The following is a 142,445-nucleotide window of genomic DNA, read 5'->3' as shown; positions in this document are numbered from 1 at the left end:
GTCGCCACTCTAAAAGCTAACAGTGCAACTACGACGGTTGCTGAATGAATAACGTCAACTTTATAGTGACCACTCAGGACGTGGAAATGACTATGGTATTTGGGGTTCAGGTGAGTAGGAGTGCTGTGACGTCATCTTTTGTGTTACAGATGTCGGTGGTGAAGCCGGACCACGTTTGTTGGCAACGACCATACCATGCTGAAAATACCAGTTCCCGTCCGATCACTGAAGTCAAGCAGCATCGGGCCCGGTTAGTACTTGGATGGGTGACCGCCTGGGAACACCGGGTGTCGTTGTCATTTTCGATTTTTCAGTAGGGCTGTGATGATCGTCTACAGTTTTCACTGAATGCTTTTTTTCGGTATGGCCTTCGCGGAGCATTCTGGAAACATCTTCAGAGTTGTTTGGACTCAACTTAATACTTCGCAAGCTTCTTCTCCGTAGTGAAAGACTCTTGGCACTTAAGTCATCGCCAAAGAGTCAAAGACGTTAGCGCACCATTGTTTCACATTGCGGAGATCGCGTTGTCGTCAAACGGCAGTGATGTGACCTGCCCTGAAAATGCAGTTTCTTTCTCGAGATTTGACCTGAGTCAGGTCCAACTGTGTTGTGCCGCTTTCCAGCTTTCTTGTGCAGTCGCTTTGATATGGTCACTGAAGCAAAAAGACAAAACAGCGTCAACAGTCAACACGTAAACCATTACATTTGCTCAGGGCATGGCAGTGGCGTTTTGATACATCAGGCTGCAGGCATGACATACCTATACGTGCATAGACGATCCTGCAAGCTTGATTAGGGTCTTTCTGCCCAAGTCGTTCTAAATTGTGCTGCAAGCACAGTCAATCGCAGAAAAAATGTGTGGTTTCAATCGTGGTAACGCTTTGCTTCTAGCTTAGGAACGATTTACCAGGCTACAATGAAATTTGGGATGTAGCTTGCAGTGTCGCCATCACTGCAGCCTCAAGTTTATATTTTGGCCAACTCGTGGATCACTCCGTAAATAAGAATTGTCAGTCAAAGCCATCTGTTGAGATTAGTCAAACCGCACATTACTTAAACGGTGGTCTGTACCCATTTGTAGAGCAAAGAGTAATTCTATCAGGTGACACCGAACCTGATTTCAAGATACCTACCCAACACTTGTTGGTGGGACCATGGCCCTCACCGGGATGTCCAACTTCCAAGTCAACTATGTTGCGGATTTGCTTTATGTGACTTGCGGAGCTGTCGGTTCATGCTTTCGAGACCTTCTGTGCTTGCTGCCTAGCGTCTTTGTCCCCATCAACACATCTAATGTTCAACTGAGACACAAGACGCGCCCCTGCCATTCCGTCCCGGCGGTGCACACAGGGCCGATCGCCAGGTCTAGCACGACATGGGTTAAAAAATCGAACTTTGTGGATGTGCAATGAAACCTATACCAATTTGTTCAAAAATGATCATACTACATTGCTGTGGTCTTTGTTTTCCAACACAATGGCTATTTCATGGCGAAAGCTCAGCTTAAACACGAACTTCGGAATCGTTTGGACCGAACTCGTCCCCCGCACTCTTCGACAACGTATCTTTGATCCACGAAAACAATCACAATTTGAGGAGGAATTCCACATTTATATACATCAAACGATAGCTCCGGGTCTGCAGAACACACCTAACCACATGAAAATGGCGAACTCTTACTTGGTTATGATGTATTGGCACCGCAAAGATTTAAAGACGAAAATATAATTTCACATAATTGATGTCACACACAAATATAGACTTCTAAAAAAAGTACCGCAGAGTACCGCTTCGAAAATCTCGGTACATGTCAATGATTCATTGCACTACAAGATCCGACAGTCATTTTTTGCGACTTTTTGCGACTTTGGATGTAGCAGCCAAACATCAACCCGCGCCGGACCGGTGCTCGGCGTCAAACGCGCCGGGCCGGGAGGTGTTGATTGAACACTCCCCTTCTAACTCGGCTCTTGGGCCACATAGCGACACGTAGTAAGTGGCATTCGAAAGAGCGCCCGAAATTCCAGATGGAGTAATTAGTCATTTCTAGGTCAGGTCAAAGGTCACGTCACCAGAGGTCATCAAAGGTAGAATGTTGCATTTATCAACATTTATCGAAAACCGGCTCTTACATCGGGGACCAATAGAGCTACATCGTTGCGGAAAAGTGCATTCAATTGCTCTTTTAGCGGCCTTTCTGAAATAAGCCCTCAGATTTGGCTTAACCCTCGCCCCTAGTGGTGTTTTTCCAGCCGCGAACGTATAGAAGGGGTCCGTTGGACCCCCCGCCGTTTCGCCCCTGATCGAGCTAGAGCTTCGCGGAAAAGACGAGCGTGTTGCCCGTGACAAGAGGAAGCTGATGATACCCAATTGTAAGGTCCTAGGTCATCGGTTGACCTTCCAGGTCAGGTCAATGACCCAAAAGTTGGGAAAATCGGGACCTGTTAGAACGTCGTAAAGGGTGGCTGCTATGGTTTTTTTGGGTGCTGATCACGAATATTATATTATTTACGGTCATAGATGATGTCTTCATACATTTAGGCCAGGTCGGGTCAGGTCAGGTCAGGTCAACTAGTAAGGGTTTTGCCGGGTATTTGCAGTAGGTGGCAACCGCCTCTGACAGCTTTGTAACATGTTACAAGGCACCAAAGCTACATAGTAAATGTTCAAATGGTTGCTAGATTCGAATTCAGCTCCAAAAAGTAGCCTAGAAACATGTAAAACTCGAAAAAGTGAACCAAGGTCATCAAAGGTCAATGACCTTACCTGACCTTCTGGTGACCTTGACACCCATTCTAATGCATGGGAGCAACATAATATCCCATGTTTGAACGCTTTAAACCAAGAAAAGACTGCAAACCCGCGGCTAATGCGAGCCGACATACGCTGAATCGCGATTCCGGCCAAACATGGTCTCGAAAGAAGGTCACAGGTCAAAGATCATGAAGGTCAGGGTCATGAAATTTTCAGCTTAGCTGTAAAAGTAGTTATTGCGAGGGTACTGGAAGTTTCGTTGCGATCGGCCGCTTTTTACGTGAATTACTCGCGAAAAACCAAGGGTTCCGTTCGAAGATTCAGGCCCTGTCGCGCTAGAATGGCATATCGGCCCACTGTGCGGTGGCCGGCCGACTACCGAGTACCGCTCCCTCCACAGCCGCCACTGTCGGCGGCCCGCCACACTCCACAGCGCGCAGGGGCGACGCCAGGGACGGTGTAGGGGAGGTCAGTATATTTGAACGGTGTGGAAGGGGATGGTGTAGTGATTAATTACCTTGATTTTGCAGCTTTATAATACATTCCAAAACATGATTCATAGACAAGGAAGTCTTACGACCAACTTCGTGGCCGTCCTAGCCAGAGTGAATATCTCGGTGAACTGTTTCGTAAGCTGTGGTTTAAGCTACACCCGCTAGATGGGGTAAAACGAGGGGGCCTTAATTTTTGGAGAGATATGGTGGTTACTGGGTGGACAAATGAAAAATTCTTTTAGTTACTTAACTTGTCGAAAGAGGTCAACCTAATTTGCCTCATGACAGCGCACTTCTTGCATAGGACAACATAACTTTAGCTGCACTGGCCATAATGGAGATAAAACTAACGATGAGGATCTAACCAGTGCGTGGTATAGGCTGAAAATTCGCCCCCAGATCCATCTCTGGTTTCCCTTCAAAACGTACAAATCTTTCGCCTTTTACTAAAGATTTCCGTGGAGGGGAACACTCAAATGAGTATTCGCCGAATTTCTTACGGCCACCACAATGGTGGCCTACTTTCAACATAATGTGAGGAGATATTACGAATGATACAATCTGAATCGTTATATTACCTACCTGAGGTAAGTCTGTTTCGTCAAGTTAGGGGCGTTAAAAACGCCCCCACTTTTTTCGCCGCGCTATGGCATGAAAACGGCGCGCCAAAATTTGGGAAGCTGTAGGGAATTATTGATTGAAGTTTATTGTGACATAGTTTCAAAAAAATCGGCGGGATTTTTTTTGAGATATCAAAGTTTTTGTGATGTCATGATTTCTGAGTTTTCCACCAAAAAAATCATAAAATCACAGAATAAAAATACAGACATGCCGTGAACGCCATTAGACTGCCAATACCATGAGCAATCAAATGGCTATCTTCGATTTTTGATTATCGTTCCACATTTTTCAAAATCTTGAACTGAATCTTGGCAATTTCTCGTGACTACTTCACGATCATGACACATGCATTTCAAATTGAACTTTTTGAACCAAACACGTAGGCACATATATGACAAAATGAATGTCACCACCGCGTTCTACGCCCAAAATTACCCATAAAACATGTGTCACAGGCTGCGAATATTAGTTTTGATTTTCGGGGATATTAGCCTACCCGGTTGACCTGACCTTGACCTTGACCTATGCTTGACTGACACCTACATGGATCTGACACTCTTGTAGGCCTTAGGTATATGATTGCTTGTGCACCGTTTTGACAGAGTTTATGACGAGAGACGCCCATTGCGAGGTTTTGAAGTCCATGCTACTGAAAGCCCGATTTCAGGTGTTCGACCTGACCTTGACCCGACCTGTGATCTCAAAATTCAACTTTAAAGTACTCATCTGAAGCATCTCGTCGCGTTCTTTCGTTTGCCGCCTCGTGCGTTTCGCTGCGCCTATTGGTTCTCGAGTTATCGGCTGGGGGCGTTTAACGCCTCCCCCCCCCCCCCCCCCCCAGCAAACGGCGGATGGCGAAATACCCCAGCATCTGCCGAGTTATCATACGCAGGCACTTGTGTACCCGTACCTAGTCACGTAGCCGGTAGTTTGTTTGTTTTGTTGGGTTAGGCCCTTCGGTCGACAAGACCATTGCAGAGCCGGAAGGATGATAGGAATTAGGGGGAGACATTGGTCTGGGCAGGCACCCTAGTGAGTCGCCGGGGCTGAGCCCGTCCAGAGGACAGGCCACCCAGCCCCAAGGCACTCACTGCACCCGGCTACGGGGTGCGCTCCCTCAGGAGCAGCGGTGCCGCTCCAAGGGAGCAGCCCGCATGAGATAAAGTTGCCTGTCCAGCCCGGAGGGGGGTTGCGGCGTGGAGGAGAAGGATTTCAGAATCCTGAGGATATAGAAGCACGGAACGGTGTAGCCGGTAGCTGACGTAACTGAGGTAGATACGATTATTATATGTCTTTGCCTCACGGGTGACTCATAAATGATGCCGAGTGTTTCCACTTTCCTCTCCCTACGTTATATTACATTTATTTTACAATATATTTGTACCTACCTGTGATCAAACATAACTTTAACAAGATCGTTTGTTTGTTTGTTTTGTTGGGTTAGGCCCTTTCGGTCGACAAGACCATTGCAGAGCCGGAAGGATGATAGGAATTAGGGGGAGACATTGGTCTGGGCAGGCACCCTAGTGAGTCGCCGGGGCTGAACCCGTCCAGAGGACAGGCCACCCAGCCCCAAGGCACTCACTGCACCCGGCTACGGGGTGCGCTCCCTCAGGAGCAGCGGTGCCGCTCCAAGGGAGCAGCCCGCATGAGATAAAGTTGCCTGTCCAGCCCGGAGGGGGGTTGCGGCGTGGAGGAGAAGGATTTCAGTATCCTGAGGATAGAAGCATGGATAGGTGAACAAGATCGGTAAACTCAACATATATATATATATATACCTATACAACTTCAAGAAAAGGTTTATATGACGAAGGAAATATAAAAGATACTTTTTAAAAGGCTGAAGCTCTGCTTGAGGCTCATAATGAATAATAATAATATAAGAATAACCAGTAACCTCATAATAGCCGTTTGCACGACGGGCTATCCGGCGAATGCACCTCATTGAACCTGATTTGACCAAATCTGCACCAAATTTCTTTTACAGCAAATACCTATCTTTATTTTATGAATTTATTTCAGTGTTTTAATCGATGATACTCTCTGATAATATGGCAAAGCAGGCATATAAGCAAATAGTGCAACCCTAGCTGATAGCTACTTAAGAGACACACTGAACCTGATTTGACCAAATCTGCACCTGTCTGGACCAGATGTGCACCAAATGTGTACCAGATGGCCGTCGTGAAAACGGCTAATGTTAATCAGAAATAGGAGCCAAAAAGTTATATACAAAATGATCGAATATTTCGCTCTTGGAGCTTCGTCAGCGATCGTCGCTGATGAAGCTCCAGGAGCGAAATATTCTATCATTTTATATATAACTTTTTGGCTCCTATTTCTGATTTATATTATGAGGTTACGGGTTATTCTTATATTATTATGAAACATAAAAGAAGATTATAAACAGATGTGTCCGAGGGTAAGTAGGCACACTTATTTATATATACTGTGGGTAAGTACTGGGTAATACCCTGGGGTCTAGGAGCAACGATAAATGAAAGTACAAGTGGTACTATTAGCGACATTGGTATGCGCTGCTGTATATGAGGCAATGGTGTTTAGGTTTCGAACGCCCACTGGATTCACAATTAAACTAAATTTTACTTTACCAGTAAACGCCTTTGGGCGAAGAACGAGTGAGCGAGATAGTGAGCCCTGCACATGTGGAAAGGCGAGATGGTACTTCCAACGGGCTTGCGCAAAGCACCCTTCTAGCCGGTCGCTAGCGGTGTACCAAATTTGAACGCAATCGGCCCAGCCGTTCCTGAGATCTGGAAGCGGCATTCTGCACGTGCGCACGTGCAAACGGGGTCCAAACTGACTTTTGCACGGCACCCTACTAACTGGTCCCCAACCGTGTACCAAATTTGAGCGCAATCGGCCCAGCCGTTCTCGAGATCTGGAAGCGCCCCCTGCACGTGCGCACGTGCAGTAGCACCCTAACCGCAACACATGGGAATACATTGCCTGGTGGGTGCCTACCTGTACGCCAAGTTTCAGCGAAATCGCCCCAGTAATTACCGAGTTATTAAAATGGGAACAAATTTGACACCTCTCGTTGTATTTTGCACGTGCACTGGGGGTGACCCACATGCATCGGGAGTACCCTATTTTTGGTAGAAGGGATGCTGCTACCCTACAAAAATCACCGCAAGTCAATCGCCCAAGAGGCTGCTGAGATATGAGCCTCTCAAAATCACTACTTTTGCAAAACAGCTTGAACACCCTTGACTTTTCACGTGGCACGTGCCACGACGGTCACTGAGGTGTATCAAAAGTAGTCAATTACGGGGTAGAAGGGATGGGGCTACCCAGCAAAAAAGACCGCAGGCCAATCGGTCCAGTGGTTGCTGAGATATAAGCCTCTCAAAAGCGTTACAGGCCGGGCCGGGCCGCGCCGGGCCGGGCCGCTCATACTGAGATTTTTCCGTTATATTGAAAAGACTCGCTTCGCTCGCTGCGCTCGCTCGCTCGTAATTACCTCACCTCCCAACCAATTGTAATGAAAAAAAGTAGGAGCGCGAACGCAACCTACCCCACTATAGTTCGTTTTTTTTTCAAAAGGACTCTGGCTCCAAGTACGTTTTTCGTAAAAGCACGCGTTTTAGCGAGCAAAACGAGCAAAAACTGAACCTGAGAAACTCGAACGCCGCCTTATTTTAACATGTGAAGTATTCCCAATAATTTCCATACGTGCATTTTGGAACCAGGTATGAGAACAGTGGTGACGTCATGCTGTCGAACTTGTATTGCTATGTAACGTATAACTATCATGGACGAAACCGCTTACTCGATTATAACCTCGGCAACAGTGAAAAACGAAGTTTTCCCCAAATTCGTCGAAACTTTGTCCCATCGTACGGACATTGGGTGCCTGCTGCCACCAGTGACGTCATCATAGTATGCTAATTTTTCAAGACACAATTTCCGGGTACTTACCGTGCACAATTTGAAATCGAATATTTTTTCAGTAAGAAATTATTGGCCAGACGCTGAAGCTGCCAAAACTCACGTGAGAGCTTCGATAAGGAACTTGGAGCCAGCGTCCTTTTGAAAAAAAAAAAACGAACTATAACAAAAATTGCACTCCCGAGTTATCCACATTTGGAATAATCGGAGGGGTCAACCCAACCCAAAACTTAAGAATGGGCCATGCTTAAGTTTTGGTGGCTTGGGAATACAAGTAAATGTGTGTATGAATAGCATGATAAAAGCCTAAACCTACCTTACGATAACCTGATGTTCAATGATTGCAAAGCCCGGGTGGAGGATAACCTGATGTTAAATGATTGCAAAGCCCAGGGTGGGTGACGGCACGTGATCGCCTGAGGCGGTGGGGGGTAAACATATTTTCGTCATTTAATGCTCAATGCAATCGCTGCGGCTATGGCGATGCAAAGAATGCAAGTCAATTAGCTATGTGCTAGAACATATCCACTGACAGCTTGGTCCACTCACTTTGGTGTCCTGTTACGCAGAGCCCTCTGCTATCCGACGCCGACCACTGCTTCCAGACTGACTCTCTCTCGTCCCCGGCCCCTCTGCCCTACTCTGAACACATCGTGCCCCCGAGCTATAGCCCGGGTACGGGGCAGGCCTGGGTGGGTCAAGCCCCAAAGGTTAGCTGTGCTGGTCCTGGTATTGAGAGTGACTACTGAATACCGGCTCCTCAGCTAATTAGCGAATGCAAGAAGGAAGTAGAGTTCTGCACGGCTGCAATTTTCCACAGCCTAGCCGCCCCGCAGCCGTGGCTCCACAGCCACAGCCGCCCACAGCCGTGACAAACCGTGGGCAGCCAGCCGTCAGCCGGCCGTGAATACTTTCAATGAAATGCAACCAAATAGTATATAATAAGTTGTTTTTAGTTGAAACATATAGCTAAAAGCACATTGTAATGGGCTATAGATTCTCAAGCTCATGAAGCATCATAGGTTAAGCGGTTGTGTATCTGGCTTTAGGCCAAAGGCCTGAAGCCTGATGCGCAACGCATGCCTACACAAGCCCTTGCAAGGGGTTAAGAAAGATGGGTAGGTAGGTACCTACATCAACAGAATACATAAACAACGAACCAGAATAGAAGCACTAGCAGTGTAGACATCTAATGCTAAATCCTGAAGCATGGTTGTGGGACAGAACAACAGACCCTGATGCTTTTCATTATCAATGTTAGGTATGGAAAATGAAACTGAAGTTGATGGACTGTCAAACAGTGATTGTCTAGTCAAAACTCTTGCTTCTTTCTTACCTTGCATATTTTCTGGGGTGTGATATGCCAGGCTTGAAGCAGCCTTCTGAGCAAGTATCAAACTAATTTGATATGCAAGGCATCAAAACACTAGTGAGCATCGAAGACAGAAAAACATTCATCTATTTTGATTTTTCCAAATAATGATCTTCGCTCAAATCCCCAAGGACGTGCGAGCCACAATTGCCCCTTTCAATCAAAATTTTACTTGAGTTTTTGATGACGTCAATAGCAAAGAAGTGGCAATTAATTGTTTTGTGTCACCATAAACAGCCATACAAATGATAAATAATAAACCAGTAAAACGCCTTTTGGGCGAAGAACGAGCGAGCGAGATAGTGAGCCCTGCACGTGCGGAAGGGCTAAAGGGTGCTTCCAACGGGCTTGCGCAAAGCACCCTTCTAACCGGTCGCTAGCGGTGTGCCAAAATTGAACGCAATCGGCCCAGCCGTTTCTGAGATCTGGAAGCGGCATTCTGCACGTGCGCACGTGCAAACGGGGTCCAAAATGACTTTTGCTCGGCACCCTACTAACTGGTCCCCAACCGTGTACCAAATTTGAGCGCAATCGGCCCAGCCGTTCTCGAGATCTGGAAACGCCCCCTGCACGTGCGCACGTGCAGTAGCACCCTAACCGCAACACATGGGAATGCATTGCCTGGTGGGTGCCTACCTGTATGCCAAGTTTCAGCGAAATCGCCCCAGTAATTACCAAGTTACTGAAATGGGAACAAATTTGGCACCTCTTATTGTTGTATTTTGCACGTGCACTGGGGGTGACCCACATGCTTCGAGAGTATCCTATTTTGGGTAGAAGGGATGCAGCTACCCTACAAAAATTACCGGAAGTCAATCGCCCAAGCGGCTGCTGAGATATGAGCCTCTCAAAATCACTACTTTTACAAAACAGCTTGAACACCCTTGACTTTTCACGTGGCACGTGCCACGACGGTCACTGAGATGTATCAAAAGTAGTCAATTACGGGGTAGAAGGGATGGGGCTACCCAACAAAAAAGACCGCAGGCCAATCGGTCCAGCGGTTGCTGAGATATAAGCCTCTCAAAAGCGTTACAGGCCGGGCCGGGCCGGGCCGGGCCGGGCCGGGCCGGGCCGGGCCGCTCATACTGAGATTTTTCCGTTATATTGAAAAGACTCACTTCGCTCGCTGCGCTCGCTCGCTCGTAATAATAATGCTATACAGTTAAAAACTTGCTCTCAAACAAAAAAAAATTATCAATTTTTTTTTCATTTCCAGAAGAAGACGTCATTTTATTAGTAATGTCAACAGCTCGCGTAAGAAATATTGTGTTCAGGGTTTTCACCGTCTTGTGAATTACGTGTTCAGGGTTTTCACTATCATGTGAATTAACCGTAAGTAAGGTTCATGCTCACTTATAATCTGATTCCATTGGCTTCGTTGATCAGCATTTTCTGTTAGCGGTCACTCACACACCAGTTAGAACATAAAGCGCCAGTTTTATATTATGTAATTGGACTTGCCGAAAATCCAGAAATACATCTAAGAGTTATTTTAGATAATATTTTATGAAGCCTTTACCTGCTTTTACCTAGGCGTGATTTCTTTTTCTATTACCTGAAAGAATTATTGAATTCGTTCGTCTTGAATAGCTGTAAGGTGCTCTCCTAATGACCAGGTGAGATTGGTTTGAGAGGGATGTGACAATGCAACATATTGCATTTTCTGAAACTGTCAAGCTCTTGATGAAGGAACAATTGGTACCTATAATTAGTATGCTGTACCAGAGTGCAAACTCCCCTACAGCAAATGGTAAAACCACTAGGGTGACCCGCGTGCTCCGCAACGCGAAAAGGGATATTTTCGATCGGCGGGTGTTCGGTTGTTCTTGTGTCGGTTGGGTTATCTATCCATTTCGGTCGATTGCTTTTTGACGGCTAAACGATTTGGTTTGTGGAAAAAATATCCACCGCATCGCGGTGCCCGTGTCTGATAAGCATGCTTTCCACTTCAGAATCTGTCAAATGTGCTTTATAATTTAGGCGCGTAGTTTTATGACAAATTAAAGGCGTACATAATTTTCACTAAAAATCGTTTTGCAGAGGTTTGAAACATTTATATTTTTAAGAATACTGTTGCTTGTCATGCAAACGTGATGATTGGATCTTGGAGAGAATTGAATGCTCTTTCCAATGATAGCATTTTCAATTGTCAAACGTATCAGGTTAAGCAGCAAAATCCGTGTAATTATTTAGTGGCACATTTTGGACAAATACCATTTAATTCAGCGATTTTTTCCACATTGTTTTTGATCAATTAGCTTTTCACAATTTTTCCATGAGAGACGGTACATTTTTATTGCTAATAGGCGCTGTTTCAGCTCATTCCGTCTGACGATCACCTGAAATTAATATAAATTCCAAAATCCGTCCAAAACGTCCATTTTTCAAAAGAAAGTGTCCTCCCCGGTGCACGTGGCGCGTGCCAACCCCTGCACCGCACACCATTCGATAGCCCGTTCGATTCTCTACACGATGCTGTTTTCCCCGTACCGGTCGGGCCCACGGTTACCGAGATATTGCACCGGGACCGGACCCGTGTCGGGCAAATTTGGCTGTTTTCGCCCGTTTTTGCCAGCCGATTAATACATGTAAAGTCTATGACGCGAATTTGCACTTTTTGGGCACGCGCCACGCGCTCGCTATCGATCCGATCGAGCTGAGACCCATCAAAGGCACGTTGTCCATCCTTGTTCTATGAGTTGCGCAAACTTCAGCGCGGTAGGTGCAACGGTGTGACCTGTAACCCGCGCTACGTAGCACCATGTCGCGACCTTCGTAATAGACAGAAACTACGTCACCACAAATATGGTAATATATATTCCCGACCGGGGCTGGGAAAATGCGTTTTATTCACCGAGGTTTTTGTGCGGAGGACCGAGTGCCGGTAGGCACGAGGTCCGTAGCAAAAACCGAGGTGAATAAAACTGCATTTTCACAGCCCAAGGTTGGGAAGAGATTTACCACATGCCGTACCGGCGCAACAGTTAATATCATATTCATTTGATATTTTACACTTTAATCTTAATATTGTGTAAAACGATTGAATCGTCCCTCATTGAATCTTGTTTGTGTGTAAATTCCAAAGCTGGTGACATACGTTTGGGAAAAAGTTTAGCCGTTCTTTTGGTGCGGAAGCGTCTTGGGATCTCAATCACATGAGGTCATATGAATGTATTTGAAATTAATTTGCTCTGCTGTACGTGCTGTACCTATTTCGTCTCCGTTTTGTATTTTGTGTGTTTTATTTATATATTTGCACACTGATGAAGTGATATCGAAACCGGTTTGTGCAATATATATGTGTTCACATTATCGCTTTTCACATATTGTGTTAATATTATATTAATACTATGTTCATATTTATAGTCACCGTGATTATTTGTTTGTGTTTTTCATTATTAGGCTGCGTTGAGTATGAAAGATGAAATTCCTACTCCCCCTTATTTAGGGTTTGAAAAAGCTGAGTATGAAGATGGTGAAACGCCAGAAGTTAGAATAAAGATATGGAGTTCAGCAGGAGTGATGAAACCGCGAGGAAAACTAAAAATTGGGTGAAACGCTGAATCAAACGCGCCTTGGATCCCAGCTGAAACAATATCAAATGTTTCATTGTGGCTCGTTAAGATGCTTCATGCATTTAAAATGTTCGTTTTTTGCGTGCGTTATGTAGTAATAATGAGTACTCTGACCATGTTCTGCAGCAATAAATACATTGGCATTGGAACGATATCTACCCTTGTTTAGTTTAATTACGTTGACAGCAAAAGTAAGTCAACACAGTCACTTAATTTTGCTCACTTTTGCTGTTGCTGTTAGTGAACACACAATCCGTAAATATCTTCTTTGGAATTGGTTCTTCCGCTCAGAATATTCAGTAAAACTTTGTCTGGGAAAATCAAAAAGCCCTAGGGCCGAATCGTTTCCCAAATACCTTCAACATTAGCCGAGGCGGGCCGAAGCCATTTCCCAAATGCACGTGCTAATGTTAAAGGGATATCTCGGCATGTGGTAAAACCATTACAGGTTTTCAAAGGCTTCACCACTTTCAATGTTGCTGGGCATCTTTTGCATGATTTTTACAGGCTAGACTGCTTATCAGAATGTAAGATTAAGGATTTAAAATTTTATATTTGAGTACTTAAGATTGAGATTGAAATCTCACAGCTGTGGCCACAGCCGTAGCCGTGTTCTTGGAGATAATTGCAGCCGCCCCGGCCCACAGCCGTGGGGCTGCAGCCAGCCGCGGCTGCAGCCGGCCGGTGCAGACCTCTAGAAGGAAGGTATAATTATTAATTAAAATTTAATATCGTGTCGTAACTCGTTGGTAAAGTCAACTTCTGAAACTTGGTTTAGGTGCGCGTTAGCTTGTAGCTTGTAGCAAGACGAGCGATAATGAAAATATTCAATATGCTAGTCCTATCGCCTGGGCCTAACCCTCGCCCGTATAGGGGGAGGGGGGTCGAACGGACCCCCATCGCTGTTTCGCGAAAACTCGCGTAAGAAGCGTCTGATCGCGACGAAACTTGTCGTGCCCTCGCGTGAATCGATTTTACACCTACCCTGATCATTTCATCACCCTGACCCTAATGACCTTTGACCTACTTTTCGAGACCATGTTTGACCGGAATCGCGTTTCGCGTATCAGATATGTCGGCTCGCATTAGCAGCGCGTTTGCAGTCTGTTCGTGGTTTCAAGCGTTCAAACATGGAATACGATGTCGCTCCCATGCATAAGGGTGGTTGTCAAGGTCACCTGAAGGTCAGGTCAGGTCATTGACGACCTTTGATGACCTCGATTCACTGTTTCTAGTTTAACATGTTTTTAGTTTTTTTTTCTAGCTGAATTCGAATTTAGTTACCATTTGAACAATTACCAAGTAGTTTTGGTGCCTTCGTCATATATTTACGAGGCTGTCAGGGGCGGCTGACACCTACTACGAATACCCGGCAAAACCGCTACTAATTGACCTGACCTGGCCTAAATGCATGAAGCCATCATCTGTGATTAAAACTAACATGATATTCGTGATAAGCACCCCGAAAACCCCCATGGCAGCCACACTTCACGACGTTCTAACAGGTCCCGATTTTCCCGACTTTTGGGTTATCGACCTGACCTGGAGGCTGGAAGGTCAACCAATGACCTAGGACCTTAAAATTGGGTAGCATCAGCTTCCTCTCGTCACGGGCAACACGCTCGTTTTTCGGAAAAGCTATAAGTTGCTAGCTCGATCAGGGGCGAAACGGCATGGGGGGGGGGGTCCAACGGACCAAAATACCAATACGGGCGAGGGCTAACCTAACAGAGTATTCCAATGGTCGGAGCAAACCTAAGGCGATATTGTTGCATGGAACCATGCTGAATAATGTATTCAATATAATAGTTGTCGGGAAGAATATGTGAATTGATATCATAATGCGTTCAGAATGTTGCACGGCCGCCTTGGATCACGTCACTAATGAATCCTAGCGCCGAGATCACACGTGAAGGACTGTACTCACCAACTGAAGTATGTTATAGCTGACGTCCGTCCCTCCTCGCTGCGTTTCTGGTCCAACATTGACATCCATGTTGATGTCAATGTTGATTGACATCACACTATCCTCCCACGGACAGCTGCACCCGTGACCATGAATGCGTTGATTGCTAATCACTGAGCAATGCCTATATGCATCATGCACGCACAACACACGCGGACTCCACCCAACCTCACTCACTCACGTCTGGAACACAACTGACAACCCGGCGACACCTCGCGGAGCTGCGGCCCCTCGGTCCCGTGAGAACCTCCCCCGCCGCCCGCAGTCGCCGCCTGCCCAGCCCCGCCCCCTTGGAGACGGTCCACCGTCCGACCAATCAGCGGGCAGGAACGAGATGCGTCGCCGGGGGGAAGGCGGTCTGGAAATGAGCGCGGGTGGGAAAGCTCGAGTTTCTCAAGAAAGGCGGAAGACGGTAGTGCACACTGCAATTACGTAACGTTTGAAGTTCCATGTTTACATGGCTTGTTTGATTTCCGGATGCTAGAAATGGAGAAGCGTGGCTATATATTAGCGCTTCTACAAAGCAATGGGAAGTGAGAAAAGACCATAATCGTTAGATGCTATCGATAAATCGGTCTCTTCCACCGGCATTGTCAGGCGTCAGCTGTCACTGTCAATCATTACTGTCGTCAGTCATCTCGGCTGTCAACTGTCATCTGCCAGTGCCATCCGTCATCCGTCACTTCAGTCTGCAGCTTCCACTCATGTCCCCCTGTCCCGCCCCCTCTCCGGCGGCCCGGCCCACTTCTCGTATTCGCCCCCTCCCCCGTCGCGGGCTTTGCCGGTCACTCGATCGGTGTGCGTCTCAATTTTCATTAGTGGAGCGTGCAGTGGTGTCTTATAGCCGGGCCAGTTGGTGTCAGATCAAATGATACTCAGGCCGGGGGGATCCAGGGCGTCGCAAGTCCATCTACGACACGTCGCAAGTTACGACACATGTCCCGTCGCAAGTTGTGCACTGACAACCAAAACGATTCTCTATGCCCTTTGATCATGGTGTGTCATGCTCCTATAACTCTGCCGTTTTCCTGGCGGAATGCCCTTAAAATACTCAAATGATTCCTCAAATGATTCCTTTTAAGCATATCAGGGGTTTTGGTCTAAAACAACACCCTGATCATTTTCTTCGAACATACCCAAACTATACCCTCATTCTTTAAATACCTCCCTTGAATTCTTCTAATATACCCTAGTGTACAGTCTCTGCCGCTACTGTCAGATACCGTACCTGTGCCGCTCGGCGCCTCCGGCGGTGACCGGTCGGCGGGCCGGGACTGGCCGCCGGCCGGCCTGGCGGGCGAGGAGGACAGGCAGTCGCTCCCTGGACGTGTTGCTGACCACTAACCCGCGCCCCGCTGGGCTATTCAGCCATACGCGCCCTGCTGGGGATAGAACCTTAACCCTCGTTTTGGATGTGTTACGATATATAAAGGGAAATCGGACGACACTGTAAAAAATGCTAACAAACCAGTTAGTTAATTCTTCAAGCAAAATCTAGTATAAAAACACACGTTGTTGCAAAAAATGGGTCAGATAACACATATGTTTGCAACCTTACACCACATCCATTTCATCCAAGCAGAAAAGCTAACATCATTGTAAGCCGACAAATATTATCCGTGCAAACCATGCCGTGTTATTTGACAAACATGTTTGTTTATGCTTTCTTTGCCTTTTTTTCTGAGTAACGTGTTAATTAACAAATCAAACGCATGTTGTAACTTACAATCTTAGTTTTCTTACTACCCTTTTTGTTGTAGCATTACAAAGACCTTAGTTAATTGAAAAAGTTCGCCATTTTGTGCGCCCCTCTGCGCCCGCCATGTTCAGTCTGTGCCAAGTCAGAGAAGGGAGAGGACGTGTGCGTTGTGAAGGGTGGCGTATACAAAGTGTAAGTGTTGCGTGTGTGCAGTATATAAGGAGCTGCTGTGGTGTTAAGAATAAGAATAATAAGAAGTCAAACAGTGAAATGATATGGATTGTTGGACATGGCTTTCATCCTTACTGGTATGGTGAGTGATTATGGGAAAGATCAGTGCAGATATTGCTGGCGTTTTAGTGTGGTTTACGTACCTATGTCACTCATTCTCTTTTCAATTGAACCTCCAACCAGGCTTTAGAGGGTCTCAGGTTGGAGACACTGTTCATTTGTTGACTGTCAATTGACGTCTGTAAGTACATATGACGGACTGAACAATGAGCATGTTGCACACTAAAACCGCATTAAGCTTTGAACAAGAAATTAAATGTACCTACCTAATTTTTGGTTGGGCACTCAACCAGTGAACGCGGTGAGGTGCTGTTTTATGCAATTCCTGTCACTGTACCCATGTTGTCAAATAAAATGTTTGTAGTCACATGAGCCACCATTGTTCGGTCAGGGAATTTTTGCCCTTTTGTTGCAATTTAGTGTACCCATATCGACAGAAATGAAGCATTCTCAATGTTTTCGTAATAGGTATTTGGAGCCTGTATGGTGTCATGGCTGGTGCGGATTCCTGCAGGCTATATATATAGCTTAGAACGTAACTTTAGAACGGAGCGCCTTTGCCGCTCGGCAGTTTCCTACAGAAGATTACTTTTTTAGGTTCATTTTTAGTACAATAAGAGAAATATTACTGTATGCAGTTGCAAGCTTGCTGAAAGGAGCTTGAATGCAGTTTTGAATAAACATGTTTGATGAGTTTAATTCGATTCGTTTTTTTGGAGGGGGGGGCGGCTGTGAAAAGAGGTGACTAACACGCACATTAGTTAAGTTACACGCCTGTTCTCAAAAATGCATTTAGTTTATTAACACGCACAGCTTAGTTAGCTAACACGCAATATGTGTGTTTTGCGTACACGCATATAGCTAGTGAAAAGTGGCCGTGTGACAAACACATGTGTTACCTAACACGTCTGTAGTTATTAACAAAACACACCGATGATAGTCAATAAACACGCTTACACGGCTTATCTTAGTAACCTGGCAAATATTCGAAAACTAGGAGGTGTGTTTCAAAACACGCTATTCAACCTTTTGTGTGTAATTGAAAACACACTTAGTCATGAAATGCGTGTTTTGCTTACACGCCTATGGTTAGTGAAAAGTGGCCGGATAACTAACTAGTTGGTAAACTTTTTTTACAGTGGAGGGAGCTGAGAGTAAGGAGACAGTTTCTGAGCAAGCTTCTACGACGAATATACCTAGGGCATTATTATTTTCCCTTCTGGCCTCTGGGTTTATGTGGGGTCTAATGCAAGAATACATTGAGATCAGTGATGGAAATCACAGAATAATACGGGAGTGTTACGTGGTATAATGCGAGTATAGTTTGCAAAATATTCCCCTTATACGCTTAGAAGGAACACTAGAGGTTTCGATGTAAGGGTATTTTGGTAGGTTAAAAGGAGTGTACTGTGGGTATCGCAGGGAATAGAACAGGAATCATATTCCTTTCCTCTTCGGTACTTACTAGGGTATATTAGAAGAATTCAAGGGAGCTATTTAAAGAGCAAGGGTATAGTTTGGGTATATTCGAAGAAATCATCAGGGTGTTGTTTTAGACCAAAACCCCTAATATGCTCAAAAGGAATCAAAAAGGTTCTCAGTGTAGGGTATATTAGAAGAATTTCAGAGTGATATTTAAAGAAAGTGTATTTGGTGTATATTCGGAGAAATGATCAGGGTGTTGTTTTAGACCAATTCCCCTAATATGCTTAAAAGGAATCAAAACAGCTCTCAGTGTGTCGTAGCGAAAAAGGAGGGATGTTGAGGAAAGAGGGGTTTGTCGGAGGATACGACAGAACGTAGCTGCGACAAGGTTTAAATACCAGCTTTACTCGAGAATTTAAAAGGCTACACGATCAGCTGATCCCGTAGTAAGCGTCAGTAAGGTCGAAAACTCTATCAAGCATAAAGGAACATTCGCCCTTCTGGTTTGCGAGCTTATGAGACAGCCAGTTCAAGCATGTTCTCTGATTCTGAAGCTTTGTCTCAACTGGGTGACTTGTGGTTGCTTACGCTCACGTGAGTTGCCATGAATTTTGGGATCGATCACAGGAGATTCGTGGCGCTATAGGGCATCTAGAAGCGATGCTTTAGAAGAAATGAGTTAAGAGAGTATGAGGTCACAGAGAGTTAGTAGAGTTGGAGATTGAGGTCACAATTGGAAGTTACAGAGGTCATCTGGGACACTTCAGGTCACGGAGGTCAACTTGGGGTCATCACAGAGCTCAATTGGAGACCACGGAAGTAATCTGAGACACGTCAGGTCACAGAAGGCAACTTGAGGGCACGTCAGGTTACAGAGGTCAACTCGGGGTCATCACAGAGCTCAATTGGGGGTCATCTGGGACACGCCAGGTCACAGAGGTCAGCTTGAGGTCATCAAAGAGCTCAATTGGAGGTCACGGAGGTCATCTGGGACACGTCAAGTCACAAAGGTCAACTTGGGGTCATCACAGAGCTCAATTGAAGGTCATGTCGGTTATCTGGGGCACATCAGGTCAGATAGGTCAGCTTGGAGTCATCAGAGGGGTCACTTAGAGGTTACAGAGGTCATATGGGACACGTCAGGTCACAGAGGTCAACTTGAGATCATCACAGACCTCAATTGGAGGTCACGGAGGTCATCTGGGACACGTCAGGATACAGAGGTCAACTTGGGGTCATCACAGAGCTCAATTGGAGGTCATCTGGGACACGTCAGGTCACAGAGGTAAACTTGGGGTCACCACAGAGCTCTATTGGAGATCACGCAGGTCATCTGTGACACGTCAGGCTACAGAGGTCAACTTGGGGTCATCACAGAGCTCAATTGGAGGTCATCTGGGACACATCAAGTCACAGAGGTCAGCTTGGAGTCATCAGAGAGCTCAATTGGAGGTCACGGAGGTCATCTGGGACACTTCAGGTAACAGAGGTCAACTTGGGGTCATCACAGAGCTCTATTGGAGGTCATGGGGGTCATCAAGGGACACGTCAGGTCACAGAGGTCAACTTGGGGTCATCACAGAGCTCTATTGGAGGTCACGGAGGTCATCTGGGACACGTCAGGTTCAGGTGTCGATTTGTATACCTTTGGGGGTGCTGCAGCACCCCCAATGCTCAAATGAGCACCCCCAATGGTTTTCCGGGCACCCCCAATGATTTTGTCCCTCAATAACTCCCACTAACTCTGCTTGAGGAAAATAATTGTTCTGCAGTATTTCACTACTAAAAATAAAACAATTACGCAATTTACAAGGCATGAAATAAAGATGTAAAGAAAAGAAAAGTTAGTTTTAAGAAGAAGGGCGAAAAAAGACGTTAAGTTGCAAAGACACTGGTGTGGGTCCGTCGTACACGTGTGTCGGACCCTTAGAGCTGCTGGCGCGTACTCTTTACAAGCCGGCAGGGGGCTCTAGAGACCGGCGACGGGCCCTCAGAGGCCAGCAAAGGGCCATCAGAGGCCGGTAGTACCTTCAGAAACCCTGTGGGGTCGTCTTTAGAGACCGGAACGGACTCAGACGCCGATGGGGCCCTCAGAGTCGCCGGTGTGGGGCCTTCAAATGTCACCGGTGGCAGGGTGGCCGTCACATACGCACTTGTGGGGCCTTCAGAGTTCAGAAGCTACGATGTTGGGCCCTCAGAGCCATCGATATAGGGCCTTAAGAGGCACTAGTGGTGGGGCCCTAAGATATGGCAATGTGGGGCCCCCGGACTGGAGGCGCCGGTGTGGGGGCTTCACAGTCGCCGGTGACGGCCCTCACACTTCACAGGCGCCGTTGTGGGGGCTCTCTGAGACACTGCTTTAGGGCCATCACAGGCGAGCGTGGGGCCCTCAGAACTGCTGTTACGGAACGAACCCTTGATAGGCCGACAAGAAGATATCAAGAGGTCACTGGTGCCTTCAGGAGCCTTGTGGGGTTCTCAGAGACTGGCATGGTGCGCTCAGACGCCGCTGGGACCCTCCGAGTCACCTGTGTGGGGCCGTCAGGGTCGCTGGTAACTGACAAGGGCCCTCAGAACCGCCCATGTAGGGTTTTTAAAGGCATTGGTGTAGGGCCTCAGAGTTAGGGGTGTGGGGCCCTCAGAGACGCCGGTGTGGCGCTCAGGGGCGCCGGTGAGGGCCCTCACAGTCGCCGTTATAGGGGCCCTCAGAGAAATGGGTGTGGGCCGTGGGGCCATTACAGGCGGGTGTGCAGCTCCTAGAGCTGGCCCCCTATACGCCGGTTAAGACCCCCAGAGGCCGGCAAGTGGCCCTCAGAGGCTGGCTTGGGGCCCTTATGGAGATAATGTTGGTACTTGTAGGCCCATGAGGTGTTCTTATCGAGCCCTGTGGGGCCCTTCTGAGTCCAAATACAGGGTGTTTCACAATTACCGTTACAAGAGTTCCCACTCAATTTTGATGCACTTAAAGGTGGTTTTTCTGAAAATATTATACACCATTGGAAAGAGCACATAATTCTGGTCCTGGTTAATTGCATTTTGAATGCCCTTTGGACAGATAATGGGTGTAGCAGATGAAAGTCTGATCCAAATGAGGTCCGAGTCTGCGATTATCTCGAATATCAGGATTAGAGCCTGTGTGATAAGCTTGTTGCTCGAGGACCTGTTTGAAGACGGCTGTACATGGCTGCGTGGTGTAGTCAACAGGTATCTATTACGCACCTCCTGTATGAATTTCAAGTCTTCAACGCACAGGCTTCAATGGCAATGACGTCATTTCGTACCTCGTGTCAGAAAGGTGACTTGCGTGCCGGCCGGCGAGCCGACCTGGCGGCTGGGATGTGTGGGTGGATTAACGTGTGCCCCCTGCGGCCCGCCGCGATGCGGATCGGGTGCACTAGTGCATGAAACTCCGCAACAGCTGTCGGTCGCCAGAAAGCACAGATCTTGACCCTCCTTGCAGTCTAGAGGTCATTCGAGTCCAGTACCTTCGCGCCGCCACACAAGTCCACACCCGCGTCTGAAGATGAAAGCCGCAAAATCCAGGATGAAAAGGGACTTTATCCAAAGTCCCAAAAATCAACAAAGAAACCTACATCGAGACCATCCTTGAACAGACGCTGAAGCCGTGGGCCAAGAAGACGTACGGAGACAAGGGCTGGACTTTTCAGCAGGACGGCGCAACAAGCCACACCGCGCGCGTCACCCAACAGTGGTGCGAAGACAACTGCCCACTGCCCAGGCTTCATCACCAAGGACCAGTGGCCCCCATCATCCCCAAATCTGAATCCGATGGATTACACGATGTGGTCTGTGCTCGAGAAGGAAGCCTGCTCCAAACCGCACAAGAAGATCGACGATCTCAAGCGATCTCTGATCAGCGCCTGGCAGAAGATCCCCGACGCGGTTGTGCGTGCCGCAGTCCGTGACTTCAGGAGACGGTTGGCTGCCGCTGTGAAGGCTGGAGGCGGCCACTTCGAGTAGGACTTAAGGATGTTGGTCTCTGTGGTTTTGGGTGCATATGGTGCAATTTTGGCGGAAATAAAGTCATTATGCCCAGAGATATTGAGCTTTGATCTTGTAACGTTAATTGTGAAACACCCTGTATAGCCAACGTGGAACCTCAGCGTCCAATTGGCGCCGCAGGGCCCCTCAGGCCCGAATAACCCGATGGGCCCCTGAACCTGATGGGGGGGGGGGCATGTGCCTCACGGGCCCACCTGGCTACGCCACTGAGGAAAATCGTAAACCCATAAATATCGAAATGCGACCACGTGTCATTTTTTCAACGATTATTGTGATCGTCTGATTAACGCCAGAGCCTCGTAGTTATACCGTTGCCTCCCGCGCAATATCCGCCCCTGTGGACCGCAGGGGCTGCTGCACCGGTGCTAATCGCGATCATCGGTTTCTGTCACCTTATTACAGAGGTGCCGGGGCTGCTGCCGAGCTGCCGGCAAATGTACGACTTTTTTCGGAAAGATGTTTATTGTAATGAGGTAAGCCAAGTACTAGGACGAGCAGAATGATTTTGAAGAACGTTTAACCTTTGGGAAATATTAGTGGAAATCCCGGGATTATCAGTACCTTATGGTGATACCCTGCATGCCTTGTACGGTTGTGCCCCATGGCAAAGCTGCAATCTTTCACCCGGTGCAGTGGTTGAGCACCCCCAACCATTTTGAAAAATCGACACCCCTGGTCAGGTTACAGAGGTCAACTTGGGGTCATCACAAAGCTCAATTGGAGGTCATCTGGGACACGTCAGGTTACAGAGGTCAACTTGGGGTCATCACAGAGATCAATTCGAGGTCATGGGGGTCATCTGGGACACATCGTTTTTAGAATTGGGAGAATCCTTTGGGGGATGCCCCTCGCAACGTCCAAGACCGCCTTTCTGGATTCGCCAGTAGTTGCTGGAATGGTGTTAGGCTACTTCATATCCATGAATACCCCAATAAATGTGAATATAACATATTATGCACCATGTTCAACACTCTCGCTGGCGCGGATTGAGGCCTCATAGACGAACCGTTGGTTCTTGCTTTAGAACTCGCGTTAGCGGCAACGGATTGCAACGAAATTTTCAGGATCTCAAGTTTCAACAATTTTCCACGTACCATGCAAATTTCGTGACCATGACCCTAATGACCTGTGACCTGTGACCTCTCCCTCAAGGCCATATCAACTTGCGACACAACTTACGACTGCTATTTCAAATTCGTAAGTTGTGTCGTAAATCAGGCACTTTGCGATAGACTTTACTTCTTAAGTAACGCTACTCATCAATTGATCCCTCCAAAAACGACTTACTACACAACTTGCGACACGTCGCAGCTGCGACGAGGCTTACGACGCTCTGGATCCCCCCAGCCTCAGAGTCGGGTGACTGAATTGTCAAGAGACTATAATGATATCTAGACCATAAGGCATACCGAATTATGTACCTAAACCTGAGCGTCATCGGTAATCCAGTCTGCTTATACTAAATCGACGCGTTTTTTTTTTCCAAACCCCACTTCCATCGTCCCGTGAATTTCCGACCAATTGGATAGAAACTTTCAAAAAAGTAGTCACTGGGATGTTCTCAAGTTGGCAGTAGCGGCGGAACACCTTCAACTAAGGGGGGGGGGGGACACTGCCGACTTTTGGTATGTACCATTCTTTCCATGCAACGCCCATAGGGCTAATGTTAAAATGTCAAAATCAAAAAGGGCACGGTGCCCCAGTGCCCTCCCCGTTCCGCCGCCTATGCAAGTTGGTCTGCTTTGACAGATCAAGCAATGTCAGAACAAGCTTACAAAAGCACACATTTGATCAGGATTTCAGGATCGGACGATTGGAAACTTTTAATTTAAGGGTGATCTTCGTGCTTCCCGGAAGTTCACGGAAAAAGCTATAGATGTGAGGTTTGAAAAAAAATACCAGTTGATATTATTATTATATGCCTAGGTACACTACAAATTTACATCAGCCCGACCATTGAGATCGAAGTGTGAAGACTTGTTGGCTATCTGTCGCCCATCGCTCCTTAGTCTCAATAAAAGCTGTATTTGTTCGACATATTCATTGGGCGAAGCTTTCTCCACGTCAGCAAGCGTATCAACAAATGAAAGTTCACACTCTATTTTACAATGAGATCAAAACACAGTAGACAGGTTTACACATAAGTCAATATCGTTCCCTGAAAACGGTCCCCGCCCTCCTGCCCCTCAGTTTACCGACCGGAGGCACTTCATTCCCCTCTGACCTCAATGGACCTTTGCCGACTGAATCCACAGCTCAGTCCTAAACTCTGAGCCCGGAGCGTGGTCACTTTGTCGCTGGACCCCACGGCATCCCTCTATGACCTCCTTCCCCACTGGACCCAATCGGCACTCAGCCATTTCAACCTAAAGCTCAGCCCCAAGTCTGTCCTCAGTGGGCCTACAGTGCGGGCCCTCTGCTCTCACTGGGGTCCCTCTATCCTCACTGGCCAACTCTACTAGCCAGGCTCACAGCACGGTCCCTCAACTGGGCCGCTACCCTACTGTGTTCATTGGGTCCCTCTGTCCTCCATTTGGATCCTCTATCTTTCATTGGACCCCTCCATCCTCACTGACCAGTGACCCCTCTATGCTCAGTGTCCCCTCTATCATCAGTGTCCCCTCTATCATCAGCGACCCCTCTATCCTTCATTAGGCCCCTTTGTCCTCCATTTGGATCCTCTATCTTTCATTGGCCCCTCTATCCTCACTGGGCCCCTCTATCCTCACTGGGGCCCTCTATCCTCACTGGGGCCTTCTATCCTCACTGGGCCCCCTCTACCAGCCTAGCCCACAGCGCCGACCCGTTTACACTCGGCTCAGTCTCCCCCGGCACCGCCACAGTCGCTTCAGTCACCTCAAACGCCACACTCCTATACCTCCCGCACTGCGCCGCCCCTGCTGAAGCCTGTAGCAGCTGCTGTACGGAAGGATGGGTCAGACCGAAGAATGCTTCTCCGACGACACGGCATGAGGCGGGCAGAGGACGTCCAAGTGCCCCAGATAGACGCTGAAGAAGTTGGCGATGGCACTCGTCTGCGCTTCTTCCGAGGAATGTCACGGGTTGGGAAGAGGAAGAAGGTGCTGAAGAGGCTGTGGAAGACTCTGGTGACGGGTCAGCGTTGTCACTTCCTTCAGATGTCTGAGTGATGGATGTGATGGAAAAGCGGGGGTGCGCGCCGCCGTCTTCGATGGCACATCGATATACTCCAGCTCGGCGGGGCGTAGTTACACTGATGAAGCGTCGTAGAGACACGAAACCGACAGGGTAGAGGGCGGTGGTTGAGTGGTAGGCAGGTCGATCAGGTAACACACGGCCCAAGCTCTGTAGAGTGAGGCCTCCCAGACGCAAAGGCAACACCACTACACCAGACGCATCTCGAGGTAGAGCAGATACGAGTCGGCGTGGACCTCGAGCGACACGACGAGAGACGGAGGGAGTAGAGGTGCGGGGGCTGGGTAGAGCGGGAGCTGGGCGCCACTGAGGGGAGGTAGAGTGAGAGGGGAGGGCTCCCACGGTCTGGGAAGACGACTGCTGTAGCGAGGTCCCCGATGGTTGAATTGCAGCTCTTGAAGTCCCCGCGCTTACAACTAGAGGTGTTGGTAGTCCATCAACCGTAGCTGATACGACAGTAAGGGGAGTCGGTGTCCGCCCTGTAGACCCTCTGGCCACCGCCACTGCGACGGGTGCACTGTGGGGGCGGACGGTACCCATACTGGCCATCAGAGGCGCGGCAGACCGACCGACCGACGCTGGCGCCACTAGTGGTGTGATATGAGAAGTGCTGGTTCCAGGCGTCGCCACCAGAGGCGCCACTGATCGCGCGGTGGGGATCCCAGCAAGAGAGACTCCAGGTACTGGCAGAAGTACTGCATTGGCTACGGGTGTTGATGCTGTTCTGCCCACTGCCGCTGCTGTGCTAGCCGCGCTAGCAATGGACGCATTAGTGTGGGTCGCTGACCGAGCCCCAGTTCCGGCGGCCGCCGCTTGGGGCGCTGGTGTCGCACACTGCTGCTCAAACTGAATCAGTTTCTGCAGCAGAAATCGGCGCTCCTCCTGGGCCTGAAGTACCAGACGCTGTGCGCGAGCCGTCTCGTCACAAAGTGCGCCGTTTTCGTAGACGAGAGCACGCACCATCTTCCGTAGCCGCCGGTACCTGGAAAAATAAAACATTCATAAGACAATGATGTTGAATCACCAATTTAACTTTCCTCTGTAACAAATTATGGCATTTGAAACAGTACACTTGTGGGGAATCACATCAATTAAAGAAAAACCAGTTATTTGCCCAAAGCAACTGAATGCCTGCAAGTATCAGAAGGGCTGACTGGCAATTATGCTGAAAATGATGGGTCTAAGCTGGTGAAAGAAAGCAGTTCAAAAAGCATAATGGGCATGCAAAAATAATTTTGGAACTACTTGCTTAAAGCTGTTGTAGCTGAGCACTGTAAAGAGCCATTTCCTTACACTCATAGGTATATGTTCAAAGCAGGATGCTCTTTCAGTGTGATTGATACCAAGTTATATTAGTATGAGTCACTTTAATTCACTCACTTTGCTTTAGGGCTAGAGTCCAGTTCATGGCTTTTTAGAGCTTTGGCTTTCACAGCTTTTGATCTTTTCTTCTTAGCTAGGCTCAGGGAAGAAGCTCCCACAAGCTGAGATGGGTTTGGCATCACAGCTTTAGTGGAACCTGCAAGAAAATTGACAATAAGTTAGGGTTCATCTGAGATAAATCATTAAAACCTTAACTATAAATCAACATACATGCAGATCTCATGTGTAGTGTATACCTACCTACATTACATAAGAAAACATCCATAACTTACTGCATACTTATATCCTGAAATTCATAATACACTAAATGTAATGCCTTGCAGCCAAACTACAACCACAATCACCCTTGAACATATTACACGTCTGTCCCCTTACCCCTAGCATCTTCAACAAAATATCCCATAACTGCTGTGAAAGATAAAGGCTAAGTCATTCCTATACTGTATTGGTACGAATAATACATGAAATAAGTCTCTATTTGGATAATATTCAGTGAATTTGAATATACCTTGGTACTAAGCAAACTGAAACACTGCAAGCAAAGATATCCCCGCATCAAACACCCTGACCCAGTCAAACAGAAGAAAGCTCTATATATTTCGTACTTTATGATAACTCTGATGTAATTTCTATTTTCTAGACTGAGTATCGTTGTTGTTGTTGGAGAGTTAGGGCGCGCAGACTGAGTATCCATCCTCCCAAACACTTATTAGTTTCATTGTTATCAAGGGGCCTGTTCCAGCGCCTCCAGAAACCTCCAGAAAGCTCCAGAAAGCTCTAGAATCCTCCAGAGAGCGTTCCAGCGCCTCCAGAAAGCTCCAGAAAGCTCTCGCCAAAGCTCCAGAAACCTCCAGTAGCCTCCAGAGAGTTGAGAGGTCCAAATTTCTCTGGAGGCTCTGGTCTACAATTATGGCGCACATGTGACAATCACGAATGTAAACAAAGGACTTTTGACCGATTCTTTTACAACTTGAATGTAAAGAAAATTACATTGCTATAATTTTGTTTATCTTTTTTAATAAAATTGCAAATAAATTTTGCGTTTCAAGAGAGGACAATCGTCATACTTTTAGTATATTTGATGCCAATCTCCAGAAATCTCCAGATTGCGTTCCAGCGCCTCCAGTGAAACCTCTGGTAGAGCCTCCAGTCAAGAATTTCTACTGGAGGCGCTGGAACAGGCCCAAGGCCATTGTTATCAAGGATGTCAAGGATAGCGAAAACAAACATCTGAGGGCTGTTCACGGGCCCTGTGTGCGGTCGGACCGCACACAGCCTCCAAGCTCCGCCCACTTCGTCCCTACGTCAGCCTTCCGTCACCGCACACAGCGATCGCTGTGGCCGGTCGGGACTGGCCACAGCGGACCGTCCACCGCACGCAGCCGTGACGTCACAACCGCCTACCCATCCCCTACCCCCACGCCTGCTGGACGCACCGCACACACCGCACGCAGCAGTGTGCGGTGCCCGTGAACACCCCTCTGTATTCTTTTGAAGACTCATGACCACTTGCCATCGTTGAATACGTCACAAAAGCCCAACAGTATTTGTAGCCTGAAATGAATACATATTTGTGTTGAAAACTTGAGTATTGGTGATAGAAAAGAAAATTGGTCTAAAATGATGCCTTAATGTCTTATTGTGAGGTAATTGCTAACCAGCCACCTTGCGGTAAAACGGTCAATACTTATGACGTCACAATATTAGAACGAGTGCATTTTTTTAGTAAATGTGAGCAATTGCTTTGCGGCAGAAACGGCGCATCTCAAGCGCATCTTGCAGGTTTCGGCAGATTCTGCATGTTGTGCATCATTGCATTTAATAATAATAAGAGGCTATTATAATCGTGACTCCTTACCGGTACTTATAATTATTGTCAGGAAGAAGTCCATGAATTTCCTAAGCTCCTTTTTCGAATAGCTGTTTCTTTTTTACACTAAATGTGATCATTTCAGACATCAGTGTCATCCATTGTCCAAGAGGCAGAGCTAATCGTACCTTGATGGGTACAGGTAGCATATTTCCCATTAATCACGTTTCTTGCATGAATACTGCTACTTTCTCTGATGTTTAACGCACTCCTTTAGAGGATGAATTTTTATCACACTTAAGCTTTCTGAAATTTAAAACTCAATTGTGGGCAGTGTGTTCTTGTTCCGAGCACCCACTATTTTCCAATGATATTGTTTGACAGGTGGACTGGAAGTATGAAAGACTTAAATTAGCTCACATATTTTAAAAAATGCACTCGTTTTGCGTTCAAAATATGACATAATAAGAATTGACCGTTTTACTGCAAGACGGCTGGGCCCGGCTGGCACTAAGCTCTTAAATAAAGACTTGAAATTCTTCCAAATCATCAAGCATCTTTTGAGTGTCCTAATGGTGTCAGTTGAACCACCCTATTAAATACCTATCTCACTTATTTGTGTGATATTTAGGTTAGAGTAATGCCCTTCAAAATGCATAGGTAGATATCAATATAGCTATTGAATGTTCAATGCTGTTCAATGCTGTACTCTGCTGTTGATGGCTGGCATGCTGCATTTGAATTACATATTCTGACTGCAGCTTTTAATTTGTCTTGTGCACTGTTGCAGGTGGCAGCTGTGTCTTCATCGATCATCAGTCAAGGATTGACCAGTGGTGCCAGAGAGACTCCAAGGCATACTGCCAACACCATGGACCCTTCTCACCAGGAAATCACAGAGCTTGTGCTCCACCACCCAGACATTCCTGCCGACCCATCGGCCTACTACCCGACGGAGCCTGTACAGCAGCCGTACGAGGCAATCCAGCAGCAGCAGCAGCACTCTGTTCCAATGGCTTATCCACACCACCCGCAGTCAACAGCATCCTGTGTGCAGATGACTTATACAGTTGTGGAGCAGACCTCTCCTTCTGCTCCATCCATGCAAGTGGGCTATCTGCATCCTCTTCATAACCCACAGCAGCAGCCTCAGCAGCAGCCAGCTAAACAGTGCAAATGCAAGTGCACTTGTGAGGCTTCTGCCCCATCTGCCGCACCACAGGTGGAAGCCCCCACCCCCACCCCTGTCCCATGTTCCTCCACATCTGCCGCAGCCGGACCATCCAAACCTACCAAACCCAAATCAACCAAGGCGTCCAAACCTGCCAATTCCTCAGCCCTTCCAGACAGCCCGAGTCGATCACCGGTGGCTCGAGTCGCGGGCCCGCCTCCGCCACCCGTACCGCTGGTGGAGGAGCTTCACAGTTACAGCTGCCGCATCTGCGGGAAGACGTTCAAGCTGAAGGGTGCGGTGGTGGTTCACATGAGGGTGCACAGTCTGGAGAGGAAGCACAGCTGCAACTACTGCGACATGAAGTTCAAAGGTGGGGGGAATGGATGAATAGTTGTTTTGTCAGTCTTGCTAATTGCACAGGGTAATTGCTAACGTAATATTGGTATTGGTAACGTAATATTGGTATGGTATTGCTACCGTAATTTTCCGTGACATCGGCTCCGCGATGGATAGAAGCTTGATGGCTATCTTCAAAGTTTATCTTATGGCTAGCTACCGATGGATAGTGGACTAGTATTTTCCATCATTTTGATTCTGTGTATCCTCCTAAGCTTAACGCTGTTTCCCCTAGAATGAATCTATCGTAGATAACTTCATGACATCGAGTGCTTCCCTTCCTGTGTGTAAATATGTTCATACTAACGTCACTGCTCTAATTCCCCAGACACCAACTCGCTACGGCAGCACATTCGTCGCCACACGGGTGAACGGCCGTACCAGTGTAGCTACTGTGACAAGGCCTTCAAACAGCAGAGCGGTCTGATGCAACACGAACGGCTTCATACCGGTAGGTGGACGGAGAGGGCTGCTCTGATGGCTTGGGACCATCAATGTAACTCGAGGGACTTCACATTGATAGATTGCCGGGGGAGGCTGCTTTGATGGGCGGAGAGCCGTGAGATGTAGGAAACTGAAGGGACTTTATTCCGGTAGGTGGATGGGGAGGGCTGGTCTGGTGGGATGAGATGCCTGTTATAGTTCGGGAGGACCGGAGGTGGTACACTCATTAGGTCTTTAGAAGAGGGAAGGCTTAAATGTTGAGCGAATTAATGCAGCACGAGCGGCTTCACATTGGTAGGTGACGGAGGATGAGGACTACTTTTATGGGTGAGGTAGCGAGGCTGCCTTATACAAAGTTCGGTAGAGTTGTAATAGTTCGATAGATGGCACGCTCATTGGGTGTCCTTTGAAGAGGGAAGGGAAGGGTGTTAGAGTGGTCTGACTTCATACCACGAGCACGGGCGACTTCATAGTGGGTGGCCGGGGAAGGACTGCTCTGAAAGCGAAGCCATCTGACGAAACGTAACTAAAAATGCTGCAGTGTGGACACCGCACGCAAATTGATGTGCATGTTGTTCTGGCGGGTAGAGATCGTCTGATTCATGATGGGAGACCGCAAAGTGCTGGTGTCTGTTGGAGGAAGGTTAGGGATGGAGATGAGGCCGTTCTCTGAGTTACCAGATAGACGGATGCTGAACCCGCTGCTATCATTGCGTCCCAAAATGCCAAGCAATCGCACTTCATCAGTTATGAATGGTTGCGCAGTGAATAATGGCAAAAAAACGTCTTTTTATAGATTTGCCAATAATGTGTCACGGGTGGCGAAAATTGATAGGCTCACATTTTTCCTTCATTGGTGGCTATTCAGTTAACAATTAGGCGATTTTCCCAGACATTTATTTTTTATATCTCGTGTGCCGTGTGGCGCCATCTACATATCGATGAGTGTGAAGCTTTCGGTTGTATTCTTGCGTCTTATCAGTAGTCAGTTCATCTATAAATATTGCCTGCCAACTGCATATAAAAAACAATGAAGGAAGTAAAGCTTGGTCTAAATAAACATGTATACAGCTGCATACAGACATAAGCATTACGTATACCTGCGTGCATTCTTGAGTCATCTATTTTACTTAGCGTTGAGTACCCAAATATCGTTCCCCAGGTGAGCGTCCGTACGCATGCCGTTTCTGCCAGCGTACCTTCGTCCAGAAAAACCACGTGGATCGCCACGAGCGTGCACACACGGGGGACAAACCGTACACGTGCCGTCACTGCGGTGCAGCGTTCGTGGACCGCAGCGGTCTGAACCAGCACGCGTTCAATCAGCATGGAGAGGAACCACTGAAGCTGACCCCGGCTGGGACGGTGCCGAGGGGTAGTGGTCGTCCTAGAAAACAAGCTGAGTGTGTGGAGGAGTTGGATAGTCCGGTGGTTGTGGCGAAGAAGGCCAAAGTGGAGCCGGTGGTGTATGCTGATGATGTTGGAGGGAATGATGGACAGGGTGTTGAAGAGGCAAATGTTGAAGAACTGGGAGGAAATGATGAGCAGGAACATATTGTGGTAACAGAAACAGGGACTGTAAAAAGGGTGAACGCCAAAAGCACACCGAAGATCCGAAAGCGGAAAAGGCGGGAAGAAGGAGACGACAACCCTCGAAAAGCCCTCTGGAAGGCCGGTCTAGCCCCTCATCCTGGTGGGCGCCCTCCTAAACACGTAGCTGACGTGTTGGTTCTCCCAGCTCCTGTCAGTATCGTGCGCACTGGTAGGAAGCGCATGTCACAGACCCTGGTGGAGGATCTGGCGCTTCTGCCGCCGAGGGAGCAGGTTAGAAGTCGCGGAAGGCCGAGGAAAGAGGAAGAGAGGGCGATGCTGGAGGCGGGAGCGAGGATGATGCAGGATGAATCCAGTGAGGATGATATGGGCGTTATAGAGCCTCCACTGGCGGACAATTTGAGTGAGATCACTGTTGAAGAGTTGTGAGGTCAAACTAGACACTCGTGGACGCTGGATCGTGTTTGGTTTAGTGTAGAAAATGGAGGGATAGGGTCGCTCGAGCGAATCGTTGGCATGCGGTTGTTACATTTGTAGGTATTAGATCGATAATTTGTAGTGCTGAAGGTGCTTTGTATAAATTAAACCGTCGTGCATTATTTGATGTCGCTTAGATACGATTATGTCTGGCTTTTTTCTTCTTGGCAGGAGTAGGTGTTCTATTCACTGTGCTCGTTAGAAAGTCACATTTCGTTACATGTCAGTGTGTAACGAAAGTTCGAATTCAGCGCACGTACTGTCTTGACAATCATAATTTCGATTATCCTGGTGCAAGGATGTCTCTCTAAACCTGTGAAGCACAGCATTAGGTGGTACATCTTGTGCATCTGTAGTGCAACTTGTGTATGTTATATAGTGTTTTGATGTGTACTGTGTAACATAAGTCATTGGGGCTGTAATTTATGTTAACCAGCTCTAGGACGTCAGCCAAAAGTCTTGGCTTTGAGCTGGTGCCGGATGTCTTTTGTGGCTATACTTTTTGTCCTCACAACTTTATTGCGTCATTTCATTCAAAATCGTGCCATATATGTTGAACTGCTATGGTTTTGCAGGCTTTTTCTCTTCGATGGCTTCACATGCAGAACATCTTATGACGTCTATTTTTCTTTGTAATTGATACTTGTTCCGTCGTATAGTTGCAACAGAATGCAACGCAGTGGGGTGGAGACTATAACCGATCTCCCTCATCCTTTTTTATGGACGCTGGCTTGCCTGCAATATGTAGAAAACATCGAAGCAAACACACTTAGAGCTATCCGAAAGTTCATTTAGAAAATATCGAAGGAACTTCGCTTTTTGAATGCCATCCAGTGTTCATATATGGAAAGCATAGCTACACAAAGTGTTGAGGTTGTGGTGTATGTGAAGTGTTCTTGTATGCATTAACTTTCGGTGGAATGAGTGTCCTCACGTGTGCAGCCGTTGCCAGCTTGCCACCTTCTCGTGAGCGTGCTACCTACACCACCTAGGCGCACCAGAATTAGTCCTGAGATGATCCTTTGCTGTGTCGAATGAATACCGACCGAGTACTGCCCTTTCAGAGATGTTTATGCGATTCAGTTTTTTTTTTCTTTTTTTTTATAAATTTTGTCCGAACCTTTTGATGGGAAGGATTCACAAGGACAGAGCCACCGCTAAGCGAAGCTTGTTGCGATGACCCTGCCCTCTACCCTCCGATCGCGCAATTCCGATTCTATGGCAGAATTTAGAGTCCAAAGTTTAACGTGCGCACAAAGCCGCGCACGGCCGGTCCCCTCGCTGACTTCGCCTGGCTACGGCCTGCCACCAACCGCAACCATACCTGTCAGGAGGCCCATAAATGTCGAGCGCCCGTCGCGCTTCGAACCCGGACTGTTATAACCGGGAACGCGTGCTCTCACCACGCGGAGTCCAACGCTCTAACCAACTGAGCTACGGGACCGGCAAAGATGTGGACTAATGTGTGGACTAATGTGTGTTATGTCTGTAAATAGACATTAGGCAGTAATAATGTCTGCTGTATGCACCTACTTATAGGGCAATAGCGGCTCCTACTTGCTGTCACTGGCCTGGCCAGGCCCAGGGTGTAAAATACATCGTCTCTGACTCTCTGTCTTGTTTTGCGCTCTTGGCTTCTCTTTTTTGGGGCTCGTTTTATTGCACACAAACGATTCGTTTATTTGATTCGACTGATGTTACCGTTATAATTTTCTTCTCGCTGCCTTCTCTTTCGAATTTTTAGGAGGTAAACAATGAACTCGCATATTAAAAATGTGCTCCGTAACAAACATGTCTCTTTCTAGTTTACACAATTATAACTTTTGTGGAAATGTTACGCTGTATGCCACTGTGCACGACTGTTTGCCTTGCCATGCTTTCTGACGCATCGCTCTAAAGTGCGGTAACCCTGCCTCCCCCTCCCCCACCTGAGTCTGCACCATGCACCGTTGCAATGTAAGCTGCAGGAGCGACACGAACGATGTAAGATACCATCTCACCACAGCCATGCCGAGAACACTCATGGTTTTGGCACGTGTTTGGCCTCAGGGAGTGGCTGGCACGGTCTAGGAGGTCGTGAAAGCATGCATGAATAAGTAGCGGGAGCGGCAGGGGTGGATGACGAGGGCAATGGACGAAGATGGCGAGCAGGGGAAGAACTTGTGGGGAGATATGTTTGAATTATTTACATCTTAGTGGGGCTTAGAGGCTGTTGAACAAACATGATGCGGAGCGATTTGGTCTAGATGTGCGAGACATGTTGAGCTTGAACGAAGCCTTGTCGTGAGTTCAGAATAGGCTCATACTCTTCAATCAATGCTAATGCTTACATGCAGCTGATTGTGACCGATTCGATATCGGGACAACAAGAGGTGTCGAGACGATGCAGTAGTGCATGCGTCGTGTTGGCTTTTTTTCTATGCTCATTTCTATTGATGTTTATGGTTCGTGGCTCATAACATGAACGTAATGCCAGTTATGTTATCAGTTAGTGTTATCAGTGTTATCAGTTATGCTCTGTCCAAAGCTAGGGCGCAAGGCGGCCTGATTGTGATTCCGGAGGCCTAGTTCTGGAGTAACAGCCAATCGACGCAGATGTCGCTGTATGTTGAACTCTCCCTCGCTGGAAGGAGCACTCTTCCATTATAGGTGTCGCCACATGCCTCGCTCCAAGCGTTTGGGGACCAAGAGCCTTTTGGTTTGCGGGAGTTGGCCTGTTGCCTGTTCGATCTTCTGGGCATGAGATGGGATGCGAGGAGTTTCGAGTTGGGAAGACATCCAACTGATAAAGCAACCAGTTGGTGCACCGCAGCGGCTTGCTCTGTATCGCGACTCAAGACAGGCCACTAGGCCTTACTAACGGAAAACGGTCACTTCTACGAGCAAAGAAGTCCGTTCACTTTCAAGTCAACCCAGTTCCTGGAGATTGTTCTGTTCACACCTATCCGTGCTTCTATCCTCAGGATACTGAAATCCTTCTCCTCCACGCCACAACCCCCCTCCGGGCTGGATAGGCAACTTTATCTCATGCGGGCTGCTCCCTTGGAGCGGCACCGCTGCTCCCGAGGGAGCGCACCCCGTAGCCGGGTGCAGTGAGTGCCTTGGGGCTGGGTGGCCTGTCCTCTGGACGGGCTCAGCCCCGGCGACTCACTAGGGTGCCTGCCCAGACCAATGTCTCCCCCTAATTCCTATCATCCTTCCGGCTCTGCAATGGTCTTGTCGACCGAAAGGGCCTAACCCAACAAAACAAACAAACAAACAAACAAATTGTTCTGTTCTGTTTCACCTATCCGTGCTTCTATCCTCAGGATACTGAAATCCTTCTCCTCCACGCCGCAACCCCCCTCCGGGCTGGACAGGCAACTTTATCTCATGCGGGCTGCTCCCTTGGAGCGGCACCGCTGCTCCTGAGGGAGCGCACCCCGTAGCCGGGTGCAGTGAGTGCCTTGGGGCTGGGTGGCCTGTCCTCTGGACGGGCTCAGCCCCGGCGACTCACTAGGGTGCCTGCCCAGACCAATGTCTCCCCCTAATTCCTATCATCCTTCCGGCTCTGAAATGGTCTTACTGGACCGAAAGGGCCTAACCCAACAAAACAAAAACAAAAATCTGTTCAGCCCACCGTTCCGTGCTTCTATCCTCAGAATGCAGAAATCCTTCTCCTCCACGCCGCAACCCCCCTCCGGGCTGGACAGGCAACTTTATCTCATGCGGGCTGCTCCCTTGGAGCGGCACCGCTGCTCCCGAGGGAGCGCACCCCGTAGCCGGGTGCAGTGAGTACCTTGGGGCTGGCCGGCCTGTCCTTCGGGATGGGCTCAGCCCCGGTGACTCACTAGGGTGCCTGCCCAGACCAATGTCTCCCCCTAATTCCTATCATCCTTCCGGCTCTGAAATGGTCTAATTGGACCGAAAGGGCCTAACCCAACAAAACAAAAAACAAACAAACAAACAATCTGTTCAGCCGAAAAAAAAAAACATGAGAGAGTGATGAGGGAGAAAGGGTGGTTCTGAGGCGGCAGTTTTGAGTTTACACAGACCACCGTTTACAGGTCAACAGGCCTGTTTGAGAGCTAGACCGTCTGAAGATCTAGACCGAGCTTCAGAGTCCCAGACTGTCTGAAGTTTCTGCTCTTTCTTCGTCAATCTAGCTGAAGCAAAACACGAAATGTTGTTTTGCCATTGGCTACGTCGGAGAGTTGCTGCTCATTGCACTGGTTAGAGGACCGATTGACTAAAGGGTCGATTACATGCAGAAATAGAATCACTCCACTCCACCCTAGATTGATCTGTGGCATTGAGCCCACCATCAGATATAATGCTGACAAAAACCAACCGCATGCGCCTCCTGCCTTTTTGTAGCCATGAGACCCTCTACCCGAACCATTACGAACGCCCTCGAAAAACGAACACCCGCTGTGAGCAGTTAGTTCGAAGCTCCTCAACACTGGCATTGCGGCCTCAAGCCCGCCATCGCTTGTAATTTGGCATCGTTTGTTACTCATCCGAGCGATAGCCGTAGGGGCGTTTCTCCGTCCGTTTTTGTTATAATCTCGACCCTATCGCCGCCGGCCGCGCAGTGAGATGGCGAAAAATTAGCATTATAAAAAGGCCGACGGATCAGCGAGCGATGGCTTTACGATAGTGAGACGATAAACTAATGAATCGCCGTGAAATGGTCTTTGTTGGTGGCTTGTAATGAAGTGAATTGAAAACGTGCCAAAGAGCTTGTGAAGGTATTTTCAAGGATACGGATGTCGTAGTCGAAGGCTGCTGACCTTGTGCTTCGAACATTTCTCTATCTGATTTTTATTTCTGTAAAGTGAGTTTTTGTTATTGTCTCGAGTTTTATTTATACCTCCAGCGACCTATGATTGATGAGACCATCTCAAGTCTGAGTATAAAGTGGGCTGTGGCAGACCTTAGCCGCAGGACATACCGACCTACCTAATTTGCAATTTGCAACTTGCAGTGGCCAGTAGGACATAACTAATCCACTTTAACGTCCAATGCACCTTCCTTGCAGCAGGTGCCATTTCTAAGCATTACGTCACTCCTCTCAAGCAGTCCCTTGCAATATCCGATCAGCGATATTGATTGCAGAATTAGTATTCTGGCTGGTACGCCCGCGTGATCCACTGATGACGTCAACTGAGGTAGATGAGTTGGACAGTGACTATCAGCTATGACTATGGGTGATACATGGTCATAAAATGTTCAGTGATATACACAGCCCGTCCTTAGCAGACATGGGGATCCCTGCAGGGGCCAACACGAACACTGGGGTATAAACCGGCAAGGACGCTTCGCGTTGTCTATTAGACGAACACTGGTGCAGGGAAGGCGCAGGGTGGCGACTGGCGTCTAGGTAATGCTTTGACCGTCTCAGGTCTCGTGAGATGAACGATATCCACAATTTTTTTAGATGATTTAGAATAGGCCCTCTTAGTGTTTTAAATATCCTTTGTTACGACGGTATCTCAATGGACGAGTTTTCCATAACTGCGTATTTTTATTTTTTCATTGTTTGGCCAGTCGCCACAACCCTTGGACATGCTTCTGTTGAGGTCTGAGAGGAATGCCAGTCAACCACAATGAAGGACATGATGCCTCCTTTCTGGAACTTTGACGGAAGTCTTTGTCGCATGCTTTGCAAGATAAGCAGCTCGTCTTTGCTCGTCTTAAATGACGAACTCATGTTCAGAAACCACTAACGTGACAAATATGCGAGGCCGCATGCATAAATGCGGATTTGCGAAATTCGTGAGTGAGCACAACGTCTATCTTCCAAGGACATTTTTTGGTCATTTCTATTCGTCACCGTATGCTTTATTTCAGTCTGGTATTGGCGCAGAATAACTGTCTTTGGGACAGCCGGATTTTAACGCCACAATGCTTGTTTTTGAATAGACCTTGCCATCAGGAAGCGATGGCGGTATTTGTGCCCAAAGAGGAGGGTCGCAATTTTTGTTGCGGAAGGCATTTCATTGAATATAAAAACTTTTTTGGCATATTTCATTCTTAATTATGACATCGAATTTGCCGGTCGGATGATGTCCATGCCCTGAAGGCACGTGATTCCAGGACAAAAAGTCAAAAGACAAAATGTCAAAAGACAAAAAGTCAAATGCAAAAAGTCAAAATGGATAAAAGTCAAATGGAAAAAAGTCAAATGGATAAAAGTCAAAACGGATAAAAGTCAAAAGACAAAAAGTCAAATGGCAAAAAGTCAAAACGTCCAAAAGTCAAAAATGCAAAAAGTCAAATGGCAAAAAGTCAAAATGGCGAAAAGTCAAAAACGCAAAAAGTCAAAAGCAAAAAGTCAAAATGGCAAAAAGTCAAAAACGCAAAAAGTCAAAAGCAAAAAGTCAAATGGCAAAAAGTCAAAATGGCGAAAAGTCAAAAACGAAAAAAGTCAAAAGCAAAAAAGTCAAATGGCAAAAAGTCAAAATGGCGAAAAGTCAAAACGCAAAAAGTCAAAAGCAAAAAGTCAAATGGCAAAAAGTCAAAAAACGCGAAAAGTCAAAAGACAAAAAGTGAAAAAACGGCAAAAAAGTCAAAATGATAAAAATCAAATGAAAAAAGTCAAATAAGAAAAAGTCAAAAGTAAAAAGTCATATAGGTATCTAAAAAACCATAAGACACCGCTCGCTCGTAATTAAAGGGACTATCCCACCTTCTAAAATGTTGTTAAAACCAGTTAAATTGTGCCCGACTTTATATATTGGATGACCAGGAACACGGTTCTGGCATTTATTTTTCATTAAACATCTTAGGCTTCCCATATTCCAAACACAAACTTTCAAATATGTGACGTCACAGCCCAAAATTACCTCCTTCCCCAGGCCACATTACTGCCATAAAGCTGATTCTTTTTACTCTGTAGGCACCACAACAAAGTTCAGAACAAGTTTTAAGCGATTTTTCAACGAACAAACCCATTTAAATCAGAATGACTAAACGAGGTGGCGTCACACTAACGGTCGCTCCATGTTGAAGATAGGGCCTTGCGCAAGGCCCATTTTCAAATGAAAGGAACGAATTTCTTCAACACCAAGAGGCCGCGGGGGTTGCAACCTAGATACCTAGATAGTGGTTTCTGAACCTCGCCGCAAACTTGGCTATCTCAACTCAAACCCCATGTTAATTAAAGGTGGGATAGTCCCTTTAACCCTATGGCGTTGCATGGAAAGAAATGAGTTCAAACTGCCTCGAGCCCGGCTCCAACATTGAGAAAGTTCCAGCGCCAGTGCTCCCACATGTAATAATAACCTGTGAATCATTTTCATTTTATTACTTAATGGATTCGTTCATTAAAATATGTTCATTTCTTTTAACCAAATTTCTATAAACCCAGCGCGTTGGATGCTGGACCAGTCAGCGATGACCGTACAGAGACCAGAGAGCGTGAGTGGACGGAGGGGACCGCGTCCAGTCTACCGGGCACGTTTAAACTTTAGTCAGATAAAACTTTGCCATAGCACTGGAATTGCACGATGGGGCAGTGGTGACCCGGGAATGTTTGAAAAGTTGATGAGGTAGGTTGAAAGTTGAGGGGACAAAAATTGCAACTCAAAATTTTGAAATTATCTCGTCTTTTGTATTTTTTACTTTAAGTCCATTGACGTCATTTAAGCGTCAATCACATGGTATTTTTTTATTTTGAGGTTTTGGCTTTTAACCAGGGCCTCCTCTCAGGGGCGACACTTTCCAAAAATTATTGGTAGGGCTCTAATGTAAATTTTTGCCAATTCAAAGCGATTCTTTCCACGCAACGCCATAGGCATAATGTTAAATTTCCAAAATTATTGGTAGGGCTCGGGCCCTACCATGCCTATACAAAACGACACCCATGCCTCCTCTAACATGTTAACTGCGGGAGCTGCAGCCCCCGCAGTCATCCTCCAAACTGGTCACTGAGGGGTACCTTAGTCATTTTTTAGTCTTAGACGTTTTTGGTAGGGGTTACCTTAGTCATTGCCCGTGATCGGGCCCCCAGTCAAAACTGCTTAGAGGAGGCACTGCTTTTCACTCGCTCCCATGGGGGAGGGGCTGCCGCCGCCCGGTGCTCCGCGCACCACGGACGCCACGCGAGCGCTGCTGGCGCGGCGGCGCGCACTGCTCGGCCCGCGCGCCGAGTATACGGTGGTGAACCGGCAGTGTCGAGCGGCCATCAGACGTGACCACGCGGCATACTATGCTGACCAGCTGCGTGAGGCAGGACCGGCGAGGATGTGGACAGTGCTGCGGCCGGTGATCGGGGCGGGGAAGAGTGCCACTGCTGCTGCGCCAGCGTGCACGCCGGAAGCGCTCAACGCGTATTATTTGAGCGTGGGTCCCACCACCGCAGCCAGCGTCCCTGCCCCGCTGCTGCGGACCCCTGTACCTGTCAGAATCCCTCGCGTACTCACATGTTCCTTACAACTTCAGTGGGTAGGGTACGTTGCGCTGTATAATATTTTTCAAAAGATGAAAAGATCGATGCTTCGACTTTTATCCTTTTGACTTTTTATTTCAGACTTTGACTTCGACTTTTCTATTTTATACTTTTTTTCATTTTTTGACTTTTTGTCTTTTGACTTTTACCCGTTTTGACTTTTTGCTTTTGACTTTTTGTCTTTTGACTTTTTTTCCATTTGACTTTTTTGTCTTTTGACTTTTACACGTTTTGACTTTTTGTCTTTTGACTTTTTTCCGTTTTGACTTTTATCCTTTTGACTTTTTGCATTTTTGACTTTTTGTCTTTTAACTTTTTTCCGTTTTGACTTTTATCCTTTTGACTTTTTGCATTTTTGACATTTTGTCTTTTGACTTTTACACGTTTTGACTTTTTGCTTTTGACTTTTTGCATTTTTGACTTTTTGTCATTTGACTTTTTGCGTTTTTGACTTTTGCACATTTTGACTTTTTGCTTTTGACTTTTTGTCTTTTGACTTTTATCCGTTTTGACTTTTATCTTTTTGACTTTTATCCCGTTTGACTTTTTGCATTTGACTTTTTGTCTTTTGACTATTTGTCTTTTGACTTTATTCCTTTTGACTTTTTGTCCGGTTACCAAGGCACGTCTCCCCATTCACACTGTCATGCCACCTCATTCCGTCTAACATAAACGTCCCAGTCTATAAGTCGCCAGTCGGTAAGCGTCGGCTTCCGCGCAATTTTCAGCTGTCGCGTCCCACTCAGGAGCTCAGACCACACACGTGGAGGGCATAACGTTCTTTGAGGGGGCAGGTCCGGAAGCTGTCCATTGTAGCTGCCATCAATGATAGAGATGATTTTATGTGGAATGTGTGGCATTTCCGGTGCTGTGTTTCTAATTAGGTATACCTAATTGTGACGAAATGGCCATTAACTGCTTTTTTTTTTTGCTCTGAAAGTGAAGTGTCTGTATCACTCAAGCGCTGTAAACGAAAAAGTTGCATATAATGGTTATGTTGGTTTATAATGCTTCCTTTATGAAACACTCGGGCATCCTTTTGATAATCTATTGAGTATTGATCATAGACCTCCCCGGATGCCTGTAATTTTAACTGTCTAATTTCTCTGGATGGATAGATCAAAGGCGTTGCACTCGAGCACTGCGCTGCCCTCCTTCCCACAGTAATGCGATCCTTCCCGGTCCGCCAAACCACCGTGGGAGCCCCGCGTCAGCCTCTGTTGAGCAGCTGATCCCCGTTCCCACCGTTCTCGTGGTCACACGACCGCACATACGGTCTGTTTGTTGATGCAGCGCCTGTTGCAACAATGCAGCACCCCCTTGAAATGTGCATATATGCAGCAGAGGCGGAGCTATACATACATAGTTATTGGTAGCTGGTAGGAGTAAGCATAATTACCCATATGGCGAGAGCGGGTAGGATTGGTTAAAAAGCAATCTTCAGTCTTCACATAATTTTGCCAAGAAAATTATCTTGAAGGCTATGGTAGGCGCAGCCCTTCATTCAGCCCATATCAAATCCCCGGCTAGTCAGATAGGCATTAGGCAATCTGTTAGCTTCTTTCAAACTTCATTCCTGGCTCCTTTGCTCCTTCCAAAATCAGTAATTTCCCGATAGATCCGCACCGCCGCGAATCCCCCCGTGTCACGGTGCCTGGACGCGCCCTTGCCGGGTCGTCGAGAGGACCATGGCACGCGCTGTTCGGCCGTGGGAGCGCAAACATACCGCTAACGAGTGTGGATGTGAGAACGCTAGCTGCACGCCGCTCCCAGAGACGTGAGGGCAAGGCTGGCGGGAGGATAACTCATGGAGAGAGAGAGAGAGAGAGAGAGAGAGAGAGAGAGAGAGAGAGAGAGAGAGAGAGAGAGAGAGAGAGAGAGAGAGAGAGAGAGCGAGAGAGAGAGTGTGTGCGTGTGTGAGAGAGTGAGAGAAGGAAAGAGAGAGAGAGAGAGAGAGAGAGAGAGAGAGAGAGAGAGAGCGCTGACAAACCAGACGAACAGATAGAAAGGGAGAGGGAAAGAAAGCTGGCTGGGGGAGGGAGGAATCTTGCATAACTGTAAATACGATGAGTTCCAGAGTGATCGATCAACCAATCAACCATCAGCGACTGCATTCTAACACGCTCCGTTAAAACGTAAATATTAATGTAACATTAGGATCACTTGGATCAGCCATCAGGCATAAGCCAAAGCTGCTCAAAACTATGTTCCATGCCCATAAATAGTTCATGTTGACGAGCTGAGCTATGTCAAATCCAGGGGGATCCAGGGGAGGGGCCTTAGGGGCTAAAGTCCCAAGCCGAAAAGATATGCCGCCCTACGGAGCTACGATTCGGGAGCTACGCCCTGCGTAGCTATACGATGAACATGCCCAACCCATAACCACAAACAACATCAGAGGAAGGGAGAGAAAATTGTATTCAATTTTCACTAAAGACAGGTAGAAAAATATAGAAATGAAACAGAAACAGAAAAAACAGGCACAACAGAAAAGACAGGTAGACAGGTGTTAGGAAGAAAACATGCCGCCCCCCCCCCCTCCACCCCATTACCATGCCATTAGTCCCTGTGCGAAGAAAATTCTGGATCTGCCCCCGGTCTAGACCGAATAAGGCTGCAAAATGGTCAAGGAATGGTCATTGCAGACGCTGAAGCTGACGACTGACGAGCTAGTACCTACTTTCTGTTTCTCCGGGCCCCGGTGCTCGGCGCCAACTGCGCCGGGCCAGGGGTCTGAACACCCCCGTCTAACTTGGATCCTGGGCCACGTAGCGACACGCGGTAAGCGGCATTCGAAACAGCGTCAAAAATAATGACGGAAACACTTCGGTCATTTTTTGGGGTCATCTCAAAGTTCAGGTCGACAGAGGTCATTAAAGGTCAAATTTTGCCTATTTCTACAATTTTTGAAACAACGCATTCGCAGTCGATAGTCCTTTCAACGCTCTTGCGTCAACATGTCCTCAGATTTGACCTCAGGTCAACGGTTTAGCCTCCAGAGTCCAGAGGGCAAAAACTCTTTAAAAAAAAGCCGTTTCCACGAAAACTGCTTTTCGTTAATGACTCTTGACTCAAGAAAGCCACAGGACTTTTGCCAACATCGTATTCCTCTCGTCGAGATGCGTCGAATGAACCTTAAGTTAACCTTGAAAGAAAAGTTTTTTTGAAAATTTGACCTCAGGTCAAGGTCATGACCTGACCGGAAAAGGTCATGTTGCATATTAGTCGATCCGTATTGTCGAGCTGAACACATTTGAAGTGTCTTCATCGCTCTAGCATGTCTCTATCAAAAGTTATTGTCAAAAAACTGCTAGGGACCGTTCATAACCTGATTTGACTTCAAGGACATAAGGAGAGGATGGGTGCCATCAGTGGCGGATCCAGGGGGGGGGCAAAATGGGCATTTGCCCCCCCCCCCAAACGGCATAATTTTAACATTACGCCTATGGACGATGCATGGAAAGAATCGATAAATTGTTATGGTTTGCCCCCCCCCCCCCCAAAAAAAAAAAAACTCTGAGCTGGATCCGCCTCTGGGTGCCATTTTGTTTTTGTTCAGCTTATTGATTTTAACTGTAATCCGATGTTTGAGAGTGCTTTGAATGACGTTCATCCGAAAAAGGCGCCTTTCAATTTTCTCCCATTGACTTATAATCGCAAAATTGACCTGACCTTTGGTCACCGATATCAAAATTCCGAGATCTAGATTTTATATATACTGTCACTCTTATCAATCGCTGAAGGTTTTAAGGCGATCGTTCAGTCGGTGTAGCTATGACGAGGATTCTATTTTTTTTTTCTTAGGTGAAGTCACTTGACGTGACCTGGTGACCTAACCTTGCGAGACCTGGGTCTGAATTGCGGAACATATGCATTAAGGTATCTGCGAAAATCGCAAGGGGTTGTTCAAACCCTCCCCCTGGCCCGGTGTCGGTTAAAGAACTGACCCATTACAGGTACAGGTATAACTGTATTACAACTCCAAATACATATTGAAATACATTTGTGTTGCACACTTTGTTAACTGGCAGCTGGCAGCGTGTAAAACTCGTCCTTATTCTACGAAAGCCTAGTTTGCATGGGTGGAGAATGTTTGAAAAAGTTACCCCGGCCGGCGACCGATAGTCGCGGGAAGACGATATACTCACGTTGTTCTCAACGGTCATCATCAAACCCCTATTCTGACGCATGGAATAGGATGCTGTGTTTGCTCAAGGATGAGCGTTGTATCCGACACCGTAATATTCATAACATTTTTGGAATGATCGAAAAGGCAATTTCCTTTTAAATCATTATTTCTTTTTAAACTTCCAATTTCACACCGAACCCAAACCAAACCATATGCCATTTTGAGTACCTAAATGTTGCGTTTTCACTTTTCAGCTTTTTATTGTGTCTCAAAATAGCTACAAAAAGACAACTCACCATAGTAGAAGCTTTACAGAGAAATTGACAGATCGAACCAAGCAAAGCACTAAAATAGGTCACTGACATCCACGGGCGTAGCCTTTTTCAATGTTGGACGGCTCTTATAATACAAACAGGGAGTCGATCCAGGAATATCGACCGGTCCCGGTCTCGTAGCTCAGTTGCTAGAGCGTTGGATTCCGCGTGGCGAGAGCACGCGGCCCGGTTACAACAGTCCGAGTTCGAAGCATGATGGCCGCTCGGTGTTTATGAGCACCCTGACGGGTACGCTCATAAACGGGTGTGGTTGCGGTTGGTGGCAGGTCAGTTGAAGGCAATGAGGTCAAACAGTAGTTTTGAAAAAGTGCGCCGAAGGCGCGCCAAAATTTCGAAACTGAACAGGATGTGAGAGCAATCTTGGCATTGGCGACCACACGCGGGTCTTAGGGTTGGAGATTATGGCAAGTTAAGTAAATGGTAAATACCTACCTGATTTGCAATATTACGCCCATGGAAGTCAACATTCGAAGAGCGTGAGTTTTCTTTTCTCGTATGGAGACAGCTTTTAGGATTTACAAGAGTAGAATTCAATTCAATTCAATTCAATTCAATTCAATGTGTATTCGCGATAGATCCACGCAAACTGGTGGCTTTTCGCCATCGTACGTAGTAAAAATAAAACAGTGATAAAAGGTATACATACAGTAGCATCCATCCAAAGCACAGATACACAAACAAAAACGTAAGGCAGGTGACAGTATACCCATTATCCATATAGGGCGCACAGGTAATCACAGCACTCGCCAACAAACCTCCCGGCTCCAGCTCTCGTCACGTTTCGACGGCACGCAGGTGGCGCTTTGCAGCAGTCTTGAATGAGGTTCCTGCAGGCTTCGGTACCTCATTATACAATTTCACACCGCTGAAACACAAGCGCTTGCGACCAGTCTCGGTACGAATACGTGGCACAGTCAGGAGGTCAGCAGACCGTGTGTCGTGATCGTGCTGGCGGCGAGCAGGAGCACCGATAGTCTGCGCTAATGGCGGCGGAACGAGGCATGACATGAGTCGGTGAATGACAAGAACTCGATGATAGGAAATGAGCTCGTCTGCTTTGAACCAACCCAGCGATCGAACCACGTCCGAAATATGGTCGGTCTTCCGACGTCCAGACACAACACGCGCAGCGAAGTTAATCAACTTTTGAATTCGGTGGACCTGCAGGCTTCACGCTGAGAAAAGTTACCCCGGCCGCGCCGGGGTAGGCTGAAAGTTACCCCGGCCACGGCCGGGGTGGCCGGGGCAGGTTCTCCACCCATGCTAGTTTGTATTTGTTTAACCTCATTCTGGTTACACATCCCGCTCGCCCTTTGCTTGAGAAACACAAATGCACCTTGCGACCCAAGCATATAGCTCTTGCGCAATAGTACCGGTCGGGAAACTACGAATAGCTACGAATAGCCTAGTTTGTATTTGTTTAACCTCATTCTGGTTACACATCCCGCTCGCCCTTTGCTTGAGAAACACAAATGCACCTTGCGACCCAAGCATATAGCACTTGCGTAATAGTACCGGTCGGGAAACTACGAATAGCTACTCGTCTCCTTCAATGGCGGATGCAGGGGGGGGGGGTATTCAAGGCCATTCCCCCCATAGCCCGGTGCCCCCCCCCCCTCCCCCGAGACCCGAGTTTTAACATTACGCCCATGGTGGTTCATGGAAAGAAATAGGCCATTTCGGCCATTTGTCCCCCCCCCCCCCAAAGTCCGGCTGGATCCGCCAATGGTCTCCTTAGCTATAAGCACCCCGGTAGCATGACCCTCAACTGGTCAGAGGGTTGATGCAACCCCTACGGTTTTTTGCGAATAATGAGCAGCGACAAGTTTTGAAATATACTCATGCGGAGCGTGCTTTTAAAACATTCTCTTTTTTAGTTGCGGTAACCGCGGTACAAGCCATCTGGATGCACGTTCAGACTTTAGTCAAGAAAATCACTCAATCTCAATTCAGTACGATTTGGCACAGAAAAGGGTACTGACCCGTGCACTCCCGGTCGTTCCACTTTCCGGGTATAATCAGTTTATACAGTGTCACACAATCCTCTTTCCCCCATCTGTTATTGGGCTCTCCATTTTTCCAGCTGGTATAATCCACCGGTGTACCGTCTACCCAGGCCCAGGAGTTGCCACCAAACCGTCTGAACAGCCCAATCCAGACGTCCTCCTCTTCACTGTCGCTCGGCAGACTAAGAATGTGGTCCTTGTTGCTGTTGTGGATGGACGCCAGTCTCGCTCTGGGGTCGTAAGACGCACAGCCCTGGTGTGCCTCCAGCCAGGTCGCTTTGGTGGGGGATATTAGGAAGCAGCTGTTTCCTCTGCGAATCCAGTTGGCAGGGCAAGCTCCGGGGGTTCGTGTCGGAGGAGGTAGCTGACGTTGAATTTCTTCCAGCTGTTGCTGAAGTTGCTGTTGATCCGCTGTCTGGCGTGCCTGGAGGTCGGTTATTTTCTGCTCAACTTGCTGCAGCTGATCCCTGAGCTCTGTCGTCGTGATACTGACGTGCTGCAGCTGATCCCTGAGCTCTGTCCTTGAGACTGGTCCTACTCGCTCCAGAAAGGTGTCTGCCAGGCCGTCGACGATATCTTTCACCGAAGCGGTAAAGGCACAGAGGACGGGCGTCAGCGCTGCGCTCCACACCACCAACAGGAGAAGCAGCAGCTTCATCGTTCCGCCGCTGGCGCTGACTCCACGATCGCCAGGACGAGACTGGGTGCGGCCCGACGAGCCCGACTGGAGTCATTTGTTTATCGATTAGTGCACACTGGACACTGGACATGCCATAGGCTCACTCAGGGAGTTGCCTGGTGCGGTGTTACTGAGATTCCAGGCCGTCAAATGTAAGCCAAGTTCTTCCGAGAAGGGTGCAGCGCGGGGATTTCTGGCTTCCAACCGAACATGATATGTCCTCTTATGTCCTGGGGTGTGGCTTGAGAATTGAGGTACCCGTGCCATGATAAACATGGGCTCAGATCCCAGGCCACCAGATCTTTGTAAATGCACTCGAGATCACATAAACAATAATCTAACATGATTCAATTTGAACTGAGATATGCCTAGGATTCAGTACATAGTTGAAAGAAAATGGTGATATAATCCTTGCAGCTTCATGATAAATAACATAAGTGTGGCTGAAATATACAATTAAAGTGCGCCAGTGTCTTTCCTTCTTTCATCCTTTCTTTTGTTGAGTATAGGTGTTTCGGACCTTCCGGACTATTTTGCACCGTGTGTGTTTATTTTATGTTAGATAGAGTGAATGAAAACGAGAGCCAGCTTATAAGCGATGAAGTGGAGTAGACCCATTTGAACGACAAAAGAAAAGAGGAAATGAAGTAACGTGGGATGAACGACAGTTTTAGGATTGAAAATGAGACTTGACAATAAGCTATGCTAATCGGGTCTATGTAAGTACGGACCTAAATCTACCCTACCCTCTAGGCATTGCTAACCTGCGCTTATCTCCGCAGGGTGTGATGTATTTGTCAGTTCCTAGTGACGTCATCATTCCTTTGCAGTGACGTCACTGTCCGCCTGCAATGACGTCATCTTTAGCCTTGGCGGCGGTGGCGGCCGGCACAGCCGTTCTGTCAGCTTTAATAGCTGCGGCCAAGGGCATGCCTACGTAGAAGGCTGGCAGAGTCATCTTGGCTCATTATTCCATTGTGACGTCATCAATTGATGTCATTATTGACTCTCATTTCCGGTGCGGGTATAGTTGTATTCCGGGAAGTTTGTGATCAGCTTCGCTTTTCTCAATTGTTTTAGGCATAAGAGTGTTTGAAATTCCGATTGATGGAATTCCAGATCCGGCATGGGTAAGGAAAGATTCCGTATACATTTTATGAGGGATTGGTGTTGTTCATACTGTAAGAGCATGTTCTTGTCGGTTTTAGCAGTCTTAAAGGAAGACACCCTAAACACTATGAAACGTTATTTTATAGAATGAAAAAGTTGTCGTCATGCCTGTTTTTCGCAAATTAAGAAATCGTCTTCTGTTTGCGACATCGCGTCAGACTTGTTTGAAAGCTGCGATCACATCACACCTTTATGTAGATACGTTCACCTGTCACTTTGTCAGACTTTCCAGTCATAGTCGCGCTGCTGGTCTCTAATGAATAAAAATATAATTTGAAACCGCACAATTATAATGCTGATGGGTACAAATACCAAACACGATGTCATCATAGGTCTACTTAGGTCATTGACGTAACTTTTATGCTAAAGGTTTCAAAATTGTCGAAATATGCGTGTTGGACATTACGCAGGTAACGCTTGGTATTTTAATGTTTAATATTCCTACGGGTCCTCGATGCTGTGAACATTCTGTTCCCGCATTGCAATGGGCTTTTCATTCACAACCAGATGTAATTTTTATCGCCATCATCCTCGAGTTGAGTGGCCCAGCCGTTTGCACAGAAACGAAAATGCCCCCCTCCCCCCAAAAAAAGTTATAAAGGACTCTGTTTTCCAATGCCACTATAAATGGCTCCGATTAAAAAATATCTGTGCGCTTTTACTATAAAGAACGTTTATTTCATTCATGGTTTATTGTCGTATCACGTTTATTATATTCATGGCTGTAACAACACCTCTGCACACACGGAAACAACATGAGCATGCAACATCGACTGAGCTGCCCTGTCGAAGAGCGGCACAAGTCATGCAAACAACACAGGCCACATCAGGTGCTCTAGCCCCATAGAAAAGAGTGGCTTAGAAGCGCAACTCGAGCCTCCATTGAAGGCCAAAACCGAGCCGAGTTAAAAGCCCAAGACTGGACGCAAGGGGAGACCTTGCCCTTTTCGATCCACGGCTGCTTGAACTCAACAGTAGTGATGTCAATCTTGATCTAGTCATGGCTTCGTATTGTTCAGCGGTCCAACCTCTTCGTGGTACCTCCTGCCAAGCTTTCCATTTCCTTCGAAAGTTCTGACACGACTTTCTTCAGCTCCTCCCAGACGCCAAGCTCCGTCCAGTATTTTTCCAACATCTCTCCATTCAAGTCCTTGCTGCAGCGTCCTGAAGAAGTCCCACAATGTGTCTCACCAAGTGTCTCAAGCATGATGAACCTCTGGGTGTCCTGCAAGGATCACTCATCGCTCCTAAGCGTTGGGAAAGTAGGAGAGGCAAGACTCAAAGCGGCGCCAGTAGTCAGTCACCCTCACTCGCTGAGTGTTGGTACATCCGTCAGGACCGGCCTTGTGCACCATGGCGTAGTCCTTGCAAGTAAACTGGCCATCCCCATCGCAATCCCGCGGGTACTTGGCCATGTACTTGCGGATGACAGCCGCCGAGCAGAAGGGGTCAGTCGTGCACGACTGGAAGTTGTACTGGGCAAAGTTGGGCTCCTTGGAGAGCTCCGAGTCGATGAAGAACGCGTTCGAGATGCGGAAGGGCCCGCAGAAGCCGTTCTCGCAGCCCAGCTGCGTGTTGCACGCGCTGGAGGCCTCGCAGATGCAGCCGAGACAGAGGGAGGAGACCAACTCCTGGGTGGTGGCCGGCACCACGGCCACAGCCGCCAGCACGGCGAACAGCACGACTCGGCACGTCTTCATCGCGGCACGGCTGAGCACGGTCTGGCTAGCCGCCGAGGCCACCCTCTAAATATGCCCTCGGTCCAAACAGGATTTCCCACCGGTGACGACGCCTCTCACGAGAGTTATTCGCTATTCGGACAGCGCTGCATGCTGAGTAGATTGGCGTCGTGCCCGATTATAGAGTCACCTGCGCAGCGGCCGTCCAGACAGGTGCTTCGGCAAATTAACCTTGGAGTCTCGGAATCACCAACGATGTTTGGGAACTCTCAGAAGACAGCCTTAACCGGAAAACGCCTCTAAAACCGGTCTCCGAAACGCACACGCATGCTGCAAATCCATGTAAACATCGGAGGGTATGGATGCATATTTTCAGACGCCAGTAGTGGCTCAATCCGGTTGGGTAGGAGAGGAGAGCACCGGCGATCAGTGAACCAGGAACTGGTGAGGTCAGGGTCAGTGACGGGTCACCGGGCGGCTCTAGCGGGACGGTGGCGGGTCGTGACGATGGCGATGGGGGGAAGGGAGGAGGGGGTGTTGTCTGTGCTCAGTAAGACGTGATTGTTGAGGGGATGGCTGGGGGGGATTTCAGTGTTATTATGCCGGTGTGATTAGGCCCAATCTCACAGTATTTTTTGGGGGGAAGGGAACTTAACTATTTGCTAACATGCTCTTAGCGTTGTTATAAGTACTCTTGTAGTGCTTGCCGTCATATTGTTTCTTGGAGTCTTTTGTTTTATTTATCTATCGACACTAGCTGAAGATTTCGTTAGATGATTTAAATGCTTCACATATAAACAACAATGATTAAGAAGGATGCTTTCCTAGAAACTAAAGCTTTCCAATGAAGTAACGTCCACACTACTCTAAGACAGTGCAGGGCGGCCATGATTGAGCTCACCGAGCGTCCCCGCCCAGTGGAGACTGCATTGAAGGAGGAGCATAACACCAGCGAGAGGCCAGCATAAGCCATGGCTGACAAATGACAGTACACACGCGTATCTCGTTTTGTAGTTGAGATACGAACTATCACAAGTGGTTTTAATGCAAGTAGATATAAAAGTATTTCATTTTCAGATATACCTAAGTGTAGGGGGAAAACTAAACTCATTTTATTTTGATAATTCTTTTGTCAAGAAAGTGGGTACATAACGGTATCGAAGCCATCCAACGGAATCGCTATTGGTTTTCATTTATTCTTTACGAAATCCTGACATTGTAAAATCGTGACCTTACGGTCATGTAAAGGTATGCATTGCTCATGAATATGATAAATATGCTTATATAACACTAGTCCATCTCGGGGTCCCCTACCTCATAGTTTTGGAATTCACTTTTGGAAGTCACTTGAGGCTTGGCTTTGATGACTGGTATTAAACACATTGCTAACATTCACTTTGTGGGTATTCGGCTTCACTCAGTGAATCAGTATTCACTTGAACAACTCACACAACGACGTTAACTTCTTGGGAGTGTACATTTACCGCTGTGGTGTTGCCTATCGAATGCATCTGCCACCGTTTAAGGCTGTGTCCACCCACACAACGGCACAACAGCATAGAACGGGTGGACGCATGACATCATCAGGTCGATGTTCTTCGACTCTCACCTTTCTCTTGGGAAAGCCCAAGCGCCGTGCCATCACTGATCACTGATCAGTCTCCATGACAAGAACCGATAGCTCGACTGCCGTGACCCAGTATGCAAGAAGCCAGTTTCGTTGCAGCTAGATGGTAATTACGTCACTCTAGGTGGAATATGACGTCACTCGAGGTGAAATATGACGTCACTAGAGGCAGCACATGACGTCATTCTCTAATATCTGGGCGCGGCATTAATCATTACCTGATGACAGGAACGGACTCAGCACTGCCCCTTACGGGCATCCAGGGATGCCGCTCGATGGGTGATCTCTGTTCAAACAATCAATAATACCTACATTTGTGGTTCCATAAAACAGGCATTGATCAGAGCTCTGCTCGTGATCGACCACTAAGCACTAAGCCGACTACTTTCGTCTCTCTCTCTCTCTCTCTCTCTCTCTCTCTCTCTCTCTCTCTCTCTCTCTCTCTCTCTCTCTCTCTCTCTCTCTCTCTCTCTCTCTCTCTCTCTCTCTCTCTCTCTCTCTCCTCTCTCTCTCTCTCCCCCTCTCTCTCTCCTTCTCTCTCCCTCTCTCTCTCTCTGTTTCTGTCTCTCTCTCTCTCTGTCTCTCTCTTTCTCTCTCTTTCTCTATCTCTCTCTCTCTCTCTCTCTCTCTCTCTCTCTCTCTCTCTCTCTCTCTCTCTCTCTCTCTCTCTCTCTCTCTCTCTCTCTCTCTCTCTCTCTCTCCCTATACCCCTCATCAAGGAAATAGTTTAAGTCTTTGGAATGGCGTATCCAAGGCCATATTACGTGGTACCTCATGCTCAACAGCAATATCCATCATTAAACGTAATACACCTTGCTGAAATTACTCATCATTGCTCATCACACATACCAAATGTTGGGGGTCTCTTTGTCTCTGACATGCAAAACGAGCGTTCCGTTAAAAAGGAACATACCTTGAGAATCGCGACACAGTCAAGTCCGCTTTGGTATGTTGGTTAACAGCTCAAGCAGACAAACATGATACGATAGCAACGTTAATTCCTCTCGCCAGAAATAACGGTTTCCTTTATACTTTCCGACTGAGTGGGATGATGGTTACGTTACGACCCTTCATCATTTTAACTCTAATTGCGAACTGCAATGAAATTTGTGGAAAAATGCACTTGTTTATCGTCAAAACAACTGACGCGGTATTGACAGCAGTTCATCAGCAAAAAGCCTTTTCTTTTTGTAATTCGCTCAGGATCACGCGCAGTTGCACACCCACCCATAGTAGGAACGCTAGGAAGGCATTTGGTTTCCATGTTCTCCTGAGATGCTTGTATCCGCTGTGCATAGAAGGAAAGTATAGGACTGAGCTACGTCCAAACTGCAACCTGCACACTGCACACTGCACAGTACACAGTCAACAGTGCACAGCTCTCGGCTCACTGTACCTCCTCAGGTACACTGTGTGCACTGTGCACAGAGTGTAATGCAGGCGCCATCCAGCGGCCGTTTACCTAACCTGTGTTTGTCTGAGCGGTCAGTCGGGAGAATTCAGCGCTGCTTATAGGTAGACCGGCGCTAGCGAGGCCACGCCGCGCCGCGCGGGTCGCTCTCATCAGGCCCATGCGGGATGTATTATGCACGAGGGGAGGGGCTGGCAGCGATATGTGTGCGGGGGACAGCGAAAACGCTTGATTGACCATATCAGTATATCATGGTATCATTGTATCTTAATGCAAATAAACATGTCAACATATCGGTACGGGTGAGTGACAAGACGGTTACGGCCTTGTCCGAGGAGAGGGGATGGACGTGGGAGCTGAAGAGCAATGAAAATGTCTAAGTTGATATTATTGCTTTTAAGGACAAGTCAGAGCGTTTGCTGGCTTTTGGATAAGAGGAATGTGACATCTTTAAAAACAGTGGGTCTGTGCATTGCCTTAGGTATATCGAGCATAATTGTTTGCAACAATTGATCAAGAAGCTCATTACCAAAAGTTTTAGCCGTGGTTGATGGAAAAATTGTTCTGAACTTGTGAGCTGCTCTCGTGGCCCACCATAGAACAATTTGTCATGTGTCGTTAGAGGCAATCCATACATTGATGTGTAGTAATGGCGCTGTCAATGGCCAACGACCATTACCATAATTTGTGCTCGATTCACCACGGCTGTCGCAGTGTGCGTATACACTCTCCTCTGTAAAAAGTAACCGGTAAGATAACGACCATTTCAAGTACACGCCTGACAAATCGGTCCATTTCTGTGTTTTGTTCACCGCTCAAGGAGGGAATGAACAAAATTAATTATGTCCTGTGTTTCCCCGTTCAAATATCCACATTCGTTACACGGTTGGAAGGGGGTTTCATACCACTAATTTGGCCCCATGCGTTTGACCAGGCGCGCATACCATCCCGCAAATAGCCGGGTGCTGGTCAGACCCTCTACGTTTTTTTGCGCGCCCTATCGCCACCGCTCGACTCCCGCCTTGGGCGCCGGTCGGCCCGACCGACCAAACTGCACAGGAGGGTGTAATACCAAACCTGGCCACCGGGGCCTCATAAAACAGCCCAACCCGCTGCTTTATCTACAAATCCGGCACGGAGGCGGGTATGGGATGGCCAAACCCGGTGTTAGACCGCCATCGGGCGCCGTAAGGCCGGGTTCCCACTGGGTCTCGCCCCAGGCCGGCCCGCGGCCGCGCAACTCCCGAAAAGTCGCACCGCACGCCACTCTGCCATCAACGGGTAAACACGTCGATAGGGCGTCCACCGGCCCGATGAACGGGCCGATAGCAGGCCAATTTAGACCGTATCGACGGCGGGAACGGCGGGCACGGCGCGCGCAGACCTGGAAACTATCGTTTAGCTTATCTGATGCTCTGAGAGGTTCGATAACGAGCGGTAAAAGGCTAAACACTTCCAAATGGTCGGGGAATCGGTCAAAAAGCATCTGCCTGTTTGGAAAGGGAGATGGGTAACTCACACGGATAGAAGATGGCGTTAGAAATGTCTTCAAAGGAACGTAAACTTAAAGGAAATAGTTCACTTTCACGAAATTATTTTTTTTTTGCAACGGATTTATGATTTTTTATGTTCAAAATAATCAGCAAAGAAAATAAAACCTTTTTGTAACAAAAGATTATTTTCTATATTTTGATATAGGAAGAACTTTTCAGTTTCTGTAAGGCACACGCGATCCAGTATGAAAAGAGCATGGGTCCCGAAAATTCTTCAGAAACAGAGAAATTATCGCAGCCACCGGCATTTGGGCGATCTGCTCGATCTGATAATGTTCCCCTGAATGTCCTAATTGATCAGTACGAGAATTTCTCTAGAGTTCTCGTAGATAATTTCTCTAGTTTCTGAAGAATTTTCGGGACCCATGCTCTTTTCATACTGGATGGAAATATATGCAAGGCACACATCCTCAACGCAAGACACCTTTTTCGGGACGAGAAATAGAATATCTTTGCCTAGGGTGATCGTTGGGCTGTAAAAGCTCCTGATTTATGCTCGTCTCTGCCCAAGCTACGGAACTGCTATTCCAGTTCAAAACCCATGTTAAAAAGTGAACTATTTCCTTTAACGGCAGCCTCCGTTGGGCTGTAAAAGCTCCTGATTTATGCTCGTCTCTGCCCAAGCTACGGAACTGCTATTCCAGTTCAAAACCCATGTTAAAAAGTGAACTATTTCCTTTAACGGCAGCCTCCCGGCTCCCAAACTCTCCAAAGTGCATTAGATAGCGTTGAGCGTTCCCTCCTTAGCGATAAATCGAGGAGCATTTGTATCACAGTTTTGCGTTTCTCGTTTGCCGACATAATTCATAGAGGCCGTTTTCACGACGGAATAGCAGGCATCTATTTGATACCAATATAATCCTTTGGTTCCTCAGGAATTTTAGTAGTTCTTTTTAGTAGGTTTACCAGCTTTCGAATGAATGGCGGGTTAGTTTGCTATTTTTCTATTAAATATCACATCGATTTACTTTATCTAAGGATTTATCACTAACATCAACATAAAGCGTAAGCACAATTATAAAATTATGAAATTATTAAATACTAGTACAATAGTTAAAAAAAGATACTGAGTTGCCACACTACAAAAGATATATTCATTTATGGCGCACGACAGACATTTAGAAAGCAGCGCCCTGTTTTATTGCACGCTGCTAGCCGCTTCCATTGGGTTTTGCAGGCCGACGTTATTGGTTGTTACACGTATGATGTCACGCGACTTGTGGCCTATCACGGCTCTTTAATGATCTCCACTAAATGAATGCAACAATGGCCTTTTAAGTTGATATCTGTGGCCATCTGTCTATGGAGCGACCAATATGAAAGTTAGATGAATTTACCGGGGTTACATGACTATGAGCAAGCAAATGTGTATCAGGAATGGATTCAGGTGGAGAATTGCGCTGGACCATGAGTGCTCGAGCGCTCCCAATTCCACGCCGGTTTGGCTTTGGAGCCGAGACAGACGATGCGGGTCAAGGTCACCGCTGGGGTAACGCTGGATTGGCTGCGCCCGAGCACCCGTAACGCGGCACAATTCTCCATCTATAGATTTTCCTATTCGCTCAGCATTGTGATACCTAGGTGTTGGTAATAGCAATTACTCTGCTTATGTACTTATCCCCGGTTATTTAAAAGAAGTTTTTGTGAGGGGATATCACGGCTACTGAGTACCCCGGTAGGTACTCAGTTGCCCTATTCACGACTTTCAAAGAATGCTCCGATATCTAAATACCGCACAGACCTACTGCATTGGTGAATCTGACAAAAGGTCTGTGGAATTACATTCCTCCTCACCACACCCCTAAAAACTCATCCAGTGTCCAAAACCACTTTTATCGACTCGCCAAAAAAAAAAAAAAAACACACACACACACACAAAGCATGGGGCATGTCAGCTCTCAGTTCATTTATCATTGTCTTTACCATGGTTCAATTGCATTGCGCGATTTAAAGCACGTGAGTGCCTATATAGTATATATGTAGAAAATAATATCTACAGCAAAACATCCAAAATTACAAAGGCTACAGTGCTTAAAAAGTAGGTTCATCAAGGAAGCCCATTTTTACTTGCGTTGTGTTCCCAACCATGCGATTCCAACGCGGGCTATTCGCAACGTCTGTTAAGGCACGTTAACAACTGACAAGCCGCCACCGCTGCCACTTATTCATAGATGGTTGATATCGCAGCTTGGGCGTCAGCAGCGCGGCCCACAACGCGTCGGCGCCAGCGCACGCAGCTGTTGGCACTCGGCAGCCGGTGTTGCGACTTAACGGCCGGCCGGCCCCATGAAGGAGAAGCTCTTGGTGAAGCTTTGTGATCGCCTCATAGCCGCCTTGGATGTCATCTTTCTTGGCAGATCCATCCGTTCAGATGGTACGGTGCAGTCTGGATAAAGGATGAAGTCCAACGCCGCTAACCCCGCGACCGCCACCCCACAACGTGGCCGCAGACCGAACGGGTGTGAGGGCCGTAAGGGCCACCCCGCCATCCGGTAGGTGGCTGAGCAGCCGGGCGCAGCGGCGCCTGGGCGGCGGCCGCGCTGAGATGAAGTCCCAAACCGCCATGTCGCCATCACCGCCATCACCATTGCTGCAGCTGTTCCCAACCGCCTCAGTCGCCGCCGTTTTGCCAGCAGTCGCGCCGCGGAATGGCAGAAGCTCCAGAGTAGCCTCCAGCGCCCCTCTCCGCACGTGTGCAGGTGCACTGCGGCCGCCGGGTCCGACGTCCAGGCAGAACATGATATTTCCATGCTGCTCCGACGGTGGGCTGGTCTTGTTTGGGCGTTCCTCCACTGTGACGTCAGTCACGCCTGCCCCGGCCAGGGCGCAGAGGCCGACGTGTCACCATCCGGTTGCAGTCCTCAGTCGGGTCGCAACGTGTACCTCTTCCGCAGCGTGGAGCGCGCTCCCGCTGGGCAGCGATACAGCCAAAAGTAGCATAGCATGCGGGCGGCCAGCGCTGCGCCGGACAGCGGACCCATGCCGGGGGTATGCCGGTCTCGGCCATTAGCGGGGTCGTCGGGGCCGAGGCTGTACATACAGCTGGTGACCGCGTGAGCCGCCAATCGAAGCTCACGGCTTATAAGCTCGACGCGGGCATCACACGCCGTCCCGATGGGAGCTCCACGACGCCGCCGCGAACTCCAGCGCGGCTCGCAGCGCGAAGACCAGTACGGACGGCCGGGGCAAACGGCGTGCGGGAGTCGCAGGCGACGTTCTGCGGACAGAAAGGGTTGGGCATAAGCTGGTCGGCAGGACACTCTTGAGCCGAGCCTTTGATGTAATTACAGATGATCCAGAAGCATGCACAAAAATTTATGACACACTATTCTCATTTATGTATTTGCTACATATGATATGATATACCAGCTCATGATCAGTGACGCATTCTGGGCAATATGTTCTAAAGTGAAGTAACTGAAGTTACAGCTTAAAAGCTTAAAAAACAGCTTAAAAAAACACACACACACACATTCGATAGCTTATGAGAATAACATCCCTTGTGTGCTTAATGCAGGAAAATATTTTTTTTTCACTTTTTTAGAAACAGCAAAAGAGTTGTCAACAAGCCATGTCAACTATCTAAACAATTTTTATGGAAACTGCTCTAGCTAGCTTAAAGTTCCACAACGTTTCCGGAGCACCGTACCCAAACTCAGTTCATGTTACAAGAAAAAACAGTAATTATGCCTCCTAATTTTGAATGAAATATAGGTATGAGTAATTTGATTTGGAAAGCAACAAATTTCCGCACATCATTTTAGCAAAATTACTATTTTCTTCAGCCATCAGGTTACACAAAACTATAGTAAACTTTATGATCTAGTTTACACAAAACCAAAGCCCCGATTTTAACAAATGTAGATAAAATTTAAACAATTTTAAAAAATGTATCGTGGAGAAAATGAAAAGTGTAGATTTGTAAAGCCGGTGTCGCGGAGGACCGCTTGATTACATAGCGGGTTCAGACTTCAGCGCGAGCTCCAAATAAATTTGAGCTGATTTAGAGGAGAAAAAGTGGGAACTTCTGAAGTGGGTCAATAAAGCGAAGCAATGTAGAAACAGTATTTGAATATTAAGTCGAATTAAGCAATTAAGACAAAACACAACGCGAGTAAAATATCACAAACATATGATGCCGCGATGACCCGGATGTTAAGCTATTGATTGTCACATTGCATTGAGCAAAGCTAACGTAATTAAGCTCTTTGAAGTTTGATTGAGTGAAGAAACGGACGGTTACGATTAGCATTTGCATGAGTTTTAATGTACAGTAAATGATGAAGCTTGGGTGTAATTATAAAGCTGTGTAGGTAAGTGAATTTAGAATATCGGCGAGCAAGAATGGCCGGAAAGAAGAAGAAAGGAACACAGCCCCCTGAAGGTTCAGAACAGATGGCGGAAGACAACGCGACGGAGCTTTCCCTAAAGAAGAACATGACGGCAACAGTGAGAGAGTTTCATAAAGCTCAGAGGGAACTCAACTCGCTAGTCGAAAGCGGAGAGTTAACTGTAGGGAACTCAGCAGAAATATTGGAGTCCATGGACAACCTGACTGAAAAACTGAATGAAATTGGGGAAGCTCTAAGCTTGAAGATGTCTGAACAAACAGAAAGAGAAGAGCTGTGGATAGAGATAGAACAGATGGAGAAGGACGGCAGAGAAGCAGTAAGATTCGCCAACAAAATGATCAGAGAGAAATTGGCTTCCATAAGTTCCCAAGGAAATGAAGAAGCACCAAGAGCGCAGAAGAAAGCAGAGGCTAGAAGCGCTCGAATCGACTGGGGCGCGTATGGATTAAAAAATCCCCCGCTGTCGGTCTTCTCCGGGGACAACAGAAAATATGAAGACTGGAAGACCACGTTTGATGCATTTGTCGACGGCGAAGAAATTCCAGAGAAGTTTAAGATGATGCAGCTTCGCAACTGTCTTTCCGGAGAGCCACTCAAGCTGGTGGAAAGATACAGCCCTACCAAAGCCGGATATGACAAGGCTAGGAGTGAATTGGATCGAAGGTATGGAGGGTCGGGCCGCCGGATACGGTATCAGCTGGAAGAAATCAGACACCTGAGACCGGTCCGTCAGGGCTCATACAAAGATCTCGAAGATCTAGCCGATCGAGTGCAGAGTCTGGTGACCCAGCTTGAAGAGCATGGAGGGGCTGGAGATCTCTCGGACGTCTCAGCCTATTATATTCTTGTACAAGAAAAGCTGCCAGCCACCTACCTCAAGAGTTACAAGCGCTGGCTGCAAGTTCAAAAAGAAAAGGACAGCTTCACTCTCTTCGCCGGTTGGCTCTCAGATGAAGCGGTGTGTGAGAGAGATGCCCATGAAATGAGCGGAGCCGGAAGCAGTCACTGGCAGTCAGAAGACCGAAAGAAGTCGAAACCGAGGCACGGAGAGAAACGAGGCGAACACGAATACAAGAAGAGCTTCAATGCAAGAAGTGAACACCGTGCCAAAGAGAATGGACCCATGAAGTGCATGTACTGCGGCGGAGAGCACAAGTTGGAAGTGTGCCCCATGTTTTGCCAGTGGACTGTTGGGAGCAGGTATCACTTCTGCAAGACGAAGGGTATATGTTTTCGCTGCCTTTCAGGAACTCACAACGGCCGTAACTGTCGCCAGTATCCTGGCTGTTCTGTCGCGGCGTGCGGCGGCAGCCATCATACACTACTGCACGCTGAAGCCAGCGGTTTGACCTGCTCCGAGGCTCCCACCGGAGGCGCAGCCATTCGGGAGACAGAACAGAGGACCGCTAATGCTTCGCAGGTGTTCAAAACAAAACAGGTTCAAGAAGACACGAGCACCGTAGCGTTCCAAACAGTCCCTGTCAGACTGACCAATGGAACAAGATCAGTGGTGGTGAACGCGCTGCTCGACCCCTGCTCGGACGCAAGTTTCGTCACCAGAGCCACTGCTGAAGAGCTGAAACTCAGTGGAACCGAAGAGAGGTTTGAGTTGGGGACGGTGAATGGAAATGAATCGGTGAACATGAAGAAAACCGAAGTGAAGATGAGTTCTCTGGATGAGAAGTTTGGCATTGACTTGAGTGCCTTCGTCATTGATGACCTGTCAAGTGCTTCTACGATCGGTGATTGGAATGGCATTAAGTTGAAGTGGGACCACCTGAAGTCTCTGCCATTTCCAACACCTACGAAGAAGCAAGGCGTGGACATGCTCATCGGACTTGCCAGGAACACCATGGAACTCTTCATTCCGCTGGAGACTGTGAAGGGCGGTGAAGACGATCCAGTGGGTATCAGAACACCGTTGGGATGGACGGCATTCGGACTTCTCGGATATGAGCGCAGCGGAAGCAACAGCAAGACGATGAGGACGAACATGAAGGTGATGAAGTTGGAAGAGTTGAAGAAGCTGAAGTTGGCTCATTCCGAAGAGGCGCCACCAAAACCGGAGAAGCACAATGAAGAAGAAATCGAAGCAATGAGGGCAATGACCAGTTTGGACCTGATCGGGATCCAAAATGAAGCTGAAGTTCTGTCTCATGAAGACAAGATAGCGACAAAAATAATGGAGACTTCTCTGAAGTTTGATGGCGAGCGCTATGAAGTTGCTGTCCCGTGGCGAGACGGAAAGCCAAACCTGCACGGAAACTTTGGATACGCGGTCAAAAGGCTCGAGAGGACCGAGAAGTCGTTGAAGAAGGCGGGGAAGGAGCTGCTGACGGACTACGACGCCGTCTTCAAAGACTACCTCTCCAAGGGCTACATGAAGAAGCTTGAAGGTGAAGACAGGATGACTGCTGAAGAGGACGGATGGTTTCTGCCACATTTTCCTGTGATAAGAAGCGACCGAGTCACCACGAAACTGAGAGTGGTCTATGACGCTGCCGCCAGCTTCAGAGGCAGAAGTCTCAACAGCCAGCTCTACACGGGTCCATCAATGTGCAACGACCTCATTGAAGTTTTGCTCGGTTTCCGTCGGCACCCAATCGCCCTCACGGGCGATGTGAAGGAAATGTTCCTGCAGGTGAAACTTCCAGAGGAAGATCAGAAGTATCACAGAGTGTTGTGGAGGAACGGTGATGAAGAACGTGAAGTTGATGTATATGAAGCGAGCAGGTGGTTATTCGGCAACGCAGCAGCACCCTTTGCAGCGCAGTTTGTTGTGAAGCGGAACGCCGAGATTCACGCAGAGAAGCTTCCCTTGGCAGCAAATGTCGTGAATGATTCGTTCTATATGGATGACGCCATCACCTCATTTGAAGATGTCGAAGCAGCAGTGGAAGCTCGGAAACAGCTGACCGATCTCATGGCAGGAGCTGGAATGAAGATAAGGAAGTGGATGAGCAGCCACACAAAAGTCATGGAAACTGTGCCACCTGAGGATCGAGCTGAGAAGTCTTCCGTGAAAATCGAACAAGATTCTTCTCCAAACAAGGCCCTGGGTGTTGTCTGGAACGCAGAAGATGATGTGATCAGCGTCAGCTCCGGTCCGAGGACAGATGAAGCTGAAGACAAAGGCACAATCAGAACCAAGAGAAGTTGTCTGAAAGTTCTAGCCTCCGTGTTCGATCCGCTCTGCCTCTGCTCGCCTTTCACGGTCACAGGGAGGCTGCTGTTTCAACAGACATGGCAGCTGAATCTGGACTGGGATGATGACCTCCCACCGGAGCTGGAACGGAGATGGAGAAGATGGGAGTCAGAGCTGCGAAGATTGGAGTCAGTGAACGTGCCTCGCTGTCTGCATCCATTTGAAGAGATCTGCCGGCAGGAGATACACGTGTTTTCAGACGCGTCAGAGTCTGCATACGCCGCCGCTATATACGTAGTAAGCCAACAGGATGAAGAAAGGTCATCAAGACTGGCCATGTCAAGGGTCAGAGTGGCGCCCAAGTCGACAAAAGTCAGCATACCACGGCTCGAACTCATGGGAGCACTGCTTGGCGCCCGGCTAGTGAAGAAGGTGTGCAAGATGATGAACATTCCGATGACCCGAGTATTCTTCTGGTCAGACTCAGTGAATGTTCTCTGCTGGATCCGCAACGACGTCAGCAGGTTCCAGAGCTTCGTGGCACACCGGGTGTCGGAAATCAGAGACACTACAGAGCCAAGACAGTGGCAGCACGTGCCCGGGACAAGAAACCCAGCCGACCTGCCGACCAGAGGCCAGAGCTTGGATGAGATGGCCCAAAGCAAGATGTGGTGGGAAGGTCCGGACTTCCTGTGTCAGCCACCCGATTATTGGCCAGAGAAGAAAGATTTCTCACAGGAGAAATTCGACAGAAGTGAAGATCGACAGACAAAACAGGTGAAGAACACGCAGATGAAGAAGCTGGAAAAGGAGTCACGCCTTGATCCTGCTCGTTTCTCATCTTGGGTGAAGTTGGTGCGAACCACGGCTTACGTGCTAAGATTCGTGTCGAATCTGAAGACGAGGTCCGGCCGTGACCTACAGCTGACCTCAGACGCCTCATTGGTGCATCCATTGGATCCATCTGAGCTGAAGACGGCGGAGACGTTCTGGGTGAAGCTGGCTCAAAGTGAGTTTGAAGAAGAGAAGCGTCAGCTCGTGGCTCAGGCAGGCCACTCCGCCACAGGAAAGCGGCCAAGGGAGCTAAAGGACAGCAGCATTCGACGGCTATCTCCATTCTTGGATGGCGATGGCATTCTTCGAGTCGGTGGTCGCGTGCGCCGGTCAGATATACCGTTCGAAGCAAGACACCCAGCGCTGTTACCCAAACAGCACGCCGTGACTTGTCTCATCATCGAGCAGACACACAAAGACGCAGACCACGAGATGGGAGTGGAGCACACCATTTCCGAGCTGAGGCAGCGGTTCTGGATCATCGCCGCAAGAGAAGCTGGCAAACGACCCATACGCACCTGCCCGGAGTGCATCAGAAGACGGCGCCAGCCAGAAGCACAGAAAATGGGCTCGAAGCTACCCAGTCATGCGCAACCAACGCAGTCAGCATTCAGCCACATTTCGGTGGACTTCGCCGGGCCCTTTGAGACTCGTCAGGGCCGCGGGAAAACAAGACAGAAGCGGTACTTGTGCGTGTTCTACTGTCTGCTCACGAAGGCCATTCACTTAGAAGTGGCGTACGGTCTGGATACCGACAGTTTCCTTCGAGCCTTCATGCGATTCATATCAAGAAGAGGCAGACCGAGCCACGTGACGTCTGACAACGCCACCAACTTCGTCGGAGCAAGCAAGGAGATCAGGAAGCTACTGCTTCAGCTTGATGAAGATCAAGTCAAAGACAAGACAGCGCACCTCTACATCAAGTGGCACTTCATCCCGCCGGGAGCGCCTCACTTCAACGGTGGATGTGAGGCAACAGTGAAGTGTGTGAAGAGGAGCCTGCGCAAAACGCTGCAGAGTGCAGACCTGACTGATGAAGAGCTACAGACTTCTTTCTGTCGTGCCGAGGCGCTGCTGAACTCTCGGCCAATCACAGCGGTGTCGTCCGATCCAAATGACGGCCCTCCGCTGACCCCGGCGTCGTTCCTGCTGGGTCATAATGAAGTTGACCTGGCACCGACCTCCTGTAACGACCGCAACTACCTGAAGCGAAGGTGGCAGCGGCTGGAACAACTCAACAGGGAATTCTGGCGCCGCTGGATCCGAGAGTACCTGCCGAGTCTGCAAGCCAGACAGAAATGGACCGAGGCTTCACGGAACATCCAAGAAGGCGAAGCAGTTCTGCTCGTCGACCAGACCGTGCCGCGCGGCTCGTGGCCCCTGGGAAGAGTCACCGCCACGTTCCCCGGCCCGGACGGACTGGTGCGGGTCGCTGAGGTCAAAACGTCAAAGGGCGTCTACAGGAGACCAGTGACGAAGATCGTCAGACTGGAGCTGGATCAGTGATGCAAGGGACTGATCGAGACATGTGAGGTGTGATAGTGATTCAGAGTGATTGGGAATCACTCAGCGTGGGGGGTGATGTCGCGGAGGACCGCTTGATTACATAGCGGGTTCAGACTTCAGCGCGAGCTCCAAATAAATTTGAGCTGATTTAGAGGAGAAAAAGTGGGAACTTCTGAAGTGGGTCAATAAAGCGAAGCAATGTAGAAACAGTATTTGAATATTAAGTCGAATTAAGCAATTAAGACAAAACACAACGCGAGTAAAATATCACAAACAGCCGGGATATTTCAATTTCACGGATTAGGCACTTAAAGAAATATCTTCACCTTTCTTTGAGCCACCAGCCTTCATCCAAGTTTTACACGAATGTAGTGAAGCAGACAATGTGGCAACTCAAAATTGTGATGGTTTGAGATAATTATGACGGTAAAAGAAAAAGCAACACAAGGTTCCTTACCCTCGTTTTTTTCACATGGGTTCAGATGAGGCTTCAACTGTTGCCGACCTGAGGAGCTATAGGGACTTGAGCTTTCCAAAACTCAATTTCTAAGGGCACTGAGCAGTGTTTGGCTTTCACACGAATGCGATAGTAAGTTATATGAAGTTGACAAAGCAAGCAAAGCAAAGCATGATGCCCCGCGCGTCCGCCCGCGACCACGCCCCGCGTCCGACTCCCGACCGCCGCGTGACCCGAGGCGCCCGGCGGTCACGTGACCTACCGGCCGGGACTGCAAACGGCCCTCATCACCATTCTTGTATGACGTCATATCCTACTGAGGTGCTGATTGGTCGGAATTAGATACCTGAAGGTAATTATCTGCCGTAGTTATTTTTGTTTCATTGTTTTGCGTGTTTTCTTATATGAAATGTAATTAAAAAATTTGTCATATTTTAATCACCATTAAAACATAACTGAATAGGTATAAAAGAGAACTCGATATATACTTTTCTTGTTTTTAAGAATTCCGGAATTAGATACCCGAGGGAGCAAAGAGGGAGCAAGTTGCCACGCTGATTTAATACCTCATAGTCGAAAGGTGGGCTACTAGAACCAAAAATTGCTGTGTTTGTAAATAAGTTAGTGATTTGAGGGCAAAAAATGCCCGGATTTAAACTTCTAAAATTATTTTGAACATAAAATATTTCAGTTTGATGGATGTTAAGGCCTCTAAGGGTAGGTACTTTTTAGGTATCAAATAAGTTCCTCTGCGAAAGTTCCGTCGTGAAAACGGCCAGAGTGATCAAATGTTAACTTTTGGTCAAACATTTATACCTAGGAATGTATGCGAGTCTTGACACCTAAAGACTCTGTCTGACGCTTCGCAACTACCGAAGAGACTTTACCCCCCCCCCCCCCCTCTTCCAGATGACACGTCTCACCGGGTCCATCCCTGATTGATTTCACTAGCAGCAGCTTCCACAAGGGTCATTTTCTCATTAGATCTCTCCGCCAAATGACCCTTCGCCACGGGCTCCGTTTAATGTGCGCTCGGCCTGAGGAATCGTCGATTTTATGGTTATTGGATAGCCGGTCGGTGACAATGGGTCAGGCTGGTTAGAGTTCTGGCTCGGACCGTTCGAGGGTCATTAAGAAAATGTGGAGACTGGAGAAACGCCGTTTTACTGTGAAAACACGCGTTTGGAGATAAACCCATCCACGAACATCATTGAAAGACATGGCTGTTGCCTATGCAAAGTCAATTGAAATAATTTTACTTGATATGCTTACTGTTATGTTGATTTCGAGCAGTGAGCAGCATGACATGTAGCCTGCATATTTGCTGGAACCAATATTCCCATTAGCAAATGATGATTCGTTCTAAAGTTATGTGCTGTGGCACGTTCGTAATTTTCAAGGACAGCACAGCTCTCAAAATGGGCTCTGAAATAATCCATGGATTATGTTGAACACACGTGATCCACGCCGTTTTGGCTGGTTGAGATTGGCGAGCTTTTATTTATCTTTCAAACTGAAAGATGGCTTGACATCGGCTGCACCCACATTTGTAGCAGTGGAATTGATGCACCTTCTTTAAAACATCGATCGATAAGTGTAAACAGAGCTATCCTTTGAATGAAGCATTCGTAATCCTGGGTAATGCCCAAAGGTAAATGGTTTCAACGATCTAGTCTACCTTTAATTTTCATGAAAGAATGATGTTATGTTCAGTTCAAACATGAAAAATTTGCCAGCCTAGCAAAGAAATCGCGATCAAACCCCTTTCCAATGCCGCCTCACTGGCGCCTTGTTAACCCATTTACGCCCTTCGTTGCGTTTTCGCAACGCAAGCAAGCGTCGACGTGATCGAAGCTTGAGAAGTGTGTAAAAGAGACTAACCGATGAGACAAGTTTCAGCGTGTGTAGCATGGTTGTGCGCATGATACTACGCAGTTACAAGTCTGTGCGGCCGGTAAGTTACTGCCTAGAGCTCCCAGAGGGAAGTCGAAGGTTTTGTGAGTGATGACGTCACGAAAACCAAGATAAGTAGGCTAAGTGCTTAATAATATCGTAATGAAAATTGTGTAAACATATTCTGCAGAGTCCCTACAATAGCGTAGATATGCATTTTGTTAAGAAATAATGCTACAAAAAGGGTTTGTGACTATTTTCAAATATGACTACGGTCGCGTTGCGGGAACGCAACGAAGGGCACATCGGAAAGACAGCGGTGTTGCGAAAACGCAACGATGGGCACATTGGCAGGGTAGCGGAAGTATGAATATCAACAGTAGACTTCACTCGTGATACGCTGTGGGTTCTCTCTTTCTCTCCCCCATCTTCCTCCCTCTCCTCCTCGTTCCCCAACTCTCTCCCCCCTCTCTCTCTCTCTCTCTCTCTCTCTCTCTCTTTCTCTCTCTCTTTCTTTCTCTCTCTCATTTTGTAGCCATGAGGCTGTAGCGGCGGAACATCTTCAATTAAGGGGGGAGCACTGCTGACTTTTGGTCTCATTCTTTCCATTTCCATTTCCATGCAACGCCTATCGGGATAATGTTAAAATGGCAAAATCAAGGGGGGCACGGTGCCCCGGTGCCCCCTCCCCCCGCTCCGCCGCCTATGCCATGAGGGACGTATATAGGTATGTTTAGTGCAAGGTGTGTTCGCACGTAAAATGTTGCGACACATTTCATATTTGCTGGCTCAAACAGCCACAAACACTCCTTTCTTTTTCTCTCGCAGATTTTCGGCCTCGGGCTGTTCGTTCACTAAGCAATGTGTTCCCATGCATCTGAAAATCGCATGGTAGGAAAAGGACCCATGCATCAAACGGTCGGCGATGCTAACGGAGCTGAGAGATAATTAGGTCCTTTGGAAATTGGATCTACTATGTACATTGCGCATAAATAATGAATAACGGGGATGTATTCTGGTATCAGGCGACAGATAGGTATCGCCATTCTCTGGATAGAATCTGCTGACTACCAGCATTTACGTTAGAAAAGGTAACTGAGGGTCGGCAAATAGTGGGATAGGCCCCCTCCGAGGGTAGCTGAGCCCTTCGGCAGGGGTAATGAGGGCGGACCCATGGGAAAATAATAATTTTTAGGATTCATAACTCGCATAGATTCATAAGCTGCTTGATGTGGAGTATACGCCTGTTTTCTTACTTTGATAGGCTTTTTATCTAATCAGACCATTTTCAGAGCTAGCAGGATTATTGGAATAAGGGGAGACATTTGTCTGACCGGACACGGTCGATCGTAGACTGGAGACTGAGCCCAGCCAGTGGGCAGCCGCCACCCATGACCCACCCCCTTCCCCCCTCCCAAGCACTCACTGCACCCGGCTACAGGCGCGCTCCTATGTGAGCTGCCCGATTGCGATATACGTTGCCGGTCCAGCCCGGAACAGGGGGATGAGGCGTGGAGGAGGATTCAACTATCCTGAAGATGGAAAGGACGGATTGACGTCGAATCACCATTCTGTCCTGGCATTGTCTCGAGAAAGAGGTTACACGTGAAGGTCGCTGAGAGTGGGGCCATGAAAATTTTGGATTAGGTGTAAACATGATAAACTGGGAGTCGATTTGTTGTGATGCGCTACGCCTTACGCGGGTAATTTGTTAGAGCCGGATCGGTCCTTTTTTTCTTTTTGCTGAGAGTGAGTACGACTAACCTGCAATGGAATTTAACTTTACTCCTAGGAGGGTGGTTAAAAATGCTTGCGGATATACGCGCATACGAGAGTTACTGGTTTACTCCCAATCCTCCGTTTAATTGTATTCAGTGTGCACTGTGCAGGGTCTGATAGGTGGGGGTAATGGATCTGTCTAGCTTCCAAAAAGAAAGCATCATCCTGGATACGTGTCGACCACAACTTTAAATGAACAGCAATGGACAACGTAAATGGTTGATAATGACCGTGTTGCCATCTCCCCGTTCGCGAATCATGAAGTTATGCTTCCTCACTGAGGCTCTTAGGCGGGTTATAGAGCATGACGGATGTGGGTTCCGCATTTTCAAGCAATAGTTGTCAACAGTTGATTGATGTTTTGTCAAAACATATTAGCATATACGGCAGTTCAGTGTACTTTATGTCCGTCTGATGTGCCCGTCGTTGCGTTTTCGCAACGCTGATGGCGCCCGGTGTGCCCTTCGTTGCGATTTCGCAACGCATGTTTTTTACGTTTTTCTCGAGAAACTTTTGCTGCAGGCAAAAATTATTTTCGATTCCATACAAGGCCCTGGTAGGAGCATAACATATTCTGATTTCGTCGATTTTCATGATGGTCAATATTCCTGGGCATAAATGGGTTAATTCATCCCCGCGTGTGGTCGATTTAAGTAGTAACCGGTTTATTTTCAACGATATTATCGTCCCTTTCCATAGCACTAATCTTGTGACACAGGGCAATTATAAATCATCGAATTAGGCTGTAGGTGGTCTACCTACTTTTTGTTAATGGTATGACTCGCATCTGATTAACTAACAAAGGTTTAAACATGAACATTGAGCCTCGCTAACCTAATTTTCTTGCTTTGTGTATGTTATGACAAGAAATGCATGCTAAGAAAAATTAAGACAGAGTAACTAAAAGAAAAAAACGTTCCAATAGTTTCTGCGAAACACTTTTTGTGTTTGTTATACCTAAATGCTGAACAGGATTGTGGCATGAGAGGGAAGACCTACGGCGCACAGCAATCTACAGAATTTTGGTAGAATATCTCACAGCTACTCATGAGAAGGGTCCAGAAAAATACCTTCCTCACATACCTATGCCTCCTGTTGAACCTAATGGAACCCGTTCAACGCCCATGGGCTGGCTCAGCGAATTCCGACGGGTTGGCTCGAAGCGTCTAGTGGCTAGTCGGGCTCCCATCTCTTGCAAATACACCCCGACAATCTCACACAAGGGCGTAAATTAATCAAATCCCTACCGACAAGGGACATATTTCATGATGGCGAGGCCGTGAAGCCGTCTAATCCTGCTCGGCTGGACGCCTGAGCTGATGTCATTTCTAATCCGCCTTGAGTTGCCCCGTGCGGCGGGCTGCGGCGTTCCTGATGGACCAGCATTCCCGTCCGCCTCCGGCCAATGTCGTCCTGCAGTAATCCTGATAGAAACAAACAACCTGCATGTAAGAGAGCATCGCTAGCATACCTTCGGGTTCTTGTTTGGTTCGAGTTACCAACACAGTACCGCGAGCCAAAGAGGTGAATCACTCAACGGTTTGAGACAGCCTTCGGCAAATCCTGGTCCCTTCATGAGCGACCACGCAGTCCTAGACCATATAACTCTGTCTTCCCGTAGGGCAGATATCTCAGCCTCCACCATTTGCGGGACGTGGCTCATTGGACGTTTTTCTCACATCGGTAATGCTCGCCGTAGGCATCGCCTCGATACCATGAACATTCTAACGAGATTCCGGTTGGCTCCGACGCACGAACCATGACATTACTGCATGCTACCAGTGGCCGCTGCTGAATAAGCAATTCAGATGGCTCGCTCCGCTTGTTTGAAGAGGAACGCTTCCCGCCGCAAACAGTCCAAGGTGATTATTACAAAGCGGCCGCTCGCGCCGAAACATATTCATGAGCGCCTGAGGCGGGGGGGGGGGGGGCGGATACTGAACGCCGAGCTGTTGAGGAAATCAGCCTACAAAAATATGGTAATTCTGGCACTTGGCTGGTCTCTTCTCAGCCGAAGAAGTGGTAACCATTGCTTAGAGCCTAGGTCATGTCTGGGAGCAGCAACAATTTTGCGCACAAATATGGCTATAGGAGGGAAGGTGCGCGCAGCCTGCGCCCTGTATCCGCTCATGCGCCGAACACTATACCGCGTCTGAAGTACCGTCCTCGCTCCACGGTAATACATTCAGTTCACCTCCAACCCCCGGCTCCAGCCCATCATCAGACCCGCTCATCCATCAGACCTCGAACGTTGGGTGTACACCGGTGCCTTCCCCGCCCCACTCCAACCCGACGGCGGCGGAGGTCGCATCCATCACTTGAGGAGACCCGGGTCTCAGTCAGGCACGGCAGGGGTGGCTCCGCGTCTTCAGTGCCGCCGCTGCCAACACGGACAAAGCGGACAGGACTACCGGCACGCGACACAACGCAGCGGCGCCTCCACAGGATTTACATGGCGCGTCCGGCAGCGGGCGTCTTCCCGCGCCCACCCCTGCCAGCCCAACAGACATCGACTTTGAGTTACGAGGCACCACATCGCGCTTCAAAAGCCCGCCCGTGCACCGGGCAACAAAACGAACACCGACAGTTCGTAAAGAATAATCACAGTATGTGACAAAGCCTAATAGGCACCTTCATAAGCAGGATTTACGTCACACTGTCTCGCAGAAACCGCTGTGCTTCGAATGTGTCATTCTAGCTTAGTTGTGCGTCGGCGAGTGGGCCTGAATTAGTACTGTTTCGTTAGCGACAGAGACACGTGGAGGGACGGAAGAAGGGCGACGTTGTTCATGGGCGGAAGCCGCCTGCTGGCCATGTGTGGACGGGGTGAGAGGCGGCAGTGAGGCAGAGAGGGCGCAGGCGAGAGGACGGGTCCGTGTGTGGTGTTGGTGGCGTTGGAATGGAAATAGAAGACTAGACCAACTCGGACTTTTGTCGGAAATACCACAAGCTATTTCGGCATTTTTCTGGTTCAAGCGGTGAGAAGATGCCAGGTGAGAGCTCTGAGCCTGGTGACGGAGGCACCGGAAGAGCAGTGATGGAGGCGACGCCGGCGTTCGACGCCAGAACCATTCCGGAATTTGACGGAACTGGGAACGTCGTGGAATGGCTGGAGCAGGCTGCTCTCCTGTGCGAGCTACGCGCGGTATCGTTGATGGCGGTGCTGCCGACTCGGCTGCGCGGTGGTGCTTTCGCGGTGTGGTCGCGAATGCCTCCGGAGACTCGCCATCACCTGTCCAGTGTGAAGGCCAAGCTACTGAGGGCCTTCGCCATGGACCCATTCACAGCACAGGCCGAGATGACCAGACGCCACCTTCGTCCCGGAGAAACAGCAGACGTCTATCTGGCGGCGCTGCAGCAGCTCGCTGAGCTGATGGGTGGTCTCCCCGAAAGGGCCATCGCGATCGTCTTCGTCAACGGACTGCCGGAGACTGTACAGGCCTCGGTCCGTGACGGGCTCGGGGAGAGCTTCACGCTGGAGTATGTCCTGGACCGGGCGAGAGCAGTGCTCTCCAGGGCGACGGTCACTGCAGCGGGGCCGGCGGCGGCGGCGGCGGCAGCGGCGACGGCGGCGGGCGGCCCGTCGCCCCATCACAGTGACATCTCAAGGTCGGCTCGCCGGCCGGGTCCGATCCGCTGCTGGACCTGTGGCCGGCTGGGTCATGTCGCCCGGATGTGCCCAAACGGCTGCGGCGGGGGAGCTGCATCAGCGCAAGCGTCTCCTCCGCCGCCCACCGCGCCGGCAGCAGAGCGCCGGTGATCATCATACTACTCAACGGACGGCCGTGTCACGCGCTGGTGGACACGGGCTGCGAGGAAACCGTGGTGTTTGTTGGGTGTTTGAACAACTGGGATCAGTGTGAGATAAATATGACGGCGGTGAATGGTAGTGCGGTGCGATGCTGTGGGAGGGCAGATGTGAGTCTGGAAGCACAAGGCCGCCGAGCTGCGGTACGTGCTGTGGTGGTAGCGGAAAGGCTGATGGGTGTCGATGTGTTGCTGGGAATGACCGGATTGGAGGCGCTGGGCGGTGTGTTTGTTCGGGCAGGAGAGGTGCGACTCGGGGGCGGCGGTGTGACGAGAGAAGAGCGATCGGGGTGTGCCGGTGTTAGGGCCGAGTCGAGTGATATGTCTGTCGCTGTGGTTCAGGCGCGCGGCCCGGGGCTCGGGGACGGCAGTGTGACGGGAGAGGAGCGCTCGGAATATGCAGGTGTTCGGCCTGAATCGAGTGGTTCATCTGCCGCTGTGGTTAAGGCGCGCGGTCCGGGGGACAGACAGATCGAGACGGCGGACTTTCTGGCAAAGTTCAGTGCAGGGAAGTGGACAGTGTGGTGGAAGTGGGCCAACGGCAAGGAGCCCGTGAGGCTCGCAAATACTGTGCCGCAGTATCGCGTGCCGGCCGAGGCGCAGGGACAGTTCGATGACGAATTGCAGTTGTGGATAGATGAAGGTTGGCTGCAGCCATACGACGAACGAGAGCACGGACCGGTGCGAGGTTTGATCCCGCTCATGGTGGCGATTCAGGAGGCCAAGAACAAGGTCAGACCGGTGCTCGACTACAGAGAGTTAAATGAGCATCTGGTGCCCCATACGGCTGAAGCCGATGTTTGCCGTGACCAGCTTCGCAAGTGGCGCCGTCATGGAGCCAATGTTGCTGTGATTGATCTGAAAAAGGCCTTTCTGCAGCTACACGTGGCTCCAGAGCTGTGGCCATTCCAGACAGTGATTGTTGGTGGCCAGAGATATGCTTTGACGCGCGTCGGGTTCGGTCTGTGCATTGCAAGTGACGTCATGCGAGCAGTGGTCAGGGAGGTATTAGATCAGGACCCCGATATGGCAAAGGCTGTGCTACCCTACGCTGATGACCTGCTGGTGAACGAGACGTATGTCTCGTCCCAGCAGGTAGCGCAGCATTTTGCCAGGTACGGACTGGAGTGCAAGCCGCCGGAGCGCGTGACAAATGAAGCGGGAGCGAGAATGCTGGGACTGCGCGTGAAACAGGGCTTCGACGGCGCACTGCGATGGACGCGGGACGACGTGACACCGTCAAAGCCACCTGAGGTGTTGACCAGGCGCGCGGTCTTCGCTTGGGCAGGTCAGCTGACGTCACACATGCCTGTTGCCGGGTGGCTGCGACCAGCCGCTGCCTGGCTAAAAAGGACGGCGAACAAAGCGAGTGACGACTGGGACTCACCGATCGGTGACAATGACTTGCTCAAACAGGTCACTGACGTGGCTCGGCGGGTGACGGAGCGCGACCCAGCACGGGGACAGTGGTGCGTCTCCGGCGAATCTGTCACCGTGTGGACTGACGCCAGTGCTATCGCCCGCGGCGTGGTCCTAAGTGACCCTGACACGGGCGAGGTGATCGAAGACGCCGCGTGGCTGCGCACCGAGGTGGACACCGACATGCACATCAACTTGTCTGAGCTAGATGCTGCGTTGAACGGTGTCAACATGGCCGTGGCGTGGGGTTTCAGACGGCTGAACCTGCGCACGGACTCCGTGACCGTTCAGCGCTGGCTTACCGACGCGCTGACAGGCCGAGCCAGGCTACGCACCAAGGCGCAGTCTGAAATGCTGATACGGCGGCGGGTGGCAGTGTTCATGCAGCTGGTGACGGAGTACGGTCTTGCCGTGTCGGTAGAACTTGTGCCGTCAGCGAATAACCGAGCCGATGAACTGACAAGAGTGCCAGGGGAGTGGCTGAAGGTCAAACCGCCAGAGGCCGTGGGCGTGGTGGCCGCTGTGAGGACAGCGCGTGCAGAGGACATACAGGCGGTGCATGAGAGCGTGGGCCACCAGGGGGTGCGCCGTACTTGGTGGTACGCGCGCCGAGAGCTGGGCAGCGGGGCCGTGACGAAGTCGGCGGTCCGGGCGGTCGTCAAATCGTGCCAGGTGTGTGCGTCCATCGATCCTGCCCCGTCGCGGTGGAAGCACGGCACCCTGGAGGTCGACCGTACCTGGGAGCGGCTGGCGATGGACGTCACACATTTTCGTGGCAAGACCTACCTGACCGTGATCGACTGCGGACCGTCGCGGTACGCAATGTGGCGCGAAATTCGCCGCTCTGACGGCAGCGAGATCGTCGGGCAGCTAGAAAGCATCTTTTTAGAGCGAGGGGCGCCGGCCGAGCTTTTGATGGATAACGCGACGGAGTTCAAAGGACGAGAGTTGAAGGCGTTCGCGGCGCGATGGGACGTGAACTTGAGGTACCGCGCAGCATATGAGCCTGGCGGGAATGGTATCATCGAGCGCCACCACCGCACCATCAAAGTGATGGCCACCCGTCAGGGCTGCACCGTGCCGGAGGCTGTGCATCGTTATAATGTCACGCCCAAGGACGGCTGTGACATCGCGTCGGCCCCCGTACACGGCGTGTACCGTCAGGCTGGTAGGGACTTGTGTGTACAGTCACATGGAGGCACATCTGTTCCTACTGCCCGCCAGCCTGGCGTATTTCAGCTCGGAGACGCGGTGTGGATTCGGAAACGGGGTGATCGGTGCACCGCGGTGTCCAGGGAAGGCACGGTCACTAAAATCGTCTCACCGCAGACGATAGAGGTGGACGGTGTGCCGTGGCACGTCCGAAACGTGCGGCATCGTCTGATCGATGACGCGACAGTGATTGCGACAGAGGACGAGCACGGGCAGATGGACAATGACGTCCCTTGTCCGGTTCCGACCGTCCGGGCGCCCGGGCGGCTGGCCATTGAGGCCCCGGCGACGGCCCCGACGGTCGCGCCGACTAACGACCCTGCCGGGGACCCGCAGACTGAGACGGGAGGTGACGTGAAACTGGAAACGGACACCGAAGGCCAAGGTTCAGCTTTGGAAAATGAAAGGCCAAGTGACCGCAGGGATGAGGCTGAGGGACCGGCGGAAGGTGGGGGTGGACCGTGTAACGATAGTGAGACACTGAGAAGGAGTGCGCGCTGGAGACGGGCGACACAGCTGTACGGTGACCCCATCCCGAGCGAGACGGTTGAGTGAATGTGTTCCTTTAGGAACAGGGGGGAATGTGCTTCGAATGTGTCATTCTAGCTTAGTTGTGCGTCGGCGAGTGGGCCTGAATTAGTACTGTTTCGTTAGCGACAGAGACACGTGGAGGGACGGAAGAAGGGCGACGTTGTTCATGGGCGGAAGCCGCCTGCTGGCCATGTGTGGACGGGGTGAGAGGCGGCAGTGAGGCAGAGAGGGCGCAGGCGAGAGGACGGGTCCGTGTGTGGTGTTGGTGGCGTTGGAATGGAAATAGAAGACTAGACCAACTCGGACTTTTGTCGGAAATACCACAACCGCCAAAGAGAAAATACGATGGTGGCGTATGCTGAGACTGATATATGTGACGTCCATGCATTGGCTTGTGGTGTGTGCTGAAGATAAGTACTGCGGGACTGACAAACAACTTCAGAGATTAGCGGAGAGTGACGAGGATATTGCTGCACGGATCAAGTCCTGGCAGCGTCAGCGCTGGTTATTGGCAGATTCGAGAAGGGAATATTGGAAACGATATGCCATAGACTCCCAACAGTTTTATGAACTTTTGAAAACCCCTTAGGATTTCACTTCGTATTTCCTTCTCTGCATTTCAGCAATAACCTAGCATTACGTAATCGAACACATACTGACGCGAATGAAATTCACAATAAACTTGTCGGTGCGAAATCCTATGCCCCTTTATTCACCATTTAGAATCTCGCCCATGGTTTGCTCCTGGTTCTCGCTGGCGCTCCGTGGCGCAGACCCCATAGCGATGGTGTTGGCAGCCCTCCTAACCCCACACCACCTACCCTCCACATGAGTTCCACTCAAGCAGCTCATAACAGCTCCTCCATCAGCCACCAAATTATGGATTGTATCATTGTTTTCCGAGGCCAGCGCGCTCCCCATCGCATAAAAACACGTGCCGGGTAGGGTACCAGGGTGCGGCACGGATCGACTGTGGAGAGCCGCGCCAGTCGAGGTCAGGCAGGGAACCAGCGGGGGTCGGCCGATGGTCACAGTGGGGGTGCTACTGGCGAGGCGCCGAGGTGCCGGTCGGCCTTGGCCGTGAGGCGGAACATGGTGTCTCTGTGGGGGTTATGGTGGGGAATGGGGTCTAGGGAGGGGGTAGAAAGATGCCTAGTGCCTACTGCTTAGTCTGACATACAGCGCAGCAGTTCGGAGGTAACAGTAATAGCGCTTGGTTTGAGTTTCTTTTCTATGATTAACGGGGAGTTTGGCGAATTAACAGAAAAAAATGTGAAGTGACATGGATGGTCGCTGAAGTCTTACAGCAGCTTGATATTTTTCATCTAAGTATGTTCCTTTACACTACGTATTTTCATTAGTGCAAACGCAAGACTCACAGTCGTCACTTTGATCATGGATTGGGTCACTTGACAGATCCCAGCCTTCCTCGGTTCAATCCTGAAGTAGGGCATCTGAGTCTGACAGGCATGCCTCTAACGAGATCCTGACTGATCACCATTTTCTTCAATCCACCTGATGACCACAGGCTCGCCGCCCATTCGCAGTACGGAAGGTAAACACATGTCAAAGGGTTCCCCAGGGTTCACTGCTGTCTCCCATAGTATTTATCCGCAACTGCCCTCAGCAGTGCCCCAGGGATGGTCCCTTGTCTTCGCCTGCTTCACCACAGCTCCAGGGCTACTGTCCCAGATGCCGGGCTTTGAAGCGCAAATGAGGGGGTGACTGGAGATGAGCGATGTGCCCTGAATTAATTGTGGTTGTGTATGGTAAACAGAAGCTCTCACGGGTGACCCAATTGGCAGAGAGTGAGAAATCCTTGCTGACCATGCTAACGACGTCGACGGAAGAATTGTCACTTGCTGAAAACCTGCTCTTCTGGGTGTCGCTGATTAGGAAGTTTCATTCGTTTGTCATTGGTAGGTACACTTCATTCGCTATTTCATATGCTTCACTCGCCAAAGAGAATTGCCGAAGAAAATAACTCGCAATTTTTGAACTCATGAACAGTGTCAAGGCTTTCGCCACCAATTTGTCAACACGTGCTGATGAAAAGTTGATTCGTCCGGACATCTGGAAGCCCAATAAAAGTCGCCAATAAGCTCTTAGACCTTGGACTTTGGAGCTCACGTGGAGTCACACAGGGGGGTGCGAGTGGCGGCCTTCATCCTTCTTCTAATTCTATCAGGACACCCGTGGACTGTGGTATTACGTTAAGGATCTAGCGGGGATAGGATAGTGAAATTAGAATAGCGATAGGCAACGCTGTTCGAAAAAAAAAAATATAAGGGAACAATACTATAAGGTAGCCCGCAATGATTTTAACAGCTTTTCAGCGCAGTCTCACCGCATTTCTAAGCTTCTTTCTATTCACAGCACTGGAAAGTGAGCGTATCTTGTTCATAACTAGATTAGGTATATGTAGACGCCTGCTCTTACAAAATGCTGGCATTACCTATTGGCAGATTATCTTTTTACAAGGTCATCTAAACCAGACACATACCTTCCTGACCGCCTTGCTAATCAAGTATGCAAGTTTTCAACAAAAATATGAAGACAACATAGCGGAGTTGTGGGCGGCGAATAACTTTTTTTCGTTATATGATACCTTTACCACATTTATTTGCGGATGAACGAGCTGTTACGAGGAAGATGATCATGCTCTTCTTCGAACACGTGACGAGGAATCAACAAAAACTCGTTTGGGACGCCGCTGAGGCCCTCCATCGGCGATGTTTTGCTCAAGGTACCTCCTCATCCGTCATTGTTCTATACGGTCGATTGGACGCAGACCGTAGAACGCTAGATGGTCGCATGAATAATGCAAGGGAGATACTGGAAAACGTACAGCGTGCATATTATAGGTTGCGAAAGACGCGATATCTCTCCCTCTCTCTCTCTCTCTCTCTCTCTCTCTCTCTCTCTCTCTCTCTCTCTCTCTCTCTTTCTCTCTCTTTCTCTTTCTCTCTTTCTCTTTTTCTTTCTTTCTCTCTCTTTCTCTCTCTCTCTCTCTCTCTCTCTCTCTCTCTCTCTCTCTCTCTCTCTCTCTCTCTCTCTCTCTCCCTCCCCCTCCCTGATCTATTTCTAACCCTCTTCAGGCCTTATGGATAACCCTGCCACAATTGTTCCGTTACTAAACCCAGTCAATTCCATCACTAACGAAGCCGACTCCATCACCTGACGTAGCCGATTCCATCACCTGACGCAACTAACTCCATCACTTATGCATCCGATTCCATCACTGACTCGGCTGATTCCATCACCCTCCGCTGCTGGTCCGCACGCCGGCAGAGCAGACGTTGCATAAAACATGCACGGCTACTTTATCAACTTTGGCATCGATACGTCTGCGCGCTCGAAGGCCACTCTATAGCCGGTGCACGGTAACGTCAGGTGCAAGCGCCAGCAGGTGCGCAGTGGCGGATCCAGCCGTGCGTTTTGGGGGAGCAAGTAGCAGGGTGATGTTATTTGTCGTGATGTTATTTGTTGACCGGTGCAGGGAAAATTTTCAACGGAGAAGACGGATAGGGCCTAACGGCTAGAATATATTTTAAGTTTAGAACGCCAAAAGAAGGTTTTTTACTAGGGTTTCACGCTATTTTGACATTATCAGGAGGGGATAGACAAAAGGGCCTTTTAATAATTTCTCTGGACACAATCACCCTAATTCTTGTCACCTGCATCCGCCTATGCCGATCCCCCCTACATACCCGAGTGCAGCGGTTCACCGGCGCGACGCGACGCGCCGGCCACCGGCCGGTGGCGCCGTCTGGGGCGTCGTCGGCACCGCTCGACCCTAAATCCGGGCCGGGCCGATAAGCCGCTTCGGACAGCAGTGGGAGACGCTTTCGGGCGAGCCGGACCCGTTTGGGAGGAATATTGTGATATGATGTCATTGTCTGGATAAGTAAATACCGGGGGGGGGGGGCGAGGGGGAAAGACGGTAGTCACGAAAGAGACGGTAGGATGTTTTTTCTTATATCGATATGATTTTACAAAGGAACTGTTTATCAATTATTTGTCAAATTACTCAAATGTATATTATATCAAAATGATAAAATTTAAGTGTCCGAAAACTTCTTCAATTTTTTAAAGTGTTTGAGAAGAACTGTGGTAGGTATGCCTGTAATGTAAAACAGCAATGCATATGTATAGGCAATACTCGTAACATGCATGATGCAAATAGCAAAATCAGGCTAGAAATTTCGATTAGGTGTTATGTATGCATGGAACCTGTTTGGCCATAGGTCGGCAATTCGCCTGTCAGTATTCACCCATACTAACCATAAGTTTAAACTCGCCAGAGCTCAGGAATATTCAGATGTGCATTGGTAAGCAGTAAGCGGCGCTCCGAGGGCATCAACCGTCGCACTTACAATGCCACAGTGGGCAGGTTGGCAGTTTTACGCAACAATAAATGACAGAGCTGCATGGCTGCGGCCATGTTTCATTTGTGGGTGATTTGCTCATTAGATTAGCGCATATTTTCGCAACTGAAAATGATAGCAGGTAGAGGCAGAGAAGACTGGATCATTGCGTTGTTTCCATGATCACATAGGAACGCACTCTTGCTGCTATTGTGCTTACATTTTTGAAAAGCTTTTTTTCATTTAAGCATTTTTTGCATATATTTTCCTTTGTTTTACTGAAATGACTTCCTTTAAAGCTGAGCCACTGTTTCCCTTTGACGCCCCCTCTCCCTCCCCAGGTACCCTCTCACCCCCCCCCCCTCCCTCCCTCCCCCTCCCCGTGTCGGCCGTTGTAGGGTAAACATTGTCCTGTCGGCTCCGTGAAGTTCGTTATCGCTGGCGCGGACGGCTCAGGGGGACGTCCAAACACCGTCATACGTAGGTAGAAGCGAGGTGCTGGGACACAGGACAGGCACTGGAGTTTGGATACGCAGTGCTGATACCCGGGGGCTGGGTGACAATGGGGATGTCTCAGAGGGCATTTAGCGCAGCGATAAGGATAATTGAGGTCAAACGTGCTATAGTTGGAGGCTTATTGATGATGCTAAGAGCTCCGCAGGACACACGCAGGCCGAAGTTCTGCTGTTACTGTTTCTATTCTACAGATTTAAAGTTCTGCGGTTACGGACTGTTGGCAATCAAATCAAACGTGCGTAGATCGTGCTGTTTTACATTACCAATATAGATAACTATGAGTGACATGGCTTATCCACTACTCACAGTCACGTGTCCAGCACCAACTGAACTCCACTGTGTCATCTGTTTTACCATTTAGGAGGACCATCTTGAAGCCGCAGTGAAGACTGAAGCGGTGAGGTCAGTGATTCAGTTTGTGACATGTCCTCCGAAGAAGCGGTGTCATTGTAGGTATGTGTCATTGTGTTCATGTCTCATCAACTCCAGCATCGAGTGACACGTGCTGTTGTCTGTGGCCGTCGCCATCTTACGGCAGTTATTCATCGCCTGCCAGGAAAGGAATGAGTGCCGAGACTCGAGAGTTTGAGTCGACGGCGAATGACTCAGCAGCGTCCGTAGTCGGGATTTCCAGCACAGTGGGAGAGGTAGGTATCATAAGTCCATTTTCCACTTAGTACTGACATGCTCATAAATAAATGGATGTGATTTATGTTCATGTTTTAACAAAGACACTAAAATGTTCAAATGAGTGTAGCCGTGAACGGCGTGAACTAACCACCATAAGTGGTTTTTACAAGGGAATGTTGACCGAAAGGGCTGTTGCCTGTGCCTACACATGTTTTTAATTAGCACCTGCTCACTGTTCATTTTCGATAAATGTTCCTGATATTGACGTCTCTACCAGGTTCTACATGGTGCATGCACTGTCCACAGTCAACACATAGGACCCGGCCGTTCTGCTCACTGACTTTATCTGTCACTCGAAATCAACGCCAATGTTGTTTTTATCTACTTCGGATATGAACATTAAAAATTTCGTTTTAAATTGCGATGATTTAGGGGAAAATCTAAATGAATAGGCTATCCCACACGGAAAAGGAAAATGACATATGAAGAAAATTGCATGCCATGTAGGCATTAGAAAATAGAACACCGAACACATAAACACCTAGCTAACATTTCAGTTTGCGTTTATCACAGAACATATTTTGTTACTAGCACTGAGGTAAGCGAACGAAACGTAAAAATCCCAAACAGGACCTGCCGTCATACCCAAATAGCTCCAAGTCACGGATCCAGCCAGGTTAGGTATATCGATATGCAGATCACGGTTCACCATTGCGTCTCACGACTTTGACGTCATTGGAGACGGGGAAAGCATGGCGCATCGGCCTTCCATGTTCAGGATTGGTGTTCTTTATTCAATGCAAAGCAAATTGCCCAGAAACATTAGGGTTAGGCGTAAAACATGCATGCAGGCGAAATAGAATGCATGCTTTATGCTGTCCTTCATCTGATGTGTGATGTCTTTAGCCAAAAGAAAATATTTGTCCTTACAGTAATCCAACTTTTCTGATAACTGAGGCTATTTTGGTGACTCAATTACCTTCAAAGCTATTTCATATATATTATATACTTTCTGTATCATAGTTTCACTCACTGCCTAGTTTACAGATAGCAGATGTGTCGTGACGTAATGATGATGCATCATGTTTTTACCTAATTGTAACATCGGTATTGACGGAATACAAGTTTGAATACCAACCTACGTCGCAATGTTACACTAACAAAACAACATGACAGGTAGGTCACTTCTCTCAATACCTGTCATACTGTTACATCTTTAATTCGAATTCATGCAAATTATGGCAACACGTATTTTTGCACCCTTGCAAAGAGTATTCTGTCGAAGAAAATGGAGACATATGTCGCTTTTCATTGAATTTGAATGATTAGAAGCTACATTTGCTCTTTTTAGCTGACATGTGCATTGTGCGTGTGATTTGCCTATTCTGAATGACCCAAGAATCCACTGCTCGAAACTCTGGGTTGAAGTGGATGGATTTCTGAAATTCTAGAACCCCGGACCACTTTCTAGATGAACCTTCAGCCAGAGTTTCTGTGAGTGTCAACTGAATAAAGCTGTCCTTTCTTCGCATTCGCAATTACTTTATCCACCGAAATATTCACCCAAGGAAGACCTTGATAGTCGACACATTTACGCCGCAACAGCACCGAGGATCGGACCGTTTTTTTTTTTTATCAGTTCATGGTCTCCCGGCCTTGGACCGACATTCGCTCAATAAAACCGTCTAAACTGTGTCCATTGAGATCTCTCCACGCCCCGATATCGTCTCGATTTCGTCTTATTCACTGCTGATCTTGGTCACCCCAAGGCGAGCCGAGCTAGAATTACTGCGCCAGAATTGTAGTCTGTCTGTGGAGCGGCGCAAATCCGTGAGGTTTTATCGAGCTGGAACGATTTTATGGTTGTCGTCCCTGCCAGTGTAGTACAAAAGGAGCGAGGGATTAGGGAGACGGGAACAAGGGATCTGGAGGGGACCGGCACTGGCCCAGAGAGGTCGGCTCTTGGCGATTTGGGCTGCCGCTCTCCCGCAGCCTGGATTGCTGGGGTCACATTTTTACTAGGATTACACGACTTCGATTCGTGACGATGTGAAATATTAATTTTGTTATATGGAGTCCTTTCTTTAGGTATGTTTCTAGACTTAGTAACATTTTTTTACGCGCCATATTTAGCTATGTGTCCAGAGTTTATGTCCCGCGAGTAGTACCAAAAATAAGGCGCAGTTTTGATATTCATTTCATAGTTGAAATATCCTGCATAATTTCGCTATCATTTAGCGCCCTTTTAGTGACCCAAAACTATGGGCATTCAGGATTAATTTCAGTTGTTTTATGCGTCCACCGATAACCGCGCGCCGCGCACATTGTATACTCGTGTACATTACTTACACCTGATTTGTGTTTTCCCTGTATCAGTTAAACAATGTAAATGACCATGACGTCTCACCAACACAACAGTACTTTCTATTTGGTCTTTGCCTTGAACGCACTGAGCTTGTTTTGAAAGCAAAACTCTTGTGTGAGCTACCAATATGTCCACTCACCACTGGTATCCCTTTCATTTAGCAGTCACAGCTCACAATACTTATAGCCGGTGGATGGTTTTACCGAGGAAAACTATGCCTGTTCGCAAACTTTTACTTTCCCTTATTGTAAGCGCATTTGTGAATACCCAAAACACACCACAGTCAACAGTTTCATTGACTTTCACAGTTGGTGACAAAATATTGTATTGTATTGTATTGACAATCATGAGCGATCCACATTCTGAAAGTGCGTGGCGATTACTGCTCAGAATCCTTATCCGCGGTTACTAATCTAAATATTCACAGCATTCACACATTCACTCACGTCAAAGCACGGACAGACAGGGCCTATTTTAACATGTTAACTGGGGGGGCAAATGCCCCCGCACTCAACGAAATTGCCCCCCCCCCCCCCAGTCGTCGAGATTTGCCCACTATAAAAATGGGCATAAAGGAACAGGGTGACAAACATACTACTGTGATTGTTTTGCAATGGATGTCAAATGAGTCAGTCTGCAAGTAATAACCAGTGGTGGATCCAAGGGTGGGTCATATGGGTCATGACCCCCGCCCCTTGGGGCTCGGGGACACCACAGGCCTGCCAGGGGCACCAACGGCCTGTCAGGGGCACCACAGGCCTGTTGGGAGCACCATCGACCTAGCAAGAGCACCATAGGTCTGCCAGGGGCACCACAGACCTGACAGGGGTCCCACCGACCTCGCAGGGGCACCTTGGGCCTGTCAGGGGCACCACGGGCCTGTCGGGGCACCACAAGTTTGTCAGGGGCACCACAGACGTGTCAGGAGCACCATCGGCCTAGCAAGAGCACCATAGGTCTGCCAGGGGCACCACAGACCTGCCAGGGGCCCCACCGGCCTCGCAGGGGCACCACCTTGGGCCTGTCAGGGGTACCACCACAGGCCCGCCAGGGGCACCACAGGCCTGCCAGAGGCACCACAGGCCTAGCAAGGGTACCACGGACCTGTCAGCGACACCACGGGCCTGTCGGGGGCACCTCAGGCTTGTCAGGGCCAAGGGACACCACAGTCCTTTCAGAGGCACCACAGGCCTGTCAGGGGCACCACAGGCCTGTCAGGGGCACCAGAGGCCTAGCAGGGACACCAAATGCCTGGCAGGGGCACCACCGGCCTCGCAGGGACACCTTGGGCGTGTTAGTGGCACCACGTGCCTGTCGGGGACACTCCAGGCTTGTCAGGAGCACCACAGTCCTGTCAGGGCCCAGGGGCACCAGCGGCCTAGCAGAGGCACCACCGGCCTAGCATGGACACCACCGGCCTTGCAAGGGCATCATGGGCCTGTCAGGGGCACCAGGGGCCTGTCATTGGAACTTCAGGCTTGTCAGGGGCACCACAGTTCTTTCAGATGCACCGGCGGCCTAGCACCATGGCACCATGTTTGGCCGGGATCGCGGTTCGGCGTATGTCGCCTCGCATTAGCCGCGCGTTTGGCAGTCTTTTCGTGGTTTCAAACGTTCAAAACATGGGATATGATGTTGCTCTCATGCATTATGGCGGGTGTCAAGGTCACCGGAAGGTCAGGTCAGGTCATTTGCCTTTGATGACCTCGGTTCACATTCCGAGTTTTATATGTTTCTACTTAGGCTAGTTTTTGGAGCTGAATTCAAATTTAGCAACCATTTGACCGTTTACACAGGGTGTTTCAAAAGTTCGTTGACAGGTACCAGCCAGGCTTTTTTTGTCAATAATTCGGAATCAACAAGAAATTAATAGTCAAAATTTTGCATGGGCATTGGTGACAACCTTCCTCAAGCAGTTTCATTGTTTTCAAGCGCATTCGACCCTTCATGAGCTCACAAATAAGGTTCACCTTTGACCATGGATCAGACATGAAAGTGGAGGTCGCAAAATCGGGTCGGCTGAGAAGCAGACAGCAGACTCGTGCTCCGAAGAGCACCTGAATATGCAGTCCTAACTATTGAAAACTGACTAGAAGCTAACAGACAAAGGTTACCCAGTTTCAAAAATTGCAGGTCATCATAAAATAAAGACAAAGACAAGTGACCCTCCAAAAGTGTCAATTAATGTTAAGTTTTATCTTACGAAGTTTCAAGAGGCAGATCTGAAGCTAATAGCTTTCTTTTACACACAAAATTCGGACAAAACCGCACGATGGACATGTTTTGGTCGTTCACAAAGCAGAACCTCTCCTGAGGAAAACACTCCGGAACCTAGCGAAGGTCTTGGCATGGGAAATGACGAGCGTTTGGGATTTGCAAAATTTGCACAATGTGTCTAAGAAACAGATGACCGACACATTTTGCTACGATATGCTGCGAAAAAATTGCCGCTGGCACCTCCCATTTGTTCAAGAATGGGGTTGTTTTGAAAAGGAAAATGGTACTTGGGAGGTCGGCGCCAGTCATTCATGAAGGAGTTGGTGCCAGAGAAGACCTACGAAATACTCACGGATGGTGTCGATGCAAGCTGTCGGCTTTAAGGGAGAAGCGGATGTTGCCAGGAAGCTCGTCAAACCTAACTCCGACGCAGAAACTGCAGGGGATTCCCCTGCAAGAGCTTGAAAGTTGAAAGCTGGTAACCTTTTATCAGCCTCCGGCAGCTGACGGAGCGACGAAAATCGGTATGGGCAAATATTTTTGGAGATACAGCAAAGGGTTTGGTTTCTAACCTTCCGAATCAGTTGTCAAAGCATGCATATTTGTCTAGTGTACACACAGACACCAAAACCTTAGATTTTTGGCCGGTTCTTATATGCTTTATTGGCATGGGAAATGTGTCAAGGAACTTTTGAGACACCCTGTAGTTCTGGTGCCTTCGTAACATGTTACGGAGCTGTCAGAGGCGGTTGTCACCAGCTACGAATACCCGGCAAAACCCTTACTGGTTGACCTGACCTGACCTGACCTGACCTGGCCTAAATGCATGAAGACATCATCTATGATCATAACTAAGATGATATTCGTGATCAGCACCCCGAAAAAAACATAGCAGCCACCCTTTACTATGCTCTAACTCCCGATTTTCCCGACTTTTGGGTCATTGACCTGACCTGGAAGGTCAACCGATGACCTAGGACCTTTAAATTGGGTATCATCGGCTTCCTTTCATCACGGGCAACACGGTCGTTTTTTCCGCGAAGCTCTAACTCGATCAGGGGCGAAACAGCAAGGGGGAGGGTCCAACGGACCCCCCCCCCCCCCATATATACGTTCGCAGCTGGAAAACACCAATACGGGCGAGGGTTAATGGAATTATTAAAGACAATTTTCCAGGTTGCCCCCCCAGTCAAATTCCCTTAAAATAGGCTCTGCGGACAGAGACACTTTCGTAGTACCACAGGTACAACTCACCCACCCACCAACCCGTTGGTCAGCGACGATCAGTTGATGCCCTGTCCAGTGTCCACTATCGCGGCTTCAACAGATCGGGCAAAGGGGGCGGGAGACAGCTGCGACAGCTGAGTTGGAAGGCTGTTGAGTAGAGCTGCGGCTCGATAGGCGAACCGCCGCCTACCCGTTTCCAGCCGTGGTCGCGGAAGGTGAAAGAGGTGGTCTTGCCTGGAGTGTCTCTCCCGAACAGCGCTGTTTGTGACGAACATGGTTGCTAATTCCTCGGGTTTGCCGCGCTGAATGGCTTTGTGGGCGATAACAAGGGTTTGGTAATCAGCCATATGACGCGGGGACAACCACCCGAGCTTTTTTCGCAGGTCAGAGACATGGGCAAATCTACGGCGACCGAAAATGACTCTAGCAGCGAAGTTCAATTTTTTTTTGGAGACGATCGAAATTTTTTTGGGACCCATTGCCATAAACTGAGAGGCAGTACTGGATGCGTGAGATAACGAGTGCTGTCACGAGCGTTCTAATGATGCCATCCGGGAGACTGTGGCGCGCATGGGAGAGACCGATCAACAGTCCCGTACACCGGCGGCTGAGTTCGGAGACGTGAGCGTCCCAGGATAGAGTACTGTCAAAAAGTGATGCCCAGGTTCCCCACCTGCGCGCACGGCTGCAACGCTGCGTCACGAAACGATACCCTGAAATCTGGCAATTTGCGTAAATTTTGACGACTGCCGAAGACAATGAGCTGTATTTTACTGGCGTTGACCTTCAGGGCGTTAGCGCAGAACCATTCGTTGAGTGACGCGAGCGAAACCTCCATGCGCGAGATGAGAACTCCAAGGTCCCTGGCAGGACCGCTAACCAATGCTTGGGTGTCGTCGGCATATTGAAAGACTACTGCATCACCCGAATATGGGTCCCTGTCGTCTCCCATACGAGTATAGTTAGTTGTCGGTGATAGACTTAACAGGAAAGTTGATCCTTTAATACTCGGGATGACATAAATGACGTGGTTTACGGAGCCAAAGATGAGCCAAAGCTGAACATAATTAATTCAGTAGCATCTTTAAAAAGATCTTCAGAAGATCACTGCAAAGATCCTTCGTCGTATTCTGAAGAAATGGCCAAATGTCTACATAGCTGCCGATCTTCACGCAGTCAGGCGGTGGCCGGTCACTTCGGAGGCCGAGTTTTCTCCTGGCTATATCTTGCACGGGCCAAGCATGGGCGGTGCCTGCCATAGCGTGACCAGATCAGCTACTGATACACCCATCTTTCCCTGCTCCTCTCACCCTCCCCTCCGCCGCGCCATGGCCCGAAGAACGTCTTTTTTAATTCCGGGAGATCCACTGATCATAGTGCTTCGTATGTAGGAATCGAACGCTTGAACGCATATTTAGTTGTTTGGTCATTGCCAGTGCAGCGCATTTATACGTCTATTGGCTAAGAGACCGATAACAAAAATTGTAATGACTGGTTGGTGGGCATGGTTGGCTGCTCATTGCTGCTGCTGGCTTGTAATATTCACGGCGTTCTGGACTTGGAAAGCGTCTAAGGAACTGAGTGGTGTCCTCTGCCCTCTTTCGCGAATTATAATTTTGGCGAAAGGATAGGATATCCGATAGTTCTCACTTGATGAAGCCTGTTAAAATATATAGCGGTTGGCGAAATATTATTCTCTTCCTCAGTGATAGGTCACGCATCGTTCATACTCCACACCCATATTTTATTGATAGTTGTCCTTCCACGCTTCAACAACCATGAAAGCACCATGAAGCGATGTGTTCCCACGTTCAAATCGCTGCCACGTGCCTACCCCACGACCGTTCCCACATCAATTTGACCGTGAGATTCGCGCGCTACTACGATGATTCGCCGCCGCCATTTTCACGTGCTGGGGTCATCTAGGGTCGCGCCAGTTCCCTCCTACGCCCCCGCCTGCCGACGAAACAGCAGTGCATTTTTATCGGGGACCGCACTTTCGCCCGCGGCTAAACTAGACGGCCGCCACCGTCCGCCGTCGCGGTACACATTCCGACTTTGGTAGCGGCGTCACCCCGCGTCCAAAGCCACAGCGCTCCAATCACAGCGTAGTTCGCATTCTCGCCACGCGCGGCGCTAGTGTCCGCCAACCCGCGGCCAATTTTTGTCAGTCGTGATTGTAGCGCGAGGGGTGAGGGTGCCGCGCCGCTGTCCGGTGTTTTCTGAGAATGTCTGGCTGCGCGCTCAGGTAGTGCGATGGAGGTGCACTGTTGGAGGATCGGATGGACCCTGTTTGTGTGTCTGGCTGCTGCTGTTACCACGGGAGAGGCTCTCACATGTGACTGGAAAGGGAGGTGAGTTGTTAGAAGACAGGTGGATGAGGGCCGCCGAGGTAACAGGTCACAGGTGTTTTGAGCTGGGGTAACGCCTAGAGGCTCACTGTGCGCTGGTATGAGGCATTGGTTATCGTGTAGACTAGTCAGAGTGCATGTAATAGCTTCGCGGTCAGTTTTGTGCTTTGGAAATTACAATTTTGTGATCGGATGTCCCCGGCCGGCATCTTCCGAGCGGGTGTAGGTCTGAGGTCATTTCAATCGCCCTGGTATCGATAGGATCAATGGGCCCGTGTCGCTCTGTTAAAGTGCCGACCACTGCATACATTTATACGCTTATATATTGGTGCTTAAAGCCCGAGCATTGTCGCCTGAGCCCCTTCTTGCTCGAAACGGTGCGAAATCGGCTGTTTATCCTCCTTTAAAAATGGTTATTTTTAGCCTTCCTATCAATATCGGTTTTATTCTGTATCGAACTGCTTTGTTTTCCGCGGCATATTTTTTGTACCCATCTCTTCCCTCGAAATCCAGCGTAATCATTTGTGGTCTTGCCACGGAAGGCGGTCTTTTTTGGGTCCAGGCGGGCTCGTCTCTCTCTCTCTCTCTCTCTCTCTCTCTCTCTCTCTCTCTCTCTCTCTCTCTCTCTCTCTCTCTCTCTCTCTCTCTCTCTCCCTCTCCCTCCCTCCCTCCCTCCCTTTCTCCTCCCTCTGTCTCTCTCTCCTTCTCTCTCTCCTCTCCCTCTCCCCGTTTTACCCGTGTCCTGCACGTGCCCAGTGCAGGGATGCACCTTGCAAGGTGCACCGAGAATCATTTTTCCTCCTGCGAGTGATAGTACTGACACGATTGCTATCGGCCTTCGGGCTGCAGTGGCCGTACGAGTGTTGCAGAGATATGACCCACGTAGAAATACGCACGTAGTTACTACGCACAGCTACGCTCGGAGTTAGGGACTACGGCTGCTCCATATAGAAACGTCTGTGTGTAGCGATAAGTGCATGTGAGACTCCAATTTGGCTTTCGAAGATGCTGTAAAGAATTGCCGTCGCCAGATTTGCAACATGTGTGACGTGGGAGTAGGAAAGATATAAGGGAAAAAGTTAAAAACTGGCCCTCCTGTAATCCGCTTAGTTGGCTTAGTGGTCCTGGGAACGAGTCATGAAGGTCTAATGATAATCTCGGGACCAGTCTGGATGGTCCAGTGTGGGGACCATATCGGATGGTCCACTCTGAACAAGGACCGACTCAGTTGCAGAATCTGATAATTGATATCGACTTGAGTTTGATCCTGGGACCGGCTCAGTTGGTCCGATCCCGCGCGACCAGCTCGGATGGTCGCTGTCCTGACTCCTCTCATGACTCTTCTCATGACTCCTCCCCTGACCCCTCTCCTGACTCCCTGACGCCTCTCCGGACCCACTGACTCCTTCCCTGACTCCTGACTCCTCTACTACTACAATTACTGATCATCTGTCGGCTCATATGATGCCCTCCTATGATCGCCGCTGATATCTCGTGTCCAGCCTGACTCGGTTGCTATGCCTCTGAACCAGCCTGGTTCTCACGCCTGTTCAAACAGTGCGTGATTCCCACGGGCTCAGTCGTGACACCGCCAATCGAGCGGTCTCACGGACCGCGATCTAAGCCGTCTTCGAACGAACCGTGTCATCTGTCGTCTTCCGTGGTGTTACTGAACTCGGGGACATCCCATGAACCGTTCACACCGTCGCACAACTCCGGCTTAAAAAAATCCCACGCATGTTGTTGCTACGCGGAAAGCGCGTGCGTCATTCAAATCTCGCCGTCTGGCTAGCGTTCCCGCGGTTTGGTGTTAGCGCCCTACCAGCTGTGGCGCGTGCGAGTCTCCCAGACCGTGGGAATGCCGGGGTGCACGACTGCAGCGCCCGTAGGAGAGTAACACCTGTTGAACGCGCGCCGACCGCGCTCGCGCCAAAAAAACGAGGACTGATAACAATGGGGATTAAAGCTGGATGAAGTCACAGTGGCTAGGACGAGCGGTTTCTAAGGTAACAGCCAACAGGTGTAGTGTGGGAACTGGGAATGGGAGAAATTTGTTAGTAAATGGCAGTTCTTTTGGGGGATTAATTTATTCCTTTAATTCGGGGGATTGGAAACCTGTCAGGAGACACTACTCTGCCGAGCTGCTCTCTGCGTAGAGGAATTACAGAGCTGTCTACTGTCTAGACTTATAATACTCGTACTCTACCGGTGGACTTGTCCGGATCTAAGCCAGCCGACTTGTCCAGAATTATGCCGGCACAGTTGTCCGAGACTCCGAAGACACCGTCAGACCTGCCCGAAGACGCCGCCGACACCGGACGGCTGGGCCACCGCACCAAACCGGCTGTGCCGGTCGCTCGGCTCGGGACCCCTGCCGAGTTTCTCTACAAACCTAACTCGAGTCAGCGCCGGTTAGTCGGCCGGATGATTCAGATGACTCATTTGTTATTCATGGATGAACTGGTGATGAGCTGGTGATAGTGCTGCACAGTATCTGCGCGTGCTATAGACGCCATTGGTGCCAACGTGCAAGTCATCAATGTCGAATGCGGCGGTATTGCTGATTTATTTTTATTTTACGGTTTGTAGCTATTCTGATGGTTATCAGTTTTTCATCGAGTCAGGGATGCCAAAAAGGTAGACCAAATAGCAAATCAATATGGCAAAGTCGCCCGCAGCGCAGTTTTTCGGTCGCAACCAGCGCAATTTACCGTTATCACCATTAGCGGTATCGCCACCACACGTTAGTATCGCGGCCACTACATTACTTACTAGGTAGTCATTCCTACCACCGCAACACTGCTCCGGACCTTGCCTCGGACAATACGGTACCGCAGTGGCAGCCGAGCAATGCTCGCAAAAACTGCCGTGTCGAACCCATGGTATGTGGACGCGGGACCGTCATATGGCCTGACCGATACTTCCGAAGGACCCGGTACCATGGATTCCTGCGCGGGTCAATATGGCTGCCGCCTGCCTGAGTGCCTTCCGGAGTGCTGGGTGGATTATCGGATAGAGTGCGTTATAATGCAGCTGTAACTTAGGAGGACAGTGTTACAAAATTAAATATCATTTGTTTTAATACATGACAACTTATTTCCATGTTTATTGTCATGGGTTTATTTTATGATTGATTGGTTTGGCAGGTGTGTTGTCATATCTAAAAATGTATCCTGCTTTATAAGAACGACCGGGTGCTTAAGACCAGATCAACTCTGTGCGCGGGACGGGTGATACCGTGGCTGACATCCTACACATAAAACCTGTCTCACTTTCCACCAACGCTCCCACTAATTTGGTAAAGTCGCCACTCTAATTCGACGCTCGTTTTTCCTGCTCGCGCTCCTTTTTTCACCCATCCTCGGTCGTCGAGCGGGACGGTACAGTACACGACACAACCGTACGCCCATTACCTCGCAAGGTAATTAACCAATCACGAACATAAAGCGTCTGTCTCGGGTGGCGACATCGTCCAGTTTTCCTCGTCGCGAGGACATTTCGAGTGAAGGGAGGGGTAGTCAGGCGCCTGTCATCACGCACGAGGGGCTAAGCGTGCGCTAGTGAAGCCAATTCGGGTGTAGGCGGCCACCCGACGCCCGGCAAGAATCTCGTATTCCAGTTTGGGTTTGAAAAGTTACGAGTTTTCGCTTTTCGTTGCCATATTCCCGCATTTTAACCACAACTCGTCGTAAGTGGTATAAATCAAGCCACTCCTGCGATAGGGGAGAGTGGGGCAAGATGCCCCCTCGGGTAAGACGCCCAGTACCCTCTATTGTTAAAAGTAGCAACGTTGAGGTGTTTATCATGGTCCCTGTGTAAAGTAGAAGCAAAGATTGGTTACTTATAAAAAAATGTGTGTCTTTGGTGAAGTTTGGGACGCGGATGAGCAAAAATGTATTTTTGCTAGTTTTGTACTTTTGTTTGGTCCCATTAAATGCAACAATTATTCGTTTAGTTTATCAAGTACCCTATTTCTTTGTTTTTGTATGTGCATCTGTAACCTTTCCCTCTTAATTGACGCCACAATAAACTGCATTTCAACTGCAGTTATTTTTTGGGCATATCGTTCAATGTAAGTGGACACAAACGTGTAAGACGCCCAGGTATTTGCGGGGAAAGACGCCCCTAAATCAGGTCTAAGGTCGCAGTGATAAAGTGTCCGTTTGGAAAAATCTGAGATATAGGTACCTACAAGTTGTGAAGACTTGGCAGCTTGCTATATAATCTAAGTTTCATCTCTCTGTGAAAGATTCCTTCGCACTGAGAGCGTTTCGACATTTTTGGACCAAGCAAAGGCTCGCTTGCAGCGTGATCGTCATAAGGAAGCATCACAAATCAGTAACATAACCCGACCTGAAAAAGACTTTGGTGTCAAAAGATCCTCATTGAATCAAAGGTCAGTGATGCCCATTATTAGCTCTCTATCCCTAACGTATTCCAAACAATCGTGAGCCGTTGTAGTATTGTGCATCTTTCCCCACGGGGTGGGCGTCTTACCCACCCAAGGGGTAAGATGCTCGAAATGACTTGCTCGAGGAAAACGCGTATTATTCCTAACAAACGCATTCTGCGGCGGCTATGTGTAATTGATCAGTTGGTAAAATGATTACACTTTAATAAAATTGCTTTTTAGCGACAAACTTCCTCAAGTTTGCCCGCGAGAGCATTTTTAGCTTAACGGGGGCGACTTGCCCCACTCTCCCCTAAATGATGTCCATGCGCCAAAAATAGCTCAGTTTTGATTGCGCCAGATCGCTGTTAGCCTTATTTACACACAGCTCAATTGTCCATAACTGCCTTTGACCATGGAAGCAGGCCAACCATCCAATCACATATACTCTTGCAGGCGTGGGTATAGCTCAGGCAGTCGTGTGCCGCCCGGCGGCATATTTGGCGATATTTGACATTTGTGGCGCGGGTCTCTTTGGCAACCCGTTTGCCAACTGGATGAGCAGAAACCGGATCTTCCGAGTCTCGTTTTGTATCATATCGTGCCGCGTGGTCTGGTGGGGGCTGTCGCGGTGATACATCCTTTGGTTCTTCAAATTTTACTTGCATGATCTTGTGCAACGTCTCTAGGAACGGATTCCTAAAGTGCATCTATGTTGTGTTGCATAACTGAAATATGAACAATGGGCATGTGATATTACTCAGTTTTCTAGATACAAAGTTGCGTTGCCTTACTTTGGTCTAGTGCTCAATTTTTAGCTAGTCACGGGCGGTTTCTAGGTAGGGGAGTCCCATATTCCTTGCGTGAATATCGATTTATTCTGGCCCATAACACCTGTTCACTTGTCTGATTCACCTGTTGTCAAGTGCGATCCACCTGTCCACCTGTTCATTGTTTCTCCCAGCATGCCGAGAATGGATTCAATGGAGAATGGACGCATGGTTTCAATCGGTTATCTGACCTCCCGGGCACACCACAAAACTGTAGTCTCAGGTCTGTCTACTTGAGGTCGACAGGCTGGTCTGTCCTGCAAGGTGTCCGTTAGACAGAGACTATTAGTCTATCATTCTCGAGGTCTGCTATCCTCTATAGCAGTCTGCACTCCCTGGCGTCTGGCAAAGTAGTTTTCGCCACATCGTTTAGGCGTTTAGTTGGTCATTTCGCTTCTCTTGGCTCGCTTATGGGCCACTTTTAGGCTAGTTAACTCATTTAGGTGTTGCTCAGTGGGCCATCTCCTCAGTTGTTGCGCCGTTTGCCTAAAAAAAGTCAATGTTGTGCCGTGTGCGTTCCTACATGTTTTCGTAACTTAATCCATCATCCATTATGCGTGTCCGGCTTGTTCGTCTTGTCCGCCTGTCTCTTGACTCGCGGCCACTCTTCGGTCCCGCTCGGCCAAAAACGGCACCGATCAAACGGCACGCTGCTAGCCTCCGACCGGTTCCGCACAGTCACGCACAAAAACTCCGCACGCGGACGAGCGGCCGGCCGCCTCGGGGGCTGGCGGAGGCCGGCCGGCCGCCTCAGGGGCTGGCGGAGGCCGGCCGGCGCACACCGCCGCGTGCCGCGTGCCGTGCCGCGCCGCACGGGCTGGCCTGGAGGCCGGAGGGATGGTGCCTTGAGGGACGGGGATGGAGGGTGGATGGCGGATGGAGGGACGGCGCTGAGGATCGGAGGGAGAGAGGGATGAGGATTGAGGTCAGCCGGAGGGAGGGTGAAGGGACAGGAGGGATGAGGCGGCGAGGCAGGATTGGGAAGGAAAGAGAAGCAGGAGGCTGCTGTGATTTGTGTGTAGTTTCTGCATAGATCGATGCCTGTGCTGAGACATTTTTGGGTTTGATCGAGGCTCAGTTTTTTCAATGGCAAATCATAATAGTCATTGCTTAATGGTAAAAAAGCGCATGTTGCGGGCTGGACGAGGTGACAGCTAGCTCCTACGAACACAGGTCGATTATCTGAAAATATATAACTTTAATAACTGATTCATTGTGGTCCCTTTAAATGAACAAAAAAAAGTCCCGGAGATCGTGTCAGTCCTTTCAGGGCCGGTGTCCGCTCCTATCTGTCGAAATACGCCCCGAGCTGCATCCTTTTCTGCTCCACTAACCCTTCCACCGCCGATCCCTGTCCTATCCGCCTCCCTCCTCTCGCTCCATCTCCTCTCTCCCTCTCGCTCCATCTCCTCATCTCTCCCCAGACAGACTTTTTCTTCGCCACTGTCCCCTAAATTAGCCACGCTTCTGCACACGTGCACTGCCGGAGGATAGAGGGCCTAATGACTACCCTGGTAGACCTCTGTGGTTGGGTAGGGGTGCCGGTGACGACTGACCGCCCCTCGTCGGTCCAACCCCCCCCCCCCCCGGGGGGGAGTGAGGGAGGCTGGTTTGACGACGCCCGTCACGCGCCCAACTGCCAAGACCGGCCGCCGTAGACCTTCCATTAGTCGAAGATAAAAACCAATGTTAATGGCTGGTTTGCGGAGCCGGACAGGACACAAGACGAGCCCAGAAATTTACCGGTTGGTAGGGTTGATGGAGGCGTAGAGGCGATGAGAGAATAGGTATTAGGGCAGTAAGTAACGTAAATGGTGTATTGTAACCCTTCACAAAGGTGGGTGAGGTTTTCATGTTTCGCGTCAGACGGCATACGCAATATGGCGTTGCGATGCGGGACAATATCATGCTTAACACGACAGTGTTACAGGCAGAGCATAGCGGTGGTGGGTGTGGGGGTATGGCATATGAAAGGCGTGAGCTGGGCCAACTTCTAAGATATCATCTGAACAGAGGGGTGTTCTGCTTGGTAACCATGACAATCCAAACAAACCGACCTATAAAACACACCGGAAGGTCTGTTTATAACACGAAATTCACACAGGAATTGTGTGGAATCTGTCGTCTATGAGGTATGCCGATAGTTTGGACAGTTACTCAGGCGACGCCACGTCCAACTACAAACAGTGCTATGGTAGGGCCGACAGGAACCTACCCAGTTCCGTGGACGCCGACCGGGCCAAAGTCCGATGTCTGGGCAGCGTTCTTGCGATAGCGTCGCTGGCACAGAGGTGGACTTTTCAACGAACGGCGACACCCTATTTTTTGATTTCCTGATTTGTGAAACCTAATTTTCCACTTGTGATTTTATTCACTCATCTGATGTTTGAGTTGTTGTTTTTCGATACTGACCTTTTCACCTCTTCACACTGATTTTTTTTCACTTATACAGCGTCTGAGATGCGTCCACGCTCGTAATGCCTGCTTTGTTTATTCTCCTACCGCCTGCTTTGTTCACTTCTTCAACATGATTTATCCTCTCCGACATCCCTAATTTGTTCCCCTAACTCCTGATTTATTCACCCCTCAAACTCATCATTTGCTTCCTTCCTCACCCCTCTCCCGTTCTCTCTCTCTCTCTCTCTCTCTCTCTCTCTCTCTCTCTCTCTCTCTCTCTCTTTCTCTCTCTCTCTCTCTCTCTCTCTCTCTCTCTCTCTCTCTCTCTCTCTCTCTCTCTCTCTCTCTCTCTCTCCCCCTCCCTCCCTCTCTGTCGAACGGTGTCTGACGCTAGCTCGGGTCAATAATTATTCATTCGGCGGTCGGAGGCCGGCCCCCACCGGGCTCTAATTGGTCGGCTGTGGATCAGAGGGTGCCGGTCCGCCACCGCTGGCCGAGGAATGTGCGTCAGGTGAACAGACCTCGGGCGTACCCCCGGGGCGGCGATGGCAGCGGGAGAGGACCGGTGGGTGGTGGGATGGTAGACTGTTTACGACATTTTGTGTACAAGTTTTATAGCATTTACGTAAACTTTATATGACGGAAGTAGCATAAAGGTCATTTAGCCTTTTGCAGAAGTCGGCATTCACCAGCATGGACACTGCTCATGGTGCCCACTGCCCATATCTATCGCTCTGTGCCCTACAGAACCGTCGTCTTTCGAAAAGTGGCCGATCTCTCTCTCTCTCTCTCTCTCTCTCTCTCTCTCTCTCTCTCTCTCTCTCTCTCTCTCTCTCTCTCCCACACCCTACTCCACCCGCCTGGCACAACGTCCACAAGCACCAGATACCACGACTTCTTACACCGTGAAGCACTTGGTCGGTCCGATACCGCTGCGTCCCACCCGGCGGGTGCACTCACCGACTGATAACAACGATAGGAGGACGCCGCCCGAGCATTAGCACTATCTTATCGGGTAGTGAAGTCACTTCGCCACCAACCGCCGCCGCCCGAACGCTGGTCCACCGCTCGCCGTCCGGTGCCGGGCTGGTGCCTGTACTATGATGCCCGTCCGTCCGTCCGTCCACTGTCCACCGTCCACTGCCAGCGCCCGTCCAACATCCGTCCGTCTGTCCACTGCTAATAGCTCGTCCACCTGTCCACCGCCAGTTCACTATTCACCTCCACCGTCCACCATCCACCATCCGCCATCCGCTATCCATCGTCCACCATCCACCATCCGCCATCAACCAACCACCGTCCACTATCCATCGTCCACAGTGCACCGTCCACCGCCCGCCCGCTATCCACCATCTACTACCCACTATCCACTATCCACCGTCCACCATCCACCATCTGCCATCAACCATCCACTATCCACCGTCCACCATCCACCGTCCACCATCCACCATCCACCGTCTACCATCCACCGTCCACCATCCACCATCCACCATCCACCGTCTACCATCCACTACACATCATCCGCCGTCCGCTCGTCCACCTGTCGCTGTCTTCCTACCGCGCCAACAAGCTGTCGATCTTGTAAAGCATGGGGCTTTGGGTGGAATGCGGCAAAAAAGCCAAACTCAGCGATAATGTGTCCGGAGACGCGTCCAGCTTTCTCCTCCGTCAAATCGGTGGGATTCTTCGCTGTTAATGACATGGTGTCTACTCGTTTGAGAGCTCGAGGTTTTGGGCCAAAGAACGGCTTTTAAGATGGTGTGGCGGCGATATCTCGATTGAAGGGAAGGAGTATGAAATTTGCCTTTTCGGTCGGTTTAATGTCTGATCTTGTGGTAGAAACATGGCTATTGGTGTGATGATCATGCTTTAAAGGCCTTCTTTGTGGCGCAATTCCATATTTCGATGTTCCTGAATCTCGATACGATAATATTCGTCAATGATTATTGGATATGTTCCTCACATGCTGCGTAGCATTGCTTGTAAAGCGTATTCTTATGTAATTTAACTTTATTTTATATGGAGAGCTGATCTTAGTAAAGCATTTTGTGACACCGTCATCTACGTCCGAGCCCCCCCCCCCCTCTCTCTCTCTCTCTCTCTCTCTCTCTCTCTCTCTCTCTCCCTCTCTCTGACACTCCTCCCCTCTCTACCCACAGTGGTCTGGCGCACGGCTCACCCGGCCACGTGACGGTCGTCTCCCTGGGCTGTGCCGCCGGCCAGGTCGAGTGGCGCTATCCTCAGGGCGCTCTTCGGGTGTCCCTCGATCCATCCAACGCCTTCGACTTCCGCGCCTGTCTTCGCGTCGAGAACGGCAGCCGTGGCGCGCGTCTCTTCGTCGAGGGTCATCGACGTCTTCAACTTCTTTGGGCGGAGGATGATGGCCAGGCAGTTGACAAGTGGCGATGCTTCGCTTCGCGCGGAGGCTCGGCTTCGCTGTATGTGGAGGCGCCTGGCGAAGCAGCGGACCCGCTAGGAAGGAGTGGGGTGACGTTCGAGTATGATGCTCAGCCGACCGAGACTGGACGGCTGTGGGATGACATGGAAGGTGAGTGGGCCTGCGGGCAACCATGGGGACTTGGTGGTGTTGGTGTTGGCGGTGGTGACGTCGCTGTGGATGGTACTGGTGGTGGTGTTACACTTGTAGCTTGACTTTTGGTGGGGCTGTTGATAAATTTAGTGCTGTGGGTGTCATTATGGGAGAAGATGTTGCTATTTATGGAGCTGTCGTTAGAGGTGTTGGCGTGCTGCTGAAGCTGTTTGTGCTGCTGTTGGAAGTGTTGCTGGTCGTGCTGTTGATGATGATGTTGGTAATGCTGTGCAATGCGCATGGAGATGTCTATAGTGCTCTTGGTGAGATGTCTATTGAGAGATGCTGCCAGATAGCTTGTTGATGGTGCCATTTGCTTTTCGTCTCTGACTGGTTTTCTTAGATCAGAATCGTATACCCGGGAACCGTCAAAAGTTTGTCTCCGAGGACCTCACTGCTCATTTCAGATTCGTTGGCGTGGGCCATTATCGTTCGAATATGGGTGCTCTGTATGTCGGTGAAAGCTGATCTGCAGGGGGTAGCCCTTGGAAATGACTGTCCGAGTTCAAACCTGTATGATAAATCGCTGCATTGTACCAAATTAGCGGATCACCAAATTATTCCGGACCGTTGCATTGTACCGATGACCTCGTATGAGGGTACATAAACATAAACATGTAATTTAGTGGACCACTTACGTCTCGCCCGAGCCGGGAGACTCGGCGGGTGCTCTCGGACCCCGCCGCAGGGCGCTCACGACCGCTGCAGCGAAAGTGTGGACCGGGCTGGACTGTTACACAACCGACAGTCGAGTGTTGGCGCTGGCGAGTTGACCAGGCTGACCGGTCGGGGGCGGCTTCGCCTGCGGTTTAGCGCTAGTCGGCGGCCCTCGCTTTGATCACCGGCCGTGACAGCCAGCGGCAAGTTGCCGTGGCCGATGCAGTCCAATGCAAAACAGTGAGATCATTCATATTCAGTCTCAACCCTGCCGTAGGGCACGTCTCGACCATATAGGAAGAAGATAGGCAAAAAGGGATGGCAGCACGCGTCCAGAAGCGCAATAGATCCTCTGAATAAATTCCTCATTTTCTTGCGACGTCCGCCTCTCAGCTTTTGATGGAGCTGACTCGGCGAGACGTTTTTCTGATCGGCTATCACATTCACGCGAGTTTCATACATGCCAATGTGCGGGTCGTGCCTGAATTACGCCGGTTCTCGATTGGCAAATCTCGTATGTCGGGTTTTTACACCCACTGCGGTTGTCGATATATTGAATCCATACATTATTCATTAGATGTCAGAGTTCTTTTTCGTTGTTCTCGAGTACTCGGTCTTCCTGAGTGAAGTCGACGCTGACCGCACTTCTTGCGCTGCTCGTGACTAAAAACACTTGGCATGATTGGAAGCCTGGGCAAGCGCATTTTCATGCGAGTTATCAGTATGGTTCGATCAACTTTTAGCCGGCTAACCCTCGATACCTATTCGATTAACCGTCGTGCCGAAGGTGATGGTTACAATATTGCAACTATCAAGTCCTTCGCTAGGTTCTGATGACCTTTCTTACCATCTCCTCTTATGTTTTATACGCCAAATCCCTGCAGGGTGTCTCAGATAGGCGGTAATGAACCCTGGGTCACGTTCAACCCAACTGTCGTCGGCACTGATAAATGAACCCTTCTTCGACACTTACAGAAAAAGGAACACGATAAGAGCGTGGGAATGAGACACTAACAACTAATTCTTCAGAGAAAGAGGTACCGGGTGTGTATTTTAATGATAAAATCGGCCAAATTCGAACTGCGCTATCGTGTAGGTATACTTGTTCTAAATTAAAATGTATTTTTTGTGCTTTCGGGATTTATTTGATGAATCTTCCGGAAGTCGTGAAAGCGATGCTCAGAACACTTGCATCTGTCAGACCATTTCCACATTCAGTCTAATCACGACAGTGAGCTCATTCTCACACATTCTCTGAGCTCACGGCATCCCACGCATTTTCTCGATCGACCCCAGATGTGTCTCTCATTCCCGTAGCGGCGCATGCGGGAGGGCGTTTCCCAGCGCTTCAGGCACGCCGAAACTTCGATCTTTGACGCGCCTAGTCATCGGGTCAGGCTGTCTCTGTCATTGGGTCTTGTTGTTATCAGCGTCACAGATGTGTGAGGCGTCATTGGATGACATCAGCCGTCACCGGGCGTCATGGGACGTCATCGAACTTCATTGTACGTCATCGAACGCTACCAAACGTCATCAGAAGTCATGGGACGTCATCGAGTGTCTCAGACATCATTGTACGTCACCAAACGTCATCACATGCCGTCTAACGTCATCGTACGTCTCCGGACGTCATCAAACGTCATCCCGCTAAGAGCCGACCCTCCGAGGCTGGGATCGAACCGTGGGAACGCACACGGTGGCGGTAAACACTACAGTCGGCCCTCCGGTGCCCGGCTAGAGAAGCGCGGGAACAACACAGTCTTGACCTCGCCGGGATGCGCCACTCCCGCCACCGCCGCCGCCGCCGCCGGTGCGCGCTTTCCTCTTCCTGGATAGCGGGAAATATTGGCGCGCTTTCTGTGCAGGAGGGTGAGGTGTTCATGGCGGCTTGGATTAGGAGAGAGTGGGAGGGATTAAGTAGAGGGGGAAGAGTGTGGGAGGAGGATGAGGAAGAGGACTGGAGGTTGTCCCGAGGACGCTTGCGGTCGTCCGTTTTCCTGTTGGTCATTCGCCATTGTTGGTAGTTCACACTGTAAAGTGAGCGAGGACACGTCAACCACCGTCCACTTGTCTAGCCCATTGTGTTAATTGGTGTGACCTTATGCAACCAGTGGCCATTGTGAACGCTATCAGGCCGGGCACGGGCGAGCGATATGGCCACGTTCGCTGTCCAGGCCACAATGGCTCGGTCTGGACTCGGTGTTCATTGTCTGACGACTCACAATTGGTCACAGCTGTCCGTCCAGTTGTCCATCCTTGACCAAAGTAGGTATCATTTCGTCTTGGTGAGATTATTTAGTACTTTGGAGTTCAGGCCCCTTCCTTGTCTATGCCGGCGGGAAATATGTAGGGAAAAAAAGGAGTGTTTGTCCGCACGTGCCGTGACAGGTGTGTTTCTAAATTCGCCTATCCGCGTGAAATCGGACATTATCACATTACATGAATAGGATAAACAAATAGCATTACATGATCAGTCCCTTATGATTTACTTCGTTCATCCATGCTTTTGTTATGAGTTATCTGTAATAAAGAGACTTGCTGAGTTCATGGCGATAGGCGTATTGTTGCACAAAACATTGAGGCTAAACAACTAAATACCTCCTTTTAATTAATCACAATTCTGAACTATCAAAGTCATCGACAGAGGTTTCAAATTATAATGCGGATCCGTCTTGCTGGACTGAGGTGCGAGCTATAACGTTCCGTTGGGTAGAAAAGGGGAGGGCGATATTCATGTGCTCATTACAACACCGGTGGCGGTGGTGCACAACGATGTCGCAACACCATGGGGGAGCCGTCACGATCGCTTCTTGGAGATCGGGTGCAGTGGAAAATGCCGACGATGGGGTTCAGTATGAGACCCAGGCACGCAGCGCTGCCCTGGTAGCGGATTTTATAGCCAACAGCGGCTCTGGTCGATCACTGGAACTTGTGAAGTGTTCTTGGATTGAGTGGGGCAGCCATAGAGCCGCAGGAGAGTAACAGCATCTCTCTCTCTCTCTCTCTCTCTCTCTCTCTCTCTCTCTCTCTCTCTCTCTCTCTCTCTCTCTCTCTCTCTCTCTCTCCTTCGTCTATCTGTTTGTCTATCTATCTATCTACATATATCTATCTACCTCTCTGTCTCTATCCTTTCGCTGATTCACTATTCACGTGACGAGTGCGCCTCTCCCAGCCGTGAACAGTTGTTTTTGTTTGCCATGCGATTTCTACGTGGCAGCCCTTCTTATCCATTCTGCTTCATTGCCCAAGTGTTAAGTACGCTTTCTTCTGTCACGGAGGGTGTTGGGTCACGTGACCAGTGCGCCTCCTCAAGCCGTGGTCGTTTGTCCGTCACGTGACAGCGGGTCCCCTGACCATCCTTCCTGCCTAAATCCGGGCTGAGCTGCTTCTTTGACGACTTACGGACCCGAGTAAGAGGATCAGAGGTGCTCGGTTACCGAGAGGTCACTGGCTTGTTGTCCTGACTGTCCCGCAACCATGGGACAGCTGAGAGAACTTCGGGACCGGGGTACTGGCTCAGCTGGGGGTTTGCCAGTGGAAAGACTAGGCGAAGGGTTTGTATTGTAGTAGAACTATTCAAGAAATATGGGCTTCCTAGTTTGTCCGCTTTTTCGTGTGGTGAAACATCTTTAAGAGCTGCCTTCCTGTCCATCCCGGGTTTAATCTCGGTTTGGCTTAGATAATTTAGGCTTGGAATTCCTGGCTGAACCATTTTGAGCTACTGTGTAAAGCAGCCACTCTTCCTGTTCAAAAACCATAGGCAAACATCTCTTGCAGTATAATCTAACCACTTCAAAACCCGCTATCTAGTATCTACTCTCGACATAGGCACGAGACCTACCATTCTAATGCGGCAGCCGCGACCACACAGCTATTTGCCGCTCTAATTTGCCGTTTTTGCCACCACAACCTAACGACCATCCAACCCAGTCAAAGCAGCAAGCCTTTGCTGGCTCCTGCACGGGCCGGCCGGCTGAACGCTTTGCAAGCAAACGCTGCTCGCTTGAGGCGAAAGTAACGCAACCACCTGTTCAGGGTCGCCTGGCTGCGTTTGGGCATTACCTGCGTTGTATGTGTCGGTTGATAGGTGGGCTGCGCGCACGTGGCGTCGGTCGTGGGGTCAGAGGTCAGGGTGCTCAGAGACGGTGAGGTCGGTGGGGGGGGGGGGGGGCTTCAAGGTCACTGGATGCGTGGACCCGTTCGTAATAAAGTTTAGATAGCTGAGTTACTTAAACATTAATGTTAGCTTTTATAACATTTCAACCGTATAGGTACTGGTTAGTAACATTGCAATTGCACAATCATTCGCCCGTATCTCTCCTTTTGTCTTTGCTTATTTCGTTCTATACCCCCTTTTGCCCCCTCTCTCTCCCTCTCTCTCTCTCTCTCCCTCTCTCCATCCTTCTATTCATTCTTTTCCCATTCCTCCCCCTCATCCTCCTTTATCTCCCTCTGTCCCGCTCTTCCTGCATCCTCCATCCTGTCTTCCCTCCCTCTCTCCATCCCTCTTTTCCCTCATTCTCTCGCCACCTCTCCACCTGACGCCTGAAGACTGGATCAGCTCGTCACCCTCGGGCTATAGCGTTCGCTGCCCACGCCAAATGGCCAACACGGTGGTATTTTTGAGGTAATTAGCATCGTTGAGATGCCCAGACGATACTGCTCCCGAGGCCGCAGGAAACAGTAGGGGAGGGTGGGGGGAGAGAGAGAGAGAGAGAGAGAGAGAGAGAGAGAGAGAGAGAGAGAGAGAGAGAGAGAGAGAGAGAGAGAGAGAGGGAGGGAGGAGAGAGGAGAGAGTACCGGGACGGGGAGGAAGAATAGAGGTAGAGCTGTGATGACTTGCACAGCGTTTCTTATTGGAGGAGAGGCGCCCCAGAGTCGAAGAGGGATGCTGAATGATGACGATAGGATGGTCCTTGGGTGAGACGTGGTGAAGGTTAGATGCAGAAGGGAGAGAAGAGAGAGAGAGAGGGGGGATGAGGGAGAGAAAGAGATTGGGAGACAGATCTGTAGGCGACGGGATCGACATATTGGTCGTTGAAAGACCACAACAGGTGGTGCCTGGACGGTCAACGGGTGTCGAGCACGGGCCAAGGGCACAGAACTAAAGATAAGAATACCGCCAGAAACGTTCAGAGATCAGAATGAGAAGGCACTAATGGTGAGGAGAAGTGAAGAATCTTATTAGAGTTGTAAACTGAGAATGGAGGGTCTTTGGCCAAGTCGCACTCCCTGTGCAGTGCCATCTTGATGCGAGCCCCCGATCCCTCTCTTTTGACGGCCTGTTTGGACGCCCGACCACTTCTGTGACCCTTCTGAACGTGTCTGAAGGGACTGGCGCCAGAGCCCCCCCCCCGCCCGACTCGATCCCCCAGTAGGCGAGTGCTGGACCGTTGTATCCCATATGATCCCCCGTGGGGGGGGGGGGAGGACCACCCGCGTAGGACATGCCTGGGTCACTCATGAGCCTCAGCAGTCAGCGGCGGTCGATGGGAACTGATGGATGATCACTAGAAAGACTACAACGTGACAGCTGGGGAAGATGATGGTTTCAGGATGTAACTGCGGTGTCAAGTTTAGTTGTTATCACTATTGCATCGTGTGCGTCTTTTGACAAGGTGTGTTGCTGTCGTGTTGGAGCTGTATTTCATTTTACCAATTAAAAATGTCAAATGATGTCCCAACGACGAAAAACGCTGGTGTTTAGTACATCTTCACATCTGCACTTCGGGTGAAGCATCCATCAAGTAAATTTTGTAACAAAAAATGCCGCTGTCTTGTCTAAAGGTGCTGACATCCCAGATTATATCCAGTTATAATTAGAAACGAGTTGCTGAAGCGATATGATCAGCTGCGAACAAGTAGCGCGGTTGTTATCGCTCCTTTTGAGGGTGGAACACGCGTGGTGCTCGGGGCAGAACATCACGCCTTGGTCCGTGTAGAAAAATGTTGTCCTCTTCTCCCCTAACGACAGTGGTGACTGAGGTGCGTTTGGGCGTGACAGAATACACACAGGCTTCCGGTAGGTGGGGAGTGGGAAGCGCCATCCGCACATTCCGAGATAGGGGAGCACATTCTTTCTCAGACCATGCATTGAGGCTTCTCCGATAATGTTCGGTGTAATTAGTGAAGAGTTTTAATGGTATGCAGATTTTATGGGACTGTCTGGCTCTTGCTCATTTGCTGGTTTTGTCATGTGGATAGGTAGGTGGGTTGTCATCCTATATCATAACGTGTCCATCTTGTCAATCAGTCTTGCATTTCATGAAATGCAATATTTCTTCGTCATTGCCTCAAATAACGCTATATATCATAAACCCATGACATTTCTCCGATTGACCTTTTGTAGGTACACAATTCATTGGTCACTGGTCATTTAGCCTCACGTGCTGTTACACATTTCCACATTTACCTAACGGTTGATCCAGTACACAAAAAGCATACTGCGCATATTAATAATCCATCGATCAACTCAACAAACCATTAATCGGAGCGATGTACGTTGAATGAGCCTTCAACCTGCCTACTGACGACCTGCGTGTCCTGCAGACACAGCCGTGGCTGCCGCTCGGTATTCTCACGTGACAGGAACCAGGAAAATTGTCCACTGGGGTGCCCATGTCGTCAGAGTCAGCAGTGTCGTGCGGGCCGGCTAGGGCTTCGTTTGCGTGATGGGTTTCGGACGGGCTCGGGCGAGCGTCTCTTCAAATGGGGTCAATATACGCTAACGACTAATGAATTAATGAAACCTTTGGTGGCTTCCTTAGAGAGAAAATATATTCAGATATGCCAAAGACAATCGTTGGGACTGTTGCTTCCATCCAAATGTCTCAGTTATGCATGTGATTCCTGTTTTGGACATCAGATAATCCCTAATGTTATCCTGTTGAATACATCCCGCCCAGAATTCCTCCATTCTTTCATGAACCTCCTCACTGTTACATTTTAATGCGCTTTTCTATGTGCTTTCTACTCGATGTCTGACCGGAGTTCGTTTTATGTCGTGCGGTTTTTGAGTGGCACCATGCGTCAGACGGGTGGAGACCTCAGTTTTAGCACGTGTGGTTCATGTCATATGATAAACAGATGGGGAGCGGCCGGGCGGCGGCCGGTCGCGTGGGTAGTGTGATCTACCGAAAACAGTAGGGGGATGTCGGGGGTGTATACTAGCGTGCTCTACCAGAAACAGTGGGATGATGTCATGCGTCCAGATGCGGATGGGAGCTGGGCAGACGCCGGACATCATGATTCAAATATACAAAGTGTGAAATGAGTTGGAAGCACTGACCAACTGATGCTAAAAACAAAGTTTCATAAGACTGAGCTCATGTGCGGTATGCATATGTTGCGTTGCACATTGCGACCCCACGACAACTACTGGGCCAGTGCAGTGCAGTGCATGCACTGTGCACGCTAGCGCACGGTGGATCTAGCATGACCGTCCCTCCATACCGCCCTGCACATAGCCCGTCAGCGGCCAGCTCAGCATTCACCGCTGCTGACGTCCTGTCATCAGCGGGCACGTGCTGGAGTGCTGATTTTTCCTCTAAGGTCACCCGTTACACCCCGCACTGACCATATTTGAGCCAGGAAAATGTCGCTTCTCGACCGACCGGTCCCGTCCGCTTGCCCTTGGCGTTGAAGTGAGCGTCTCTCCCAAACATGACGTGTCCTGATGTCGTCCGCGGGCTGAGCTAGACGCTAATACCTGTCGCCATGCTACGGCTTGGAGAGGAGGCTTCAGGTGACAAGTAAGCCTCTTAGCGAAACCTGTAGACGTGGATGGCCTTCGGAACTGGTAGGGATGATGCGGATGTTGCTAGTTAATGACAAGAGACGAGCGGGTCGATATAGGACTCCGCCATGGATTGGGGCTGCGCCGGCTGCGGAGTTGGAGTCAGAGTTGGAATCGACTGTTCTGACCGCAGTCGGAGTCGAATTTGGAAGCCGGAGTCGGAGTCACCAAAAATCCATCGATTCTGTAGACCTGCCAGGGCAAGTCTACGAATGGTCTATCGCGGAGTTGGAGTAGGAGTCTGATCGGAGTCGACGGTTTTGCCTGGAGTCTGACTCGGAGTCACCGAAAATCCATCGACTCAACAGCCCTACCACGTATAACCTCGAGTTGCCAACCTCCGCTAGGGATGAGAGCTCGCGTGCAGAGTCCAGTCAGCAATCGCAGTCCGGTAATACCTCTCGAATGGTCTGCAGAGGAATTAGTGGTAATTTATGACCCGGTATCGAAGCCGGGAGAGGATGAAATGATGCTCCTTTGGTCTCTCGATCAAGGGGAGGGGGAGCGGCCTGACGACTGGCTGATGAGAGGGGGGGCTTACTGATGAGGTAACGACACTGCCAAGGAAGCTTGATGGCAATGAAATGCCACTTAAGTGCCTTTGAGATTATTTGTCAGAACTCTCACTTTTTTATTCCTGGGTTGATTTTTGAACGGGCTCTCGCTTATTTTGCCTTTTCCTACATTTATTCATGAAGGGAATGTTGTTGATGATGATGATCTTCATGTCATCCGTTGATGTCAAGGAACTGTGATGATGCCTGCTTCTCAGGGAGTCTGATGGACAACAGGTGTCGGTATATGATGACCTCATCTGCAGGGGTAGAGTTACCTACACCAGATACACAGTCTAATGGGATCCGTCACGCATCCAGCCTTAATGTGGGACCAGGGGAGAGTCATGGGTAAATTATGGCACAGTGAAGCGCCATTCTATCATTTGTCATGGGATCGCTGTATTATTTCGCCGTTTTGATCGTCTCATAATGGGGTCACCGGTCAAACAAAAAGAAAGCATGGTCACAAAAGCGATTTGTCCCGTGTTGATAGTTCTTTGGAAGCGTTGATAGCTTGCATGAATTCGTCTTAGTTGCACAAGTAACTTAGACCAAGTGTTTAATTCTCGTCTACGTTTTCCTAACAGCTGTTTGATGACAGATGTCCCGGATAAATCTAGGCAATCTAACCCCTCTCCTCTCGAATTCGCCCTCCCTGACTTGTCTGCAAAGGCCGCCGACAGACCTCCCTCCCCATCGCTCATTGACGGCGAGTTGCAGAGATTTATGATCTTCTGATGGGTTCACCTTCTGCAAGATGGACGAATAGGTGCGGCTTGGTATTTTAGGCCGTGAACGTATAGCCCGTGGGCGTCTACCGAATCTCATAGCATCCTTCGCTGATCGCTCATCAGGAGGGAGAGGAGGTGATTGTTCTTCAGCAGCGCTGTAAATATGGGCAGCCAAGGCTGTCAGAAGAGCCCGCCGACCGGCTTCAAACTCTCTGGCAAGGCTGTTGGGCGCTAGCCACTCGCCGGTCACCATCTTGAAGCAGTCCACTGTGACAACGCCTCGTGACAATCCAACAGAACCGGAGCTGATCACTGATCATCCGCTGCAGTGGCGGCGGATTAGCTTTGAACTGGCGCAACCAGTGGCGGAATGGAAAGGGCCATGATAAGCTCCGGAGTCTCGCTTTGGTCACACATGATCCGCTTTTGTAGTGGCGAAAACGCACCGTGTGACATTGCGACGCCTTTCGCTGGAATTTGACATTTCAAGCGTTGCAATTTGCAAAACAAGCTATTGTCCTGACATCTCGTGACCTACCGGGAGGTCCGTGTTGTCCCTTCCCATCCTCCGGTGGGGGACGCGCGTGACTTGAATCACCAATCAGGTGTTTGTTTGATTTTCTGCGGTCGGCCGTCCCGACTTCAAACACGGTCTGCGCGAGCTCCGTCGCGGCTTTGTTAGCGCCACTGCGACCATTGTGGCTCGGCAAACACGAACGCGGCGCGGGCCGCTCGGTCAACATGGCGCACCGAGACGAGAGCGGCGCGGTGGCGGTCAACATGGCGCGCCTGGTGGGAACGGAGAGACTGGTAATGCGGTAGTGCTAACTACGGTGTGTCTTCGGGTGAAGTCTAGGAAGGGATGCAATGTTCTTTAGGTCGAGATGCTGGGTGTGTTATGACTTATGTGTGAGGGTAAGGTGTTGCAGTATGTCTCCAGGACCTTTCAATCATTCTCATGCTGGCATTCTATAGCTTTTTTTAACCTCAACTCAGTGAAAAATCGGCCATTTTGTCCATTACCCGTCGGAAATTCTGCGGCGGAGTCACCGCATCAGCTCAGAATCCCCCCTACCGAGCCACGGTGGAAAAACCTCGATCCTATCGGCGAATAATGCATAAATGATTTGATGAGTCATGTCCAGTGATTGTGATGGTCGAAGGCGAACGAGAGTCGCTTTATCACGGCATTTGAAGTTTCTAGTCGCGTGTATTGCCTTTTCGTTCTGTCTTCGGCAGTGCTGTACCCAGACATCATTAGGAGAATTGTTTTAAATCAACCAGTCATACAGGCGGTTCATGCTGATTGCAACAACCGCAGCGTCCTTAAAAGGTGCCCGCTAAGCCACTTTGGCATTTCTCGGCAAACCAACCCGTTCTTGGTTGAGAGTGATCGCTGATAACCCTGAAAGTAAAGGCCCTGACGTGGGCAGTGGGCACTGGGCACCTTCCCTGGGTGGGTAGCCTTCAGAGGCCATTCTTATAAAGAAAAAGGACGGAGGGACGGAAGGAAAAAAAGAACTCAATGAATTAAACGATTCCGTCCTTTTTGGTTATCATAAAGGTTCCGTCCCTCTACCCCTCCCCCTTCGTTGTTTTGCTAGGATGCGTTTTTCGTCTAAATGATCAAGAGCTTTAGTAAATGAAACAGGAATTATTTCCTGCAATATTTTCTTATAAATTTCGTCACAAAGAATGCAATAAGACTAAGAAAATACTGTGTGATCGCTATATGGGTATAACAAAATGAGAACCTGCAATTATTTGGGATCACATTTGAATTTTTATGGGACCGGGGACTGTTGTCTGCTACGATACATAGCCTTGGCCAGAGGCCTTGGCTACGATCAAGGATAATATAGATAGGCGAAGTATGTAATATGTTGTAGTCTTTCCTGCTAGGCTGAAACCCACCAAAGATTGTTTTTGCGTATAAATGTGGTAATGCCTATGTCTTACTCAGTGATAGGATGTCTAATAAGCGGTAAGGGAACAACGCAGACACCCTGAGTTAGCGTGGCGGCTCGGGACAAGCGGTAGAGATAAAAGAGGAGGGGATACTGATAAGGCATCTTTCGCTCAAGGGGACGACGCGGCGCGCGGCGAACGCGCGCGGCGGCTCGGGATGAAAGGGAGGGAGAGAGGGAAGGAGTAGGTAGAGAGAGAGAGAGAGAGAGAGACGGGGAGCGCAGGTGTTGTTTTGACGAACTGACGCTAAAGAGGGGGAGGGGGAGCGGGGGAAGAAATGGCCTGTGGATCTTCTCTGTGTGGGGACAGCGAGGACAGTCCAGCGAGAGCGCTTGAGCGTGGTGGAGTGTATACGAATTTCTCTGCGTGCAAACAAGAACTTTAAGTGCTAACGAGAAGTTGTAGTGCCACGTGACTCAGACCTCCAACCGTGATACCAGTCGAGGCGCCAGAGGACACAGGACACAGGCCAGGTGAGGGTGGAGCTACTGGGAGGCAGTTGCAAACAGTAAACACCTACCACTTACTGGATATTGCATCTCAAGGTGTCCAATCCTGCCTGTTAATGTGTATGCCCGATAAACAACGATAGCTGCAGAACGATAAGGTGGCGGTCTATATGTACTTGGTCTGCATGTGAAATTGACTAATTTTCGTGTGAAATAACTCCCGACCAATGTCATACAGTTCACATATCGATTAGCACGCAGCCTGAAACACATTTCGCACAAGTTGCTCTCGCAACTAGCTAAATATCGTATCAATGCCGTAAAAAAGCGCTGCTGAAGAGCAGCGCTATTTCTGATGCGTTATTTTTCACGAACAACGCAAAGTCTTACGTCACCAGAGGCGTCTTTGTCTCTTTATGATACGGAAACGCGTCCTTTTGGGTGGGGGTAGCGTCAATCTGGCTTCGTTCTTTTAACGGGTTCCGTCTTTCGTCTTCGTCCTTTTATGATAACCAAATTCCGTCTAATCTCAGAAATGACGGAGCGTCCCTCCGTTCTTTTCTTTATAAGAATGGCCACAGGCCTTCAAACCGTGTCCGCCCCTCACTAAAGGCAGGCGCCCCTTGTTTTCCACCCGAGCGACTCCCTAACGGGGGAGGGGGGATGGGGGGGGGGGCAATCATCAGCCTCCACGGGCGGCGAATCAGGAATCCGCCCCGGGCTATAGACACCGCCTCCCCGGCCGCCGCCGAATAGCCGCGGGCGTTTGGAGGACGCGTGGCCCGTTACCATGACGACGAGCTGCTGATTGGTGCAGGACGGATGGGCCGGTGGGGCTGCCCGCTGCAGTCTTGTGCAGCGGAGAGCATGGTTTATTCAGGGCGGGTGGCATCTGATCACACCGTTGTCGATGGTGATGAGACTGAACATGATCTGCACGCCCGCCCCCGACACGGGCCGTGCAGTGGCGTCCGGCACGGGCCGTGCCGACCGCTCCACCCCACCCTGCCCTGCATAATTGGGGCGGTCTAGAGCGGGTCTAGAGCACATTCCCGAGGGCGGTTGCCGCCCTCCGTTGTTCGGACGCCCTCGCTCAGCCGTACGTGACTGCGATGCTGGCGAAGGTGATTCGTAGAAGACGCCAGCAGAGGCGCCCCCAATGGGCGCCGGCGCCCTCGATGAGTGCTGGCGCCCGGCAGTAACATTGGCATCTGGGAGTGGCAGGGTTGTAGGGGGAGGGAGGGTGTTAGCGCCCCCCTAAAGAGGCCAGTTTGGGCGTTGGTGCCATGCGAACTGCGATTTGCTTCTTTGTTGTAAATGTCTTCAGCTGTCGCAAAATCACGTGATATCTCGTATTTCAAAGGAGGCTGGCCAAAGGTGCTGGGTTTCAATCGAATAGGGCAGCCCCGCTGTTCCTATTTGCCGCACGACTGGTCTCAGGCCGCTCCTCACTCTTCCCTCTCCTCTCTTCCTCTCTCCTCCCTCTGTCTCTCCCCACCTCTTTCCCTTTGTTTGACCGCTCTCCCCGATACGCCAGTTCATGCTGTAAGTAATTGGTACGTTCGGCTCCCTATGCATATTGAAATAGGCCGTCGGCCTGCTGGCTCTCGGGTTTCGCTCTATTTTGTACACGTCACCCCTCCCCTTTGGGGAGCCCTATGCCCGTCCCTTGGATGGCAAACTAACAGGTGGCTAGGGGGAGGGGTGGGGAAGGGGTCCATGGGGATAGCAGCGTGCAGTATTGAATGTCGCGCGAGAAATGGCTGTTTTGCTGACATGACATCGTGCCGTTTTTGCGTAAAAGTTGGTTTGCGCATGTGTTTTCGGAAGGGGAGCGAGTGATTTGGTGATAGGTTGGGACTTGTGCATCGTAACTTGACGCACGTGTTCCAAATGTAAGAAAATGCACCCTTTCATACGAACGATAACCAATCACTTGCAGTGTGAACGCAATCCTTGCCGCTTCCTTTTTGAAGCAGCCAAATTCTTCGATAGGATGGGACCGGTGTCAGCCGTCTCGCTGCGGTCACTTGTGTTTGAAGCTGCTGATTTATACGATAGGACGAGACCGGCGCCGGGCTCACTGGCAGGCGCCATCCTATCGCCTCAGGCGTCATTAACGAACCCACTCCGTTAATTAATGGATGGTAATGGATCATGGTGCGTAATGGTCAGCTAACCGAAGGCGCTTTACGACTCAGCCCAGCTCTTAGTGTGGCATTTTAGTTTATCGAGCGGATTTATGTAGTTTCTTTAGAACAGAAGTTCTTTGGCTGTTTATGGGCTCCCGACAGGCTGGGAACAGCGTGCTGGATGTGTTTAGTGGGAATTTCTAGCTGATCGAAGTGACGATTGGCAAGGGAAATCGACCGGGCGAGGTAATTTTTGTGTTTCCACAGGTCCACAAAAGGCGATGTATTTGTGTCTGTATCTTAATCAGTGGTCGATATATTTCGATCGAGTTATCAAAAGTTGACGAGGATGTTTCTGGGTAGAACAGCACATAACTCACTGCTTTGGATGGTTATATGGCATGTGTCGTTCTGTGGACACGATGTCACACAAGAAGACAGGGGTTCAACCACACGTGATTTATGTGTAGGCGGTAAGGTGATGGCCCACCAGACCAATGCTTTCTGTCTCGCTACATCGTAGTGGCCCCGCGTCCTTCCTATGATAGGTTGTCTACTCAACGCGGCTAAAACTTGTATAGAAGCTACCGTGCGACCAGTGCTGCTCATAGCCTGCACTGCTGGTATAACTTGTGCTGTGAACTCGCGAGACGTTCACTGTCCATTGCTGCCTTGGCTTCCGTTGTAAACCGTCTACCGTCTTCTGTCCATCGTCTACCACCATCAACCCACCGCCTTCAGCCCAACACCGCAATCCCATTGTGAACCGTCCACCCAATATCCACTGTTCAACACTCAATGTTCTCCGTCTACCGTCCACCGTCCACCTCCCACCACCCACCTCTAGCTCACCGCCTCCCACCGCCCGCCGCAGGGCTCCATACCGTCTCGTGTCTGCCTTCAGTGTCCAGTTTTTGTCCACCCATCGGACTCCATCGCCTTTGGCCGGCCGAGCGTGGTCACTGTTTTTACACAACACCCTCCCGAGCCAGACCCGGGCTAGCGCGGGCCGTGTTCCTACCCCGTGTACCCTTTGATGGAGGGTGTGTGGGGCCCAGATGGCGTCACCCCTCCCCTCTCCTTCCCCCGCCCCTGACCCGTGCCCGCGCCTGGCGTCACTGGTGTTGTTTTACGGGGAAGGGGAGGGAAGAAGGCACGCGTTGTCCGGGGCTGGACGAGGGATTGGAAAGTGGGGATGGTAGAGTTGGGAGGACCGGCGAGGGCGTAATTCTGACCCTGTCCTGAAGACGTTGACCGATACAGAACATGGCGTAAAAAATTGCTCCTTTGTGTTGAACTTTTTCACTGGGAAATATATATTTCTAGTAGCTTCTGCCGACTATTTTTGAATTTTAAAACATCTGTCTTTCAAAGGAAGACTGCCACCTTCAAAAAGTTTTCTCAGATCGGCCTATGATTTATTGCCTGGACAAAACAAAATTTTAGAATTCACCTGACAAAGTATCATCACGTGAATCGCGAAAAAAATTGTCGATTATCATACAATTATCAATCGGTTAATGTCTAGCGACAATGTTTACACATCACTAGACTTCAAGGTCATAAGATTATTACATTTTATTTGAAAAAGTAAGGTATTTTATGATTTACTAATATATGATTTCATAAGAAATTGGCCATGTTTAATTTATTTTGCATTTAAGTTCGTAAAACATTTAAAAATCATGGCTCATTTGGAATGGGTCTGGCCCATGTTAAACCCCATTTCCCACACTTTTTGGGAAAAAATGAACTACTGAATATATAAGTTTAACTTTTATTTTGACACTCCAAAATTCTTCTCTGATCTCGAAACAATCAAAGTTTTGACATATATTTACCAAAAGATAAGAAAATTCATGTTTCAAAGTTATCGATAAACAGTAGAGATGTCGGTTATCTTGGACTAAAAAAATGGCATCAAACTGAACTTTGGTCTCCGATTTCTCGCAAACGGGTTCGAATTTCGGAAAACCGACTTCAGTCTGGGACATAGGTGGCTCAGCTCTAGTGAAAACCGTTTTGTGGAAAAAAGGTGGCAGTCTACCTTTAATCTTTTTCGTCATTCAGTATTTCTTCAGCCAATAAACAGAATCATAACATCACTGACCACTGCAGGTTTGAGCACGATATAGCTCCACGAACTGAAGTGCGCACCCCACCCTTCCCGAGGCATGAGACGAACATTATGAGCCTGCTACTGGAACCCCGACAAAACCACGACAGAACCCTGGATAAACCCGAACATAACCAATAACCATCGGCTTAGCCGGCGGCGGCGGCCACTGGCGGTCTGAACCGGCCCTTAGCCGGGGACCGAGATCCGAGACCCGCCCTAGGCCCTAATTTAGGGCCGGTTCACATCCTACCACTGCCGATACCGCTCTCTCTACGACGAACACGCGGGGCCGATAGGAGCCAAACGATCGCCCGGGGCAGGTGCATGTGCACACTGCACACATTGCACCGTGCACAGATAGCTGCTGGGGTGAACAGTGCACACTGCGGCGCGCGGGTGAGCTCCTGAAATCGCCTCTGACCCGCCGGTGGTGCAGGGAGTTGGTTATGGGTCATGGCTGGGTTGGAGGGATGATTATGGTTATGAGCTGCTGAGGGTGTGAGGGGTCGCCATGCTGGGCTGGGGAAATGCACCAACCGGCGGCGGCTAGTAGCGTCCTTTGAACTAGTGATTTTCATGCATTGACGGGACAGTACCGAGAGCTTATTGCATTTTGGCTGGAGTGAAGGCATGTCTGTCGCTACCTGATGTTCCGATTGGAACTTTGGGCCGACTCAGCTGAATATTGTGAGATCACACCATCCCGACCCGTATCTAACCGGGCTCGTGCTTACTGCCACTGTTCTGTGCAGGATGTTTTGGCTGCCGGCGTCTGTTTTCGTCGAGTCAGCTAAGTCAGGTGGTGGCTCGAGCTGCAACGTTATAGGGCGTTGTGACGTCACCATGCACCTGCTGTGCATCGTGCCGGCTGCTGATATGGGCAGTGGTTAAATACTGGGCTGGTTGCTGACCTGACACCTACATTGGGCTAGCTGCTGATGCGACGCTAAACTGCCACCCTTCCCTGTCTTCCAAAAAAGACAAAATGAAAAACGAAATTTACAAGGTGATTTTTTTGTTTTTTTTTTTAATCCAAGCAGAGAAACTCAACATGTAAATTGTCGAATATCTACTGAAGAATGTAGAGGTAAGTTCACCTATACCCATCCAGTCCATCCCTTCAAAAGTTACCCAAGCACCTATTCGCTGCCCGAGCGGCGCCGAGCCTAAGACGATCCTCAACTCTTTCCTGTCCAACCGGACGGCACGGGTCAACCTGCACTGAATGAAAACGACTGAAAAACTTCCTCCAGATCGCGGTTGTTTCTCGTGCCAGACTCGTGCTGATTACAGGTGGCGTAGAGATTTCTCGACTAGCCCACTCGTTGCGAAATCCGTGCGTGGCGGACGGGAGTGCAGCGCGCTGATAACAAGGGCGATTGTCTGGGATTAGTGGTAGAAAAATCGACCCTACTGTCACTCGAGAAACGGGAACTGGAGGGACCGGTTTTGTCGTGCTCATCTTCAGATGTGGCCCGGGCGGGCTCTGCACTGGCAGTGGAGGCTGTTGCCTGCTGCAAAGCATAAGCTGGATTTTGCGGCTGCTTTAATAAACCTCAGACGAAACGAAAGAGTCAATCGAAGTTTTTTTTTATTTTGGTTTGATGTAGGTATAAAAGATTTTTGGCTTATAAATCCTGTTTTGCATTATACATCCTATTTTAGCTTTGCATGAACATAAATGTGAAATATCTCACAAGCGTTTTTTACTTTCGCTGACGATGCTAACAATCTGTCCATGTCCTTCCAAATATTTGAATAACATAAATAGCTGGACCTGCCCCAAGTATGCGACCAAGGTGCTTGAATTTAAATGGCCGCAGTCGAAGAATTCATTTCTCGTTCGGAATGAGGTCAGCATCTTTTCATTTATATCTGACTCGCTCAGATGGCTCGTTTGGTTTCTGACCGGGACAAATCTATAGAAGCACCAATAGCTCTTGCTACCTGACGAGCCAGCTCTGGGACAATCCGAAATATCGCTAACTTTCCTCCAACATACCGCTCCCCTAGCTCCGACCTACTGCTTTTCATTCCCTGGCTTCTTCATGACACCCTGCCAGCAGATCCCCGCCAATGTCTCCATTCAGGGCCCGTGAAAGGAGCGGCTCTATCGTATTGGATCGTGCTGACTAGCGTGTGGAAGGTTGAGAAAAGCCCAGAAGAGATGACATGGCCTGCCTATTGAGGGAGCGTGGAAAGCATGTGGTGTAACACGAATATCACTTGTCATTGGCCGTGTCAATGGGGGTTTTGAGGGATCGGAGCAGCAGGGGTCATCGCCACGGCTTGACGGTTGATGGAGACGAAGATCGCTTGAAATTAATCCATTCACGTATATATTTTTAGCATCTTTTCATTCAGGAACTATCCACACCAGTTTTTTCCGTCAGGAATTCGGTGTCTCGCCTGTAGCCTAAATTACCAGGTAATAATTATATGAACATCACGCGACCGATATAGATATCCCCCCAAAAAAGGTTTCCCTGTTATGCCGTCACATTCCTAACCATAACTCATTCACCTCAAAAGGATTCGGCCGCCGCTTTCATTCTAGTCGCATCGGGAGCGTCCTCACCTTATCGCTGACGAATCCCTCCAATTAATCCGACGGAGATGCTCGGCCCTGTCGACGCCTGTGGACAAGCGAGATCTTGATGGTGTCCGCGTGTGTCCGAGCTAGTGTCCATGGAGGTTAACGAGTGTCATTTGGTGTTCCCTTGTGTCCAATACCTATAGCGTCCTCTAATCGTAATCGTAATCGTGTATTTGCGAAAATCTCCACACGGTGGCTGTTCTGATTTTCGGGTCATTTTCAACATGTGAACAATGTGAAAAAATATGTGTTTGCTAGTGTTCTGTGTCCACTGTTGTCCGCTAATGTCTGTTGACGCTTACTTTATCTTCAGCTAGAGTTTCATTTGTCTGGCAGTGCATGCGTTGAGGATGATGTCGTATCCATTTTGTGCAGAAGGTGCAAGGAAAGAATGTGTGCTATGGCGCAGGTGCAGCACCCCTGGAAACTTACCGACATGGGTCGCACACCCCTGCAGGGGACCCATGAATCCCATCTCAAGACAGACGCTGGTCGAAGGAATGCCGTAAAGCCGTCTAATGGAGCTACCGGGCCGGCGCCGGCGCGGGGCCGTGCGGACGGGACAGGACCGTTTATTGGGCACCCTCATAAAACCAGACACCCTTCTATCGACCGCCTGCCCACGTTCCAAGCCGACATCAATTCTTATCCACCCCTCTGGGCGGACCCTCGAAACACCCCATCGACGGCCCGGGTAACACCATCGAAGACAACGGGACCATTGGACGGGCCGATTCCATCGCTTCGAGGACGCCGGGCAGGCTTTTGGGCTGATACATGGGTTTATGATAACTACTAGCAGAGCTTTTGGCTGATCCATTCGGCTCTTTCAACTGCTAGCAGGACCTTCGGCGAATTCATTCGGCCATCCCAACTACTAGAAAGCACTCTATTGCTAGCAGGACTTTTGGCTGATCTATTCGTTATTCAAAATAGAACCGACTGCTTGGCACCGTGGCCGGCAATATTTTGTCGAGTATTTTTTTTTAGCCCGAACTAGCTGTTCCTGAGGGATTCTCAGCGACTCGACAGCGTTGCGGGGTCAAGGGGTCAGGCCGGTACTATGGCGAGGGGCAGGGGTATACGCTCGTTAGGTCTTATATTGCCGCCCGGAACAGCAAAGAGCCTCTCCCAAATGGTTGACCCCGGCTACCTAACGGTATTTTTACCTGTCCCCTTCTCCTGGGCGGCAGGGGAACATACCTAAATGGGTGGTGCCTGGTTTGCCCGCCTCGCCTCCTAATGCCACCATTATGCGAAGTGGCCATCGGAAAGTGATCCGTCTTGCTTTATGCGACCCTGTTTGTGCGCGAGGGTTCGGTTTGGCGCTGCTGCTGCTGCCTGTGCCTTGATGGAGGGGATTGGTGAGGGGCGACAAATGGTTTCCCGATGGGGGTCCGGGCAGGGGGGGGGGTGAGGGGACGGGACGGGCCTCCGCCTTGGCAGAGAGGTGGGGACCGTTGAGCGCCCCCGTGCGCATGTGTGGTGTGTGGGATCCGGTCTTCGATGGGGACTTTGTATGATGGTCACTGGTCATCGTGTGCTGTCGGTATGTGATGTGTGATTTATGATGTAGGCTGTATGATGTATAAAACTTGATGTACTTGGAAAACTGTATGATGAGATTCTTGTGATCTGGGCTTTTTGTGATGAGGAATGATTGAGATCTGAACTGTGCTCTGTGAGCGACCAGAGATGGTGATGCGATTTTGTGCGATGTGATATTTATATGATATGCGATGTGAACTTTGTGACGTCCTTCATTGCCATCCAACCTCCACCCCTGGCTCGTGTCGGTCACAGTCCCACCTGGGCTTTAGGAAAAACTCGTGGCGATAACCCGGCGGCGTCCCTTGTTTTCTTTCCGCGTGCTTTCCATCCACTGAGCTTCAATGCTGCTTTGTTTCTTACTTATCAAACGGTGAATTGGACCCGCGTGTCTGAAAGTTGGTACGTGATTCCCATGGCTTGCGGCCTTGTTCGCACGCTGTATGTTTCCTATGAGTCATGGACAAGTATTATGTGTTGTGAAGCGGTTCTGAGAATATGTAAAATGTGGTCCATATCATTGATTGTTTTGTTTGAATGGTGTGCAGTCATGGATTTATTTCAACATTGGATGTAACGTTTTCTTTCCTGATAAATATTCGCCCCGTTGAACCATGCATGTTTCGCAGGCGCTGTTGAATGATCCCAGTGTGTTTGGATGGGCTAATCTTTGCCGTGAAAGTATCAAAATGACCTGAACTAAACTGCTTATTGGGGAGTGACATTTGGGTCGTTTTCGCATGTGTACAGGGTGGAAAGTAATTACGCGAACATACTTTTTCGTCTTATAGCAATGGAAAAAGCGGCGGTGACATGAAAATTTCATCTTTTCATATATTCCTATTTATGTGCGATACACTGACAAAGGCGTTCAGGCATAATTGACATGAGCATGTCAAGCACTGTTGGCCAAAGCTTAGTCCACGCCTCCTGGAGCTGTCTGGTGAGGCAATCGATGTTAGTGGCTACTAGCAGCTCTTAGACGCTCTCCTGAAGAGTCGCCTGGATATTTTTGATCAAATTGAGGTCTGGGCTATTCCCAGATTGACCATTATATGCCCAGAAGAAGAACGGGTTCTCAAAGCACCAGTCTTGCGTCTTTTTGGCCGTGAGAGGAAGGACTTTATCAATCATCCAGAAGAGTTTCTTTGCGTCGGGCACAAAAGTGCGCTCAATCATTTTGCCCCTTTTGGTGCATTGATGGATTAGATAAAGAGACTCGTCTGGAAGGATGTTCCACTAGTTGTATACTTTATTTTTTGTGGCCTTGTTGGTCACTACATGCAATTCTGACACCATCCGGGCGCTCATAACACGCTGATGTGTGTTCCTTTGCCGGATGTTTGAAGGTTGGGACGGGCGGGACGTCGGACGTATCAGCAGCCCCCAACGCGTTGTTCTGCAGGTTTGACGGATGAAATAGCTTCGAAGATGTCTCACCCAACCACAAAGCCAGCTGCCTGTCCTCCTCTGTTCAGGTTTGGCGGTCTTAAGAAAACTTAAATTGACAATCCTGCTGTTAATTCATGAATTTTGGCCATCTCGATTGTTTGTACGGCTTGATTTTCGAATTTTCACGGATTTATGTATGAATCGTGATATCTTAGATGGGGTACCCGGCCAAAGTAAACCATTTCGCCTGTTTTCGGGTCGACTGTTGTCGTTTGGTCGCGGAAATGGTGACCACCCATTCGGCGCCTGAATTCGCCGAGGTTTTACTGCCGCCAACGGCTTTGCTTTTTAAGTCCTCTTAAGTTTTATTATGCTTCAACCAAACGTGTAATTGAGTAATGCTGGTGCCGAGACCGTTCCGAGTCCCTTCCGCACCAATTCAGCCAAAATAATCACAAACGCTTTCCCTGGCAACTTCAACTTGATCTCTTTGCCCATTTTGGTCTTGAGCAGCGTATGGCGTCAGCACCACTCGAAGCCGAGAGGTGTTGTAGACCTTCCAAGTCATTTTTCAAAGTAAGGTCACTTTTGTTAGATGAGGCGACAACAAACACGACCAGTCATGTTCCATAACAGCCCGCGCTCATGCAAAATCTCCACTGACAGGCGAAATTGTAAGAAAATACATGTTCGCGTAATTACTTTCCACCCTGTAACCGATGTTTTATTCCGTTTCAGACTGTCGTCCGTGCACGGATGAGGAGGCCCTTCTGAACTACTGCACCAGCGACTTTGGTGAGTTACTAGGAGAGGTGACGACCAACTGATTTGACTGGAGCCTAAAATAGTGTGTTTATGGTCTGTGCGTGGTGCATCCCTTACTGTAAAAAGATTATGCAATGCAAGTACCGCGAGAATGTGGAAATATTGGTGTCCCGTTTAATTTAACCATCTAAAAACTTTACCTTCGGAGAGAAAGCCGAAAATAAGGAAAATGTTCACCGTTTAAATAGTGACATAACCTGAGACAAAATGTAAATTAAAATTAACGACCACCTATCTAGCTGCGATTCTCTTAGAGCTATTTCAAATGTCCTATGTCTGCTAGACTTTCAAACCTTTAAATCGTGCCTCCGTCTAGGCCTCGTTGACCTACGCCACTGTGGGACTAGGGTGTGTCGGGTCAAACAGTACCTTTGTACGGGTCTTAACTGAACAGGATAAGATATGAATGTAGATACTGTTATGACATCCTGTGAGAACTCTGTTCAGTGTCATCTTTCCCTCTCGATGGATTGATTTCCTTACTATCTTCCTCTGCGTTTATGTGGGACATACACTCGCGTACATGATCGATGATGTACCGTAAGAGGAAGATGAGGTGTTTCCGAGCGCTCCGTGAGAGAAAGAGATGCACGCAGCGCCGGCTCGGTGCTAAAAAGGTTAAAAAACTCAAGTTTGCTGCCTTGTTTCTAGAAAGGATAGCATCAGCTTCATCCTTAGTGTAGGTATAATCGCTTATTGAAAACGGCCATTCTGTTCTTCGGGTTTTCGTTCCAGCTTTGCTAATGAAGCTGATTTGTTCATCCTGAACCCAACATAAGCGATATTCTCCACGATTGAAGATCTCGTGGTTGTCAGTGACCTATATCTCAACATAGATGGGTATATTCTAGCTGTACCCACTACCCAGCCTTGAAAGCTACCTACGACGCTCACGCGTAACTTGTCCAGATGCTATCACCCCCGTCACCCGGGCCTGGGTGCGAGGATCCACTGTGCACTTTTTTAGACGGGTGTCCAACTTTCCTGGTGGAACCTTCCTGTACGGTGCAGAAGACAGCTGTTGCGTTTTATACGTTGCGAGACAGGGCCATCCTTGTAGGTCGTTGAAGGTAAGGGCAGTTAGAGCTCGGCGTGGCTAGATTTTGAGGGCAATGGGGTGAGATGGGCGCCCTTAGTTCTGGGAAAAGACTCGCCGCCGTCGGCAGTCCTCTTCCCAGAACGGACAGTGACGTGGTAGGGTTATGGTGAGTTGTCCGTCGGCCTCGTATCTCATCTGAGCTCAGCGTTGTACCGCAGAGGCGTCGGCTGGTCAGGGGCGGCGTCAGAGTCGGTACTTAGTGGGGCATCCACCCCACCATCTTCCTAGCCAGTCTCACCGCAGATGGTTTGTCGTTGCTAGTCGTTGTAGTGTCGTCTTCCGAATCTCCCGAATCAGCAGTCCGCTCGTCAAGTCCTCACCAAGGTCCTCACAGTGCCAGCCCGATCCAACAAGTGTGTATTTTACAAAACTGAAGCTCCGACAACATCTCGGCCAAGGTCAACTGAATTCATGGTCGTTAAATCACTGCCGTTTAGTTCACTGCCAAGTTACTACATTTTCCCCCCTCCATTAACGGAAACGCGCTGGTGTCTTGATGCGTCTCCCACACCGCGTTCGCCGTTCCCCACCGTCACGCGCCAGGGACGACGGTCCCCCACCGTCGCCACGTATCGGGGACGACGACCCCTCACCGCGCGCACCGTTGCCACGTATCGGGGACGACGACCCCTCACCGCGCGCACTGTCGCCACGTATCGGGGACGACGACCCCTCACCGCGCGCCGGGGACGGCGGCGGTCCCGCCGGAGACGGCGGCGGTCCCGCCGGAGACGTTACCCTTGCCTGGCACGTGACGGATCTCGAAGTCGTAGACGAGGAGGCGACTGGCCCAGCGACTGATCCTCATTCCTGCCCGTCCGACTCCTCTGGACGTGAGAAGTCGCAGCAGCGCCTGATGGTCCGTCCTGAGGGTAAAGTGAATGCCAAACAGGTACCGATGCCAGTGTTCAATAGCCCATAGAGCAGCCAGTGCCTCCTTCTCAGTCGCACAATACTTCCGCTGTGCTGAGGAGAGGGTAGCGGATGCGAACGCCACGACCCGCTCTCCTTCCGGGTGGATCTGGCTCAGCACCCCACCGAGACCAACATCAGACGCGTCCGTGGTCACCACTGTCGGTAAGGTGGGGTCAAACATGGCAAGCGCAGAACTGGACGTGATCAGAGCGATCACCCTCCTGAAGACCAGCTCCAGTTCCTCAGACCACTCGAACTCGTGACTTGCACTCGAACGAAGTTCCGCGCGCAGAGGCTCCACCAGCGACGAGTAGCCCTGCACGAACCTGGCATAGAAGCCAAAAAGGCCCAGAGCTGACTGGAGGTCAGCCTTGGCCCGCGGTGACGTCATCTCCGTCATCCCTCTCGTCCTCTCAGCACTGACCGAGATGCCAGCTGCGCTCACTGTCAACCCGAGGAAGTCAAGTGTGGGGACACCAAACAAGCACTTCTTCTCGTTCAGGGTGATACGATGAGCGTTCAGTCGCGCGAGGACCTGCTGCAGCCGGACATCATGCTCTGGTGCATCCCTGCCAAACACAATGATGTCATCCATGTACACCATCACCCCTGGCAGACCCGTCAGGACGGCTTCCATGACCTTCTGGAATGCCGCTGGAATGGACGACAGTCCAAAACAGCACCGTTTGTAGCGCCACAGACCCTCGTGCGTCATGAAAGCGGTCAAGTCACGGGACTCTTGGTGAAGCATCAACTGATTGAATGCTGACTTCATGTCTAGTGAAGAAAATACTCTGGCTCCTCTGAGCTTATCTAACATCTCTTGCATGTCAGGCAAGGGGTGCTTACTTGAGATGATGCTCTTGTTCACCTCCTTCAAGTCCAAGCAGAGACGGATACCACCAGTCCGTCGCCGGGTGACCACCACAGGTGACACCCATGGAGAGGAGTCCACCCTCTCTATGACGTCCTGCTTCTCCAGCTTCTCCAGGTGCTCCTTCACTTCACCCCTGACCGACAGCGGCAGGGGTCGCAGCTTCTGACGGACCGGAGTGGCCCCCTCCTTCACCTTGACTCTGTGGACAAAGCCGTGTATGGCGGGCAGAACCTCTGCATCCTCCCCCTCTACCGCACAGACGACATTGCCATCTTTGACTGTAACACTAGCAGCTGCTGTAGGTCACGGCCAAGCAGGGGTACACTGTGGGACTCCACCACGAACAAGGTACCCTCAGTCGAACATCCCCTGTCAGAGGACACTGTGGCCGTCATCATACCACGAACAGGCAGAAGGTGTCCTCCATATCCCTGAAGCCTGATGGAAGACATCTGTAGAGGGACGTGCGCAAACTGCTCCTGATACAAGCTGCTGGGTATCAGACTCACTCCCGATCCTGTATCCACCAACATCTGGACCTGAATTCCATCAATGCCAACAGACATCATGGGACGAGGCACTTGAGAGGGCACATGGTGCACAGTCGACACTTCTACCACACAGGCATGCGAAGACTCCTGACGCTTGCACATGACTGCATAATGCCCTTTCTCATGACACTTGTTACACTTCCTGACCCTGGCTGGACACTCCTTACTCTTGGCTTTATGTCCTTTACGGCCACATGCAAAACAGGTCATCTCACCTTGCTGTCGTTTCTTGCCTTCTGAGTCTCGCCGGGTGGAGAAGCCGCCTCTCCTCTCAGTTGCTGCCACCTCCTTGAGGACCTCTGCCCCCAGCTCCGGAGACCTGCCAGCTAGAGTTTGTTGACGGTCAGCAGCCTGATCAGCAGCGAGAGCGATGACTTCAAGACGCTGCAGGGTTAGGTTTTCTTCCTGACACAGTCTTTCCTTAAGCCTTTGAGAGGAACATCCTTCCAAAAACTGATCTCTTATCATTTCATCTTCTAAGTTACCAAATGCACACTTCTGACTACCTTCCCTCAGATTGGCTAGGTAGGTACGAACAGAAGAAGCCTGCTGTCTGCACTTCCTGAATTTTATCCTCTCTGAGATGATATCAGTCTTACTGACAAACAGACGACATAAGACAGCTACTGTATCCTCAACCAAAGTGGTGTCAGAGGGCTCTGTTTTCACAATACCTCCTGGGCACTCAGCTCTAAACAGTCTCCGCCCTTCCTGCCCAAGGCAGTGCAGGAGCAAGGCCTGCTGCCTCTCCTGACTCCATGCTGACCAACCTATGGCCATGGCATAAACTTCGAAGTCCGGAAACCAGTTATTCCACGGCACCACCGGCGGGCCTGGAAGAGGTAAGAATGCCGCGGGCGGACGAATTCCCTCCATACCTCACGTCTGGTCCGACTACCTCGTCGCCAATTGTAGTGTCGTCTTCCGAATCTCCCGAATCAGCAGTCCGCTCGTCAAGTCCTCACCAAGGTCCTCACAGTGCCAGCCCGATCCAACAAGTGTGTATTTTACAAAACTGAAGCTCCGACAACATCTCGGCCAAGGTCAACTGAATTCATGGTCGTTAAATCACTGCCGTTTAGTTCACTGCCAAGTTACTACAGCCATCAACAAATGCAAGTCATTGACTACCCTAAACACCTGTTTTTGTGCCTGAATACGCCCCTGGCAGTTGTCTCTTCACATGATGCACGGTGCCATCTGGCCCATAATTAGTGCTAGTGACTGGTGCAAGCTCTGCGGCGCGAATAAGGATTTACGGCGCCGGTCCCTTGCAGTTGTGTTGATAGCCTGTCCTGAAGTCACTAGGGTTATCCAACGCTGTGAGAACTGGGTCGGCTTGGGGTGGGACGGGACCGCCCACAGCTGGGCTCGTCTTGGTAGGTCTAGGAATGGTAGGTGAGATATAGGCAGTTTATAAACTTCGTTTCTACCAGAATCGATGGAGAGTAGACGCTAGACACTTCAGCTGTAACTACTGCATCTACCAGAATCAGTAGACAATAGACACCTCAGTTGATGCTTGGTTGATGCGAGGGCGTTTGACAGGCAGTTTATGAGCTCAGTGGCTACCACCATCAGTACTGTAGATACCCCGGCTACTTCTACATATAAGGACGTTTGATTTCACGTACGGTTGTTGCGAGGCGCTGTGACCGCCAACTAAAGACGCTTCACTGCTCAGGTTCGGTTATGGCCGTTCTGATTCCTGACAGCCTGGTCGTGCGAGTCCATTTTGGGATGATGATAGGCGTTTGGGGAATAATTACAGAGCACCGCTGGCCTTATAGCGTGGTGATCGGCGGGTCCCAGTCTTTCTAATGCGTGCTAGAATTCAGCCATGAGCAGTCAGTCACTAGGCGTAGACGGTAGAAGTCGGTCATAGTTCATACCCGTGTGGCACATAGTGTGCATTATTATTCAGTTTTTCTTTCTTTCTTAGCCAGTCGTTACTCGTATCTATGCTGTCTCTTCCAAGCTGTTCCGCTCCCCTGCCCATCAGTTCATTATGATAACCAGTGGCCAGTGACCCTGCCTGACCCGATGCGTTGTTCTGACTCTGCTCTCCACTTCACCTAATGATTATGGTGATCGGCAGACCCACTCGACCTCATGTTCTGACTCCCTCCCTCTCTCTTCTCTTCCGCAGTGGTCCGAGGCCGAATTACCAGCGTCGAGCATCACGAACATCTCGATCGCAGCGCCCTCTTTGTTCGGGCCGACCGCGTCATCCGACAAACCAACGACATCTTCCGGGCGCCGACGGAACTAACAGTTGGCGATGCGCCCGCCAGGGATCTGGGCAATCACATCAGCGAAAGATATCGTCCGGCGCTTCTGGACGCGCTCTCGGGGGCCGCTGAGGCGGCGACGGAGTGGAGGGGTCGTGTGCACGTGCCGCGACACTGTGGCGCCCATGAGGGGCGTGGACACTACATTCTGATGGGCAGACACCGACTGGGTGTGCCGATGGTCACGTGCTCGCTGGCTGCAGAAGAGTGGAGACGCATCAAGGCGACAGCCGAGCGGGCCGGAACCAATGAGTGTATGCTGCAGGCGTAGCATGCGAGCCACGTGCAATGCGATAGGGGTGGCAGTGAGGGGAAATCGGGGACTTGTGGGGTTCCATTGATTAGAAGAAAACTCAGCACAGAAAACCACACATCAACGGAGATGATTTTTGTTTAACGACGCATTCGCCATTCTCAAAGGAGATGATTAATGTCGCGTTAGATTGCTTATCATCTCGTTCCAACCGTGAGATCGGAATCATGATTTTAGCGGAGTTGTGCATTGCTTTCATCTAGACGACGGAGGAGGGTTCCATAGATGTCACGCGATTTTGTGGGATGGCGGGCACCCCTGTACGAAACAGGGGCGATCTGTGATATATGCGTGTATGTCTGTGTGTGGGTGTATGTATATACTGTGCAATCGGTGTCATAAACGTAACTAGCCGGCTAGGCTCGTTAGCATGCCTTAGTCGAAGTGCCAAGAAAATCGCCCAAATTTGGGCATTACTGATAACGCCTTGGGCCGGATATTATCAATCAGTAGGGTAGTCTCATAATTCTGCAAATTATTTTAATCTACATGGCTTGCTGTTGATCTACATTTCTTCCCGGTGAGGCCTAACTTCTTCGCCTCAAATAATGCATTCCTGCATGCCTTATGTTCTATATAGAGCGCCGCCGGTTGTTCGCCGAAACCTTAGCGTTTATTGGCGGTAGGCCGTAAGCGGTGACCGTTTAACCTTTGACCCAGCGCTGTGACTTTGCTCGCCGCTGAACTGCGGTGCTGACTCGCTCGCGGTCGCTGCAGCGCTATGGAGCAACAGGGTATGTGATTGTGTTGCGTCTTGAGGTCGGTGGACCGCTTCACGAAACGACAGTGTGCCATCGTACGCTTGAAAAGTTTCTCGCGTAAATGTATTTCTTACAATATTTGTGACTTATGATCTCCATGATTCTCGGAATTTCCATGCAAAACATTGTTTTTACCCAGACGGTAAATGTTTTTTTTTCCTGCTCATAGACCTCTAACTATCGTATACAGAGGTCTAAGTTTTATCTTTATTTTACCATCATGAACTTCGCATGTTTGCCGACAGAGTTGATTTTATCCATCACGTTGTGCGTTATGTCGTTGTGTGAGGCGGTCCACCGACCACTGTTAGCTTAGAAGGTGGCCCGACTTCGTTCTGGGCCCGTGAATTCTGATGTGCCAACCCTGGGGTGACGGGCGGCCACCGTGACCCCTTGACCTTTCGGTACAGCTGACCGAGCTCACGGCTGTTCAGCCGCGCCGGCGTTACGCGGTTGCCATGGTAACGTGCGCACTGTGCCGCGCTGTCGGGAGCAATGGTCGCAGGCCGTGCCCTGTTCAAGTTGAGAGCCCCTGACGGGCTAACGCCGGCCGTGGTTTGTGAACCACTGGTCTGTGATCTCGAGAGTACGATTGCGTTGTTTGAAGCCTGTTTCACAATGTACAGTGAATACATTTATCCGTACGAAGGGATGCTGTTTAATCGAGTGACAAGACGTAACATTCTACCATTAAAGGTCAACACTCACGAACAGAACAAGAGATCGGAAAAGCGGAGATGAGTCAGAATAAGGGGTCATTTTGGCTAATTACACCCACGGTAACTCGTTCTTGGTGCATTGTGGCTCAGACTGTTGACAACTAAACCAAAAAGAAAAGGTGTCAGAATGGTTGTCAGAATTATATCAGAATAGGTGTAAAAAAAGCATGATTTATTCGACGCGTTACTCGACCGTCGTTTTTTTAAGTTTCCAGAAACAAAACATTAGGCATACACCATACATAAAACCACCACAATAAAACAAGCGGTACAACATCAGCACTCACTAATTACATGACACGTTGTGACCCCAAAAAACACGACCACCGTCACGTTCAGACCACGGGACACGAGTGAGTCACGACTCACGCACCATCCCATAGCACCAGGCTGACCAATGTCTATGGAGCGACCGAAGTTTCCAGGGACCAGTTTTCTCCAAACGCGTTTGTTCAGCCAAGAAAACACCGACAGGCTTGAGATCTCCATAATGTTTAATGCGCTTTCCAGGCTGGATAAGCCAGTTAACTTGTGGGGTTGGATGATGTAAGCCTGACCTGTAAGCGAAGTGGTCTGCCCGCAGCGTGGGACCAAAGGCAGCCTGGCTCTTCTTTCTGCACGGAAGGCTAGGCTAACCGCCGTAAAGTGTCTAATGAGGCTAGCCTAGCTCTATATCAGTCCAAACGGCCAGACTAACTGGCCACCTTATGGGCTCTGATACGGCCAGACTTGCCTGTCAGCACGGATGATAACCCTACCGCCTTGGAGAGTCAAGTGCGGCCAGCTTTACCTTCTGTCATCCCGGGTGAAGCGACTACCCGCCGTGAAGTGTTGATATGAACACGACCGTGTCATCCGGCTGCAGTTCGTAGCTCAGCTGACCGAGAAGTTCCCAGTCTGCGTCATTCACCAGAACCAGGATCCCTGGACGAACCGTCTCCCCCTGAGGGAAACGGGAGGCGTCAAAATATACATGTATGGCAGAATAGGGGGTTACATGACGGAAGAGGGGCCATATGACATCAGATAAGGCAAACATGATAAAAGCAGGGGTGGATGTGCCGAGTTGGGGTAGCACGAGCTTTCCCAATTCCACACCGGCTTGGCTATGGAGCCGCAACAGACGGCGGAGGACAAGGTCACCGCTAGGGCGGCGGCGGATTTGCTGCGCCCGTGCAACCCCAACTCAGCACGTTTGTCCACCCCTGGATAAAAGAGTGGTAAAATTATCAAAAGGTGTCGCATGACAGTTCGATAGGCCGTGTCACAACATGGCACATGTCACAAGAAGGCCAAAAGATATCAGAGGTTTATATGGGATCATGCAGGGTCCTATGGGACCGAGGGGATCAAAAGTCAGCAGAAGGGCCATATTTGGTATCAGGAATCATCAACGTCACCACAATCGGTAGAAGCCGGTTCATCGTATGGGACCAGAAGGGCCACCATGGGAAGCGGTGACACAGGGCACAGTGCACACAACAGTGCCACCTAGCGGCAACAGGGGACAAAACATGAATCAGCAGCTTCTGGACGGTCAGCCGCAGGCATGGCCGATGGCTGTCTGCTGCAACCAGGCAACGGTGCTGTCAGCGCATGCACATGTGTCGACATTCAAAACTCCAACCAACAGACTCTCATTGTTTCTACTTTCTACAGCAACTACAGATTAGCCACCGACACAGAATAACGATTGCACTTGTCAAAGACCACAGCATAATGGCTTCACTACTATCTAGCCTGGTTAAAGCCCTAACCTGCAACTAAGTAACTTTTATGTACTAGCTGACTCATAATACCAATAAATACTTTAACTACCTACGGGAAATGCAGTGTAGTAAAGAGTGTTTCTTAAATATATTCGTAGGCTACTAGCTCTCCACTACATACCTGTCCGGTAAATGCAGCACTGACAGCATGTTCATCCCTTCTCTATCCTCACCTGCATGAATAGCTCTGGCCGCTCCTTCAGCAGGTTATCCCTCAGCCAGGGCAGCAGGCCCTCCATCGTCCACACCGAGTCTCCGTCGCCCCGCTCCGGCAGCGTCACTTTGTGCTGTTTGACGTTCCCGAAGAGGAGCTCGGCACCGCCACTGAACTCGACAGTTAGCTGCATTGTGGTGTGAAGAGAGAACTGTGGAAACGGTATCGGTTGTGTAAATGTTAACACCGGTTGGAATGATATCAGCAACTGTGGGATCAGTGTAAACTGTGGAAAAACGGTAGCCCCTGCGGTTAATGGTAACAAATGTGGAAACGGTTTCGTGAACTCTGGGAACAGTATCGAGTGTGTTAATGACATCGGTCGAGAAAACAGTTATAGAGCATCAAAACGATATGTCACTAGCGGAAATGCAATATCAACAATGAAAACAGTATCTCTCTTGTGGAGACCCAGCCGCAGAAGGAAAAGGTCAGCTGGGGTATTTCTGAGATTGCTCGCAGTTCAGTTCAACTGATTGCATTCCACAATGACGAACCAGTCGCACACAATGATGGATAGTCCATTCTCTTCTCTTACCGGCTCTAACCGTCGTCGTAAAAGTCGTTCCGTAAAGTCCGTACGAGTGCCTCAGTTAGGAGGTAGGTGGGAGTGCCCTCGCCTGCTCAGTTGGGCGGCGGGAGTGCCCTCGCCTGCTCAGTTGGGTGGCGGGAGTGCCCTCGCCTGCTCAGTTGGGCGGCGGAGTGCCCTCACCCCTCAGTTGGGCGGTGGGAGTGCCCTCACTCCTCAGTTGGGCGGCGGCAGTGCCCTCACCTGCTCAGCCAGCGGCGGGAGTGCCCTCACTCCTTAGTTGGGCGGTGGGAGTGCCCTCGCCTGCTCAGTTGGGCGGTGGCAGTGCCCTCGCCTGCTCAGTTGGGCGGTGGCAGTGCCCTCGCCTGCTCAGTTGGGCGGTGGCAGTGCCCTCGCCTGCTCAGTTGGGCGGCGGGAGTGCCCTCGCCTGCTCAGTTGGGCGGCGGGAGTGCCCTCGTCTGCTCAGTTGGGCGGCGGCAGTGCCCTCGCCTGCTCAGCCAGCGGCGGAATCTGGTGAGCGGAGCGAGCGATCGACTCCCACTGGTAGCCCAGGTGAGTGGCGAGAATGCGTAACTTCTGAACTGTTCCGCACGTGTGGTCGATGGCTGACTCCTGCAGAAAGAGGCACCCGGTTAGTTTTGAACAGAGCGGGGAGTCACACAAAAGCTTATAAGAAAGAACGACTGGCGATACAAAGAGGGGCATACATGTCGCCAAGTGCATAACTATGTATAGCTCTGAATATTGTGTCCCAAATACCACAATGAAATAAGCGTGATGTCTGTATAAAATTTACTATTGAAGGAAATCTCCAAACTCCCTACAACATTTTCAGTTCAGTCAACGGAATACTACTATGAACGTCAAACCCCTTGAGACCCCACTTTTTTGCGATAATTTTTAAATGCGTCAACTTTCGTTGACAATATTCTGGCAATGTATGTTTCAGAACCTGCCGAAACTTTTATTACTAAGGTATTTTGACGCCAAACGATTATGGAAGGTACTTCTCATTCACTCGTAATACTAAGGTCAATTCAGGCCCGGGCAGAGGCTTGCGCTCGGCCACACTCGAGCCCCGCCACCAGCGCCATCTGCTCTAAATGCCATCTACCAGCGCCCGCTACCGCTACCAGCTACCGCCCATCATCAAGCCTGAATGGAGCGAGAGATGCGAGTGACCGGTCGCCGGGCAAGGAGCGCCGGAGGGGTAGGGCGGAGCTTAGCGCTGACGTCATTGCGTGGCTCCGCCCCATGAGCGCGTAGCCTCTACCCAAACAGCAGATTCGTTCCGTGAAATTTAACACTAGATGCCGGCAGCGCTCGTGCGTTGCCTTGGGCCAGAATTGGAGGATCCATTTCCAGTGCAGTCTTCTCCAGTGCAGTCATTTTCATAACATCATGTAGCGTGTGTCTAGTTCTATCAGTGTACCGACTTTTGTGTCGCTAGATCGACGTTTCCCGGGATCAGAGGATCCCTCGTCAAAACCGTTATCCGCCCCCCGCACGCGCAGCTTGCACCCCTCGGATATTATCTCGCCGGAATGTCGTGATCAAATGTATTCTTCTTATGACCTGCAAGTTTTGAACCAGTTAGAGCTGCCGCTTACCCTGCAGGCGTGGCAACGTAAGAAGGGGTGCAATCGGCTTGCACGTGCATAGCTCATGCACCACAGAGTTTAGCTCAATCAAATGTGCATTATTTTGGAGGCCTTGCCTGGGACTACCATTGAACCGATTTTGAGGTTGATAGCTTACAATTTCTTTGAGCCAGAGGACCTCACGTCAAAACGGTTTTCCGACCCCAGCACGTGCAGCCTGCACCCCTCGCAGACGGTGACCCCCCTGGAAACTGGTTCAAGGTGTTACCGATGTGTCCCGCCAGTATGGCTTTGCCCGTGACCTCCGGTTGACCTGTAGCCTTGACAAAAAATTTCGTGTCACCGAAACTTTGAAGCGGAATAGCATGTGCCACGAAGCACCGAGCGAACCGAGGCCAGCACCAAAAGTTTACCTCGCCGGAGACGAATCAAACGGTCCCACTTTCGTCCCGATCGGTCCACCCACTTTGACTCCAGGTCCAAAAAAGCTTGGACAAACTCACACACATACTCACTGACAAACAGGTTCAGCCGAACTTTTTTTCAGCGACCCACCAATGGGAATTTCCGGATGCAAAAGCATGCTATCGCATGCTTTTGATCCTCCAATTCTGGATTACGAGTGAATGAGAAGTACCTTTCATAATCGTTTGGCGTCAAAATACCTTAGTCCAGAATTGGAGGATCAAAAGCATGCGATAGCATGCTTTTGCATCCGGAAATTCCCATTGGTGGGTCGCTGAAAAAAAGTTCGGCTGAACCTGTTTGTCAGTGAGTATGTGAGTATGTGAGTATGTGAGTGAGTTTGTCCAAGCTTTTTTGGACCTGGAGTCAAAATGGGTGGACCGATCGGGACGAAAGTGGGACCGTTTGATTCGTCTCCGGCGAGGTAAACTTTTGGTGCTGGCCTCGGTTCGCTCGGTGCTTCGTGGCACATGCTATTCCGCTTCAAAGTTTCGGTGACACGAAATTTTTTGTCAAGGCTACAGGTCAACCCGAGGTCACGGGCAAAGCCATACTGGCGGGACACATCGGTAACACCTTGAACCAGTTTCCAGGGGGTCACCGTCTGCGAGGGGTGCAGGCTGCACGTGCTGGGGTCGGAAAACCGTTTTGACGTGAGGTCCTATGGCTCAAAGAAATTTTAAGCTATCAACCTCAAAATCGGTTCAATGGTAGTCCCAGGCAAGGCCTCCAAAATAATGCACATTTGGTTGAGCTAAACTCTGTGGTGCATGAGCTATGCACGTGCAAGCCGATTGCACCCCTTCGTACGTTGCCACGCCTGCAAGGTAAACGCAGCTCTAACTGGTTCAAAACTTGCAGGTCATAAGAAGAATACATTTGATCACGACATTCCGGCGAGATAATATCCGAGGGGTGCAAGCTGCGCGTGCGGGGGGCTATGGATCGTGGGCTATGGATCCTCCAATTCTGGCCCAAGGCAACGCACGAGCGCTGCCGGCATCTAGTAATAAAAGTTTCGGCAGGTTCTAAAACACACATTGCCAGAATATTGTCAACGAGAGTTGACGCATTTAAAAAGTATCGCAAAAAAGTGGGGTCTCAAGGGGTTTGACGTCCATAGTAGCGTTCCAACACACCTCTGCCTCAGCTAGAGTGGGCCTTTTCTAGCACACTAACCTGAGCAGCAGTGGCGCGCGCTGCCGCCAGCAGTGTCTCGTGTGACCTGGAGCCTCGCACCACCTGTCGACACACGGACCCGCAGGCCTCCACGTTCCCGGCCACGCGTTCGACCAGTTTGGTGCGCGATTCGGCGAACAGAGAGCGGGCGCTGCTGCTGGAGGCTGAGGCCATCAGATGGCGATGAGCCAGCCGGATGGAGGCGAAGCTGGGGTAGAAAGGGAACATGGGTTAGTAACTCTTATTAGAAGTCATAACAGTATTGTTAACCCGCGACCTGGTGGGGGGGGGGGCTATTTTTTGCCCCCCCCCCCTCCAGACTTTTCGATATATCTCCAGAACCGCTGCGCCGATCGTCACAAAACTTTCAGTACCCTCCCGGACATCAATTTTACACATTGTGACCAAAAAATTTTCCAAAGGCTATGATAGGTTGGCCGGAAATGACGTCAGAGTGACGTCATGTTCTGCCGTTTTCGACCCAAAAAAGGGTTTCGCGGGCAGAGCTGTCAGGTCTATAGCTTTGCAAATACAGAAAAATGATAGTAACATAAAAGTTGAAGAATCGACAGGGCTACAAAACTGCTATCTCGGATTTTTGAAATTTTTGGTTTTTGACCCCCAAAAATCAAAAAATATATTTTTTGGATATAATAATCGCAAAATCCAAAAAGTTTTTTGAATTTCGCAAAAACCGGAATATATGTGATAGTCCTTACGGCCTTCCATCCACATACCAAATTTGAGATTGATACCTCTTTTTTTGGCGAAGTTATAGCGAAAAAACTGTTCAAAATTGATGACGTCAAATTTTCAAACTCAATTTTTAGCAGTTCTAGACCCCGTAGCGCAAAACAAAGACCACAATTAGACTCCCCGTGACGAGCTGCATCGAATCAATACCCATTTTATGCAAAACTATCAACTTTAAAATTTGACCTTTTTTGGCCTGACCTTGACCTGACCTTGACCTCAACTTCACCAGAAAGTGACCTAAGCCGTACCTGATAGTCTTATAACCAGCATCATTGAGTTGGAAATGAAAAATTGGCCATAAAACATGCATCACACAACCTTAGTAAAGTTGGGCTCATGTGACCTGACCTGTGACCCTTGGTGACCTGACCTGAGACCTGACCTGGTATTGTCAGTGACCTCTAATAGCAACATATCTACTAGGCAACTGACGCCCTATCGCTGATTCTCGACAAAATGCGTTTTCCTCGGTGTTATAGCGCATTCCCTAGAAGACCCGTGAACGGTGAAACATTTCATCTTTGACCCGACCTGTGACGTCATCGGTGACCCCTAGGTCAATGAAATTTGGTTTCCTTCGACAAATTTGACAGGCCTTTCGAACGCCGTTTGAATTTTGCGGATCCGTCCAGTAGTTTCGGAGATACAAGGGGGGGGGCAAAAAATAGCCCCCCCCCCACCAGGTCGAGTTATAAACAGACCCCACCAGGGCGCGGGTTAACATCTCATTAACTAGCATAATATGATAGAAGAACTATGGCTCTATGGTAGAACAAGAATCTTGGGTAGAACAACAGACAGCAATGTGTATCACGCAATTTGCAGATGATATAATAGAGGAAGTGGCAGCATTCATCTATGTGAGATAAGGTATCTTGGGATGTTGGGTTAACAAAACAGAAAAGGCCCATAATAAATGACAATTGGCAATAAACAAGTTTTGAGGGCACTGCACAGTGCACAGTGCTTAGTTCCTTGTCACAGAACACTATCCTGAACTTCCTGAAACAAAAATAATTACATGACTCTATTTAGCAGCAGCAGGTCACAGGCACCTGTAATGACCAGGGTGTAACATCTAATGAAAACAGGATAAAGGCTGAGTGTCCTGAATAAGATGCTTCATATATTGCATAGGTATCAGCTGGAAGATATCCTTAATAGGTTCTTGTGATAGCCATTGGTAGCAAATATGAAAAATAAAGGTAAGTGGATGCTATGCCAAGCTCTCTGAACACTGCTTACCTTTTGGTAAAACTTGCAAAGAGTTCAAAATGTTGTTCTGCTGATTTCTGTCAGTACTTTGCACTAGGGTAAGGAGAGGTAACTTCATGAAAAATACAAATCTTTCTCTATAGAGTCAACATTTTGCATTGGTATGAAAGGGATTAAGCATATCTAGCATGACTATTTCTTTGCACATGCTATGGTCCTTCTTGTTTGTTTTATTGTTTATGGATTTTTCACAAATTGCATTTAAAGAAAGACGTTTTAGCTCCTAACTTCGTACATAGGGTTATAACTTCGTAAATTATCTTTCGATGATGATAAACAAGTGTTTGTCTTGGGCTGTCGTAAAAGCATAGCAAACCAAACACCACTTGTTATTTCTCAACTCGGTATGTTGGGAAACGGTAGGTACGCTAGTTTAAAATAACCCAGAAAAAGAGGAATTGACCTCAAAAAATACATTTTGGGTTATGCCATATAAACTGAAGGAGGGACAACTTGATCTGTGTTTCAACTGATGTGCGATTTAGTGCATTCAAACAGGCTCTCATTTGTAATTTCCTGACTGTGGAAAGTCTGTTTCAGCCTCAAGCTAAGATACAGGAGTGGTATAAGATCTGTACCTAAGACTTGATAAGGAGTAGGAAATGTGAAACCGTCATCCTGAGCTGTGGCAGGACGGCACCTGTAATCTGCAAGAATCTGTAAGAATTTTGGGCAGCATATCCACCACGTGTTCCCCGCCCAACGCACTAAACCTAGAAAGTCAAAGTGGAAATGAAACGCAGGGGAGCGGCCGATGTTTACGTAAAATAAACGTACCAGCAAAGCAGCTAAGAAATGAGCCAGTTTATTTGAAAATTACCAAGCCCACTTCACAGAGTCACTTACAGGTATATCCTAAATAATAATTAAGAGCACTGGCAAAAAAACAGCACGCAGTCTTATGATTTACACGCTTATCTAAAAAAAGGCGACCTCCGATCGTATTCTAATAGACAATCAGTGAACAGGATGCCGAACAGTCACTTACATTCTATCCAATCACCTTTCCGCTCACAGAATACGCCGCGCACGTTTACTTTCGGAAACATAAATTAAATGAAACGGCCTTGAATGAAACTGTTGCGCAGTAAATGTTTTTATAAATTGCTTCCAAATTGGGTAATTTTAGTTTGTACAGTAATTTTCCCGTGATATATGGGTACAGGCCGGTACAGGCGGTTGGGCCAAGGCCGTATATAAGAGAGGCCGTAATAAGGCCGTATATAAGGGTTGGGCAAAGTGGGCTCAGGGCTCAGGCTGTCTAGTCCTAGTCCACAACCGCACGCGTGACACCGCAGCGCACTTACTACTTTGGACGTTAAGTGCCGGATACCACTTTACACTAGGAAATCTCAAAAAAGGCACAACGGACCATTTTACGACCTAGGGTCTCGTAATTACGAGCACTCAGTATGGCACGTTATGATAATATACGCCGGTAGCGTACCCAGCTTCGTTGAATCATTTTGGTTATTTAATATGCATCATCGATCACCTTTTCATGAGGGCTCTGTAGGTACGTACCTATGCGCTCACTAGCCACCGCCGCCACTCGCCAGAAATGATAACGCGACAGCTTACAGATACCTAAACTCACGCCGACCATTTATAAATATGACGGGACGTAACCGATACCCTATCGCCAAGTCGGTACATGTGACCTTTGGACCGACCAAACGATAGGATACACAAGCATTCAGCAGTTATCCGACGATCATTGTGTACACGAATCACAGGATGGCGGTGACGGTCTCGCCGCTGAAAATAGCGGACTTATGTTCCTGTAAGCCAAATGGCAGATGATTGACGACATAATTGATGCAATACCTAGTAGGTAGGTCCCAAGTAAGTAATTAGATAAAGCCAATGCAATGTAAGAGTTGAAATGGCCACTATACATAAGAAACCAATGACGAAAAAAGTCACGCTGGCAGTAAATTGTCCTCGATCATAAATGCGCCGGTAGTCCGTTTCGATCATAAATGTGAGGATGCCGTTTAGTGTTACGCCGTTTCAATAACAGCAAAATGATAAAGAAAAAGGAGGCCAACGAGATCTTTCCTTCCGTACATTCTCTCTCCCCTTATCACATAGCTCATGATCAGGTATACAGCCACAGCAGTATATCAGTAAGTCGGCGCGGCGACATGATGACTCTCCAAAACCGCCTGCGATGGGTAGGGCGCCTCTTAGGGGGCCTCTTGAGCAGTGGCGTTCCCAGGCGAGCGTATGACAGAAGACATAGACGGCTTGGTTCTCGGGCGGCGAGTGCGCCTACGGCTATGAGACGCTCGAGCGAAATAAACGGCAGTGAAACCAGAGATCACACCGGATGCTTTACGGATCATTCATCATGTGCGTCGGGCAGTAACATTGAACATAAATGACGAAAAGTTCATTAAAACTGAGAAATGAAAAAAATATCACCCGAATAAATGGACGATTTATTGTTCAGCACGGAGTTACTGTCATATATATGTAAACGGTCAGTACGGAAAAGACGTACAGTCGTGTACAGGTTGATGGTCCCCTACTCTTTATCCACCGGGTTCCTATGGCTCAGCATTGGCAGCAGCCGCCTGGTACCGGTAGGCTGTGCCGCATGACCCGAGAGTGAAGCGGCACAGTCTACCCACGCCGTTTGACATCGGCTCGGGTTGCCGGGTGGAGCGCTTTGTAGACCAGCTGTTGCGTCAGACCAGCGCGGGGGGAGGGGCTCGTCTCGGTGGTTGGCGTGGGCTGGCGAGTGGTGTGGGGCGTGTTGGTGGACCATGGGGGCTGGGCAGGTGTGTGTGTGTGGTCACTTGCTGCATTGCACATTTTGCGTCGCTTAGCAATTGCATTCCTGTTTTTGCTAAGCACAATGCACGGAAGACCCAGCGAATATAATTTACTTTACTTGTGCATTGTGCAAAACGTGATTTGGCACGGTATCGAGGCAACCATAGGTCTTGTGCCTATGCAATATGCATGATATTTAGGCAATACGTTTATGAAAACGGTAGATTGATGCTGGATGTCAATCCGTATTGCTAAATGTCGGCACGTATTAAGTGAATGAATGAATCCAATCAATCAAACAATCAATAGACATGTATAAAACCGTTTAAATGGCTCGCAACCACTAATAGCAATCACACCATCCTAACTCGGAAAAGCAGCCGGAGCCCTGATGAGGCTCGAACCGGGACTCCACGCTGTAAATTTTGCCAATGATCCATCATCATTCCACCAAGCTAGAGTAACCGGCAACCGAACCCACAAAAACATTAATTGACTTTGCCGCCGACCTCCCGGCCCCGCCGCCCGCCCGGCCAGACTTTGCCCCGGCCGTTGCCACCATCCGGTGTAGCTCAGCGTAGGAGTGCTCGACTGTCAAACTGACCGGTAGTGAGGGGCCCGGTTCGAAACGCTTCGGATGCTGGATGTTTAATTCTCGGTGGGAGGCTTTACGTTTAGTCCACTTTTCAGAAAGATCATTTGGTGACTGACCTGTTTTCTTTCTTTGCTGCAATTCATGAGGAGACCGTATGCACCCTTACCTGTCCTTCCGCATCCCACTTGGGAGATGGGTGGTTGCCCCCCCCCCCCATGGGTTTGTGAATATCTCTAAAACGAATTTTTGGAGGGGGGATACGATCGGTTCTATGCGACAAGTGACCACACACGCCCAGCCCCAGGTCCGCTCACTCCCTACCCATATCACCCCCTCCCCACACCACACTCCAGCCCGCCTTATCCACCGAGCCGAGCCATAACGAGCCTCAGCGCTCCGGGGCGCGACCTGTCAGCGAACCGGCGCGGCGGGGACGCGGGCCGGCGGTTGCGTGCGCCGCGGGGGCAGGGGCGCGTCCAGGCGTCGGGGACATCGAGGCGGCGCGAGCTGGCGCCACCACGGCGACACTGGACCAGACCTGATAATTGGACACCTCAACATTCAGTCGTTGAAGCCCAAACTGCCGGATCTGCGAGACGACATTCAT

General features: G+C 49.4%; 7 protein-coding genes and 2 non-coding genes across 18 annotated transcripts; 5 read left to right on the top strand and 4 right to left on the bottom strand.

Annotated features, from left to right (window-relative positions):
• The first annotated feature begins 180 nt into the window (after positions 1 to 180).
• LOC122388563 lies at positions 181 to 299 on the top strand. Its single transcript, XR_006257826.1, has one exon. It is a non-coding gene; the product is annotated as a 5S ribosomal RNA (ribosomal RNA).
• Positions 300 to 3,650: 3,351 nt separating this feature from the next.
• LOC122388570 lies at positions 3,651 to 3,768 on the top strand. The gene has a single exon (XR_006257831.1). It is a non-coding gene; the product is annotated as a U5 spliceosomal RNA (small nuclear RNA).
• A 20,393-nt stretch (positions 3,769 to 24,161) lies between these two features.
• On the bottom strand, positions 24,162 to 28,169 carry LOC122388549 (transforming growth factor beta regulator 1-like). The gene is made up of 3 exons (XM_043379758.1): positions 28,129 to 28,169; positions 26,690 to 26,828; positions 24,162 to 26,291 (listed from the first exon to the last, which is right to left on the bottom strand). The coding sequence occupies exons 2-3, from the start codon at positions 26,809 to 26,811 to the stop codon at positions 24,899 to 24,901; spliced, it is 1,515 nt and encodes a 504-aa protein (XP_043235693.1). The 5' UTR covers positions 26,812 to 26,828; positions 28,129 to 28,169; the 3' UTR covers positions 24,162 to 24,898.
• Positions 28,170 to 28,486: 317 nt separating this feature from the next.
• Positions 28,487 to 34,125, top strand: LOC122388537 (zinc finger protein 551-like). Of its 2 annotated transcripts, none has more exons than XM_043379732.1 (4): positions 28,487 to 28,552; positions 29,293 to 30,046; positions 30,401 to 30,523; positions 31,679 to 34,125. In XM_043379732.1, exons 2-4 carry the CDS (start codon positions 29,374 to 29,376, stop codon positions 32,494 to 32,496), a joined length of 1,614 nt encoding a protein of 537 aa, XP_043235667.1. In that variant the 5' UTR covers positions 28,487 to 28,552; positions 29,293 to 29,373; the 3' UTR covers positions 32,497 to 34,125. The 2 variants fall into 2 exon arrangements, with proteins under 2 accessions (XP_043235667.1, XP_043235668.1); XM_043379733.1 differs by having other exon boundaries at positions 28,544 to 28,567.
• Positions 34,126 to 47,383: 13,258 nt separating this feature from the next.
• Positions 47,384 to 48,103, bottom strand: LOC122388533 (C-type lectin lectoxin-Enh5-like). The gene has a single exon (XM_043379723.1). The coding sequence runs from the start codon at positions 48,101 to 48,103 to the stop codon at positions 47,384 to 47,386; it is 720 nt and encodes a 239-aa protein (XP_043235658.1).
• Positions 48,104 to 50,541: 2,438 nt separating this feature from the next.
• LOC122388532 (lysozyme 2-like) lies at positions 50,542 to 50,994 on the bottom strand. Its single transcript, XM_043379722.1, has one exon. It carries the CDS (start codon positions 50,992 to 50,994, stop codon positions 50,542 to 50,544), a length of 453 nt encoding a protein of 150 aa, XP_043235657.1.
• An 11,104-nt stretch (positions 50,995 to 62,098) lies between these two features.
• On the top strand, positions 62,099 to 65,401 carry LOC122388531. The gene is made up of 2 exons (XM_043379720.1): positions 62,099 to 62,312; positions 63,543 to 65,401. Exons 1-2 carry the CDS (start codon positions 62,099 to 62,101, stop codon positions 65,399 to 65,401), a joined length of 2,073 nt encoding a protein of 690 aa, XP_043235655.1.
• A 24,586-nt stretch (positions 65,402 to 89,987) lies between these two features.
• On the top strand, positions 89,988 to 130,603 carry LOC122388535 (meteorin-like protein). The gene is made up of 4 exons (XM_043379725.1): positions 89,988 to 90,175; positions 99,949 to 100,337; positions 123,062 to 123,118; positions 128,740 to 130,603. Exons 1-4 carry the CDS (start codon positions 90,078 to 90,080, stop codon positions 129,150 to 129,152), a joined length of 957 nt encoding a protein of 318 aa, XP_043235660.1. The 5' UTR covers positions 89,988 to 90,077; the 3' UTR covers positions 129,153 to 130,603.
• Positions 130,604 to 130,825: 222 nt separating this feature from the next.
• On the bottom strand, positions 130,826 to 139,424 carry LOC122388536 (ubiquitin-related modifier 1-like). 9 transcript variants are annotated; one of them, XM_043379731.1, is made up of 6 exons: positions 139,309 to 139,339; positions 138,433 to 138,495; positions 136,432 to 136,639; positions 133,196 to 133,798; positions 132,617 to 132,808; positions 130,826 to 131,617 (listed from the first exon to the last, which is right to left on the bottom strand). In XM_043379731.1, the coding sequence occupies exons 5-6, from the start codon at positions 132,788 to 132,790 to the stop codon at positions 131,489 to 131,491; spliced, it is 303 nt and encodes a 100-aa protein (XP_043235666.1). In that variant the 5' UTR covers positions 132,791 to 132,808; positions 133,196 to 133,798; positions 136,432 to 136,639; positions 138,433 to 138,495; positions 139,309 to 139,339; the 3' UTR covers positions 130,826 to 131,488. The 9 variants fall into 9 exon arrangements, 5 of the variants coding, with proteins under 5 accessions (XP_043235666.1, XP_043235665.1, XP_043235661.1 ...); XM_043379730.1 differs by having other exon boundaries at positions 133,430 to 133,798; XR_006257806.1 differs by lacking the exon at positions 138,433 to 138,495 and having other exon boundaries at positions 133,430 to 133,798; positions 139,240 to 139,424.
• Positions 139,425 to 142,445: the final 3,021 nt, after the last annotated feature.

The sequence above is a fragment of the Amphibalanus amphitrite genome, unplaced genomic scaffold (assembly GCF_019059575.1).
Source record: "Amphibalanus amphitrite isolate SeventyFive unplaced genomic scaffold, NRLGWU_Aamphi_draft 000326F_arrow, whole genome shotgun sequence".
Taxonomy (NCBI): Eukaryota; Metazoa; Arthropoda; class Thecostraca; order Balanomorpha; family Balanidae; genus Amphibalanus; species Amphibalanus amphitrite.
The sequence above is the reverse complement of the archived record's forward strand: the minus strand, read 5'-3'. Positions and strand labels throughout refer to the sequence as shown.

Coding starts and splice junctions, on each gene's coding strand:
- LOC122388549 (XM_043379758.1), bottom strand. CDS start 26,811: ATGCCAAACCCATCTCAGCTTGTGGGAGCTTCTTCCCTGAGCCTAGCT. Junction 26,292..26,689: donor GACTCTAGCCCTAAAGCAAA/GTGAGTGAATTA, acceptor TTATTTTTCCAG/GTACCGGCGGCTACGGAAGA.
- LOC122388537 (XM_043379732.1), top strand. CDS start 29,374: ATGGACCCTTCTCACCAGGAAATCACAGAGCTTGTGCTCCACCACCCA. Junction 30,047..30,400: donor CTGCGACATGAAGTTCAAAG/GTGGGGGGAATG, acceptor CTAATTCCCCAG/ACACCAACTCGCTACGGCAG. Junction 30,524..31,678: donor ACACGAACGGCTTCATACCG/GTAGGTGGACGG, acceptor ATCGTTCCCCAG/GTGAGCGTCCGTACGCATGC.
- LOC122388533 (XM_043379723.1), bottom strand. CDS start 48,103: ATGAAGCTGCTGCTTCTCCTGTTGGTGGTGTGGAGCGCAGCGCTGACG.
- LOC122388532 (XM_043379722.1), bottom strand. CDS start 50,994: ATGAAGACGTGCCGAGTCGTGCTGTTCGCCGTGCTGGCGGCTGTGGCC.
- LOC122388531 (XM_043379720.1), top strand. CDS start 62,099: ATGGAGACTTCTCTGAAGTTTGATGGCGAGCGCTATGAAGTTGCTGTC. Junction 62,313..63,542: donor CTACATGAAGAAGCTTGAAG/GTGAAGACAGGA, acceptor TCTTCTGGTCAG/ACTCAGTGAATGTTCTCTGC.
- LOC122388535 (XM_043379725.1), top strand. CDS start 90,078: ATGGAGGTGCACTGTTGGAGGATCGGATGGACCCTGTTTGTGTGTCTG. Junction 90,176..99,948: donor ACATGTGACTGGAAAGGGAG/GTGAGTTGTTAG, acceptor CTCTACCCACAG/TGGTCTGGCGCACGGCTCAC. Junction 100,338..123,061: donor GCTGTGGGATGACATGGAAG/GTGAGTGGGCCT, acceptor ATTCCGTTTCAG/ACTGTCGTCCGTGCACGGAT.
- LOC122388536 (XM_043379728.1), bottom strand. CDS start 136,605: ATGGCCTCAGCCTCCAGCAGCAGCGCCCGCTCTCTGTTCGCCGAATCG. Junction 133,799..136,431: donor CGCGCGCCACTGCTGCTCAG/GTTAGTGTGCTA, acceptor CTCTTTCTGCAG/GAGTCAGCCATCGACCACAC.